This window comes from Diabrotica virgifera, chromosome 7 (assembly GCF_917563875.1).
Source record: "Diabrotica virgifera virgifera chromosome 7, PGI_DIABVI_V3a".
In the NCBI taxonomy this organism is placed as follows: Eukaryota; Metazoa; Arthropoda; class Insecta; order Coleoptera; family Chrysomelidae; genus Diabrotica; species Diabrotica virgifera.
In genome coordinates, this window is record NC_065449.1 from 163,140,147 (window position 1) to 163,283,101 (window position 142,955).

Here is a 142,955-nt window from a genome sequence, read left to right on the forward strand (position 1 = left end):
TTGATATACATCGAGAATTTCATTGCTATACACCAAGTCGTGTAGATACAGTGAATTTTTGACATTAGCAAGTCGGTCGACAATGGATCTTAGCCGAGAACATTTTCGAGCAATAATTTTTTACAATTTTCGGAGAGGATTATCCCAACAGTCACGCTGAAATGGTTTCTGGAAACTGGTTTCTGGTTGGTTTTATTCAACTGCTTGGAAGCAATTAAAGCGACTTACAAGCTTGCTCATTTTTAACAGATCCGATTAATAAATGTACGATGTAACGTCCAGAAGAATCAACTGTTTCATTCACACATACATAAAAATAATAATTGTCTCCTATATCTAATTTGATTTTACTCAGTACCGCAGAATATACCTACAGAATCGACCTTGTTTCTTCTTAAGCTTCTTTCACTTGGAATATTCCATTTGCAGTATATTTGATAATTTGGACAAAGACATATTTTAGCTTAACAATGTTTCGAACAAATCATGGTCAAATGTCTCTTGCTCACTTGATTTCCGATTAGTTGATTTTAAGCACCTAGATATCGAATCTTGCTTTTTCTCTCTCGATTCTAATTTCTTTTCTTTACCGGTGTGTAAAACAGTTTTGCAATGTTGAACTATTTGGGAATTTTTTTTCGCATGGAATCTGCAAAAAAATTCCTACAGTAAACTAAATAATTTTTAGATCGGGGGTTTTCTGATTATTTTTATGCAATTTAAAATATTTAGGTTTACTTTGTATTTACTTACTGCACGCTGAGCATAATAATTTTCCCATATCAGTGACTAATTCTGGATGCCTTGATGCACACAGAAATATCAGGTACGAAGGTATTTGAACCATGAATAAACAAATTAATTAGCTTTGAAAACCTATTACATGCACTTTATTTTTAAATATACCAGTATATGCAAAATTCAAAAGAAACTACAAAAATATGCCAATGCATATGCACTATTGCATATTTGCCTGGCTCTGCTTATAATATTATGTTTTATAGTTTTTTGGGAATATTTAATTTAGTTTTACTACTTTTGTACTTTAAATTTTGAAATAAATCCCATAATTCACAAAAATGTATTTCATAAATTTCTTAACACATTCCGCCATTGATGCGAAAACGCAACATTATTTATTAAACACACCCTATCACCTAAAATAAAATTGTATCCAAATTTGTCCTTAAAACACCATAAATAGCTAAACCTAATATAATTTTTATAAAAAATTTACATATTTCATACCTTGGCGGTTAATGGGTCGTGATTGGGTTTTCTCAGCTTAATGACTTGACCCAGAAATATTTTTTTCTACATAAAATAAACTTTTAGTAAAATATGAAAAAAATCAAAATAAGTAGCATAATTTATCGCCTATGAAATCGCAAACAGAAAATCCTGTGATCTTCTTTCATATGACCGTGAGGGATATACCCATATTATGCATTTAATGACTTGGTCTCAGAGTTGCCAGATGCGACTTTCTAAATCCCCATTCCCCAAATTGAAGCTCAAATCCACCAAATTTAAATTTTTTTCCGCATTTTAATAAATTAGTAGTCAAAAATGTAGAAAGTAGTAAACCAAAATTATACTACTTATCAACAGAGGGTGCTGAAATAATTCATAGGTTCTATCATCATCGATTTTATGAGAGTAGAATATGCAGTTCTATGTACATTTGCAAATTTAATTTAGCATAACCCCCTGAAATCCTCCACAATTTCCCCCAACCAGTTCTGCTTATAAAAATTCTCCCAGACGCTTTCAACTTACCCCAAAATTGGGGGGAAATATCCCAATTCGACAACTCTGTTTGGTCTTCACCCGAGTGGCATGATGTATATGATATTACTTCGTCCCATTTCTGTAATAAATATGCACATCGACCGTTTGAATGCTGATATGATTTATTATGTAGTGTAGAATGTTCTGCATGGTAAGTTGAAACCAAGTCCCTTAGTTTTTTAGAACATATTATTATTGAATTGGATTTCAAATTATTCAAAAATCCACTTATTTGTTATATGTATACTAAAAATATGGCTCTGTCCTATATTATGATGGATCAAACAAACCTTGTTTTTTTCTCAGAACTACAAAAATAGAGATACCATCCTTGTCTTTTAAGTTACAGATATACCAAAATACGATTAGTAGAATTAGGAAAAGAATATTAGTAATAAAAACTATTTTAAATCTGAAAAGTGTTTTTTTTTCTAAAACAAATTATTTTTTACAATAATCAGTCATTTCTAAAAACATTGTCTTTTTTTTCATTAAATAATATAACATTTAATAAAACTTTTCTAAAATTATCTTATCACATTCAAGATAAATAGTACCAACAAATATTAACACTCTTGTTAACGTATTATTGGTAGCATCCATATTTAAATAATTTTCCTTTATTAAAAACTCACTGTATAATTTAATGCAAATTAAGGAAAATAAAAAATAAATAAAAGGTTTATTTCTTAAATAAATAGTGTTACGATGATTATATTTGGTTATCATCAACTTGAGCTATTTTAAATCTTTTTAGTTTTAGACTATACTATATAATGATATAAGAAAATGGTATACTAAATTTTGTCACAATGTAAAACAGAAAAAAAATCTGTTAACAAAAAATGTTATACAAATTAGAACATGTTCCATTTGATACCAATTATTAGTACACGAGCACGCGCAGTTAGGTTATTTTCTTTATACCGTCCAATTGGTTTTTAAGGTTAACTTTTCTTTTAAAAAATGTTGCAATGGAAGAAGCAGATAATAATAGAGTTTTTTTATCCATCATATAATAGGTGCGTTCGCGGGTACAGTTGACAAATTGTCGCCGACAATTTCTAAGCTCACTTAATATAAATAATACCATAATACCGTTACATAAATATGCATAAATATACAAGGTATATTTACTTTTAATTAATATTAATAACTAATTATTAAATTATACTAGATAAATATACCTTGTATATTTATCTATTAACGATATTATTTATATTATTTTAAAGTGCGCTGTGCGCATGCGTGTTCTGACAATTTATCCAATTTTCTGACAATTTCAGGTACCCGCGAACGCAACTAATATATCTTTGTAATACAAAATATCAACGATAAAACTAACTAGGCTAAATGTTGGGAAAAATTAGGTTAAAACATCCTTAAAAGAAAAAGAAGAACATTGAGGTTAACAGTACATGCACCAGCATAAAAATATAGAAAAGTACTTCTTAAGCATGTAATAGGCAGAATCACATAAAATGTGACAATGTAATACACTAAACTTCTTGCATTATTATTGTACACAATAATTTCATGTAAATTTTTGTTATATAATTTTCTGTTAACAGAAAAAAGTATAGTCTAAAACAGTCTTTTTAAGAGCCGGGATAGGTGAAATTTGCTTATCATTTTAGGCATAATAATAGTGTATAACTTAAAAGAAAACGTATGAGCAAGCATTATGCCTTCACGTTTTAGTGCCACATGCGTCGATAGTGGCGCATGGAACTGTACACTTATGAACAGGATTACTAAAATAAAGGGTACCCTCCCTCACTAACAGAATTCAATGTTTTAAGTTCTATGTCATTAAAAAAATAAGCGTAATTTTAACCCACCACCCGCTTCCCCCACCATCAAAAACTTAATTTTTCGTTTTTATTTTTTTTTAGGTGGGATGAAATCAATTTAAAAAAAAATATTTTGTGCTTTTACAAAACATGTCTATTTTTTATAGAGCAGTAAGTTAAGTGTTCATAACCTCAAAAAAAATATTTTTTTGTAAAAAAAGCGTGTAACTTTTTTCTGGAGATGGTTGCAGGTCTAATTTATTTTTTATTTTGCGTATTTTATTAAACACTATATTTCTATTTTTTTTCAGATTTTTTCGTAAGACTCGTCACCTTCAAAAATCCGAAAAACTGTTTTTTGGGTGTTTGAACGTGTTTCTCCTATTTTTAATGTACTAATAAAAGGACTCAGCTACTTCAATTTACATTTAAACTATAAAAAAATATTGATTTGATCTATTTTGAAGTCTAAAAAAATAGGTAAATTGCCCAAAAATCCCACAAAAAGCAGTTTTTTTGGATGACGGAAGACGTAAAAATTTGAAAACAATAGACCTACCGCCATCTCTAAAAAAAAGTTATATGCTTTAACATTTTTAAATTTTTTTAGGTAACTCAACTACGGGTCTATAAAAAATATACATAATTGATGGATTCGACCGTTACTTGATGGAAGTTCATTTTATCTCACAATAAAACACTGAAAAACGTTTGTTTTTCTATACTTCCACAAAATTTATTACAACTATGTTATTACTACAGCTGTTTCGGCAAAGTGCCTTTCTCAAGTGATCTTTCAAGTGCCTTTCATCACTTGAGAAAGGCACTTTGCCGAAACAGCTGTAGTAATAACATAGTTGTAATAAATTTTGTGGAAGTATAGAAAAACAAACGTTTTTCAGTGTTTTATTGTGAGAAAAATATACATGTTTTGTAAAAGCCGGTAACGGGCCGGTTGTTCGAACGCTAATCAACAATGATCACTATCAAATATTTAATTACTGTCAATGTCAACTTTGGTTGGGTTGCTGAAAACATAATTATTGATTACAATTATGAAATTAGTTAATCAATTATGTTAATAATTGTTATGTTAATTGATTAACTAATCTCATAATTATAATCAATTATGTTTTCAGCAACCCAACCAAAGTTGACATTGACAGTTGTGACAGTAATTAAATATTTGATGGTGATCATTGTTGATTAGCGTTCGAACAACCGGCCCTACGTGTGTCAATTTTTTGAAATTTTAAAATTGATTGCATCCCACCTAAATAAATAAAAACAAAAAATCAAGTTTTTGATGGTGGGAGAAGGGGGTGGTGGGTTAAAATTACGCTGAGTCTCATTTTTTAATCACATAGAACTTAAAAAATTGAATTCTGAAGGAGGAGGGCACCCTTTAATTTATTTATTCCGTCCATAAATGGAAAGTTTGATGCGCCACTCTCGACGCATGTGCCACTTAAAAGTGATGGCATAGTGCTCGTACGTTTTCTTTTAGGTTTTATTATTTAAGTTATAGACTCTTATCGTGCCTAAAGTGATAAGCAAATTTCACCTATCCCGGCTCTAAGGGCCGGTTGTTCGAACGCTAATCAAAAATGGAATCCACTGATCATTATCAAATATTTAATTACAATTATATTTGATTAAGCGTACTTCAGACAGATGTCACATTTTGAGGTTATCTTGACATTGTTGACTGATTTATTTTATTATTTTGGCTTTAATCTAAAATAAACCATAATTAAACTCTTTCTGATTTTAATTTCTTGTTTTTACTTACAAATCAATAATAATAAGCAATTTTTAATAATTTAACAGCTGCGGCTATATTTTAATTACTGCTTTACCTATAATCAATGAATGATTAGTGTTTTACATGTATTTTTGATGTCTCGATTTGATTCACATCAAGAAAATTGATTACAATAAACTGACTGATTATAATCAACTTCTTAATTAGCGTTCGAACAACCGGTCCTTAGTCTGTTTATTTTTAGTTCATAAATAGTTGTTTAGTCAGATCTGGTCCTACGTACTTTTTGTTTGGTTTTATGCCCTCCTCTGGTGATTTTAAATTTTTAAATTTTCTTAATGCTTTCCTTATCTCATCAGCGTTTATCTCTTCGTTCGTTATCATTTCTGATGTTAGTGGTTCATTATCAAACGTAATAGGTCAAACGTAAAGGTCCCCTTTACAAACGGGGATCTTAAGTAGTCGGCCCATGTTTCCTTCTGAAAGTGTCTCATTTTTATCAGTTCGTTCATCTCTGTTCTTTGTCCTCTGATCATTATCTATATTTTTGGGTTCCGTAGAAATCGTGTTCCATCTGTTTTGAGAAGCTTTTCCAATGTTCCATTTTTATTTTTCCAAAAGTATTCGTTTCATTTCAGATTCGCTTATTATGGTTGCCTGTTGTGTATTGTAAAACGGCTTTCTTTTTTTTGTCATATTTTGTCTTCACTTCACTCTCTAAACTATAGGTTTTTTTTTGATATGTTGAAAATAATATTGTGGTTCTGATAATCCAAGTTCATAAACAATACGGTTAAATCCACTGCTAAGTTAAATTTTTTATTGTGTATACATATATTTTTCAATGATACCGAGTTTCTTCGTGGGTTAATGGTATATCAATGATTCTGCATGTAAGTGCATAAGAAATCACTTCCTATCAGGTTTTTGATGAACATTCCTATTATACAGGGTGTCCAGAAACTCTACCGACAAACGAAGACAGGAGATTCCTCAGATAATTTTAAGACAATTTAACCCAATTCACCTAGTCCGAAAATGCTTCCTCAGGGAGCTAGAGCTCTTTGAAGATGGCGTCATGTAATTAGTTTTTCTTAAATACCTCCAGAACGCTTCTATTTAGAAAAACGAAAATTGGTATGCTTATTTACTTTCCAGAAAGGAATCGATTCCATCCATTGCGAATTTCTAGTACCGGTCATAGGCATCCGTTTTGGGTAGGGCAACGGTTATTTTATCGCCTAACTTTTTTGTCTTTAATTTTTAAGCATTTTTGACTCTGAATTATTAAATTGTGAGGTATTCTAGTACTAAAAGGTGCTCTTACTTTAAGTCGATAGGATACACCGTTTTCTAGAAAAATCGATTTGAAAATTTTTCGTTTTTTGAATGTCAAAAAAAAAGATTAAAAAAAAAAAAAAACAATTTAGAAAGATGAAAACTGGTACATTTATTTATTTTCCAGAGATTAATCGATTTCATTAATGGCGAATTTAGTACCGGTCATAGGCGTCCGTTTTGGGTAGGTGGACAGTTATTTTATAGCATAATTTTATTGTCTTTAATTTTTAAGTATTTTTGACACTAGATTATTCAATTATGAGATATTCGAGTACTAAAAGTTACTTTTGCTTTAAGTTGGTAAAAAAACATCGTTTTTTTTAAATTTTTTTCAAATTTTTTTTTCAAATTCCCAAAACTAAAAACTTTCTAATCGATTTTTCTAGAAAACGGTGTGTCCTACCGACTTAAAGTAAGAGTACCTTTTAGTACTAGAATATTTCGCAATTTAATAATCCCGTATAAAAAATGCTTAAAATTTGAAGACAAAAAAGTTATGCGATAAAATAACCGTTGCCCTACCCAAAACGTACGCCTATGACCGGTACTAGAAATTCGCAATGGATGGAATCGATTCAATACTGGAAAGTAAACATGTATACAAATTTTCGTTTTTCTAAATAGAGGCGTTCTGGAGGTATTTAAGAAAAACTAATTACATGGCGCCATCTTTAAAGAGCTCTAGCTCCCTTAGGAAGCATTTTCGGACTAGGTGAATTGGGTTAAATTGTCTTAAAATTATCTGAGGAATCTCCTGTCTTCGTTTGTCGGTAGAGTTTCTGGACACCCTGTATATTATTTTGTTTACAGACTTATTTTAATATTATCTTCTTCCGGCGTTGATTGCATATAGATTCGTTAAAAAAAATAAAATATAATATACAAATAAAATAAAACATTATGCCTATATAATAAATTATAATAAATATAATAAATTATTGTAAGTTCCCTATTGGTTGAAATCAGTTAATAATTTAAAAGTTTATGGTATTTTCAATCTAAACGATCACACTGTATGAATATTCAGAAAACAAAATTACAATCTTATATTAATAATATGGGTCACTACCAATAAAACTTGTATGCCTTAAAATTAAATGTTCAAAAAATTCTTTGGCAACTTATGAATACATATAATTAATAAAAATAAGATCAATAATCGCTTATAGTTGCAGTAGGTTATTTTTTATAGACCTTACATAGAAGCTAATTGTCACCACTAATATGATCCAGTTAAGCTTTGTTTTTAAACCAAGAGAAGTAAACTAAAAAGACAGATTCACGCCCAAGAAAGTCACTAAAATATCACCAAAAAATCACCATTATCTTTTGGTTGATCATATCGGCCTTTGACGGTAATCCATAAATATTATATTATACTAATACGTCGCTAAATACATACGCTGTACGTAGTTCTAAAAACATCTGTTTTTGATATAAAAATAGACTAAAAATCTAAAAATTATAGGAATAACGCAGAAAATACAAAAAAATCGCTGATATAACTTAATTAACCTATGAAATGCCAATAGGGCTTTTCATCGATTGTCATTTGTTTCGAGCTTCTGTCATATGTTGTATAATCTGTGTATAATATTAATATCCACGGATTATACGACATATGACAGAAGCTCGAAACAAATGACTGCGAATGAAAAGCCCTATAAAATAGGGCCCTATAAATAAATGTAATTAGTGTCAAAATTTGATAACAGTGGAGTAAACTTGCCTGAGGTTGGACCAATTACAAACAAACTTAGGGCCTAGTCAAACAGTTTGACCTTGGGGTGTACAAGAAGTGATCAACAATGACCAGAGGGTTGTAAGAACTCTTCGCTGGATCTCTTCTTCTTTCCCGAAGAAGTGATCGACAATGACCAGAAGGTTTTAAGAAGTGGTCGCTTATCTCTAGATCTCTTCTTCCTCGGCCGAAGAATTGTCACCTTGTATGTTTGGCACCTGTCTCTTTTTTGTCTTACATGTTCTGAAGAAGTAAAAGAAGCGATCAACAATGACCAGAGGAGATGTCTTTGAGTGGAATGGACATCGATTATACAATAATTTCCCCAAACACTTAGCTTTATATTAAAACTGAAATTTTCCTTGGAAACAATAAGTTACATTATTACATTGTCGATTAATACATTTATCAAGTATTTATAGTAGACTTGTTGTTTATTTATATATTTGCTTTTTCGTTATTTATGCCTGGTTGCACCAACAGATCTTAAGCTCCAGCTTAGCCCAGCTCAGCTTATAGATTATGACTGTCTAGATTAATGTCTGGTTGCACCAAATAAATCTTAAGCCCCAGCTTAGCCCAGCTCAGCAGGACCGCTGTAAGTCTCACTTCTCACCATAATTTTCGATTCTTTGTCATTGTGGCAAGCTGAAAATTGATCTTAGACTCAATGGTGCAACGCGTATGTTACGTAAGCTGAGCTTAAGGGACGTCTTAAGCTTAAGATATGTTGGTGCAACCCGGCAAAAGTCTTAAACTCAGGCAGCAACTTAAGCTGAGAATAACGGGAACTTGAGAATAACATCGGTTCAAGCTGAAAATTGATCTAATGGTTCGTCGCAAGATTTTGCGTCGCAAATTTTTACCAGTAAGGACGCGGTGATCAAATCATTTGATCTTCGCTCGAAAACGATAAACGATCGCGATGGAGCGTGTGCGTTGTGTGCGTCGAAAATTCTTGCGTCCGATTAATGCGACGAACACGTCCACACTAGCACAATTTATTTCGAGCACGCAAATATTTGCGACGAACAGCTGGTTTGACGCAAATTTTTACCAGTGTGGACGCGGCATAAGACTCAATGGTATAACGCGTATGTTTCGTAAGCTGAGCTTAAGGCACGTCTTAAGCTTAAGATCTGTTGCTGCAACCAGGCATTATATATTTTTTAATAATATGACTGGCCAAAAAGGAGACAACTAATATGTTATAGTATTTATGGATATCTTTATTTATAGTATAGATCCTTAACCACTGCCTAACCTTTCAATACACAACAAATTGACTGAGTGAAACTACAAGTTGTCACCAAATGATGTCAGTTGTCAGACAATGTTTCCACCATCGGTTTTCGAATTACCATCATCGGACAATACAAATGATGAACATGCGCATAAAAAACGGCACAGTTTCGAGACGGTTTCTGAGCCGTACAAAAATTGCTTGTTGGAACAAACTTAATCAGTTATTGTTACAATTTTTAACAAAAAATGTAAGAGATTTTTTAACGTACATATATCTAATTAAAAAAACCTTCTGCAACAGTCTACTATAGATTCTATAGTATATATACTATATATAGTATATATATATAGATTCTATAGTCTACTATCGATTCTATAGTAGACAAAATATTTAATATAGTAGACATACAAAACCTTCTACTATAGATTCACAACCTTAGACAAATGTGTAAAGTAAATTCCTATCATAAAAGTGATATACTCCATTAATATGCCTTAGCACTTTTCCTTCCACAAGATGCCTAGCGTAATTCACAGCTTCTACTCGGTCCCTCGCGAGACCCACTTCTATCAACCATTCCACGAAGGTTTCGCCAGAAAACACGTTTTTATAGATCTTGATTCTCCAGCTGAAACAAGGATACATGTATTAAATTTTACAAGTGTTCGATAACATAGTGGCAGACCAAACTTATATTTTTTTTTAAATGGAACACCCTGTATTTTATCTTATATTCGAAATCTCCTTAACTTCTCCATTACAAAAATATAAAGGTTTGGTATGTTATACAGGGTATTTACAAAATTATAACCAATTTTATATGAAAATCGTAACAGTTCCCATTAACAACATTAGATATGTGGATGACACTGTCATCTTAGCCGAAAACATTGAAGATCTTCAGAGTCTGGTGATCAGAATAGCGGAGTATGGACAAGCATACAGTCTAACAATGAACGTCAAGAATACAAAGTTTATGAGAACATCGAAAACTCAAAGAAATAACGAGGATCTTTTCATAAACGGAACCAATGTCGAACGAGTAGGCCAATATGCATATCTTGGAACAATGATCAACTCAACAAGTCTAGAGCAAATTTTAATAAAAGGAGAAGAGTGCTCTGCACAACAGATTTGAAGTTGGAACTACGAGTGAGTTTGACTAGGTGCTACGTTTTCTCGACTTTGTTTTATGGAATGGAAGCTTGGTCCTTGAATGCGGCATCAATGAAAAACTGGAATCGTTCGAGCTGTGGATGTATAGAATAATTCTGAAATTATTGTGGACAGAAGACATCATAAACTAAGATGATATAGAGAAAGATGAATAACAAAATGGAAATATGAAATACAGTCAAAATAAGAAAATTGGAATATCTCGTGACATATTACACGTGGAGAGAGATACTTCTTCTTCTTGTGCCACTCCTATCGGAGATTGGAAATCATCAAGGCTACCCTGACCTTGTTTACAGCTGACCTAAAAAGTTCATTAATGGTGCAGCCAAACCACTCTCCCAAATTCCGCACTCATGACACTTTTCTACGGCCTGTATTCCGTTTTCCTTCTATTTTTCCTTGCATTATATTTTGAAGTAATGCGTATTTATGACTTCTCATCAGGGGACCCAAATATTCGAGTTTTCTTCGTTTTATCGTTAACAAAATTTCTGGGCCTTTTCCTATCCTTCGTATTACTTCAAGGTTTGTGATTCTTTCGACCCAACTTATCTTCAGCATTCGACGGTAGCATCACATCTCGAAACTTTCAAATTTTTTTTTCTTGTTCTGTTAAGAGTCCAGGCCTCTACACCGTATAATAGCGTGTTAAATACGTAGCCTCTTAGCATTCTTAATCGTAGAGGGATGCTTATATCTCTGTTGCAGAAGAATTTTCTCATCTTTATGAAGGCGGACGTCTTTTTATTTCATTGTTTTGGTCTCCAGTTTCGTTTATTAAAGTTCCCAAGTATTATTTGTAACTTGATACTTTTTCAATATGAATGCCGTTTATACTAATATGTGCTGGTTGTGTCATGTTTTTACTGAAGACCACATACTTGGTTTTTTTTTATATTGATGTTTATGCCATAATTGTTGCAAGTAACATTTATGTTTGTAAGTAATCGTTGTAGTTCTTCTACTTTTCTTGCAACTAGTACAGTATAGTCCGCGTATCGAATATTATTCACAACTTCTTCAATGATTACGATTCCTTCGTTTCCTTCCAAAAGGGCTTCCTGGCAGATGCTTTCACTATATACATTAAATAGTGACAAAATGCATCCCTGTCGTACTCCTCTAGGTATTTCTATTGCTTGTGATATCTCATTTTCTATTTTGATGTTAGCTTTCTGATTCCAATATAAATTGAGAATTATTCGCAGATCTTTATTATCTATGTATTTTCTCTCAAGAATGTCTCTTAGCTAATCGTGGCGTACTCTTTCAAACTCTTTTTCAAAATCGATAAAACATGCATGTACTTCTTGATTAACGTCTAGGCATCTTTGTGTAAGAACATTCAAACCGAAGAGAGCTTCTCGAGTACCTAGTCCTTTTCTGAACCCCATCTGTGTATTGCTAATATCTGACTCCAACTTTTGATAAACTCGGTTGTGGATGATTTTTAGAAATATCTTTAGTAGATGGCTCATTAAAGATATTGTTCGATGTTCTGAACATTCTTTTGCATTGGATTTCTTTGGCAGTGTAACGAATGTAGACAACAGCCACTCTTGAGGTATAATACCAGTATTGTATACTGTGTTAAATAAGTGCAATATTATACCTATGGATTCATCATTAAAGAGCTTTAGTAATTCAGTAGGAACTTCATCGGATCCATTTGCCTTTCCAGTTTTGGAATTTCTAAGTGCCATTTCTACTTCACATTTTAGGATTTCAGGTCCCGTTTCACCATTTACCTGGACAATGTTATTTCTGTTGTCCTCAAACAATTCTCTTATGTATTCACTCCATCTATTAATTTTCTCGGTTACATCTATAACATGTCCGTCTTTGTTCTTAAGCAAATTTATTTGATGTCTTCTTTGGGTTCCTGTAATTTCTTTTACTTTTTTATGTATATTGAATGTGTCATACTTTCTTTCATAGTCTTCCATTTCTACACATTGTTCTTTAATCCATGATTCTTTGGCCTTCTTTAATCTTTGCTTTATGTTCCTTATCAACCTCTCTGTATTTTCTGCATTATTCTTCATTTTACGTCTTTCATCCATTAGTTCTAGTATGTCTGGTGTCATCCACACCTTATGTTTCTTTGTAGATTTGGTTAGGTGTTTCTTTCCCGTAGTTCTTATTATAGTGTTTATATACTTAAGTTTTTCATCTATGTTGTCTGTTCTGCGGATTTGGTTTTCTGCTGCACCGAGGCTGGCGTTTATTTCTTCTCGCACTGTTTGTCGTCGGTGTTCACTTTTAAGCTGGCTTAAGTCTAACGCTGGGATGAGGGTTTTTCTCATTCTCTTTGGTCTAGCTTCTAACATAGATGCTACTGGATTATGATCCGAACCGATAGCAGTTCCAGGGTAAGTTTTAGTAGATTTCACGGCATTACGGTATCTTTTTGTCACCATTATGTAATCTCTTTGGTTTCTGATTACTTTTTCTTGTGTGTGTTGAGGTGACGTCCACGTATACAGTCGCCTTGGGGTAATTTAAAGAATGTATTAGTTATTATTAAATCTTCGCTTTGACAAAACTGAACTAAACGATCATCCCTTGCATTTCTATTACCTAAGCCATATTCACTGACATTTTCTCCAACTTTACCCTGACCTACCTTGGAGTTCAGATCGCCCATTACTATGTTAATGTGTTGTGTCTTTGTTGTTCTCATCACCTCTTCTAAGTTATTATAGAATTGGTCTATTTCCTCTTCGTCTTTGTCTGCTGTAGAAGCGTACACTTGTATGATGTTTATTATGTTCTTCTTATCTTTCAATTGTATTAACATAACGCGCTCTGAGAATGGAGTAAAGTTGACTACTCTAAATTCACATCAAGATGCAGTAGAAATAAACAGACCAAGACAGGTTAAATATTACTAGGAGCACTCCCAAATCATAATTTACAACGTATGTACATTGTTAATCCCAAATTATAATTTACAAAGTTTATAAATTGTAAATTATGGTTCGGGAGTGCCCCTTGTAACATTTAAAATGTCCTGGTTTGTTTATTTCTACTGCATCTTGATTGTGAATTTAGAGTACAGCATCAACCAACTCCGTATCGATGGGTTGTGGTGTCACTTTCGGCATAATAAAATATACCATGATTTTTTGTGGGACATTTGCCATTTCCTGGCCATTGTGTATCGCTTAGTGGTGACCAACTCCAATTCAGTCGAATCCGGGACAAGGCTGAAAAAAATACCTGAAATCCGGGACTTTTCAATGAACATCGGGCCATTTTTTTCAGAAGACGATAATTAAAATACAGAAACGAAAAAAAGTACACCGCCCACCGATATAAAATGCATGCGCTTTGGATGTGGCATTAGAATTAAACTCTAGAAATTGTCGACTTTTTTTCGTCCCATACCAATTCAATTTGATGTGAATTAGAAGAATAATGTATTCAAAATTTCAAAATAGAATTTTACCAAAACGTTGAAAATTCGGATGGCCCGGAAGCCTTGTCCGGGACGTCGGGACACGACTTCGTAATTCGGGCCATGTCCCGGATTTTTCGGGCTAGTTGGTCACACTAAATGCCTAATATGTCTGTACCCTAACGATCCATTTCCAACACGGTGTTATCTAATTTTCCCGAAGAGAATAAGCTCCTTACATTCCATGTAGCAATTTTTATGGTTGTCTTTTTCTTATCACAAGGGTTTCGCAGGTTTACGACCGACGAAGCCTTGTACTTATCTGTTTGTCTTCCTCTGCCGGATCTTGGTATCCGATGTTCATGATTAGTACTTCTCCTTTGCATGTCTACCATGATGATTGCTACTAGGGGTACTCTATGAGTCCTTAAGGGCACCCAAAGTCCCATTTAACGACAATGTTAACATTATGTCATATAGCTCTGTAACCAAAGCACTTAGAGACCTAATTTTTGTTTTATTTTGAAATTACATGTATTGTTTAGTCCCGCTTAGATTTTTGTAAAGTTAGAGCGAAAGAAACATTTATTTTAAAAACTTTTAAAATAGGTACTCTTACAAAAAAAAAACCCAAAAAAGTTTAGATTTTATTTTTTATTTTACTTGTTTTTGTACATTTTTCAATAAAAATTTACGCGGGACTAGATATTATTTATCTACAATTACTGTAAAAATTTGGATCTTCTATCATCTAAGGAACCAGAGATATCTGACATCAAAAGCTAAAAACGTAGTATTCGGGAAATCGCAAAAACATAAAACACTCTAATAGGCTATAAAGCTACCGGTACACGGTATGTTGAGTGCAGACGTTCAGAAAACAAATAGTTTTGTAACCATGGATATTTTATACTATAATGTGTTATATATCGTTGGAAAGAGAAGATTTCAGAGAATAATTTTCAATCATAACCCAAAAAACTTAAAAAATTCAATTTTCGGACTTTGGCTGCCCTTAATGCAGTGGTTCCCCGTATCCCCGTTGCCTTCGACACCGATTTCTCAGTCTCAGGATAAAAGAGTGCCATAACACTTACCAGCTCATCCACCCGAAGCGGTGAGAGAGATACAACTTGCTCCAAAATTGCTGATAGAATGATACGGATGTACATCAAATGAACTTTTGAGAGCAGCTGTCTCTAAAGACCGTATAACTATAATGATTGCCGACCTTCGTCGCGGAGATTACACTTAAAGAAGAAGATGAAAAGAACATCGGTAAAACTGTGATTAAAAGCACCAATATTAATTTTTTTAAACTTCAAAAGCTCCCACGGTTGACCAAAATTAAGCTAGTATTGTGATACATAAAAATAATTTCTTACCGTTTGTCTGTAGCGATGGCAGACCGACAGTTCTGAAGATGGTGGGTCACAAACTGATCACAGATATGTTTCGTTTCTGAACTAAGTTCATGCCAAGCTGGCAGATTTAAAGTATTAGCGCCGTACCATATCTTCCTCCAATACTTCAACAGTGGTAACATTATTTCTTTGGTGTTCAAGCCGAATATTGCAAATACTATGATACTTTGACCAAAATTAAGAGTGGCATCCAAGAATGACAGTTCGATGTATATTCCCGACATTTGTTCCATGACTAGTGTCCAAATTGAAAGAGCAAGACCCTAAAACATAAGATTACAAGATTTAAACTAATAACTAGTTTCGTAAAATATCGTTCATTATGCTGAAAATTTTAAATAATCAGCATCTAATCTTATAAGAGCCTAATGCGACACGTCGTACAGTCTGTCCGGAATATTTGTCGATATATAAACATTGAATGACGTTTAATAACAGCCGTTTTATTTTTTTTATAACAGCTCCAGAATGACTGAACCGATTTGGCTAATTTCAATTTTGAAACATTTGTTAAAACCCATGGAAGATTTAAAAGGTAAGAAAATGTGATGAAATTGTAAATAAATACTAAAAACAACATTATTTTCAGATGCAGGTATATCATACTACTTTAGATTGACGTCACTAAAACTGCGGCTATCTTCGCTTCTATCATTTTTTTACGTTTACCGCGAATGACAAGATTTTTAATTAATTTTTAATTAATTGCCATTAAGATTTTTTGTTTTCTTAAATCCTTAACTTGCTATCTTTTATTATTTTTATAAATGATTAAATAATCAATCAAATTTAAATGAAATAAGTAACCAGTGTACATCTTCCACAATTACTTCCGACACTAGCTGACTCGGCCACGCTTCGCTGTGGCTTGGTTATTGTATGATTAATATTATGTTCAATTTATTAAATTCCGTTAAGTAAATATCGTTAAATTCATGCCTTTGGCACTTTATAATTTTAATTGGTGTTCTTCTTATTTTAAGTTTGACATAGGCGACACGATCTGATATACCTTTGATAACTTGAACATGCTTACTTATGGTTTTATTTATTATGAATCCTACGCCAAAATTACTATTCTTTTCGTCGAGTTTCTGATATGCCTATGACATCTCATACAAATACAAAGACCTGTTAAAAGAACAACTTACTCAAAATTAGACAGTGATTATACAGATATAGACGAAATAGACAACATACTTACAGCAACGATGGTTACATCAGGAAAAGAAATAGCAAAAAAGGATGTAAAAAAGAACAACTATGTATCAAAAGAAACAAAGAAGCTTATGGATAAAAGAAGAAAGCTGAACGAAGAAGGCAAAAGGAAATCTATAGAATATGTAAACATCAATAGAACAATACGCAAAATGATAAAAGAAAATAAGAGAAAAGAACAAGAAATAAAAATAGAAGAAGTAATACAGAACAACAAGAATATGAAATGCTTAAGACCGAAACTAGGCAGATTTGAAATAAACAAAATAAAAGACGTAAACGGAGTAGAAACAAACATTAAAAACGATATCATAAATATAATCCACCATTTCTACTCAGAATTATATAAAACAAAAAAGAACCATCAGAAGAAATTAAAACCCAACTTAAGTCGAAAATAAAAATGTCAACTCAGAGCTACAGCCAGAAATAAGAAAATCAGAAATAAAGAAGGCATTGAAAGAAATGAAAAACAACAAATCGCCTGGAAAAGACGGAATAACTGCAGATATGCTGAAATATGGTGGAAAAGTGGTAATTAATACTCCCCATTCCCCTATTAACACGATATTAAAAGAAATAATCCCAAACAATTCGAAGGAATCCTCAACCATTATCCTACACAAGAAAGGGGACAAAGCAGATATAAAAAACTACCGTCCTATAATACTACTCAATGAAATGTAGTATAAACTCCTAACATTTAAATTTTAACCAATAGATTGACGATAAAATTCGACGGATACCAGTCGAAAGAACAAGCTGGTTTTAGAAAGGGATTTAGCACAAGTGACCATTCATTAAGTATAAAAACCTTATAGAACGAGCAAATGAATACCACATTCTTTTATATATAGCTTTCGTAAAGGCTTTCGTGTCGAACATTGAGCAGTGAAAAGTTCTTTGATTAACAGCAGAATTGACCACAGATATACAGACCTAATAGCCAATATAAATACAGTCGAAACCGCTTATTGGAATAGCCTTCGTGCCAAGCAAAAGTATTCCAATAACCGGGATATTCTAATAACCGATCATTAGCGGTTAGTAGAAACGATTCGGGACCTGAAATTTTTATTCCTTAAAGCAGGATATTCCTTCAACCGGTATTCTAATAAGCAGGTTCGACTGTATATATATATATATATATATATATATATATATATATATATATATATATATATATATATATATATAAGGAAGCCAAAACAACAATTAAAGTATATGAGAAATAAGCCACAATTTTACTAAAAAATGAATTTATTAACGTTATTATTAATTGAGTTGGGATTGATTTCATGTAATCGAATGAACTATCTTTTAGTAAAGTCGTCCCAGGAACACAACTCATAAATATTGGCGATATCTTTTTAAAGTCTTCTACTTTAAAATGTATAATATACGTCTGAATTGCCAATATAAATGAGTCAGATTAAATAAATTATTAGAAGAATTTTTTTACTTAGCAACAACATGTTTGTTTTATTTTAATAGTATTTTGTATTTTGACAACGAAACCCGATTTGGGCTTCGAAACGTTAATAAATTCATTTTTTAGTAAAATTGTGGCTTATTTCCCATAAAAAATACGTAATTATAAAAATGCCACAAGGAAATAGCTTCAGAACAACATAAAGTATATGAAGGAACACAATCAATACAAATACATAGAAGCATGAGACAGGGTGACACAATATAACCGAAACTTTTCAATCAGGCTCTGGAAGACATTTTTAAAAGATTAGAATGCACAACGCTTGAACCACCTGTGGTACGCTGATGACATCGTATTGATAACCGATAAAAAAGAAGAATTGTTTGAAATGAAAGAACTGGACATAGAAGCTGAAAAGATAGGCCTTAATATGAATTACAGCAAGACCAAAATGATAACAATTACAGAATGAGGACATCACAATGAGAATCGGACAAGATAAAATAGAACAAGTTCACGTTTATATACAGCGTGTCTACTTAAGTTGGAAATATATGGGACATTTTTTTATTATTAATTTTACGAAAAAAGGTATTTTTTATAAAAAGTTCTGCATACTCTAGAACCTATGATTCAATCATCAAATATCAAATTTTATCAATATTATACGAGGTATGTCAAAAAATGTGAATTTCGTTCAAGAGTAAAGTACTTTTATTTCTCTCAATATCGAAAATTCTTATTATGAAAAGTTGTTTGGAATTAAAAACTAAGATCAAATATGCAATTACATGCTTCTAATTAAAAAAAATATTTTCCAAATTTTCCTCAAATTTATGGATACTTGACTTCGTTCTTATTTATTACACATAGGATAACTCTTTTATTATTACTTTTAGGAAAGAAAGGTATTCATTATAAAAAGCTCTGTATGTCCCAAGATCTAAGATGCAACCATCAGATATCACATTTTATTAATTATTCACATTTTTATACGAGGTATGTCAAAAAATATGAATTTCACTCAGAAGTAAAGTACCTTTATTTTTCACAATATTGAAAATTGTTATTACAAAAAGTTGTTTAGAATTAAAAACTATGTTTCAATATGCAATTACATCCTTCTAATTGAAATATTGTGAAATATAAAGGTACTATACTCATGAGCGAAATTATAATTTTTCAACACTTCTCGTATAAAATTAATAAAAGTTGATATATCATGGTTGTATCTTAGATTTTAGACCATGCTGAGTGTTTATGAAGAATAACTTTTTTTTTTCGTAAAATGAATAATAAAAGAGTTATCATATTTGTCATAAATAAAAACGATGTTGGGTATTCATAAATTTGAGAAAAATTTGTAAAATATTATTTTTTCAATTAGAAGCATGTAATTGCATATTTGATCTTAGTTTTTAATTCCAAACAACTTTGCATAATAAGAATTTTCGATATTCAGAGAAATAAAGGTACTTTACCCTTGAACGAAATTCATATTTTTTGACATACCTCGTATAATATTGATAAAATTTGATATCTGATGATTGAGTCTTACGTTTTAGAGCATGCAGAACTTTTTATGAAGAATAACTTTTTTTCGTAAAATTAATAATAAAAAAGTTTCCCATATGTTTCCAACTTAAGGCCGGCCGTTGTATGAAAGAGAGGTCCCCTACTTTCGGTGCAACAGAAAGAAAAGATTCTTTCCCGAGAGATGCTGCCTCTATCGGAGAAATAACGCAATAGATATCTAAGTGAGGCCGCATGCCGCATAGCCGGCCGATATAATATAGTTTAGTTTGGTTCTTAATCAGTACAGAGAGGTATGCAGGTGCAGCCTCGCTAAGACGACTCGAAATCGTTTTATATATCGGGTGCGAACTTTTAATTTTCTAGGTGGTCTCGCTGAAAATTTTACTCGGATAAATACTGTGCTCGTATCTCGTGGTAAAATCTAAACCAAAAGTATTGGAGAAATCTATTTCGCATATTGGTTCATCATAGTTTGTTACCTACTTCTCATGTCCCAATATTATAAAATTATACCAGGGAAGAACAATTATATCACTCAAATATGTCTAATTGTCTATTTTAGAATGAAAATGTCTCTGTATTTTAATGAAAGCTTATAACCAAGGATGGTACTAAAGATGAGAAATTTGACCAAGGCTGTCTGTCCATCTGTCCGCCCAACCGCGAATGCAACTACTCCGTTATTATGCCAGGTAGAATGACAAATGAGGTGTCGAATGAACGGTTATAATCCAACGATGGAACTAAAGATGAGCAATTTGGTCCATCGGTCTGCCTGACCGCGAATATAACTCCTCCGTCACTGTACCAGGTAGAATGGCAAATAAGGTGTCGAATGCAAGTTTATAACCGAGGATGGTACTAAAGATGAAAAATTTGACCAAGGCTGTCCGTCCATCTGTCCGTCCGACCGCGAATGTAACTACTCCGTCATTATGCCAGGGAAAATGACAAATGAGGTTTCGAATGAACGATTATAATCCAACGATGGTACTAAAGATCAGCAATTTGGTCCGTCGGTCTGCCTGCCCGCGAATATAACTCCTCCGTCACTGTACCAGGTCGAATGACCAATAAGGTGTCGAATGAAAGCTTATAACCAAGGATGGTAGTAAAGATGAGAAATTTGACCAAGGCTGTCTGTCCATCTGTTCGTCCGACCGCGAATGTAACTACTCCGTCATTATGCCAGGTAAAATGACAAATGAGGTGTGGAATGAACGGTTATAATCCAACGATGGTACTAAAGATGAGCAATATTATGTCAAAATAATTTTATTTTATCGAATTATCGCGCTAATTTCATTAAAACATGAGCACAATAAGCTAATTTGAAATAAATTAGTAAATAATATCTAAATATTAGTTTATTGCATGTATTATAATATACTATAATGCCATATGACAAGGTATTTTACTTTCCCGCACGCCGTGCGAGAGTACACTCGTCACCTCATCTGCCATTCTGCCTGGCATAATGACGGAGTAGTTACATTCGCGGTCGGACGGACCGATGGACAGACAGCCTTGGTCTAATTTCTCATCGTTAGTACCATCCTTGGATTATAAGCTTTCATTCGACACTCCATTTGTTATTCTACCTGGTACAGTGACGGAAGAGTTATATTCGCGGTCAGGCAGACCGAAGGACCAAATTGCTCATCTTTAGTACCATCGTTGGATTATAACCGTTCATTAGACACCTCATTTGTCATTCTACCTGGCATATTGACGGAGTAGTTACATTCGCGGTCGGACGGACAGATAGATAGGCAGCCTTGGTTAAATTTCTCATCTTTAGTACCATCCCGAGTTATAAGCTTTCATTCGACACCTTATTTCTCATTCTACCTGGTACAGTGACGGAGGAGTTATATTCGAGGTCAAGCATACCGACGTACCAAATTGCTCATCTTTAGTACCATCGTTGGATTATAACCGTTCATTCGACACCCCATTTGTCATTCTACCTTGCATAATGACGGAGTAGTTACATTCGCGGTCGGACGGACCGATGCACAGACAGCCTTCGTCTAATTTCTCATCTTTAGTACCATCCTTCGATTATAAGCTTTCATTCGACACCTCATTTGTCATTCTACCTGGTACAGTGACGGAGGAGTTATATTCGCGGTTAGGCAGACCGACGGACCAAATTGCTCATCTTTAGTACCATCGTTGGATTATAACCGTTCATTCGACACCTCATTTGCCATTCTACCTGGCATAATGACGAGTAGTTATATGCGCGGTCGGACGGACAGATGAACAGACAGCATTGGTCAAATTTCTCATCTTTAGTACCATCCTTGGTTATAAGCTTTCATTCGACACCTTATTGGTCATTCTACCTGGTACAGTGACGGAGGAGTTATATTCGCGGTCAGGCAGACCGACGTACCAAATTTCTTATCTTTAGTACCATCCTTGGATTACAAGCTTTCATTCGACACCTCACTTGCCATTCTATCTGGTACAGTGACGGAGGAGTTATATTCGCGGTCAGGCAGACCGACGGACCAAATTGCTCATCTTTAGTACCATCGTTGGATTATAACCGTTCATTCGACACCTCATTTGCCATTCTACCTGGCATAATGACGAGTAGTTATATGCGCGGTCGGACGTACCGACGGCCAGACAGTATAAATTTCTCATCTTTAGTAGCATTCTTAGATTATAAGCATTCATTTGACAACTTTATTCGGCAAAAATATTTCTTGGGGATTTTTTGTCCGGGATTTTTTGCGGGGATATTTTGCCAAAAAAATTGTGGGGATTATGTGTCCGGGATTTTTTGTGGGGATTATTTGTCCGGGGATTATTTGTGGGGATTTTTTGTCCGGTATAATTTGTGGGGATTTTTTGTCCGGACCCCTAGGTCAAATACCGAAATTTCCAAAGGAAAGTTTCAAACGGGCTATTACGCTCCTGAATTTTTTAGGTTTTTATAATTTTTTTCGTAGCGCCATCTTATACATAATGGCTACATTAACAGAGCTTAGATTCTTACAGATTCCTATACTCTTTTCGTATTATATGTCCAAGATTTACATTTCACATGCCAATTTCTATTAATTGAAGAAATTTATTTTAAAAGTACACCACGCAAAAAGTACTTTATTACTTCACATTTTTTTAACGTTACTTCCTTTCATTACATATATATTAGTGCTAGACGAAATTTTATCATGAAATTCATTTAAATACTTGAGTAATTTAGATATAAACGCTCTTATATTTATTGAGAAAAAAGCAAAACTTTCACATTTTTTTATAAACAGTACACAACAGGTAGGATAGCAAAAATATGGCTGTAATTAGCGAGATATATTGATAGTAGGTTAAGCATTTTTCGGTATACATATTTGCTCTAGATTATGAGTGGTGTACTTTATAAAGGTGATGGGATCGCCTATACTTATAACATTACCAATGGCCGGCCTTAAGTAGACTTAGTAGAACTTAAGTAGTATATCTGGGTCAAATTATTTGTGATTCAATAAAATTGTGTTTTGACTAGGAAAGTTTTGGGGTAGTTCTGATTTCTTTTATTATATATGGATTTTGGGCTGCTGAATCCGAATATAAGGTTGGCGGACAAAATTTCTTGCCGGAACATTGAAAAAATCGCGAAAGAAAAGAAAAATTTCAGTTTTTTCCCGCTTTTTTGCTCAAATCTCGAAAACTATTAACTTTTAGTAAATGATCTGTTAACAGAAATTAAAGTTCTTAAAATTATCTACAAACATCACTATTTACTTTTTTTTTCAGACGAACCGTTCGGTCTAAAGTACAAGTTAAAAATTGCCAATTTTTAACGGTCTCGGCAAAACCTACTTTTTACATTCCAAAACTTTATTTTTTATTAGAATGCTGTCATTTGATAAATTTCTCCTAGTTTTCTGTACAAATAATAAATGTTAGTTCATAGGCATGGTATGTCTCTTGTGACAGCTTCCATGAGTCCATTCCGTCCTGCTTCCGGAGAGGCCGGGAATGTCTCTGCTTTTTCCTTAGAGTCACAGAAGATCAGGCACAGATGGAGTCACAGTTTCAGTTGGTGTGAACATTTCTTTCGGATCTGTTATCTTGATTTCTGATAAACCTTGAGGTTTTGTCCTTTTAAAATGAATTAGTTGAACAGCTCCCTGACTTCCATAAACCTCAGGCGCGGGTTTCTTTTTTATCCGAGGAATGGATTGCTTCGGAGCTACTGCATGTTTTGGTGCAATACAAGAAATGCCACATATGACGTGAAAAGTGTGGTATTCGTCGATTGTATGTACGTTAAAATCAGCGTTGTCGTACACCTGCTGTGTAAAGCACGGCACGGTTTTTTCATGCTTAGAGTCCCATTGCCTTATATATACGTCGTATATAAATAAACAAATAAATAACCAAAACATGTTTTTTAATGAGTTTTTTTAACCAACTTAAACGTTTTCTTTTTAAAAGTACTCATCAGAGAGCAAAACCAACTTGAAAAAATGTAACTAACTTAAAACAAATAATGTACCTAATGTAAATTAACATTAAAAGTTTTCTTTTGTGTGGTACTCCTGAAAACATGTTACTACGCAAACGCCGACTCCGCATCTTGCACACATGTATCTCGATTAGCTCTTTTTTTCTGGTCTTTTCTGTGGCTACAAACGCTTCACCTTAGAGCAGCTACCTATAAGCGTTGCCACCAGTGCTACAATATAGCATATATCTAAAATATGTGAACAAATATATACGGCAATGGGTCCGCATGACCTGTCTTAGGTGCCAACATTTTGGGGCTTTGGGAACAATAATCTAACATTTTCGGACATATTTCTACGGCAATGGGACACCAATGAGTCTAAAATTTTATAAGCAATGCATATTTTCGGCTTTGGTAAATTGAGACCATAACACCTTGAACGTATATATACGGCGGCTGGGAATACAGACCCACTTTTTCAAAAACATAATATATATGCAGCGTTGGGACAGAAAGGGTTAACGTACAACATACAATCGACGGATACCACACTTTTTACGTCATGGGTGGCATTTCTTGTATTGCGCCAAAACATGCAATAGCTCCTAACCAATCCATTCCTCGGCTAAAAACTAAACCCTCACCTGAGGTTTATGGAAATCAGAAAGCTGTTCAACTAATACATTTTGAAAGGACAAAACCTCAAGGTTTATCAGAAATCAAGATCCGAAGGGAATGTTCACACCGACTGAAACTGTGACTCCATCTGTGCCTGATCTTTTGTGGCTCTAAGGGAAAAGCAGAGACATCCTCGGTATTTTAGGATGGAATGGATTCATGGAAGCTGTGAGAAGAGACATACCATATTCATATTATGAACTAACATTTATTATTTGTACAGAAAACTAGGAGAAATTTATCAAATGACACCATTCTAATAAAAAATAAAGTTTTGGAATGTAAAAAGTGGGTTTTGCCGAGACCGTTAAAAATTGGCAATCTACAACTTGCCCTTTATACCTAACGGTTCGTCTGAAAAAAAAAAGTAAATAGTGATGTTTGTAGATAATTTTAAGTACTTTAATTTCTGTTAACAGAACATTTACTAAAAGTTAACAGTTTTCGAGATTTGAGCAAAAAAGCGGAAAAAGCTGAAATTTTTCGATTTTCTCGCGATTTTTTCAATGTTTCGGTATAGTCTGGGCTGATTATCGGAGAATAGGCCATTTTTGGGAAAAGTTATTTACCAGCAATTTTATTGCTGGAATCGAATTATAAGATCCTATATATTAATAATATAGGTATGCAAAGACCTCAGATAGTGTGCTACTATTTTTATAAACAAAATGGCGCCCGAAAATCGTGTTTTTTTTCAATTATTGCTCTATAACTCCGAAGATTTTAATTTTACAACAAAAACACCCAAATAAAAATTCACCGTGATTAAATTCTGCATAGAGACGTGTTTTTCCCGATCTGCTCCGACGACAATTTTCCTCGGAAAATGCGGGTTTTCCCAACAAAATCTTTAATTTTCAAATGAAGTTTTAGATAAATAATTATCTACCAATAATTAAATAATTTGGTGACTTAAAACCCTTCTTGGTTTAGATTATAGTTCCAGAAGCTGGTGAAAATTAAACGAATATTTTAGCAACAATTCAATTGTTAATTAATAATTTACGGTCGCAATAATAACCAAAATAATTATGATACACTGATCAAACTTTGAAATATTATAAAGTTGAGATGCCTATTTAACATTTTATCGACAAAATATAAATTTTTTATTTTTGAAGTTATACTTCTTTACGGGCGTAATGACGGTGAAATTTTATATGGGAAAACCTAGCGACCGGGCGCATGCGCATTATAACTTTGTTCTGATTGGATGTTCAAATGACATGACAAAAATTATCCAATATGGCAGCTGTGGCACAGCTGTGGGACTGTGTTTGGTTATAATGTATGCTTGTTGCGTTTTAAAATTTGTAGGAAGAGAAACAACAAACAAAAAGTTAGTTAATGGTTATACTGCCTTTTTAAATAGTTTTCATATTATATTTTTGGACTTATTTACATAGAAGAGATGATTGTTGCATGCCAATGTGAAAGCTCATCAAACTGTGCCTAGTATGAGTGCCGCAGATCTCGCTTATTCAAAGCTAAAGAATCTTTCACTGGTAAGTGTTTTATAAATAGTTGATCAAATTTTGTTATGATATTTGAACATAGCCACTTTGCACGACGCAAGTGATTGCGAAATGTATTAGTCGTTATACGGGCTCCGATACCTACCTTGAACCTACCAAAATACATAAGTAGTATGTAATACTTTTTTTTACATAATTTGATTACCATCAAAATTTATATCAATATTCACCTAATATATTGTCTTCTTACCCTATGTTTTGTTTTATTTTTTCAATTCTAAATCATTTCAATTCAAAATCAAAATAATTTGATTTACATAAGTTAAAAATGTCAAAAGGTTAATCTGTTTAGTTAGACGATCTTCGCACATAATGACAAGCTGCCTCTGTGGTGCAGTTTTAATGCGGGTGAATCCCAATACAACGCAAATACCAGCCGCGTGGTAAGTTGGTTCGAATCCCAATAGAAACTTTTATTTTTTTATTTTTTTTTATACATTTTATGATTGTAAGTATATTTATTATATAATTTTATTTTCAGAAAATACGTATTTAGTTAAAAATTTTTCCGACAATTAATGTTCAGAAATCATTTGTGGCATTTTTAATGTGTTTGTGTGTGTTTTATTTTTTTATTATTTTAATTTTTGGCACTGTTTTAATAAAAATGTTTGAGAAGTATTAAGTATAAATTAATTTAATATTTAAATAAAATATAAATAAAAAGTATATTAATTTCGTTTATAATCATATAATCATATAATAGAAGTATAACTTCTTACGTGCGTACAAAGTACACACACATTCTTTTTTTGCATAATCTTTAAATGTTTAAAAAAAATAGTTATAAACAAATTAACGTTTCTCAGAAAGTTTTTATTATATTATAATTTTAAAAAATAGCTAAAATGCGCATTTCAAATATCTTGAAAATGAATGCTTTTTTGCAACCATTTGCAAAAAAGTTATGAAACAGCGAAGTAAACATACGATTACTACGGTGTTTATAATTTTTTTTAATTCTTTCAAAGCGTAGAAGTGAGTTTAAAGTACAAGCTAATTATTTACAAAAAAATATCGATTATCAGTTTAATGGTTATATTTTAATTAAAGATTATAAATATATTTTTTGTAATTTACACGCGCGAAAGTAGACTAATACAATTTGCAAAAAAGTTATGAAACAGCAAAGTAAACATACGATTACTACGGTGTTTATAATTTTTTTTAATTCTTTCAAAGCGTAGAAGTGAGTTTAAAGTACAAGCTAATTATTTACAAAAAAATATCGATTATCAGTTTAATGGTTATATTTTAATTAAAGATTATAAATATATTTTTTGTAATTTACACGCGCGAAAGTAGACTAATACAGTACTGTAGCTAAAATTTTCACTCGGAGCGACGACTGGCCGCGCGACGTACACTTTTAATAAATAATGTATGCTGCGTGTCAGTCGTTTCGAGTGAACATTTTAGCTCCGACTCTGTATCAGGCCTACTTTTGCGCTAAAAATTACAAAAAAAGTATTTTTAATCTTTGATTAAAATATAACCATTGCACTAATTTTTCACATTCTTTGTAATTAGATTGTACCATAGACTCACTTTTAAGCTTTAAAACAATTAAAACAAATTATAAACAACGGAGAAATCGTATATTTACTTTGCTGTTTCAGAACTTTTTTGCAAATGGTAGGAAACATTTTTTAAAGCATTCATTTTCAAGACCTACGAAATACGCATTTTAAGTATTTTTTTAAATTAGAATATAATAAACAATTTCTGAGAAATGTTAATTTGTTTATAACAATTTTTTTTAAACATTTAAAGATTATGCAAAAAAATGAAAAAATTATATTTTGTCGACAAAATATTAAATAGGCATCACACCTTTATAATCTTTCTAAGTTTGATCAATGTCTCATGACTATTTTGGTTGTTATTGCGACTGTAAATTGTTAGTTAACAATTGAATTGTTGCTAAAATATTCGTTTCATTTTCACCGGCTTCTGAATTTATAATCTATACCAAGAAAGCTTTTATTTCACCAAGCTATATAATTATTGATAAATAATTACTGGCGCAAAAAATTTATTTGAAAATTCGAGATTTTGTTGGGAAAACCCACATTTTCCGAGGAAAATTTTCGTCGGAGCAAATCGGGAAAAACATGCCTCTATGTAGAATTAAATTGGGGTGAATTTTTATTTGAGTATTTTTGGTGTAAAGTTAAAATCTTCGGAGTTATAGAGCAATAATTGAAAAAACTACGATTTTTCGGCGCCATTTTGTTTATAAAAAAAGTAGCATACTATCTGCGGACTTTGCATACCTATATTAATAATATATAGGATCTTATAATTCGATTCCAGCATAAAATTGCTGGTAAATAACCTTTCTTTGTACTTTACTAATTAGACCAGCGTATTATAACTATTTTTTTTTAAATTTAAAGATTATGCAAAAAAAAGAAAAATTTATATTTTGTCGATAAAATATTAAATAAGCATCTCATCTTTATAATCTTTATAAGTTTGATCAATGTATCATGATTATTTTGGTTATTATTGCGATCGTAAATTGTTAATTAACAATTGAATTGTTGCTAAAATATTCGTTTAATTATCACCGGCTTCTGGAATTACAATCTATACCAAGAAAGCTTTGATGTCACTAAGTTATTTAATTATTGATTAATAATTACTTACCTAAAACTTTATTTGAAAATTAGAGTTTTTGTTAGGAAAACCCGCATTTTCCGAGGAAAATTTTCGTCGAAGCAAATCGTGAAAAACATATCTCTATGCAGAATTTAATTACGGTGAATGTTTATTTGGGTGTTTTTGTTGTAAAGTTAAAATCTTCGGAGTTATAGAGCAATAATTGAAAAAAATACGATTTGTCGGCGCCATTTTGTTTATAAAAAAAGTAGCACACTATCTGCGGACTTTGCATACCTATATTATTAATATATAGGATCTTATAATTCGATTCCAGCAATAAAATTGCTGGTAAATAACTTTTCCATGAATTTTGCTAATTAGCCCAGAGTAGTAAGAAATTTTGTCCGCAAACCTCATATTCGTATTCAGCAGCCCAAAATCCATATATAATGAAAGAAATCAGAACTACCCCAAAACTTTCCCACTAGGGAGCTCGTAGAGTACAAATTGACTAAGTCATTGGGTCACATTACCAGAGGAGAAAAATATGAGTTACCGAGAATTATTATGCAAGGAAGGATCCAAGGAAGAAGAAGCATAGGAAGAAGACGCCTCTCCTGGCCGAGGAACCTAAGAGAATGGTTTAACTGTAGTTCATTACAACTGTTCAGAGCAGCAGGTAACAAAGTGACCATAGCCATTATGATATCTAACCTCCGATAGGAGATGGAACTTTAAGAAGAAGGGTCAAATTATAAAACTTAAGGAAAACCAAACAGCAGAGATAAAAAGACGAGTTAGTCTGCCGTGGGCGGCATTTGGCAAACTAAGTTATATCTTTAAAAACAAAAGATATCCACACATCTTAAGACCAAGGTATACAATCAATGTGTACTCTCTGTTCTCACTTACGGTATCCAAACCTGGACGTTTACAAAAGCAAACATGAACAAAATCATAAAAACGTAAAGAGCAATGGAAAGGCAAATGTTGAGCATAATACTAATGGATAAAAAAAAGAAACGGGTGGATAAGAGAGAAAACCAAAGTTAGGGATAATAGACAAGAAGTTGCAAAATTGAAATGGAGATTTGCCGGACACACTATAAGACAAAAAGAAGACGATGGAACAAATTTTTTATAAATTGGAGACGGTGGGAATATAAACGAAGCAGAGGAAGGCCACAAATGAGATGGGCAGATGATGTCAAGAAGCACGTGGGCTCTAGGTGGATAACTGTAGCGACAGACAGAGAAGAATGGAAAATGATTGGGGAGACCTATGTCCAAAGTTGAACAGAAGAAGGCTAATTAAATAGAGAGATAGATGGTAGGTTATCAAAAATTATAATATAATCCAAATATAATAGTCCGCGTTTCTACAAAATACTGACGTCAAAAGAGTTACACTTGTAACGATAGTCTAGAGTCTAGGATGAAATTCGTATACCTGTGCAATTATGAAAACCTACAATTGTATGAAACCACCTTGGCAGATTCTGTATTATGCTTGAGGAACACACCTTATGGGACTGTTTACATATATACCATTTCTCAAGCATTAAAACACATTGATGGCAAATCGTTGGTACATAAAGATAATAAATCATCCAATATATCACATATATTTCAAATTAGCCGATTTTGGCACTTTGTTTGATCTAAATATGGTAAGTTAGCAAAAATTTAGAACTGATTCATTAAATTTATAATTATTAAAATATATTGCATTAATGCACAAATTTAAAATTTCAAGTTAAAAGGAACGGAACCTAAAATCCGAATTATTATTCTCTGCGCTTTTTAAGATGTAAATATAAAGCAGAACAGAGCGGTGAATACTCGACACGGTAGTCTATAATTGCATTCACGACTTGTCGTTCACCGTGATAATAATATTTAGCGAACTAGTTCATTTTGAATACCTAAAATAGTTTTAAACTTTTGAACGATGCCCAAAAAGTGAATAAAAATCAACTAAAAGTAAATATGATTCAGATTTGGTTACATATTTGATTACAGGGTCTCCATCATGTGCTTATACGTATTTCGATTTCAAATAAATCTCATCAGAGCACCTCTGTAGAATCACTCTGGGGAAGTGCTGTTTTTTTTCTAAAAGAAAAAATTTTCTGACAAAAGTTTAGACAAAAATCTACACCAAAAATCGATTTACGATTTAAAATTTATAGGAAATAATGAAACTGTACTACTTACCACGAACATTGAACACAATAACAAAATCAACAAAACCGTATGTCTTAAGATCTGTGGTTCATGAGATTCGGGTTCCTCTTCGATAAGTTCGAGATCGTCGTCTATTTGCTGCTGATACTGTCTTACAACACCCTGGCACATTTCCCGTGTTGGCCCTGCACAACCATACCTCGTAGGACATAAGCCGTCCGCATTTGGACTCATTCTAAAACAAAAACATGTATTTAAATCCGGTTAAAATTACTATATCTATCTACAACTTGAAATGATAGTGTAGGAAACAGAGGTTGGACCTCGCAAAATTGACACAAGTCCGGTTTTATTTTTTTTTGGTATATCAAGGGGTGCTTATTATGAGACTAACTTTTTCTTAAAAAATTTCGCCACGGAACCCCACTTTTCATCCCTTTAAAGGGGGTAATTTGTGGTTTTTGTGAAGCATAGCCCTTCCTGTACGTTTTGCAAAAAATGTACTTAATAGTAAAATGAAAAGGACTATATTTCCTACTATTTATTTTCCGACAGCATATTATCACCTACCGTTTAGCGGGGGTGGCGCCCCAAAGTTGACAAATTTTTAAAAAAGATGTTTTTAAAAAAATTATTTTTTCCTAACTGTAATGAAAATTAAGAAGAAACCCTGCGGCAACTAATCACAAATAAGTGGCTGAGTTACATTTTAAAAAACCCATTTTTATACCATCTGAACCGCCTACGCTAGAGTAAAAAAACTTTCAGCGATTATCCATGTACTGGTGTTATTTATAAATTTGTATAATGCACCCCCATATTTTCCCCGGAACCACCCTAAAAAAAAGAAGAATTAATAAATAAAATAATCAAACATTGATTTTGGGCCACCACTGTGTGCTTTAGGGTGCAAAGAAAATAAAATATGCATAGATCATGTGTAGCAGACAGTGTGTTCTTTTATTTTCCATAAGTACGTTATCCATAAAATGAATAGGTGACGAAAAAAAAAAAAAAACCAAAAATTGGAGCCCGCCAAAGCATTTCTGAGGTTTACGGCGCCACTGTGCCGTAACGGTTGCTTATATGAAAAGAATGCATAGGACCTTAGTTGTAGAGAAAATAGTGGTATTTAATTCTATATAAATTTTGTTTTAAAAAAATGCATATGTAATGAGAAAATCGTAAAAACATGCTCTCCAAGGGATAGGAGTAGTTTCTGCAGTCTCTTTTTAAGGATAGGGGTAGTTTCCGCAGGGATGTTGCAATAATCATATATATTTATGAAAAACCCCATTGATGGAGCATATGTCCATATGGGTAAAAAAAAAACCTTTTTTTTCAACCCCCCCTTTATTTATTTTTTTTTGGCTGCAGGGGTTGCATTAAGAAATCGCTATAAAGGGCATGGTGTGTGAAGGATTCCAAGAATATCTCTTTATTAATTCTCATTTTTTTGGGGTGGTTCCGGAAATAAAATGGGGGTGCTTTATAGAAATTTGTAAATAACACCAGTACATGGATAATCGTTGAAAGTTTTTTTACTCTAGCATAAGCGGTTCAGATGGTATAAAAAGGGGTTTTTTAAAATGTAACACCATGTAATTAAAAAATGGGCAATTGCCCTTAAATGAAACCTATACCAAAAAATCAGCCACTTATGTATTTGTGATTAATTTCTCCAGGGTTTCTTCTTAATTTTCATTACAGTTAATGAAAAATATATTTTTTTAAAAGGTGTTTTTTAAAAACTTTTCAACTTTGGGGCGCCACCCCCGCTAAACGGTGGGTGATAGACATATGCTGTCGGAAAATAAATAGTAGGAAATATAGTTCTCTTCATTTTACTATTAAGTAATTTTTTTGCAAAACGTATAGGAAGGGCTACGTTTCGCAAAAACCACAAATTACCCCCTTTAAAGAGATGAAAAGAGGGGTTCCGGGGCGAAATTTTTTAAGAAAAAGTTAGTCTCATAATAAGCACCCCTTGATATACCAGAAAAAAAAATAAAACCGGAATTTTGCGATGTTCAACCTCTGATTCCTACACTATGAGGAAGGATTGCATGTTTCAAGTCAATATAGTAGTACTATTATATTCTATTTATTATTCAATATTCTATTTTTATTTTTCGAACCCCAGTCTACAAGTAAACGAGAATCGAAATGAAATCTTATGTCTGGCTGAAGTTTGGCGATCATCGTGATTATTTGAATTCTGTTCATTGCTGCTCCAAAAAGTTGGTTAGGCGAGCAATTAAACTACTCTCTAAAATTGTGCAGCCATGACATTCGTCTCCTTCCAACGCTACACTTTCCTAAAATCTTGCCCTGTGTGATATTCTGCGGAAGCTGGTATTTTGTTACTATCATAAAGTGGCAAAGGTATTGTAATTTTCGAATCTTTATTTCATTATACAGTTCTGTTTATAACAAATCTTATAGCATAGCAAGCTGAAGATAGTTTCTTCCTTAACAAGTCGATATGAAGGGACCATTTAAGGTTGCTGTCTAAAAAAACACCAAGAATTTTACAGAATCAACGGTACTGATCTGGCTGTTATTAAGAGGTAAGGGTTGAACATCCTCTTTATAAGATAATTCACTGTTTTTTCTACGTTAAAAGAGAGTCAATTCGAGTCGGGCCAGGGTTTTATTGTAACAAGATCAGAAGTTATAGTAGCATGAGGAGTTGCAATATCTGAGTTGCAGAAAACATGGTATCAGTGGTACATTTATTATTTAAAAATCCGAACTGATTTTGTGATAAAATGTTGTTTTCAACGAGAAAGGACCGAGAAAGTAAAATCCTTTATACAAGGTATATTTATTAAAATTCCCTAAAAAGGGCTACATCACAGAACTAGTTTTCGATCTGATAACAGATCATCATCAGTGATAACATTCTAACCACCAAAATACAAAAATATTCTGGTAAAAACCCTTTAAACTTGATCCGTCATGTAAACATTGATTCATCATCATCATCATGCAACCTCTTTTGTCCACTGCTGGACATAGGTCTCTCCCATTCTTCGCCACTCTTCACGGTTCTGTGTTTCTTGTTGCCATTTCTTGGATATTCGGTTAATGTCGTCCATCCAGCGTGTTGTTGGTCGTCCTCTGCTGCGTTTGTCTTCTCTTGGGCGCCAGTCAATTAGTTTTCTGGTCCATCTTGAGTCTTTCAGTCGCGCTATGTGACCTGCCCAATTCCATTTCAGCTTGGCTATACGTTCAACGACATCAGTGATACCTATTCTTTTCCTTAAGTCTTGGTTCCTTATTTTGTCTTTTTTTTTTCACGCCGACAATCGATCTTTCCATGTGCCTTTGTGCCACTCGCATTTTTAGTGCTGTTGTTTTTGAAGCGTGAGAGTTTCTGCTATGTCATAATAGGAAGAACGCATTGGTCAAATGTCTTCCGTTTCATAGCTGTCGGGATGTTGCTCTTAAAGATGTCTCTTAGTGAACCATACGCCGCCCAAGCAAGTGTTATTCGTCGTTGAAATTCGCAAGTCTGATTGTCCTTGCCTATTCTCATTTCATGACCGAGATATACAGGGTGTTTGGTAAAGAATGGGCCATAGCTTAACCTTAGGTTCCTGAGGTTAAAATAGGTCGATTTAAGCTAACTTACCTTAGTACAAAAGTTGATAACCGAAATACAGGGTGTCAAAGTTAAACTTTTATTTTATTTATTTTTGAATATTTCCTGACAGGCATGGGACAACACGAAATTTGGTAAGTGGTGCTGGTACTGTACACCCTACTAAATTGTGTTAAACAAATGTTTCTGGCTACTACCAGAGGCGTACGATGGGGGAACGTGAATGCTTGACCCTTTCCAAAGTCTACGCCACTGGCGTAATTTCTATTTTAGTGCAATTTTTTTATTCTCCAATACTTTCTATGTAAATAACGTAATCGGTATTCGTAACGATAAAGCCATTAGTTTTCGAGATATTTGAAGCTAAAAACGAAGGAGCATAATACATTAATCAAAATAAGTGTGCCTTTTCATTTTTAACTTCAAATATCTCGAAAACTAATGACTTTATCGTTACGAATGAAGAGTATATTATTTACATAGAAAGTATTGGAAAATATAAAAATTATGCTAAAATAGCAGTTTCATCAGTGGCGTAGAATTTGGGAAGGGTCAACCAATAATTTTCCCCTATCGTACGCCTCTGGTATTAACCAGAAACGATTATTTAACATAATTTAGTAGAGTGTACAGTACCTACACTTTCTGCCAAGCATCATAATACAATATCATATACATATCAGGATATGTCAAATAGTTTTATAGTACTGGGCGGGCACACATAGTTCTTAAAGTTTTAAATAAAGAATTTTTTTTATTATCTCCCTTTATTGACAATCAGATATAAAACAAACATCTATAAGTCAATTTGTTGGTCTTACATTAAATTAAATTATTGTAAATGTGGTGACGTGGAGAGGTAAACATCCAGCGATGTTTCCTCAGTTACCTCTTAGGTCGGAGGGCCAGCTTCTTCTGAGTCTTCTATTGTGGACAGGTTGCAGTAGTGGATGAAGTAGTGGATTAGGATGGTCTTCTAGTTTGTTGTGGTGTTTTCTGTTGTTTTCTCGGATGACTTCGGTTACATATGGAATTTTTAGATCTTTGTGTAGAGTTTGGTTTGATACATACCATGGTGCATTAACTATTGCTCGAAGTATCTTGGATTGCGCTCTCTGGATAATCACAGTATTGGATTTGCTAGCACAGCCCCACAGTTCAATGCCATAAGTCCAGATTGGCTTTATCACTGCTTTATATATTAGCAATTTGTTTTCTATTGAAAGGTGGGATTTTCTTCCAATGAGCCAGTAAAGTTCTTTGGTTTTTAGGTCAAGTTGCATTCTTTTCTTTGTTATATGATGTTTCCAGTTGAGTTTATTGTCAAAGTGTAGCCCTAGATATTTGACTTGATTACTTTGTGGTATTTTTATTTGATTGATGGTTACTGGTGGGCAGGTTCCAGTCCGGCAGAGTGAATGTTATATGGGATGATTTTGTTTCGTTTACCTTAAACTTCCACTTCTTCAGCCATATTTCAAGTGAGTTTAGATGTTCTTGGAGATTTTGTGTTGCTGCAATAGGATCGTCATGCTTGGCAAAAATAGCAGTGTCGTCTGCAAATGTCCCGATGGTTGTTTTATCATTTTTAGGCAAGTCATATGTATATAGTATGTACAATAATGGCCCTAGTATGCTCCCTTGTGGTACGCCAGAGTGAATAGGCTTGTATTCCGAGACTTCTTCATTAACTTTTACTTTAAACTGCCGTTCGTGTAGGTAGGCTTTCAGTAGGTTGTAGTAACTTGCTGGGAGAATTCTTTTTATTTTGCATAACAAGCATGGATGCCAGACTTTGTCAAAAGCCTGACTGATGTCTATAAAGGCTGCTGTGCAGTACTGCTGATTTTCAAGTGACTGGTTGATGGCGTTGACTATGCGATGGCATTGTTGTATCGTTGAATGGCTTTGTCGAAATCCGAACTGATGATCTGGGATCCAATTTTGTGGATTTATTTCTGCATTTATTCTGTTTAGGATAAGTCTTTCAAGCAACTTGGAGATTGTTGGTAATAAGCTGATAGGCCTATATGATGAGACATCTAGAGGGTTTTTGCCAGGCGTTGGTATCATAATTATTTGTCCAATTTTGAGTGCTTTGGGCCAGTAGTCACATCTAAGTATTGCATTGAATATGTGCAGTAGTTTAACTATGCCCTTTTTGGGTATTTCTTTTAACATTTTTGCGGTTATCAGATCTTCGCCTGGTGCCTTCTTTGGGTTTAGGGTGGCAATTACGTCTCTAATTTCTTTTGGAGTAAATAGTTTTATTCGGTCCTGTATCTGTAGTGGTTCTTCTAATATTTGGTTCGCTTCTGGTACTTGGTCGTCATTTAGTGGAGTAAAAACTTCTGCTAAATACTCGGCAAATAGGTCAGCCTTTTCTTTATCACTTTTTGCCCATGGTCCTGGTGGTGTTGAATTTTTACGTATTGGAGGTAATGCTGTTATTGGCTTTCTCTTACTTTTTATGGGCTTCCATATAGAGTTGTCTTGTCTTGATAGATTGGTGATGTAATTCGTAAATTACTCATTTTTGACTTCTTGCAGCTTTGATTTTAATTTGTTGCTGATGCGATTGTATCTTGTTCTGCTGTCTGGTGTGTGTGTTCGTTGCCATGCAGACCTAGCCTTTCTTTTTTCAGCTACCAGTTTTTTTATTTCTAAAAGTATATTACTTATGTTTCTGTTGGGACTACTTTGTGGGGTAGCTGATTTAGCTGCATACTGTAGTATGTTTATAAATTTGTTATAGTCCTCTTCTATTTCTTCCGGTTTTTTCAGCCTCGTTGTTATTTCGATAGTATCGTGAATTATTTGTCGGTAAGTGTCCCAGTTTGTTTTATTGTTGTGCAGGTTGAGTTTTGGTTTTTTAGTGATAACTGTTGTACTTACCGTTGCTATTATTGGGCTATGGTCAGTAGTTAGGTCATAGCTTGGTGTTATATCTGTATAAGTTATACCAATACCGTTTGTTATGAAGAAGTCCAATAAATCTGGTTTTTTGTTGGGATCGGTCGGCCAGTATGTTGGTGTTCCCGTTGAGATAAATGAGTAATTCTTATTTTGTATAACATGTGCAAGTTCTCTGCCTTTTGTTGTTATAAGTCGTGACCCCCACAAGGTATGCTTGCTGTTGTAATCTCCCCCAGCAATGAATTTTGGTCGTAAAGTTTGGAAAAATTCTTCATAGTGTTCTCGTTTTAGATTATGGCGAGGAGGGCAGTACACAGCTGTTACCTTGACATTATATGGAAGTGCTTCAACGCTTACTGTCGTTGCTTGGATGTGTTCTTCTTTGTACTTCAGTAGTTCATGATGTTTAATATTTTCTTTGATGAGTATTGCTGTACCTCCGTGGGCTGTGCCGTCAGGATGCTCAGTATGATATAGTTTATATTTAGGTATGTTAAAATAAGTTCTGTTCGTAAAGTGCGTTTCACTAATTAAAAATATGTCAATTTTATTTATGTCTAGAAATATTTTCACTTCTTCTGTATGGCTTGGAAGACCGTTGGCATTCCATTGGGCTATTCGAAGAAACTTAGCCATTATTTCATTTTGTTCATAAGCATGGTAAGCATGTTGAGGACCATGCTATTTTGTTGGATTAGTTGGTTGAATAGATTCTTGAATTCTTCCAAAAACTTGTTTAACACAGTGGTTGTATCTTCTGTTTGGTTGTGTTTAGTTACTTCAGCGTAGCTCAAGCCATGGGGCAGTGGATTGGATAGTTGTTGTGTGTTTCTTGTGTATATATCATTTGTGTAGATTGCTGATGGGTTTTGATGCTCTCCATTGTTTTTGTTGCTTCCTTTGGTAAGTTTCTTATAGTGATCACATCCCTTATAATTGGCTGGGTGGCCTCCATTGCATAACGCACATATGGCTGGCGTCTTCTTTGACTTTTTGCACGTGGTGGTATTGTGTGAGCCTCCGCATTTTACACAAACGAATGGTTTATTACAATATGATTTGGAATGTCCATATTGTTGGCATCTCATGCACTGTATTATACTGTTTTTTTGAGTTCGTGGAGGTTCTATGTGTACTACTCTGTTCTGTAGGCCTGTTATATTATAGACATCTTTATTGTTTTGCGCGGGTTCTAAATCTACAAAGAAGAGATTAAGCGGTTCTTTGGTTTTTGTTGTTTTACATTAACTATGTTTCTCACTTTGTGCCCTAACTGAGATAGCTCACTTTTTATGTCATCAGTATTGGTTGAGTGATGTAAGTATCTGATCACGATTCTGTAGGCTCGTTCTTCTTTTAGTTGGTACGTGTGATGGTATATATTTTTTTCCTTGAACTCCTTAACCAATTTTCGGTATATTTCTGGTGTTTCACAATTTATTTTGACAACGTTGTTTATTAAACTTTTTGTCTGGTATTCTTCTTTTTTCGCTATTTCCTCTAATTGCTTTGTCATCTCGTTGAAATCCTGTACCCCGTGTACAAATATTGGTGGAGGTTTTGGTATTTTGTTGGTTTCTGCGTTTCCAGTATTTTCTTCTGTTTCTTTCGACAGCGGTTGGAATCGGTTACCTGTTTCAATTTCGCTTGGATTTGGTTTGTTGTTATGTATTTTCTTCCTTTTATTGCTTCCCATGACTTGCCAAGCGTTTTTACTGTTTGTCTGATTTTCTTCTTCATCTTCGCTGGTTGATGTCATATAGTGAGTTCTCTGTCTTCGATATTTGCACTATTTTTACTTGATGTCGGCATTTTCTGCTGAACTGGTTGAGAGAGATAGTTTGTATTTGCTGTCTGTATAGGAGTTGTATGATACTGTTGTTGCATAGTTGGCATATTCATGTTCATTGCATTTTCTGGTTGGTTCATCATTGTTGGCTGCCACTGTAGTTGGTTATTGGTTGTTTGTGTTATTTGTAGATTTATTGGATCACTCTGTATGTTTTGTTGTTGATAAACTGGTTGTCCATTTCTGAACCCAATAAGATTCCCCGAAGGGAACATATTGTTTTGTTTTTCTCACTTATTGCTAATGGGTTTTTTTATTGTTGTTGATAAGATAATTAGAATTCTTAATCACCGGTTTTTCGGAGCGCTTTAACGATGTTTACACTTCGATGGCCCAGCGACGACTAAATAAAGAATGAATTATTAAAAAAAAGAATACTTTAAAATAATTTGACATATCCGTGTCATACTCGGCAGAAAGTATAGGCACTGTACACCCTACTAAATTATGTTAAATAATCGTTTCTGGCTACTACCAGAGGCGTACGACAGGGGAAAGTGAATGGTTGACCCTTCCCAAATTCTACGCCACTGATGAAACTGCTATTTTAGCATCATTTTTAGATTCACCAATACTTTCTATGCAAATAATATACTCTTCATTCGTAACGATAAAGTCATTAGTTTTCGAGATATTTGAAGTTAAAAATGAAAAGGCACACTTATTTTGATTAATGTATTATGCTCCTTCGTTTTTAGCTTCAAATATCTCGAAAACTAATGGCTTTATCGTTACGAATAAAGAGTATGTTATTTACATAGAAAGTATTGGAGAATAAAAAAATAGAAATTACGCCAGTGGCGAAGAATTTGGGAAGGGTCAACCATTCACGTTCCCCCGTCGTACGCCTCTGGTAGTAGACAGAAACATTTCTTTAACATAATTTAGTAGGATGTACAGTACCAGCACCACTTACCAAATTTCGTGTTGTTGTCCCATGCCTGTCACGAAATATTCAAAAATAAATAAAATAAAAGTTTAACTTTGACACCCTGTATTTCGGTTATTATCAACTTTTGTACTAAGGTAAGTTAGCTTAAATCGACCTATTTTAACCTCAGGAATCTAAGGTTAAGCTATGGCCCATTCTTTACCCAACACCCTGTATGTACTTTTCTGTAAATTCTACCACTTGATTTTGGATGGTTATGTGTTCGCTGGGAACTAAAATTGTCATAAATTTGGTCTTACTGATGTTCATTTTTAGACCTATTGTTGAAGATACGTTTTCTAATTCTAGTAGCATTTGTTGTGCTTCACCCAGATCCTCGGTAATAGTACTATATCGTCGGCAAAACGCAGATGATTGAGCATTTCTCCATCTATTTTTATTCCTCTATTTTCCCACTTTAGCAATTTTAAAGGCGTATTCGAGGACCGCTATACATAATTTAGGTGAGAGAGTGTCGCCCTGTCTCACACCTCGCTTGATATGAATTTCTCTGGTGGTATCATGCAGTTTTACACACATTGTGGCGTTTTAGTATAATGTTTGCACTAACTTTGTAAACCGGTAATCTATTCTACTATTGTTCAGAGCAGTTATAATGCTGTCTAATTTCACAGTGTCTAAGGCTTTGTGAAAGTCTACGAAGATAAGTACCAGTGGTCTGTTATATTCTATCGACTTTTCTATTAAGGTTTTTACTGTTTGCAGGTGATCGTTTGTTCCGAATTTTGAGCGGAAGCCAGTCTAGAAATCTAACTTTTTTTCTAGTCTTGTCGTAATTATTCGGGTAAACATTTTATAGATGTGGTTCAATAAGCTGATTGATCTATAGTTTTCTAGGTGCGCCTTGTCTCCTTTCTTGTGTAGTAAAATTGTTACTGCATTGTTCCATGTTTCCGGTATGCAACAATCTGTATGTGACAAAGGTTAAACAAAATTTTTATTTGGTTGAGAAGGGCACGTCCATCTTTATAGCTTCTATTACGACTCCATCTTCTCCTGGCGCTTTGTTGTTTTTTATCTTTTTCATTGCGTCCTGGATTTCGCTCAGTGTGATCTCTGCCATGAGCTCTGAACCCTGGTTGATAATTTTGCGTGATGCGGCGGCTTCCAAATTCTTTTGGTCTTCTCTTTGGCCTTCTCTTTGGCTTGTGTATAGTTCTTGATAGAAGTCTTCAACTATGTGTAGTAGTTCTTCTCTATTTGATGTGGGGACTCCTTCTTTGTTCTTTAGTTTATGTATTTCGCATTTTCCATTGTTTAGCCGTCTTCTCAGGACTTTCAGACTTTTATTCTCTTCTATAGTTCGCTGGACTTTTTCATTCTTAAATTTCCTTAAATCTTTCCTAATAGCTTTTGATACTTCTTTGTTTATTTTTCGCAGTTCTTCTTCGTCAATGCCTTTGATTTTTCTTCTAGTTTCCATTAGTTACTTTGTTTCAATGGTTATTTTTTCGTCTTGGCGTCTTTTAGGGCAGAATTTTACTTGAGCCTCTCGAATAGCTTCTACGATATTTTCGTTTAGGGCATTTACACTACTCATGCATTCATTTTGTTGTAGGATTTTATTGATATTGCCTTGGTATTCATTTAAATTCGTTAGGTCGTTCCGTATTGGGTTGGCTTTCTTCCTAATCATTTTGGATCTTTCTGTTATTAAGTCTAATTTTAGTTTGGCTCTTACCATTCTATGATCGCTGCCTGTGGTAAAGCTATTAAGGACTGTGACATCGTTGAATATATATTTTTTGTCACTGATTATGTAGTCTATCTCGTTTCTGGTCTTACCATCTGGGCTTTTCCACGTCCATCTTCTGTGATCTTTTTTAGAGAAGAAACTATTCATCTGGTATATATTTTTTTTGGAATAGAAATTCTAGTAGTATTTGGCCACGCTCGTTTCTGCCTTTGGATCCAATTTAGCTAGTGCTGTTTCCTGTTTATCCTGCTTTAAACCGATTTTTGCTATTCGAAAAATTATTCGACCATGTAAAATGATTGAAAATAAAAGATGAAGTTTTCGATCCTAATAGCATTATTAATGATATTTAAAAAATATTAAAATATCACTAAAAGATTTTTAAATCGAAAACTTATTGGTCCATTGCCTTGGTAACACCTCCAATGCTTCTAAAATTTGCAAGCCAAATGGATGCTGAAGCGAAGAAGACAAGAGGGAATTAAAAAAACTTACAATTCACGACCCCGTCTGTTCAGTTGGTAAATTCCAACAGAAAATGGACCTAGTTACTCGAAGGAGTAAAGACCAATATAAAAATAAAATAAAAATTTTATTTTTAATTCAGTTGCAATGGGAAGGCAAAACAATCTTACTTTTCAATTAGAATATGGAGCGCAGTCCAGTCCCTTGAATCGCGATTTTCGGCTCTTATTGGAGCCTCATCGGAAAGAACGTAGGCTTGTTCTCCATATCCCAATTGATCCGTACTGAGAGGTTTTCCCACCCATTGCAACTGAAGTGAAAATATTAGGTGACTAGCGTCATCTGGCAATTAAAAGATGAAGTTTTCGATCCTAATAGCATTATTAATGATATTTAGAAAATATTAAAATATTACTAAAAGATTTTTAAATCGAAAACTTATTGGTCCATTGCCTTGGTAACACCTCCAAGGCTTCTAAAATTTGCAAGCCAAATGGATGCTGAAGCGAAGAAGACAAGAGGGAATTCAAAAAACTTACAATTCACGACCCCGTCTGTTCAGCTGGTAAATTCCAACAGAAAATGGACCTAGTTACTCGAAGGAATAAAGACCAATATAAAAATAAAATAAAAATTTTATTTTTAATTCAGTTGCAATGCGAAGGCAAAACAATCTTACTTTTCAATTAGAATATGGAGCGCAGTCCAGTCCCTTGAATCGCGATTTTCGGCTCTTATTGGAGCCTCATCGGAAAGAACGTAGGCTTGTTCTCCATATCCCAATTAATCCGTACTGAGAGGTTTTCCCACCCATTGCAACTGAAGTGAAAATATTAGGTGACTAGCGTCATCTGGCAATTAAAAGATGAAGTTTTCGATCCTAATAGCATTATTAATGATATTTAGAAAATATTAAAATATTACTAAAAGATTTTTAAATCGAAAACTTATTGGTCCATTGCCTTGGTAACACCTCCAAGGCTTCTAAAATTTGCAAGCCAAATGGATGCTGAAGCGAAGAAGACAAGAGGGAATTCAAAAAACTTACAATTCACGACCTCGTCTGTTCAGCTGGTAAATTCCAACAGAAAATGGACCTAGTTACTCGAAGGAGTAAAGACCAATATAAAAATAAAATAAAAATTTTATTTTTAATTCAGTTGCAATGCGAAGGCAAAACAATCTTACTTTTCAATTAGAATAAGGAGCGCAGTCCAGTTCCTTGAATGGCGATTTTCGGCTCTTATTGGAGCCTCATCGGAAAGAACGTAGGCTTATTCTCCATATCCCAATTAATCCGTACTGAGAGGTTTTCCCACCCATTGCAACTGAAGTGAAAATATTAGGTGACTAGCGTCATCTGGCAATTAAAAGATGAAGTTTTCGATCCTAATAGCATTATTAATGATATTTAGAAAATATTAAAATATTACTAAAAGATTTTTAAATCGAAAACTTATTGGTCCATTGCCTTGGTAACACCTCCAAGGCTTCTAAAATTTGCAAGCCAAATGGATGCTGAAGCGAAGAAGACAAGAGGGAATTAAAAAAAAACTAGGTCTAAGTTTTTTATATTGGTCTTTACTCCTTCGAGTAACTAGGTCCATTTTCTGTTGGAATTTACCAGCTGAACAGACGGGGTCGTGAATTGTAAGTTTTTTGAATTCCCTCTTGTCTTCTTCGCTTCAGCATCCATTTGGCTTGCAAATTTTAGAAGCCTTGGAGGTGTTACCAAGGCAATGGACCAATAAGTTTTCGATTTAAAAATCTTTTAGTAATATTTTAATATTTTCTAAATATCATTAATAATGCTATTAGGATCGAAAACTTCATCTTTTAATTGCCAGATGACGCTAGTCACCTAATATTTTCACTTCAGTTGCAATGGGTGGGAAAACCTCTCAGTACGGATCAATTGGGATATGGAGAACAAGCCTACGTTCTTTCCGATGAGGCTCCAATAAGAGCCGAAAATCGCGATTCAAGGGACTGGACTGCGCTCCGTATTCTAATTGAAAAGTAAGATTGTTTTGCCTTCGCATTGCAACTGAATTAAAAATAAAATTTTTATTTTATTTTTGATTGAAAATATTTTTTAAAAGTAAGTCCGTCTTTGAGATACAACACTGTCAACAGTGCAAATGTAAGGGCAAGTGTTTAGTTTTTAATGTGTGCACCTAAAAGACATGTGCCTTAAAATAACTTTCTATCCCGGTACCTCCCTCACCCTCAAAGTACCAAGAGGGTAACTCGCCCGTTGAAGAAAAAGTGGCAGTGTGGTTTCTGGAATCGAGATCAAGGCAACATCCCGTTGTCCACTCAAGTGTGTATCAGTACGAGATCTGGGCAACACACCGTTGCCAGATTCGAAGCTCAAAAGTGAATCCGCCAAGGATAAAGTGTGAATTGTGAAAACTTCTCTCTCGATCTGTAATACGTCCGCCAGGGACAACAAAGTTACGAGCAACGCAACAGTTCTCCCTCTCTTGCACCTTTAAAGTGTCAGGTATCATCACTCACCTGTTCTCAAGCCCAAGTAAGAAGAAGTCTCAACACTCCGTTGCCTTCAACCACACCGTTGCCACATCGTCTCCAGACTGCATCATGGAACAAGTGACTTTGGACAGACAATAGTTCGCACTCAGAACATTGTGACACGACTCTTGTAAGTACTTTGTAGTTAGTAGTATTCACTTTTCTCTCGATCAACACTCGTTTTGTTTGTATGTTTTGTTTCCTCTTTCCCTTAGGTCTGTTTTGTGTTATATTTGTATATCTCCTCTCAATAAATAGTTAGCACCCCTTTGTAAAAGCTCTTTTTGAACCTTAGTGTTTAAAATCCCTCTCCCACCTCCTTTATTACAGTTACAGGTAGATAACCTCACACTTAATTTAGAACCAGCATCTATAAGTAGTACAGTCTCTCTCTCTTTGTCTAGGACGTCCTATATGAACGTCCTATTGTCATGTTGTGATAGTATTATCTCAACATTTGCGTTAAAGTCGTCGCATATAATCGTGTAATGTGTTGGTGTTTCTTTCAGTGCCGTTGAGATGTCATCGCAGAAGTCTTCAATCTCCTCATCCGGATGGTCCGTTGTTGGTGCGTATACCTGAATAATCTTCATTTTATACCTTCGGTTTAGCTTTACGATTAAATAGGCTACTCTTGTGGATATATTTCTTGTAATTACTATGTCATCTGCAAGTCTTTTATGTATAAAGAATCCGACTCCTCGATTGATTCGGTTTCATTACCTATACTATAAAATATATGCCCTGATTTTAGTGTTTTCCGCTTTTGTTTTAAAATCTGACATTTTGTTGGAAGGTATTTACCTTGAAACACTACGCTGGCAAGGCGGGTTGGTGAGTTTGAAAAAACATTGATTATGAATGTGAAATTGAACATGGATGCACAAAATATCTCATGTATCCTGCTCAAGGTACCATTTGAGCCCAAATCGAGTTGTTCACATGTTGAACAGATGGTGGCAACCAAAATATCTCATGTATTCTGCTCAAGGTACCATTTGAACCCAAGTCGAGTTGTTCACATGTTGAATAGATGGTTGCCACAATGTGAACAACTCGATTTGGGCTCAAATGGTACCTTGAGCAGAATACATGAGATATTTTGTGCATCCATGTTCAATTTCACCTTTATAATCAATGTTTCCATGACGGATTAAGTTTAAAGGGTTTTTACCAGAATATTTTTGTGTTTTGGTGATTAGCACGTCAGCATCTTGTCAGCACTGATGATGATCTGCTATCAGATCGAAAACTAGTTTTGTGATGTAGACTTTTTTAGGAAATTTTAATAAATATATCTTTTATAAAGGATTTTACTTGTTTTTCAACTATATCTTGTTTTGCATACCAGTTTAATGACCCTTCTGTTCTTCATTAACTTAAGTACTTCGTCGGTCATCCAGTCGTTTTTTCTAGTTCTGGCACTTTTTTGACACTTAAGTAATAATGTAATATACGGTCTTTTAAGTTGTTTCCTTGTTTCTCTGAAAAGAAATCGACATTGTGTCTATTTTAGCTATGTTTAGATTTTTTTAGATTTAACCAGAATTCAGCAACAACTGAGTTGTGATCAGAAGCTACGTCAGAGACTATGAAACCATCATCAATGAAGTTATAAACATATACTCTAAAATGCGTTCGAATTAAAAATAAAAAGAATAATAATAAAGCTAAAAGCAATTTTTCTAACTACCACCTATCCTATACGATCAAACAAGTTTTTTAAATAATTTTCGTATAGTTTGGACTATCCGTACCAAATTAATTAATAAATATTTATCTATTGACTTACCCTTCTTCACTCAATACAGAAAGATATCCTTTAATTTCAGTACTATTAGATTTCTTATCGAAGTCTCCTAAAAGATCTTCAATATCTACTACTGGGCTCTCCTGACTCTCACAGCAACCTTCAGCGATCGTCGGCAACCCGCAACACTTTTGTGCCTTAACGCTTCCTAAAACCATCAAATATCTATTAGAAACGATACCGAGATTAATCTGCAAAAATATTTGTGGTCGAACCATACACGTTGAAGAAAGATTTGAAGATGACTAAAGATGTTGACCTCTGAATACATCGCAGAATATTAAGAAATTCATTGACAGAGAAAATATGAATGTTGTAGTACTAAGGAGGATGTAATAAGATTTAAATCAGAGAAAAATATTAGTTACTACTTTTAATCTATACGTCGTTGGTTCGATCTGGGTGAAAGGATCAATCTATGGGTTTGTTCCAACATGAACTTTTGGACGGTCCAGAAACCGTCACGAAAGTACTTGTACCGTTTGTTATGCGCATGTTCGTAATTGTATCGCCCAGTTATCGTCCCATGATGGTAATTTGGAAACCGATGTTGGAACGGTTACCTGACTGATAACTGATTTATCTATCAATATGTATATTGTTGTTGGTATATCCAATGATAAAAACGAAAGACGTATGCCGTAGATTTCATAATATTATGTGACACATGACAGAAGCTCGAAACAAATGACAATCAATGAAAAACCCTATTTCCCGATTACTGAAATTATCATCACGAAACCGTCACTAAAAGATCACAATTCTTGTTGGAACAGTGGGAAGGACGATCCGATGACGATCATATTTTTGTTGGAACGGATTTTGTTTACTGCACAGGAGCGTTACCGTTTCGTGACGGTTCTCCGTCGTGTTGGAAGAAACCTTATAATTCGAATGCCCAAATTTCTAGATCGACAATGAGAAACAATTCAATGTCAAATGTAGTAGAGTAAATGATTTATTGGCAGCTCAAAATAAGTACACCCAATGTAACTTCACAACTGACTAAACGTATTTGTCTGAGGTAAATATTCTGATCGACTACATAAAAAAAAGGAGTTCAAACCAATGAACTATCAACACGGATGGAATAGCCCCGTCCCATTCAAATAGTGAATCGAGATTGCCACCAACATACAAGAGAGAGGTCCTAGAGAGAGATAGAGAATGGGCAGGAAAATTTGACAGGCCGTGTAATTTGAGTTGCCTATATAAATGGACCCGATTGAATCAGTATTGACAGTTCGTTGAATGAACCTCATATTTTACCTTTACGGCTGATTGGCAGTACATGTTTCAAAATATAAATACTTTTTTGTATTTACAGAGTCTTTAAATATTCCAGAGTCTTACAGTTTAATTATTCCTACAACCTTCAACTACCGTCTACCACTATCAATTTGTTTGTTTACGAAAGATGGCGATTATCTTCCCTCTTTCTCTCCTGACCGCATTAAATTCGCTTCATTTGTAATTAAATACGTCAGAACTCTCTTCTTCATTAAAAGAAGTACTGGTTTTAGTCTTTGTTTTTGGCCTATTCTATTTTGTAGGTTTTAGAACTGCGCCATGATATATTTAATAAATATAAGTAATTTTATTGTGTATCACTTAATGACAATGACAAAAAGACAGATTAAAACCAGGACTTCCTTTAATGAAGAAGAGAGTTCTCACGTATTTTAATACAAAAAAGTATTTAAATTTGGAAATACTGCCCATCAGCCCTGATACCAAGTTAAAAAAATATGAGGTCTATTTCCGCGATTTAAGTTGATATAGGCAACTAAAATTACACGGGCTGTCAAATTTTCCTGCCCATTCTCTGTCTCTCTCTAGGACCTCTCTCTTGTATCGTGACCGCATTAATTTTCTTCGTATCTATTCCATCCGTGTTGACAGTTCATTGGTTCAAACCCAATTTATAAGCTCACAATATAAAACGATAATTCATCAAAAACGCAAACTTGAACCTTTGGACCAAGGTGCTTACATACATATACAAGTAATATTCGCACTATGAAATTATTGCCACATTATTTAGCAATTGCTATAGTTTTTACCGGACGGTAAATAACCTCATAAATAAATTAAAATACACACACATCGGAAAAATGTAGTGATATTTTTATAACGTAATAAAATTAATAAAAATAAATTCACGTGGTCCTTTAATTTCCATTGAATTTGTACAATTGCTCATCATGTACATTTTTGTGAGTAAAAAATAACGGCAAAAGTAATAACGAATATTTGAAAAAGTTTTTAACAGAAGAGGAAAAAACTACAGATTTTATACTGCAGTAAATTTAATATTCTGCTAGTTTCAATTTTGCTCATGTTCAAGTTCGGAAAAGTGACACCTCGTTTCATAGCTCGGCAACTTTTTTCGCACTTTTAATTATATTGGCAAATCATATTGGTCCTTTTTGCTGGAAAATTGTCAAGGCCGTAGCCCAAAAAAAATTGTAAGAAGACAAAGTACGATTTAGGTTATGTTATTAAAAGGTAAACAATTGTATGTAGTAAATAAATTTAATTATTAAAATGACGTACTGTCAGCAAAATGCAATTAATTAAATATACTTTTATATAATAATTGCATATCATATCCATATTGTAAGCAACATATAATTTTTCTTCTTCAATGACAATAGGTATGAAATATACGTCAATTTGACAAATTCAATAGGCAATATGAAATATTTAAGAAAGTTGCAAGATTTCTCCGCTAGTCGCGCACGATCGTTTCTCGTATCCCCTCCAAGTACTTGCACAACGCGAATAAGTAAAATTGGGAAGTTAAAATTAAATTGAGATTACAAATTAAGGGTTTTAATTTGTGACCGAACAGCTAGCAAACAATAATTGAAAGAAGATTAGTAGTTTCTGATTAAAATAACCTATGTGTATAGTTCAATATCACTAACCACTACATCTTTAAATCAGTGTTAATATTATTCACTTCCCCAATGACGGGACGAGGCTCAAGTTCCAGAATTCAGGATCACAAAAAGATTTCAAGCGTACTACGGTATATCATAAAAGTGAGAGTAGTAGTCCTGTCGCCAGGGGGGGTACAACGGCCTCCTTAATTCAGATGGACTTACCCAAGTTTTTTTTATATATTTTGACCCGCAGAATACGAATTTTTTGGGTAACAGTTGATCCGGATGTCGATAAGATTGTTATAGACAAAGAACTTGAGGAATTACATAACAGCGATTTCTTGCAAAACAAAACATCTTTTTGTATTTTTTGGGTCATTTTAAGCAAAAAATATTCCTACAAGTTTTTTTCGTAGAATGCACAGTTTTCGAGATAACCGCGGTTGAACTTTCAAAAAATCGAAAAATTGTAATTTTTGAACCCTAATAACTTTTGATTAAAAAATAAAGTAGCAATTCTGCTTACCGCATTTGAAAGTTTAAGTCAAATTATATCGGTTTTGATTATTTGCATTGCTAAAAATTTATTATTTTATTGTTAAACAAAGCTATAAACACCTAGTATGTGAGTGATGTTTTCTATGATTTCTCATTTAAAATCGAACGAGTAGGTAGAGTAGCTACAAGTGCAAGCGAGGCAATTTCTACGTAGCATGCGTTAAAACGTATGTATTAGGCACGGGAAACACTATGTGTTTATAGATTAGTTTAACAATAAAAAAATTAATTTTTAGCAATGCAAATAATCAAAACCGATATAATTTGACTTAAACTTTCAAATGCGGTAAGCAGAATTGCTACTTTATTTTTTAATCAAAAGTTATTCGGGTTTATAAATTACAATTTTTCGATTTTTTGAAAGTTCAACCGCGGTTATCTCGAAAACTATGCATTCTACGAAAAAACTTGTAGGAATATTTTTTGCTTAAAATGACCCAAAAAATACAAAAAGATGTTTTGTTTTGCGAGAAATCGCTGTTATGTAATTCCTCAAGTTCTTTGTCTATAACAATCTTATCGACATCCGGATCAACTGTTACCCAAAAAATTCGTATTCTACGGGTCAAAATATATAAAAAAAAACTTGGGTAAGTCTATCTGAATTAAGGATGCCGTTGTACCCCCCCTGGCAACAGGACTATAGGTACAGTTCATCCCAAACCCCTTTTTCAGTGCGCCATTAATTTTGACGTCATGGAAGATTTTAAGAATGTCGCGAATCGAAGCATCACATTTTAGTTAAATCTGACAATTATCAGAATATTAATATTTAAAATATTCTAAGGAAATAATAAATAAATATAGAATACAATTACACTATACAATGTCCAACTATACCAATAACATACAATATTTACATATATTTAAGTCATTGACAAATTTCTAACCTAGAATTACAATTGTCATTATATCCCTTAACATTATGAAAGTACTGTCACGATAGATTACTTTTGTATCAAATTATCTTTATTCGCATCATGGATTGGTTATCTATTTAGAGTATTGTAATTTTTTTGCCAACCAATTACACTGGGTAACAATTTGAAACTTTATTTCTGTTGAGTTTTTTAGCTGTTTTCTATAGAATTAGGTATACTTGTTTCAAAACTGTTTTTAGTTTTCTTCTATCACGTCACGTTCGTTTTCTATGTGGGTGGGAGGAATGACGCGCTGATAACTGCAACTGGTCTAGACATGCCTGTTCCTGTTCAGTTACGTCTGTTATACTCAGTTAATATTGTGGTAAAACGTTGTGTGTCTGTTAGCAGTATTTAGTATTTCGTTACTGACGGGTATATAACTACTTAGTGTGTTTGAACTGAATCGTTTCCTTATGGCTACCTCTGCTCCTACACGTCGTAAGTACGAAAACAGGCCCCATTCGCTTTGTTATATATGTGGCAGATGTATAACAATCACGGATCTACGTTTTTCTGTCACTTCGTGCTTAATGCGTTAGAGCGCATTCGACACACTATGACGCACTGAAAGAAGGGTTTGGGATAAACTATACCTTATCAACCAAATCTACATACCTACGCCGCTATCTGAACTGGTGCTTGGGTTTGGACTTAACGCAGCAGTGTCCGCTGTAGTTTCGGCTTCCGGAGTAGATTGTGATTGTTCCTGATCTGAAGCAATGTCATGCGAAAGGTCCATGTATCGAGTAAATCGTCTACGGTACCGTTGGTGAAGTATTAAACAGCCAACAGTCACTACAAAGAAAGGAATGATGTTAGTAATATATTAATTTACGCCTTTAAAATACTTCGGAACGTTATCACGAACATTGAAGACTCATTACTTGTTGAATTTTCTTTAATTTTACCTATTTATACCAGGAAGGCAACCAGTCAAACACTCTTTTTGTTTTCGTGGTTGCCTACTATCGCGATGTAAAAGAGGTTGATTTTCAAAAAAAGTGAAGCCTTGTGTTTTTTGAAAAAAGCAATAAGTCACTTGTTCGACAACCAACGGCTAGCTAGTGTGCCGTTATCAACAACCAACGGCTAGCGTTATCACGAACATTGAAGACTCATTACTTCTTGAATTTTAATTAATTTTACCTATTTATACGAGGAAGGCAACTAGTCCAACACTCTTTTTGTTTTCGTGGTTGCCTACTATCGCGATGTACAAGAGGATCGAAAAGCGCAAAAGTGAAGCCTTGTGTTTTTTGAAAAGGCAGTGGATAGGTATAGTACCCTCGGAGATCCGTGGAAAAAATTTACACCCAAAATAACAAAATTCAGTTTGGCAACACTGTGCGAATGTTGATACTAACATATCCTTTTTAAGATAAGCACAACGTTAATTTAGTCCAAACAAATTAATATATTTTTTTTGCCAACAAAAATGAGATTTTTCAACCAAATAATGTTTCAAATATGATGTGCAAAATAATTTTTAATTGGGTTCTGCTAATGGGCTTGCTTTTTTTGTCATTAAAATAAAAAAAAAACTAAATTTTACTCATTAAATCAATGTTGTCCGGTTATCGTCTTAATTATTTTAACTGTACTAATATCAGTTGAGTAATTATGAATTATTAATTAATAAGTCGTTAAAACATTTTATCTATAGCGGCTTCTGGAATATCTTAAAAATATCGAATTTCATTGATAAAATGCGCATATTCCACCGATCTTCGCTTCGACAATAGTCGGTACCGGTGACCTTTTCCGTAGCTAGTAGTTAGATTTTGTTGGTTAAGCAATTAAGTGGGCGGAACTACCGGTCAATGAGTTGGTTGCCGGTAATACATTGGGTGATGTATTACCATGTGTATTACTTACGAAAATTATACAAAATAGCTGCATTTACATTACACATTTTCAATGATTGTGCGAAATAAGTGCATTTTATTTTATATAATTATTTTCAAACAGTGTGCCTTTTTATGAAAAAGTAATAAAACACATCACAATTAACTCAAAGATCAAGTAAAACCTTATTAAAAAATTAAAAAGTAACAATATAATAGTTATGATTATTATTATACCCCGGCAGAATTAAAATTTAGTCCCCATCACAGATAATCAAATTTGCTTGATGGGTGCAGTTCTGAAGGCAAAACTCTACTTTTCTGCATGAACAATATACTGTATAGATTTCCATGTTTCAGTTACCATAGTTTTAAAATTGATACCGAAACAAGATAGAAACTATTTGTTTTTTAAATTCAACTTGATCGGATAGGCTTTTCATTTTCTTTTTTTTTTGTAAACCAATTACGGTTACATATTGTCATTTTTTTTATCTTTCAACCTTTAATTCAATGTTCAATATTCAATGCTTTAAACTTTTTTCAAAACAAACACAGGAGCATACGAAGACGAAGCAAACATAAACATAACCTAAACTAAACATATACATTTATACATACCTTGATTTAGACCAATAATAAGCAACTACCGGCTACAGAACAAGTCACCGGTACCGGCTACCTATCCACTGCCTTTTGAAAAAGGCAAGATGTCAGTTGCTCGACAACCAACAGTTAGCTAGTGTGCTGGTGTTTAAAAACCTATCTCGTGAGATTTCCTTGTTTTTTGACGACTTCAGCCCTCGACTGCAGTCGAGGGCCTTGGAAGTCTGGATGGAAGCAAGAGTATTAAACGGTAAGTGGACCTTTTTTCGAATCGACTATCTCCATTTTTTTGTTCTTTTTCTCAAATTTAAATTGTTTAAAGACCCGGTGTCAAACCACCTTTAAAAACAAAAGCACCAGCCCTTTGTTGAGATCTTTCCATCAGGATCGCACATTACTATATTGAAAATATTCCTACTATATTATTTCAGTCCATCAGTGGAACCAATGTTTACTTCTTCTTTTTATCCTCTATGCAGCAGTGCGGAAAAGCTGCACATATGTAGTGTTGAACTAGGTTCTGAGGTTCTTTAACCAGGATGTTCTTCTTATTTATCCTGGACCTTGCTTTCCAAATATTTTTCCTTGCAGGGTAGCTTGTATGAGGGCCTATCTGGATTTATTTCGCATAATATGCGCGACCTACTGTAGTTTACAAGATTTGATGTTGGTCAATACCTCTCGATTCTTCTTCATTCTTCTGAGGATTCTTTCTCATTTGTAACTCGGTCAGGCCACGGGATCTTAACTATTCTCCGATATAGCCACAGCTCAAATGCTTCCAATCTTCTGCACATATCTTCGTTTCAGATTCACGATTCAACACCATCATAAAAAAGGACAGAGAAGACGTAGTATCGCAGCATTCTTTCTTTTATACTAAGAGAGAGGTTATGACTCTTATCTCCTGGTCATTGGTCCATTCTTCATTTATTATGGTGCCCCGGTAGTTGCAGCGCGTTACTCTTTTTACTGAGGGTTGGTTGGCGTAAATTTTACCTATTATTAGGGTTACCATACGTCCGGATTTCGTCCGGATTTGAAACACATGTCCGGATTGGCGTCCTGATATGAGAAATGTCCGGATTTTTTTCTTTACTAAAAAAATGGAAAACACTTGGCCCAAAGGTGGGAAATTTCATTCTGCGCAGCACCTAGTTAAGTTGGTCGCACTGCTTGTCAACAGCGCACGAACACGAGCAAGATCGGTTGACAGTTAGTTAAGTTAGCGTAATGACTACTGTGTAATTGACCGTGTATTAATGCCATATGCATTTCGCATATACAGAGTGTTTCATTAAGAATTGTCCATATATTAACTGGAGAAACCTTAGCACAAAATATGAAGATTTAACCTAAAACATTTAAATAAAATATTCCTCCTTACCGAGATACAGAGTGTTTTACTACAAATGCTCTAAAATGATTTTAGAACATTGTTTTAACACCTTCCAATATTTTGTGTTCAAACTTGACAAAGAGTTTACACATATTAGGATACTTTAACTGGTGTTAAAAGATACATAGGTTTCCGCTGTTATCAGAGGCGTGCTGTAGGGATATATACTTCATTTTCCCCTCACAATCTACGCCACTGTCGTAATAATCATTTCAGCATGTTTTTATGATTCTTTGTTACTTTTTACGTAAATATCATCCTTTTGTCTCAATGCGATAGAGTGAGTAGTTTTCAAGTTACTTGCGTTTAAAGGCAAAGGATTCAATAAGATTATGTGTATTTTAAACACATAATCTGATTTAATGTTTAAAATACATAATCTTAATGACTACTGTGTAATTGACCGTGTATTAATGCCATATGCATTTCGCATATACAGAGTGTTTCATTAAGAATTGTCCATATATTAACTGGAGAAACCTTAGCACAAAATATGAAGATTTAACCTAAAACATTTAAATAAAATATTCCTCCTTACCGAGATACAGAGTGTTTTACTACAAATGCTCTAAAATGATTTTAGAACATTGTTTTAACACCTTCCAATATTTTGTGTTCAAACTTGACAAAGAGTTTACACATATTAGGATACTTTAACTGGTGTTAAAAGATACATAGGTTTCCGCTGTTATCAGAGGCGTGCTGTAGGGATATATACTTCATTTTCCCCTCACAATCTACGCCACTGTCGTAATAATCATTTCAGCATGTTTTTATGATTCTTTGTTACTTTTTACGTAAATATCATCCTTTTGTCTCAATGCGATAGAGTGAGTAGTTTTCAAGTTACTTGCGTTTAAAGGCAAAGGATTCAATAAGATTATGTGTATTTTAAACACATAATCTGATTTAATGTTTAAAATACATAATCTTAATGACTACTGTGTAATTGACCGTGTATTAATGCCATATGCATTTCGCATATACAGAGTGTTTCATTAAGAATTGTCCATATATTAACTGGAGAAACCTTAGCACAAAATATGAAGATTTAACCTAAAACATTTAAATAAAATATTCCTCCTTACCGAGATACAGAGTGTTTTACTACAAATGCTCTAAAATGATTTTAGAACATTGTTTTAACACCTTCCAATATTTTGTGTTCAAACTTGACAAAGAGTTTACACATATTAGGATACTTTAACTGGTGTTAAAAGATACATAGGTTTCCGCTGTTATCAGAGGCGTGCTGTAGGGATATATACTTCATTTTCCCCTCACAATCTACGCCACTGTCGTAATAATCATTTCAGCATGTTTTTATGATTCTTTGTTACTTTTTACGTAAATATCATCCTTTTGTCTCAATGCGATAGAGTGAGTAGTTTTCAAGTTACTTGCGTTTAAAGGCAAAGGATTCAATAAGATTATGTGTATTTTAAACACATAATCTGATTTAATGTTTAAAATACATAATCTTATCGAATCCATTACCTTTAAACGCAAATAACTTGAAAACTACTCACTCTATCTCATTGAGACAAAAGGATGATATTTACGTAAAAAGTAACGAAGAATCAAAAAAACATGATTATTACTACAGTTTTGTAGATTGTGAGGGGGAAAATAAAGTATATAAATAAAGTATACGCCTTTATAAATAAAACAACCCCAGAAACTTTGTATCTGGGGCTTTTCGTTGTTTTCCTCGTAATACGAGAGATGTCGCTAGATTGCGTCTCAAAAGGTGGGTTCATTGCATCGCGATGGTTTGCCTTAAAAGAGGCAGAATGTTTATATTCCCTTCAGAGTTGTGACTGCATAAACTTCACTGATGATGCATAAGGATGCTGAAATAGTTGCTATATGGAGATGGTAGTCCAACTCTGAATCGAATATAAACAAAACCTGCCTTGAACCCTTTTTTATCTTTTTCATTTTACTCAGTTTTTGAGTATTTAGAAACTGACTTTCGGTCCTTTTCCTAGACGAAGATAAGGTAAATGCGTGGCCTAAGTGTCCTCTATTTGCTTTCTCCTATTTTCGTCGTCTCTACGTGATTATATATTGTAAAATCCGGAGATATGGGATGCAGCCAGAAAGCAGTTTATTAACGAAAAGTCTTAGATTTAAAATATTGTTTATTATATTTTTATTTCAATTATTCTAATTTTTTAAAAAGTAGTAAACTTTGTATCTGGGGCTTTTCGTTGTTTTCCTCGTAAAAGTTCTTAACTTCGATAATACTCTTTGACAATTTCAGATTAATCGGAGTTAAACTACCACAAATACAGCATGTTAAATATTCCTAAATACCTTCGACTCACTTTGCCGCGGTTTAGCGCCAGCACGCTTGAGCGTAGTGACAATGACATATTCTATGTTGGACCAACGTCAAAAAAAAGTATTTTAAGACAACTGGTTCTTTAATATATTATTCCCTATGCTTCCTCGAACACCGTACCGGCCATCTGGCTACTGATACAGGTTGCGTTCATTACTGCGCAACACACTTGTACATGTAAATATATCGAATTTAAAATTATAAGACGAAAATTTTTTTTGTAATTGTATTTTTGTAATCTATGGCATTCGCCGTGAGCTTCGATGGTAGGGCTCTCTCGCGGTTTGAAGCTTGTACTTTTCTTATAAAATTGGTGTATGTCAAATATTACAAAACGAGAAAAATAGATATTTATCTAGACAAATACAAATTATGTACTGAAATATTATTGTAAACTGATATGGTTCATTCCACCAACATACGCCTGTTTTGGATTATCGCGACAACGAATATTTCAGTGTGCAACATAAGAAGTACGAAAGTAAATGGCTCTAATAATTATTCCAATAAACAGCAATGTAATTTGCATTTTATTTTCGTTCTTCATATTTTGCACAATTAAATATTCGTTGTCGAAATAATCCAACACAGGCATATATTCGTGGAATAGGGTATACACAGAACGAATACACAGAATTAATAGTAAAAGTAATTATCTTTTTTTATTTAATTCATTATAATTATAATGTTTAATAAGTCTCTGCGACTGGATAACTGCTTATTTAAGAGGCCATTGAGAAAAAGAAGAAGTTTATGTGAAATTGAAAGGTTACCTCTGTTTTTGTTAAATTGTTACCTTGTAAAATTGTTTAAATTAAATTCATAAAACTGCCACTAAAAGCGCTGGCGAAAACTATTTAATATCCTCTACTCATCGGCTCACAGCGAATAGGTTTCTTCTTATCTGTGGTATCAGTTATAGTTTTTAATCGGAATACAAATAATACAAAATATGAAGAATATAGACTTCTAGATGGCACGTACTAAAGGGTAGATACAAATAGAAAAATGTTTAAAATTTTTATCGCATATGAATATAACTTACCTATGAAACAAAGAACCAATAGAGAAACTGCTATGATAGCCTGTGATGCTCCATACACGAAATTTGGATTTCTTTTTTCAAAAGGCGTAGTACTGGCTTTGTCAAATACCAAAAGTAATGCAGCTAGTAATATCGGAAGCCTAGAACCGAAAAATAGCTATACATCCAAGTACTGGATATAACTTTTAAAGAGTTATTATAACTGAATTGGAAAATCTTACCCCCATCCGATGAGCAGAAATACAGGTTGTAACTTTAGCACATAGCACAAGCTTCTACATTGTAAAAACAGCAAAGTTATGGCCAAAATCATTGTCCACAATCTGGTACTGTAGACACCAACACTGAACAGTGAAAATTGTATGTAGCCCGCCATACCTTCTTTTTGGTGTAGTGTGTTCCATAATATCGCCCCAAGGCAACCAATAAGCTACAAAAGACAAATTTAAATAAAAAATTAGAGCGTGGCACTTGCAGAGTGCCGACAGAAGTGAATACTTGTTATAGATTCGATTATATCATTCGATTCTATTTAATTTTATTTAATATATATTATGCCTATAATTTAATATACAGAGTGGGCCAAAGAAAAGAGTCCACCTCGATATTTGTCAGTATTTATTAGATTTTAAGGAAATGACGAAACAGGTCGATTTTTGATCTGAGGAGGACACATTCCTACGGTACATTCATCTGTCATTTGTCAACCCCCTCCCTTCCACTTCCCCCACCCCTTATTTTTAAATGGGGAATAGGGGTCGTGTGCTAGCTCATTTGAAAGGTTATTCAATTCTCTATTCAGTAATATAAGCATTAACATAATTATTTATACGGGGTGTCCTAGAAAAAAATATTTTAATTGGATTAATTGACACAAAAAGAAGAATGTATGTAATTTAGTTAATTCAAAATACATTCTACTGCTGTCACAAAACAGAAAAAAATGTTTTTTGATAAATAAACATTGATTTTCGTTTAATTTCAATGTAAAAGCTGTCACCAATCTGCCTCTTGGTAGGTTGAATATTGAATTTAAACAACAAACAATGTTTATTTATCAGATAAAAGTTTTTTATAACTGTCAACAACAAACAATGTTTATTTATCAGATAAAAGTTTTTTATAACTGTCAGCAGTAAAATGTATTTTGAATTAACTAAATTACATACATTCTTCTTTTTGTGTCAATTAATTTAATTCAAAATAATTTTTCTTGGGCACCCTGTATAAATAATTATGTCAATGTTAATATTACTGAATAGAGAATTGAATAATCTTTCAAATGAGCTAGCACACGACCCCTATAATAGGGGTCGTGTATATAGAATAATTCCCTATTTAAAAATAAGGGGGAGGGAGGTGGAAGAAAGGGGGCTGACAAATGACAGATGTATGTACCGTAAAAATGTATTCCCCTTAGATCAAAAATTGACCTGTTTCTTCATTTCCTTAAAATATATCGAGGTGGACTGTTTACTTTGGCCCAATGTGTATAATAATATACATATTATACCCAATTTAATACATAATATATACTAGTGATTTTACCCGTTAATTTTAGGATTAACAATCTTTAAAAATAATTTTTATTTGAAATTTTTAAAACAATAAGAGTCTTACATCTAAACAAAGTAAATATAAAGTTATATAAAGCTCTAAATTATTTTTCTTAATAAGGAAACCAAGATTTTCTTCAATTTGGAGAAAAATTTAATTACTGATGAAGTACCTATAGTAAATATTTCGTGTAAATTTGAATCGTCAACAATACATGGAAGGGTCCATTTTTTATTATGTGGGATGCAGTTATACAAAAGTGTACAATCCTTTTTGAAGTTGTTAATAAATTATCCCTTTCAAACTAAACTCAAATTTTATTTTTAAATATCTTATTTATTTTATATAACAATAATTTAATTCACTATCAAATGTCATTTATATTTTATTAATACAGTCAGAAAAATGAAAGAATACCCATGAACGAACATATTTTATAAAACACGCTGTATTTTTCTGTCACCGTGTCACACAAAAAATTGGCCAGCGCAAGTACATGTAATAATTATTATTACATGTACTTGCACTGGACATTTTTCTTTGTGACACGGTGACAGGAAAATACAGCGTGTTTTATATGTTCGTTCATGGGTATTCATTCATTTTTCCGACTGTACTTAATTTAAAAATTAGTTTAACATTGACGGATCTGTCAAACTCAAACGTAAATAACGTATGTTTTGGTGATATAAATGCATTATAATAGTTATTATTTGTTATGACATAATTTGTTTAAACAATTAATTCCTTAATTCAGTTTAAAAATATGATTTTAATATAACATATCTATATAATTTGTTTAAATACCTATACAGGATGTTTCATTGGGAAACGGAAATACTTTAATGGTGAATAGAGGTCAGCGAGGCGGTTCTAGATATACTACATTTTTTTGCCCTACCGACTTTTATAACCGAGTTACAGGGTGTTTTATCGATTTTGCCCATTTCTTTCCTAAGCCATAACTTTAGAACCACCCTGTCGATTTTTTTATATTTGGTACACATATGTCTCATTCAAAACCCAAACGACCGTCATAACAACCACAAGAAAAATCCAGGTCCGGATTAACAAAAAATTATAAAGTAATTTTGACCTTAAAACAACACCCTGTATATTCAAATTTTGAAAATCTGTTTGCATATTTGAAAAGAGCACAAAAAACTAAATTTAATGGATTGTTTCAATTTTTCGGCCACACAATTTTATGACTTTAATTTTGAAATTATATTGAATTTCTTAAGACCTCTGCTCTGACATTATAAAGCAGGCATTATTAACTTTTAATTATAAATTATTAAAGTTAATGAAAAATACTCATTTAAAAAAATAATTAAATTTTTATTATATCTAACAGTTGCTCAAAATGTCCACCATTTTGTTCGACACATTTCCTTGCTCGTTTTAACAGATTTCGAATCGATTTCCTAATTACATTGGGATTGTTCTTAATTTTTCTGACAGCTTTTTGTCACCTTGGCAAAATTAATCAATATAATTTTAAAATTTCCGTAATTAAATTATCTGCGCAAAAATTTGACATGCACCTTTTAACGCAGTTTTTTATGCTATTTTAAAATACGCAAACACATTTTCAAAATTTCGATATATAGGGTGTTGTTTCAAGGTCACAATTATTTTATATTTTTTTTGTTAATCCGGACCTGGATTTTTCTTGTGACTAGTAATTGGATCGTTCCAATGTCGTAAATAAATATTGATTATTTTTAAAATGAGTATTTATTTATTAACTTTAATAATTTATAATTAAAAGTTAATAATACCTGATTTTTAATGTCAGAGTTCTTAAAAAATTCAATATAATTTCAAAATTAAAGTCAAAAAATTGTCTGGCCGAAAAATTGAAACAAATCAATAAACTTAGTTTTTTGCGCTTTTTCAAATATGCAAACAGATTTTCAAAATTTGAATATACAGGGTGTTGTTTTAAGGTCACAATTACTTTATAATTTTTTGTTAATCCGGACCTGGATTTTTCTTGTGGTTAGTATGTCGGTCGTTTGGGTTTTGAATGAGTACCAAATATCAAAAAAATCTACAGGGTGGATCTAAAGTTATGGCTTAGGAAAGAAATGGGCAAAATCGATAAAACACCCTGTAACTCGGTTATAAAAGTCGGTAGGGCAAAAAATGTAGTATATCTAGAACCGCCTCGGTGGCCTCTATTCAGTATTAAAGTATTTCCGTTTCCCAATGAAACACCCAGTATAAGTTTAAGTACCGTACTTATAGCGCGAGGGGTAACCGCAAGATAACCTCTCGCGTCACGATTTTTGAGGTACGCCCAATACGATTTTACACCCGCCAAAATTCCATATCGAACGATAAGAAGTATTCACTTCAAAAATATAATGACGCTACAGATAATATTATGATAACATGATGCATGATGTATTGAGTACTCACAACAATACGTTTTAATAATTTACTTACTTGAGATATAACTAAAGCAGCTGTTATTTTATGGGGTATTTTCAGGATCTTCTTTGTTAAGATTAGTACCATGAGTACCCAAAATGAGGCAATAAGGCTCAATATGCTTATATCCAAAGTAAATGAATCCAGTTGCTTTATATATTCTGAAGGATCACAGTTTGTGATTGTGATCATTTTTGCGGAAACAAACATCAAAGGAGCACTAACGAAAGTGCAAACAACCATAGCGCTAGCAATCTAAAAAAATTTGTGAATAGTATTCTTAAACTTAATCTGGCTGAATTACAAAATTATGGGTAAAATACAATTAATTTAACATTTTTTAACATCTAACTACTATATCTAAAAATCGAATTCGTAAATCGCCAATATAGTCATAGTATAGTGTAAGAACTATAGTCAAAAGATACAAAGCTACAGCTTCGGTCGTCATAAAACCTAGAAATATACGAACAAGTAAAATAACCTAGGCAGATCGTAGGGCATTAAGACGCATTATAATGTTGGAAGATTGGATGCCTAAACGATGCTACGTTCAAAAGAATGATCAAATCAAAGAAAACATCTTATCTTTAACTCCATCTTTTTAAAAGCACATTGATCTATGGAAGCGAAACATGGCAACTTACTAAATCCCTAGAAATGCCTACTTGTACTGGAAATGGACTTCTGGAGAAGATCAGCTAGACAATCGAGGCTTGAAAGAATACAAAATGACCAAATCAGACATATCATGGAAGTCAAGTCAACTATCATAGAAAATATTCAAAAGAGACTAGATGACGCCAGGCTGCCAAGACAAATTTTAAAATGGATGCCAAGAGAAAGAAGGAAGAGAGGAAGGCCGAAACAATCCTGGCTAGGCGGCATTAAGGAGGCAATTACGGAAAGGAACCTTCACCCTGGCGAATGGAACGACCGACGAAGCTGGAAACTAGGAGTCGGAAGGCGAAGAACGCTATTAATAACCGGGATAATAATAAAATGTTAGAAGACACGTTTCTAGACCAACAAGTCGCCAAGAGGGTCACACATTAGGAGTTGGTATTTACAAAGTAAGTTATATACCTAGTGGAAAAAATCAGTACGAATTCCTCAAAAACCAGTTTAGATATACCACTTCTGGAATGGGTTTCAGTCACGACTTGTCCCCGATAGAAATTTTGTGGCGCGAAATAAAAAAAAACATTGACTAAATAACCTACCAGGTCCGTCAATGAAATGAAGAAAAATTGCAAGAAATATGGGATTAATTTACACCAGACGTTTGTCAGAACTTAGTAAAAAAAATATGCCTCGAAGAATTTTGGATGCAATTAAAAATAAAAGGGATGTCACTCAGTTGTTAACTTCCATATTTTTTTGTTAATTACATATTTTTTGAGTTCTTTTAATTTGTTGTTATTCTATTTAATTAATCGTTTTCATTTTTTCAATAAATCAATAAATATTTTCTATAATTATGGAAATCCAAAAATGTTATTCGATAAATTAAAACTTTTAAAGTTAACACGGGACTTTTGTTCTCTAAGAATTTAAGTTTCTTGTCAGTAATGTCAATTACATAAATTATAAATAAAAATATAAATATACTAACCAGGTCAACATCTATTGAATATTGGTTAGCAAAGACAAAGACGGTAGGTGCAGAAGGAAATGTACCATATAAAAATCCATAGGTACTCAGATCTACAGTTTCGGTTGCATTCTGACCTACATGTAAAAGGCTAATGATCTCTCTTGTAATAATTGGTAACATTAACCTACAAAAATAAAATATGAAAACTTACGATGTTAATATAGGGGAGTCAATAGAGATTTTAACTTCGGAAAAAATCAAACAAGATAGAACTTTTTGTACTTTGATTAAGAAATGTTTAATAAACAACATATCAAAAAGTTCTACTCCAGAAGTGGGTGCTTTATTTTTTATTAAACAACTGAACAGCGAAATTAGCTGTTTTTTTTAGATAACTACGAAAATATAAATCTTAGAAATACTGACTTGACCAATGAAAAATTCAGAAAATTTTACACAAAAAACCTTATTTAAAGGTTGTTTCTAAAATTAAATCCATAGCTTCTATAATTTTTTATTTATAACGCTAAAGTCACCCTTCTCAAAACATTGCCGCACTGTATACTAGCGTTCGGCGAAGCGCACGGTTGGGTTATTTTAATATAATTCTTTAACTAATGGATCAAATGAAATTTTACAAATTGGACATAAAAGAACAATTATTAAGCTATCTGGCATTTATAATAAAAAGAAATGAAATCTATGGGCCTAAGTACGGTGTGAAAGGAAAGTGAGACTACATGACTTTTGTTTAAAAATTATTTAAAAATGTGTAATTAATACAATTTTACTTATATAACTCTCAAATCACAAAGCACAACTTACTTTTCAAACATCTTAAAAAGTGATGTTTCATTAAAAACATCTCAAACATTTAATTCAAATGATACGACGGACGTCTCAAAAAATGTAATTTTTGAAAACTACGTAGTTTTGCAGAATTACTATCATTTTACAAGGGTTTTACTCAAGTTTGAACAGATATATTACAATTTTATATGTTTTTTTTAAACTTAAGATGTAATCTTTGAAATGCACTACATTATTTTTTTAAGACATAAAATAAACAACTTCTTTTTGAGAAAATTGTAAAAGATAAAAAATGTAATACAAAAACCGAAAAATATCAGTTAAAAAAATGTTCGTACAAAGTCATCAAAACTTTTTCTGTACAACTTACCTAATAGGCCTGAATCCCGCGTATCAAAAAAAGTTGATTAATAGCAAGCTGAAAATTTGTTAATAGCTTAACGGTGTTTAGTCGGACAAACTTTGATGTGCGGGAACACTGGAACAGGGGAAGTTTTAATTGGGGACAGTTTAAAAATTTGGAACGCCAGATTACGAAAACGTAATCCCACGTCCGATGTCAGACGTTTTGTCGCACAGAACATCCAATTGATTTGTTACCCTTTCATTAAACTCTCATGCAAAAATCAGACTACTATTACTAACCAACATGATTCCTGTCATTTGACATGTTCTTCATGTTCCACTCATTAAAATGCCCATTTGTTAATAAACACCTGATTTTTGCATGAGAGTTTAATGAAATGGTAACAAATCAATTTGAAGTTCTGTCCGACAAAATACATGGAACGTTTTCGTAGTCTGACGTTGCAAATTTTTAACCTGTTCCACAATTAAAACTTCTCCTGCTCCAGTGTTCCCATACATTAAAGTTTGTCCGACTAGACACCGTTAAGCTATTAACAAGTTTTCAGCTTGCTATTTATCAACTTTTTGTTGGTACGCGGGATCCAGGTCTATAAAATACTTATAATATTTAATAATAAGCTTAAAATATAATAAATGTTAAAAAATATTTGTTTTGAGATCTTATACACTATACAGTATGTTTGCGTAACTTAGAACCTATTGATAACTTTATTATTATCAGTTTACGAAAAAAAGTTTTCCTTTATAAAATGTTTCGCATCGGATAAAATCTAAGATGCAACCATCAGATATCAAATTTTATTAATTTTATACGAGGTATGACAAAAAATATGAATTTCGCTCAAGAGCAAGTACTTTTATATTTCACAATATCGAAAATTGTTATTAAGAAAAATTGTTTGGAATTAAAAACTGTTTTTCAATATTCAATTACATTCTTCTAATTAAAGTATTGTGCACTATAAAGGTACTTAACTGTTAGCGAAATTCATATTTTTTACATACCCCGTATAAAATTGAAAAACTTATCTGATGGTTGTTGCATCTTAGATTTTAGACCAGGTAGGGCATTTTATGAAGAATAACTTTTTTCGTAAAATTGATAATAAAATAGTTGTAATATCCTAATTGTAATAAAATTATGTTGGGTATCCGTAATTTGAGAAAAATTTGCATTTTTTTTTTCAATTAGAAGGATGTATTGCATATTAAAACATAGTTTTTAATTCAAAACAACTTTTCATAATAATAATTTTTGATATTCTGAAATATAAAGGTACTTTACTCTTGAAATTCAAATTTTTGACACACCTCGTAAAAAAATTGAAAAAGTTTGATATCTGATGGTTGAGTTTTAGGTTTTAAATTATGCAGAGCATTTTATGAATAATAACTTTTTTTCGTAAAATTGATAATTAAAAAGTTTCCCATATGGTTCCTAGTTACGCAGACATATTGTATACGAGCTCAAAATTTTTGAATTTTCAAATTGTAATGCCATATTCGGATTCAGCACAGGGCCGTAACTACGATGTTAGGAGCCACGGGGCAAATGTGATCTGGGGGCCCCCTGCCGGGGGGTCTGGGGGTTTCCCCCCAGCGGAAGGCGGGGTCCGGAAAAATGTTTGATATTTAACCTCTTGAAAACGCATTTTAATGGATTCTATGACTAAAGTTTCTTGAACCTACATATTGCTATTTTAGTTGACCAACACAAAAAAATTTTGAAATCACCTTATTTTTTATTTGCTTTAAAAAATTTAAAAGAAAAACAACAAAATGAACAGATAGTAAAACAAAATGAGATAGAAAGAAACAATAAAAAGAAAATTTCTTGAAACTTCAAAACCGAAGAGGTAAAGCAGATTGCTGAGGAGATACAGAAAATTGAAAAGGTGGAAGAAAAATTTAAGAATGCTGTAAAATTCGACATGCAAAAAGTGGAAGAAGAATTGACGGAGACAGGAAAATGTCAAAAAGGAGGACACCGCCGGGAAGTAATTGTATACAGCTCTAATGAGAGCAGAATCCTATTTGACGAAGATATTAGAAAACGATATCCGGTACTTTCAGCAGTGACACTCTCGAAGGCGAATACCGTCACTGCTGTTAGATTTGTTATGCTGTAGTACTGGTAGAGCTGATTCCAATGTGCTCATTCCATCTTACCCTTACCTCACGTACCAAGATGTGGTCTGGGGTAAATAGGTTAAGACAAAGTAGCTGGGACCGGAGGCCGCTATTCCGGTTGCATTTTAGTTTTTATTTCACCAAAATAACTAATTTCCTCAGTAACAATTTATATCTTTACGAAAGGTCTCGGGGGCCCCAGCTTAGCCCGGGCCCCTCTTCCAATGGCATTTTAGGTTTTATTACGCAAAAATAACTAATTTCCTAAGTATTAATTTAAAAGTCTTGGGAGCCCCACCTTAACTCAGGCCTCAGCAGCCCCTTCTAAGGGTTCTGTTCCAATTGCATTTTAGTCGAAAATACTAATTTCTCCAGTGCAAAAATTAAAACTTTATGTTCAGTTCTAGTGGGTCCCTGTAAGGCCTTTTTAAAATTGTGTTATTTGAAAATATTTCGTTGGGATCGGCTTTTAAAATACATATTTTTATTTTCCTCGTTAAACTCTATGCACGATCAAAAAAGGGGCACCTGCGGGGGCCCCCTTGGCCGGGGCCCGAGGCACTGCCCCGGTTGCCCCAATGGTAGTTACGGCCCTGATTCAGCATAATCAAAAACAAAATAGAAACATATTTTATCAAAGTCAAGTGATGAATTCAACGATATTTTTAAAATCATTTATACAAAACAATTGTTATTGTTTAAACAATTAATAAACAATTAGCGGCTCAATCTGTGAGTAGAACTTTTAACAAAAAAAGTTTTAGAAAAATATACGCTTGTTTGAATTTTTCCGAAACAATGCATGTTTTCGTTCTCTATTGACTCCCCTAATAATTGTACACAGGTTATGTCACATATACCGCACATAAGCTCTCTGAAACCATCATTTTAGATCTAAAAATTTGCACTTCCGCAAGACTGTGGATGATCTGCACATCTAAAATACTTCCTACAACTTCCCTACTCTTGCTAAAACTTCCCGGTAAACCAGAAGTCATCATTAACATTGCTATTTTTAAAGGAATATCCTGTATATTGTTGTGTTATTAGTTGCTATGTGAATTATCGGCATGTTTTGTATAAGATATCTCTTTTTTACTCACAGAAACTAATGTATGTTTTTTAACCAAGAGGAGTAATTCAAATTTACCGCGCCGTAATGCTTGTTTGTAACTGGTCCAACCTCAGGCCAGTTTACTCCACTGTTACGAAATTTTGTACGATTGTTAGTCTGTTTTTATACAAAAAACAGTTGTTTTAGAACTCTTTAGCGACATATTAGTATAATATAATATGTATGGATTATCGTCGAGAGCCGATATGATCAACCAAAAAAGAAGATGTATTTGGTGATTTTTCTAGTGACTTTCTTGGGTGTGAATCTGTCTTTTTAGTTTACTCCTCTTGGTTTAAAAATAAACCATAGTATCGCAAAATTAAGCCGCTTGTCCATAGAAACCACAATAAGGTAAACAAGGATAAACAAAATGGTATGTCGCTGATATCTTGTTTACTATTAATTTTGATGTTTATGATTTTAAGTGACAGTGACATTAGCACATTTGTCGTGTTTCGTTTATTTGCATTTATTGTTTATTTGGTTTTATAAATCAATAAAGTTTATTTGATTTTATATTTATAAAAAATAAATTTAATATTTCAGTTAAATAAAGGAAAAGTTGCAATTCTGACTTTTAGGTTCCTAGACAAAGAGGAGTATTATTAATATCTCAGTGCTGATAACTCAATTTGTGAAAAATTTGCATTTGTATAACTGCTTCCCGAAAGGTGCGATATATTAACAATATTAATTGTTTTTTGTATGTAATTCACTCGATAGTTTTGTATTTCTCAACCTTGGGTAATATTAAATCTTCTTAACAATAGTAACTTTTGTTGTTGTGACTTTTTTTTAATTTATTTATTACCGTTCTATATTTATCTTTATATTAGTAATAGTTTGTATGGTGTTCAAGTTGTTAAATGATGAGTCCATCAATCTCCTCAATAGTGAAAAGAGATTAACCACTTCAATAAAATAACTTTATAAAATACGTTCACGGGATAATAGCCATTTTCTAATTGTTACCACCGCCACTCTGACAGTACGTATCAATACTACACATCGACATACGTGTCACTTTATTTTTTGATTTAACTTGATTGAAAAGGAATCGTGACACATGGGGAAAGTAAGAGTGGAAGAACTATATTACAAATGCAAATACAGTTTGAAACAACCGAAGGAGGAAGCACAAACCCAAACAGGAATGCGACAAGGTGATTCCCTGTCAACCACACTATTCAATGCAGCAGTAAAAGAAAGCGTCAAGGCCAGCGTGATTAAAGGAACTATTGCCCACTCCTTAACAGCAATAGTCTCATCAATGCAGATGCCATAGTTCGTTTGGGAAGAAATAAGAAGGGTAAAAGAAGCATTAATGATTATGGCAAATGATGCACAGGAAAAAGGTCTAGAAATTAACAAAGGAAAAACAAAATATCTAATCTGCTCTAAAAGAAAAGATAATAAGAGAGAAACAAATATAGAAAACTAAACTTTTGAAAGAGTTCAGCAAGAGTTAAATACATGGGAGTAATTGTGAATGGTAAAAATAACAGAAGTGAAGAAGTAACGGAACAAATACTACTTCTTGACGGGCTATACACCTACAACAGGGTGATACTCCAGGGAAATAAGCTAGAAATATACCATGTTCGGGACACTCAAAGATCCAGGTAGCTAACTACTTTTTAGTTATTGTAGACCTATAGGAAGAAAACCATCCTGTTTCTTTCCCTATAGGAAAGAAACCTATAGGAAGAAAAACCGTCCGTTTTTTAATTATTAACAATTTAGTGCAAAAATCGCGATTTTTTCGATTTTTTGCACCCCATTCAAAAGCTAAATAGTTGACATAAAATTACAAAATTTAATTTTTTAGAACATTGAAAAACCTTCAAAAAGCCGATTTTTGAAAGTTAAAAAGTTAATTTGTTGCTACGCAAACTGCAAAATAAGTGAAAATCGTTATTTGTTAATAACTTTTATTAAAACTTTCTTAGAACTTTAGTGTTTCAGCCAAAGTTGGGTATTGGGGTACTTAACAAACCATCAAAATTTGAGACCCATCCATTAATTAGTTTAAGCGTTATTCTATTTGTTTATCCCACAGACCTTTATTTTGCAATAACATATAATGAGAATGAAAATAATATAACAATAGACAACTATAGTATTGAACGTGTGGATGCCTTCACATATCTGGGCACAGAAATCAATCAGAAGAATTCCGTAAATAGCGAAATTAATGCACGTATTTCCAGTGGAAATCGTACATACTACGCTAATAAAAGATTGATGACGTCGAAATTATTAGACAAAAGAACCAAAATGACTATCTACAGAACCTTGATTAGACCCGTAGTAACCTATGGTTGTGAAACCTGGGTAATGACTAAAAAGATGACGCCCAACTCAGGATATTCGAGAGAAAGATACTGAGAAAAGTATATGGCCCGGTGCAAGAGGAAGACGGCACATGGAGAATCAGGAGAAACGACGAAGTCGTTAATGATCTGAATGAAGGGTATGCCATTGTAAGATTTGTGAAAAGTCAAAGACTGTCATGGCTGGGACATGTTCAGCGACAAGAAGACACGAATACGACAAAGAAGATGTTATAGTGGAAGCCGGTAGGAAGGCGGAAAAAGGGAAGGCCCAGGACGAGATGGTTGGATGACGTGGAAGACGACCTGAAAACCATGAATATAAGACAATGGAGGAGAAGGGCCCAAGAGAGATCTGAATGGAAGGACATAGCCAGACAGGCAAAGACCCATCCAGGGTTATGATGCCAAAAGAAGAAGAAGAAGATATAATAAGACAAAATAATGAAGATAGGGCAATTCTGAGTATTCCAAATGAAAGTAAAAGAGTGATAGTATCAAAATGTATTAAAAAGAGATAAAAAAATAATTACATAATATAGTCAAAAATCCTAATGCCAAATTTTTGAAATTTTATAGTTTAGAATAACTTTAAAAATACTGTCCGTAGAAAAACTCGTTTTACATATTAGAAAAGCTGGTACTTTACCTGGGAAAAGCCCAACTTTATTTTTAATTACTATGAATGATGTCTTAAAAGATTTAAAGAAACCAGTTGTAGCCAGACTTTACGCAGATGACATGATCGTGTTTATTAAGGGAAGATGTCTTAGCACCATGGCTCAAAGCCTTCAGCAATGCATAACATCCTTCGAACGTTGGTCTATAATGTCTGGGTACAATTTCTCCCCAAACAAAACAAATTGCATATTATTCTCAAAAAGAAACATACCAGAGCAGCATCGACCATCAATATTCCTATACAACCAGAAACTAAGCTATACTCCACACATAAATTTTCTGGGCATGATATTCGACGAACGTCTGTCGTGGAAAAATCATATTAAAACACTAACTCTTTCTTGTCAAAAGGGCTTAAATTTATTAAGATGCTTAGCAAACAAGTCTTGGGGATCTGATGGTCTAATGCTGCTAAAAATATACAGAAGCCTTATTCGATCGAAAATTGATTATGGATGTATTGCATACACATCTGCTCGCCCTTCAATATTAAAATGCTTAGATACTATACACAACACCGCAATAAGAATAATTCTAGGGGCTTACAGGACAACGCCTGTAGAAAGCCTATACTGCGAACTGGGCGAACCAGCTCTATCTTTCAGACGACAAATTATTAGTTTATCCTATGCCTCCAGAATAGCATCAATACCATCGATTCCTGCTCACAAAAACACGTTCTGTAATCGTTTCAAATCAACTTTTCAACATAGCAACTCTCCACCACCCTTTTATGTTAGAATTCACCGGTATATATCAACGTTAAATCTCCAAAATTTCCCCAGAACGTGGTTAATGAATGAACACAGCATTCCTCCATGGATTATCAGAACGCCACATGTAAACACCCAATTGACGAAATATAATAAATACGATACCAATCCACGTCTTATATATCAAAATTATAAACAAATAGTAGCAAAATATAAAAATTATACCCACTTATTCACTGATTCGTCTAAGTCTTCCCAAGGTGTAGGAGCAGCAGTATACATAAACAATGAAACCAAATATTTATTTAAGCTTCCCAGCTCCCACAGCATCTTAAATGGTGAACTTTATGCCATATTACAAGCGTTGAAGCACATTTCCAATGCACAAACCAAACACTCCTTAATAATATCTGACTCACTCAATTCACTGAGACTCATACAACAAACCTTCACGAAAAATCCTATAGTCATATTAATCAAAGAAATATTACACAGTCTGGATCAAACAGACTCAAAAATAGTTTTTCTATGGGTTCCCTCTCATTCTGGAATCGAGGGAAATGAAAACGCTGATCGTTGGGCTTACACAGCTGCGCAATTACCAACATTGGCAGAACAATCAATTCCAGCCGCAGATACAAAACAATTACTAAAATCAATGACTCTCAATTTATGGAGTGAAAAATGGAAAACATCCACGAGCAGGTTAAGAGACGTTAAAGAAGATACTGGTCCATGGAATCCACATACAACCAACAGATCGAACCAAGTCATCTTATCTCGCCTTCGGTTAGGACACTGTAAACTTACTCATGAGCATCTCATTACCCATACCGAAGCACCAAAATGCAGAAGGTGTAATATACCAGTAACAGTAAAACATGTGCTAACAGAATGTGATGAATTTGCCGCTTACAAACAATCTATATCTGGTTATTCAAACAATATGAAAGACATTCTTAACCTGCAAACCGACTGTAAACCTCTTTTTCAATTCCTTAATAAATGTAACCTAGCAAGTAAGATTTAATTGTACACATTTCATACTTTTGTAAACTTATTAATTGTATTCTCGTTACCCCGCTGATGACCTTCGTGGTTAATGCGGTTATTTCTAAATAAAAAAAAAAGCTGGTATTTTATACGAGTTTTTAAAAATGTAGTTCAATTGGTTACTAGTCGTAGTAAGTGAAGGGGGAACTGGGAGCCGACAAATGCACGAGTTCAAAAACAAAAAATGGCAACTTAAAACTACTATCATTTTCTATATCGATCGATCGATCTTTTTTTTAATTTGTATGTAATTTGTATGTAAATTAAGAAAAAAAGGTTGCTGTAGATCAAGAAGTCCACTTTTTGTTTGTTGATCTAAAAAAGGCCTACGATAGCATCCCCCAAAACAAGTTATGGAACACTCTAAGACAAACGAACATCAACTCAAATCTCATAACAGCAGTGGAAAAACTATATGATAACGCCAACGCCAAAGCATTGATTATAAATATTCCTCTAGATAGCTCACCTCTTGGTAACCGAAAGACGTATCAACAACTAGATGGCGCTACTCGAAAACCGTATCGAGATTTCTCATTCCCTCTCTGACTTGCGAGGAGGTAGGAGTAGTGTCAGGGCCGAACTTACCCTATAGGTGTATTATCTGTGACAAGTGTTGTGACAAGTTATAGCAAAATTTAAAAAAAGGACTCACATTTTAGGTAAAATGGCCTCTGTAACGCATAAGTGTGTTTACGCGGGATGTTTTGAAAGAAACGATGGAACAAATAATAATATAACGTAGAATGAAGTAAACACTTCTGTTGTATGTAGGTATATAATTTATTAAAAAATTCTTAAAAATTATCCACAAGGGAGTGGAAGTACAACAAAACGTTTTCGGTCAAACTGACCATCCTCAGTGTAAACCTGGAAATAAGTGAACCACTTAGATTGAAATGCAAAAGGGTGAAATTTTGACAATTAAAAAAAAGAAAATGTGGTTACTTACGTCCAGTGTACAAGTAATTGAAACTAGCCACTTGAATAGGTGTAAAACCTCAAAATAACATTATTGCTACATTATGAGCTGTGTAGTAATCGACAATAAGTCGATGTCTTAAGATTAAAAATATATCACATGTGGATGTATGTCATCCTTGCTCGGAATTTACACAAGGTTGTGATCAGGTGAGAGGTTAACAACCAACTGATTAGACAGATTGGTGCCTGAAAATTCATGACAAGATGTCAAAGAAGATTGGTGGATTTGTCAAATGTCAACCGGAAAATTTGACAGAGTGAATTAATATTTAACTTAATTATTAAATTGGGAATATGCCACTATTAAAAATGTTTGTTATGAAATCTAAGTTGTAAATAAAGGTTAATAAGCTGTAATAATATATTCATTAATGCACCGAAAACAAAGGCAAAATTCTACTCATATGCTGTGACGTCATAGACTGTTTGTCAACTGTATAGGACTAAGAATAATTATATTTATTTGAGTAAAGTTATAATGAATGAATATTATTGAAAATTATATAGAAAAATTTTTTTATATAGAAAATTATTAAATATGACATCTGAATAGAGTAGCAGCTGTAGAGTTGGAAGAAATGCTAATAGGGAATGGTCGGTTGCATATGTTTCAGGGAACCAACGAATATAATGAGGAAATACCAATCTATAGATCTGTAATGTAAATTATTGGAGGTATTAAAGGAAATGGTATTAAATGAGGAAGTAGAATTGAAAAAACCTATGTACATATTTTGATCAAGAAACTTTTAAAAAATTTTTTTGTTATGACTGAATATAAAAAGTCTGTCGCATATAGAACTATTGAAATTCTAAATGTAGAAAAATTATTAAAACGGGTGATAAGGTAAGTTGCCTATGTTCAGTGGACAAATAAATGAAATATAATTACTGTTTTGAAAATAAATTGTGTGAATTGTTAAATGGATAAAGACTGATATTAAATTAGGAAAATTGCGCTGAAAGAAATGTACATGTTTTGATAAAAAAAAAAAAAAATTAATTTAGATTGTAAGCTCTAAATGTAAAAAGAATATGTCACATATATTAAACTATTGAAATTCTAGATTGAATTTTGTATTGACCAAAGTTGATATTAAGTAAATTTATTAAATGCTGATAGCTAAGATTTATTTTTTAATTTTAATCTAAATGAAAAAATAGAGTGAATCAATTAAAAATGTTGGAAATGCAACAAAATTTTTTTTTCCTTTTTTTTTGGTTATTGTCTATATTAGAATGTCATATCTGAAAAGATCAAGGGTTCCATGGTGTGATTTTGATATAATAAGAAAATGATTATGTTAAGTGAAAATAATTAGAGAATGAGATGAAAGAGATAGAGTCTTGCCTGGAGCACAGAGTGAAAGAAACTGAAAGATACAAAAGAATATTTGATTGGGTATATTGTTTGGGTTTTTGTTTATTTTAGGTTTGTAGTGGTATGTATAGGAAAGAAGGCCAATGTGAAGGTGGATAAAATATAGAATTATGGAAATAATTGTCTATGAATTGGGGTGAAATCACGGTTAAGAGAAAGTTGACGGTTAACACACTTTGGACTTGTCCTTGCGTCCCTGACAATCTCTAAATCCTCATATAGATCTAAACGAAGGGTATTCTTATCTTGGATGTTATGAATCAAGGTCACACCATCTGGGATGTTAAGGTGGTGTTTGTTGACTTTGAGATGGTGAGAGAAAGCTGATGTATTGTCACGTTTAGTGTGTTCTGCTGTTCTAGTAGATAGTGATCTATAGGTTCTTCCTACATAAGAGGCATCACAATCAGAACAAGATAATCTATAAACACCACTACGATTCATAAAGTTGATTGGATCTTTAGTGTTAGATAATGTTTTGTTGAGAGTGTTATTGACTTTGAATGATATGTGGACATTGTCCGAAGAACAGAGAATGTGTTTGATCTTCTCAGATATGACAGAATTATGAAGAGGTAGGGACCTATAAATTGGTGTGATGACTGGGTTTGAATTGTAAGCTAGTTGCTGAAGGCGATTGGATTCTCTTTTCCGGATGAGCTTGTCGATTATATTAGGGTTGTAATCATTGTTGACTGCTATTTGTTTGATTATATTAAGTTCCTTGTTAAATTCAGCTGTAGATAGAGGCAGTGTATGTAGTCTGTGGATGAAACTCCTAAAAGCAGAATATTTTTGAGACAATGGGTGGTTGGATGAAGAATGGATAACATGATCAGTTTGAGTAGGCTTGCGGTAAATACCAAAGTTGAACTGGTTGTTGAGTCTGGTAATAGAAAGGTCTAGAAAGTTAATGGCATTAGATGATTCTAGTTCCATAGTAAATTTGATATTGGGATGGATTTGATTGATTTTGAATAAAAGGTGATTAGCTGAGTCTTGCTGACCATCCACAAAAACGAGACAATCATCTACGTAACGAAACCAATGTAGAACTTCAGGATTTTTCATGATATAATTGGATTCTAAATGATGCATAAAAACATCAGCTAGAAAGGGGGATAAGCAACTACCCATTGCTTAACCATCTGGTTGTATATAGAAATTATTGTTAAAAATGAAGAAATCTTGTGATAGACAAATTTGTAGAATATCTATTATCGAAGAAATGATATGGGACTGAATAACCTTATTGATTAGGAGAGTTTTTACCAGACTAATTGTTTCATTTTTGGGTACTGAAGTAAATAGGTTGCTAACATCAAGAAAGCATAGTAATGTTAGGATTCAGATTGATGAGTTGAAGTTTTTAAGCACTTTTTGGGGAAAACCCATTATAACTTTTTTAAAGTGTTTAAAAAAAGCTTTATTTTTGTTTTTACAAAAAGTTTCTAACATTAAATTTAAGCAAGTTACGCTTAAAATAAAGTTGATCCCTTGTGTTTTTGCAAAAAAAAATCGGGAGGACCACCCCCTAATTAGCAACTTAAATGAAATTAATCGTCACCGCTCCAAAAATTATTTTACTTATGTTGTGTTTATATGATCTGTAAAGTAAAATTTTTAAAAATTTAAATTTTGAAAAATATGCTTTTTTCAAAATAACTTACAAAATTGTTAGAGATACCAAAAATCTCGAAAAACAAAAATAGTCTTGATTAAGATTTGGTGTTTCTAAATTTGCATACATTCGTGATCAGTGACTCGTTCAACCCCTTTTAACTACAGCCCTTTCAATAATAAGGACTTTGAACCGATGAAACTTACAGATCATATAAACAATATATACACAAGGCAAGAAACTTGTGAAGTCGTAACGATTAAGTTCATTTAAGATGCTAATTAGGGGGTTATTTTCTCGATTTTTTTACCAAAACCAAAAGGGACTAACTTTATTTTGAGCGTAACTTGTTTAATTTTGATGCTAGATTATTTTTTTTTATAAAACAAAAATGAAGATTTTTTAAACACTTTAAATAAGTTGTAATGAGTTTTCCCCGAAATGTGCTTCATTTTTGGTTATTTCACGTTAAAATATTCCATTTGGAATTTGACGAATATGAACCTATTTTTCATTAGCTATAACTCTGCTTCTACTAGGTGTAGAGACGTGATATATACACCACTTTTTTAAATTTTTTACAGGCTATATTTTTGCTAAGAATGTTTTTTCGACAAAATACTTACTATTTGAGTTATTTGCGAAAAACCGTCTAAAAGCGTGGTTATTTTGTTGAAAAAATAAACATAGTCACTGCCAAATAACTCGAAAAGTATTGACTTAGTGAAAAAACTCTATAGAACAAAAGTTACTTAAAATTAGCCAGTTTATCCATTTCCTGACTTTCTTTGGACGAATAACCCCCAGGGCAAAAGCACATATCGGCACAATATCACTTTTTTTCTTTGACTTGTTAGCTATGTGTATGCCAAATTTCATGTCAATCCAAGCGGTTCTTTAAAATTTAGAGGTTTTGCAATATTTTACCGTTAAAGAACGGACTAGTAGAGCGCACAAAAATTTGGCAAAAAAACTGCGGAAATATTGATATTATATTGATGGATATCAGTGACCTGAAACAGAGGGTAATTTGCCAGCATCATTATGCAGTGGAACATATTTACCAAAGTGGCCAAACAAAGTTATTAAGGAAAAATGCTGTTCCTCTAAAATTTGCACAGTTAGCAACTGATTTAGGTGAGTACTCAACTTTGGAAATATTTTTATGTTTGCCTAATGCGCTTTGTCAATGAGAATAATACTATTAAAATATATTTTATATAAAATCAGTTGATATTGAGTGATTTATATATTTTTTATACAATTAAATCAAAAGAGATTTTTTTTAAATATGAATGCGTTGTTAGTATCGCTCCAAAAATAACGGAGATGCTTGTTTTGCTTTAATTAAAATTATTACACATACATTTCAATGATTACCTATTTTAGGTGATACCCCACCAGTATTATGCTCTACATACGTTTATTGCGGTACGAAACGTAAAAAATCTACAAGTGGCGATTGTATGGTTAGGTCAACTCCATCGTCTAAGAGATCAAGTAATAGTCTCAGTGATATTTCCAGTTTTGATATTAATTTGCCCACAAAACTTGAAACTGAATTGACGGAGAAGGTAAAAAAATTGGAGTATCAAGTAAATGCTTTAAAGAAGAAGTGCCGTCAGAAGAACAGTCAGCGTTGTAGAAGAACAACAAAAAACAGAAAATCGGCAACCAAATTCATGATAGAGGTACTGTTAGAAAATAAAAACATATACGTGAACACTTTTGTTAATATGCAGTTTTCACACAAAACTCGTTCACAATGGAGTCACAATGAAAAGGATTTAGCTCTGGCCATTTATTATAAGTCTCCTAGTTGTTAAAAATTTTTAATTAGATCTCAACTTTATCTTACCTTCACTAAAAACAATTCAAACTTGGTTGCGTGTCATAAAATTAATAACTGGTTTAAACATTTCCTTAATTGACAAGTTGAAGAAAAAAGTAGAGACAATGGATGAGTGGAAAAAAATTTGTGTGTTAATGTTTGATGAAATTTCTTTGAAAAAACAATTGGAGTACAATAAATTAGATGACATTGTAGAAGGGTTTCAAGATTTAGGTGCTTTAGGAAGAACAGAACAAACAAACTTGCCAACACAGGTCTGGTTTTCATGATGCGCAGCTTGCTACATAAGGCTACGCGGCTTGCTACAGGTGGTCCAATACATAGCGACAACTTAAAAAACATTGTAGTTGAAGTTGTTTCAAAATTACAAAATATTGGGTATATACCAAAAGTGTTGTGTGATCAAGCATCTAATAATAGAGCTTTATTTAAGCTGTTAGGCGCATGTAAGGATCAGCCTGCAATAGAAATAGGAAATCAGAGGATTTTCACTGTGTTCCATACACCCCACTTATTAAAAAGTCTAAGAAATAATTTTCTTAACAAAAAGTTGACGTTTTTTGCCGATTCTAAACAAATATCGTGGCAAGATATTGAATACACATATAACATCGATAGAACCAGTGTGAGAGCACGATGCATGGTGAAAATGACAAACGTTCATATAAACCCTAATAATTTTCAAAAAATGCGTGTAAAATTAGCAGCACAAATTTTTTCCAACTCAATTGCCTCAGCAATATCAACAGCAATGTCTGTAGGGCAGTTACACACCAAAACGGCTTCTCTTACTGCCGAATTTTTGAAAATTATAAATAATATTTTTGATGGTCTTAACAGCAAATATTGTAGTGATAGTAATCCAAACAGAAAGCCAATGTCAACTTTAAGCAAGTCAACTGAAAACTTAAAAACAGGTTTAGAATATTTTTAAAAAATTAAAGATTTTGAAAATCAAAAAGATAGAAATAATATTCACTGTCTACACGGCTTTCAGTGGACCATTTTCTCAGTTATATGTTTGTGGGAGGAACTTCAAAAATAATATAATGTGTCATATCTTTTAACATCTTTTCTGAACCAAAATCCTCTAGAAAATTTTTTCTCTATTGTGCGCAATAGAGTTAGTCTAGTGCGTTCATAAAAAACATGTGTTTTTACTTAATAACAGGCGGTAGCTGGTTTGTCTTTAGTTTCATGCGTGGAAGAGAATGATGCTAGATCAAAAGTATGTGTTTTATCTCGTCAGGTATTAATGACGCACGGGTAAATAATCGTGGACTCAACTGAATGTTAAACTACACTATTAGCTTTAGTTTATATATACAGTAGATATTAACAAGTATTTTATAATATCAGGAAAACAATATCAGTGTGTCTTAAAACATTGGAATCATATGGAAACTTTTTTATTCAGTTTAGGGAAAAATGTATTATTGATAAAAACTTGCACGTCCTAAAACTCAAAATGAAAGAATCAGATGTCAAATATTATGAGTCGTATACCAAGTTTGTTAAAAAATATTAATTCTTCTCAAGAGTAATATACCTTCATTTTTAAAGTACTTTCATATAAACATGAACGTGGTTTTTAATTGTTCTCGACTTTTAATAATAAAATGTTTCGATATTGTCAATAATGAAAGTACTTCTTGAGAACAAGAAATAATAAATATCTTTTTTTCCTAAAATTTTAATTTTACTATCTTAGTTTGAAAAGAATTAACATTCAAATATACTTATTTACTTTGTTTTGAAATATGATCTAACTAGTGATGTTTTAAACTTTCTAATCCTGTCCGTTTATCAGCTTTTACCTATTGTTCCTAGGCAGATGGCCCTCAACTATTTATATGTTGGAAATTCCCTGTCATTTTATCAGTATATATGTATACCAAATTTCATGCCAATGAAATAGTGTATTAATAATTAAATAATTTTTAAGAAACCTCTTCACTATTTTTATTAATCAATTTTTAGCGTTTTATCTGAAGTAAAATCGGAATTCCAAAATAGAGATTACAATCGCGTTAAAATTATTTGTTAAAATGCTGAATACTACCCTTATATCGTTGTCTATTACGCCAGCCAAGCGACTCAAATTTATTTTTCAATCTTGGCAAAAATTTCAATAAATGTCGCCACCGTCCAGCCAGTTAGTACTTAGACTTGGGGGGCAAAGACGTGTAAGTGGGCGGAGTTTAACACTGAATTCGGTTTTACCTAAAGGTGAGGTATCTATGTACTTATTAATCAATGGCCAAAGTTAAAATAGGAACGAATGTTTCCAAAGGTTTTGTAGTAGACAAAGGACTGAAGCAGGGATGCTGCCTATCGCCGACACTTTTCAAAATATATCTGGAACAAGCATTAAAACTTTGGAAGCGGAAGTGCAGCGGCATGGGTATACAATTAAATAATAACAACCTGTACACTCTATGTTTTGCTGATGATCAAATTGTGATTGCCAACGAATATGACGATCTGGAATACATGACTCGGAAATTAATCGAAGAGTACAAAAAATGGGGATTAGAAGTTAACATAGAGAAAACCATGTACATGAACATCGGTGGCAACGAACAGAATCTAGTTTTAAACGACGGACAACACATTAAGTACAACAATAAATATTCTTATTTAGGAGTAGAAATCACGGACGACGGCAAATCAGATCAGGCTATAAAAAAACGAAACACTCAAGGTAGAAGGGCCATATCTCAACTAAATAGTATTATTTGGGATCAACATATATCCAAAAAAAATTAACATCGAATATACAACACTATTATAAAGAGCATAGTAATGTATGGAAGTGACGTGTGGCAGTTAAAGACAACTACTGAAAGAACACTACAAGCCACGGAGATGGACTACTGGAGACGTGCCGCGGGAAAATCAAAACTCGAAAGAATTAATAACGAACGTATACGAGAGATTATGGAGTCACACATACGATTGTCAAAGATATAAGAGTACAACAACTAAAGTAGTATGGACATGTGCAGAGAATGCCAGAACACCGTCTGCCAAAACAGATTCTAGATTGGTCACCACATGGAAAGAGAAAAAGAGGCCGACCCAGAAAGAGCTGGAGAGAAGGAATAGACAGAGAGATCCGAGAGAGAGGTTTAGACGAAGACCTTTGGGAAAATAGAGATGCATGGAGATTGGGCATCGGAAGACCTCGGAGGACGTTTTAAACCGATTATATATATATATATATATATATATATATATATATATATATATATATATATATATATATATATATATATATAAAATCAAACAGATGAAATAGAGAATGTGGAAAAATCCCCTTACGAACAATTCACACATCCACCATTTCGGGTTGGGAAAAATTTTTTGAATAGAATCAAAGATCCAAACACCAGTTCTTAGAAATGTGTTTCGCCCTCTTCAACCTCTCTGGGCTTATCAATAAAGATGAGAGGTTGAATATCTTTAGACACATTCCAATCAAAAAACAACATTCGAGACCTAGACATAGAAGGTGCGTAAATCTACGGCAAGTCCGACAATGACAGTCTCAAGTTTTAATTCCCTAATTACTTAAAGTAAGTAAAATATATGTTTAAAAACATGAGATGTAGATCCTTGAAACACACTCAGTGATCAAAAGATCCAAGGTTAATGGTTTGACGACCACTCGTACGAAATCAAACAGATGAAATAGAGAATGTGGAAAAATCCCCTTACGAACAATTCACACATCCACCATTTCGGGTTGGGAAAAATTTTTTGAATAGAATCAAAGATCCAAACACCAGTTCTTAGAAATGTGTTTCGCCCTCTTCAACCTCTCTGGGCTTATCAATAAAGATGAGAGGTTGAATATCTTTAGACACATTCCAATCAAAAAACAACATTCGAGACCTAGACATAGAAGGTGCGTAAATCTACGGCAAGTCCGACAATGACAGTCTCAAGTTTTAATTCCCTAATTACTTAAAGTAAGTAAAATATATGTTTAAAAACATGAGATGTAGATCCTTGAAACACACTCAGTGATCAAAAGATCCAAGGTTAATGGTTTGACGACCACTTGAGACTGTCATTGTCGGACTTGCCGTAGATTTACGCACCTTCTATGTCTAGGTCTCGAATGTTGTTTTTTGATTGGAATGTGTCTAAAGATATTCAACCTCTCATCTTTATTGATAAGCCCAGAGAGGTTGAAGAGGGCGAAACACATTTCTAAGAACTGGTGTTTGGATCTTTGATTCTATTCAAAAAATTTTTCCCAACCCGAAATGGTGGATGTGTGAATTGTTCGTAAGGGGATTTTTCCACATTCTCTATTTCATCTGTTTGATTTCGTACGAGTGGTCGTCAAACCATTAACCTTGGATCTTTTGATCACTGAGTGTGTTTCAAGGATCTACATCTCATGTTTTTAAACATATATTTTACTTACTTTAAGTAATTATGGAATTAAAACTTGAGACTGTCATTGTCGGACTTGCCGTAGATTTACGCACCTTCTATGTCTAGGTCTCGAATGTTGTTTTTTGATTGGAATGTGTCTAAAGATATTCAACCTCTCATCTTTATTGATAAGCCCAGAGAGGTTGAAGAGGGCGAAACACATTTCTAAGAACTGGTGTTTGGATCTTTGATTCTATTCAAAAAATTTTTCCCAACCCGAAATGGTGGATGTGTGAATTGTTCGTAAGGGGATTTTTCCACATTCTCTATTTCATCTGTTTGATTTCGTACGAGTGGTCGTCAAACCATTAACCTTGGATCTTTTGATCACTGAGTGTGTTTCAAGGATCTACATCTCATATATATATATATATATATATATATATATATATATATATATATATATATATATATATTGTTGTGATCTTGATTTTTGATATGAGATAATATTCTTATATGTCACTTAATTTAATCAATGTATTAATACTAATCTAATTAATTAACCAGATCACATATCAATATGTTTTCAATCTCAGGGCGAATTATAAATTAATTACTTACTTTCGTGGCTTCTAAATATTTCTTAATGGTTCCTAATCGGGATAGAAAAGAAAAGAGTAAAAAAAATACACATATGGGTTACAATTATAATCAAAATATTTTTTATTTTATTTAAAAGGCAATCAATGCTTAATATTTGCTATTTCTTATTATTCTTAAACATAACATTTACAAATGGGAATCTTATTTCCTTTTGGTTTTCAATTGAAAGTTTTTATTAACATTTAACTATTAGGAGTTATTAGGAACAACTCTATTCAAGTTTGATGAAGCTTTTCTGATATAATTGATTATGTTATTCAATTTTTTATGTGGAATTTAATACGAAAAACCCATACATTCATGTCCAAACAAATGAGACTGACCTTTTCCTGGTGAACTGAAAATGTCCTCACACAAAACCCGTTCCTGCTATCCTTGGCTGCGATCAAACCTCGTCCTGGCTTCCAGTAATGTACTCCTTTGAAAAACTAGCTCGAATAGCTCTCGTTCCTGCTTCGGTCGTGATGCTGTGTTCTACCTTTTTCGAAACTGCTATCAGCTACCGGGACACTCTTGGCTCAAGGAGGTTCTTTTACTCTCGACCTGGCCTACTTCTCGTTCCACGATAGATACTCCACACTCACGGAACTACCGGCTTTCTCACTCTCCGTACACTACCGTCTACTACTCGACTTCACTTCTCCACAGCTCAAAACATTCTGCCCTCACTTTGTCATTCATTCACCTACTTTCTAAATATCCCTTCCAGATTCACAAATCAATCTTCCACCACCAACTCTCATTCGCAGTATTCCTCAAAACCAATTTTTAATCTTTCTAAATATGCTTAATGGATTTCAAAAGAAAATATTTAATTCCCATTCTAAAATACTTTCTACTATATACAAATTTTAATGACCTATTCTCTCTTTCAAATGAGTCTTATTTAGCATAGGCTAATGATCGAAACCTTCCGCGAAAAACGATAATGAACTATCATCTATTTCACTGAGTTTTATTTAGCATAGGCTAATGATCGACCTTCCGCGAAGAAACGATAATGGTACGCGTCATTCACTTTGTTTATTCTAAGCACATTGTTCCGAGTTTCGTACGCTTATTCTAATCACTTCTTAAAATTACATATAACAATTTGTTGTATACAGGTTGTTTTAAATTTATATGCCCGTGGTTGAGAAAATTGAAAATATTTTATATTAAATTGAATTTTGTTTATAATTATCAAAATTTAATTTTCATATCAAATAGAAATATAACAATATATATATATATATATATATATATATTTGTACAAATATTTTCGACCGTACTGTGTTATAGTGGTTTGAAGTTTCAGCAATTCGGTCATGTGAAATAAAAGTCTATTTATTATATATATATATATATATATATATATATATATATATATATATATATATATATATATATATTATATATTATTTATTATTAAAATAAAAAAAAAAAAGAATTTTAAATATCAGACAATATTCTATGAATATAAAATTTATTGCAGTTACCATAACTCCGAAATAATAAATGTCAAAATCAAAATTAAGTCAATGTCCCTTACGATATGTTAAAAAAATCTAAATTAATACTCTTATAGTTGTAAGTAATTAAATATTTAGCTTTTGTTAATTTCTAATCTTAATAAATTTACAGTTTTCTCCTGAAGAAGTCACAAAAGTGTGACGAAATATTGAGAAATAACAAATAGACTTTTATTTCACATGACCGAATTGCTGAAACTTCAAACCACTATATATATATATATATATATATATATATATATATATATATATATATATATATATATATGTAATTTTTCTGTATATTACAAATATGCAATTTGTCTAGACATTTATTAACTAATAAACAGTCTAATTTGTTTAAACAATTTTTGAAAAAATAATTGTTTCCCAAAAATACATGATTTGAGTCATACTATCATTATTAATCATGGAAAAAGTTAAGGTATACTTTAATAAATAAATTATCTTCAATAAATAATTATCTAATAAAAATAATTTATTTATTAAAGCGTACTTTAACTTTTTCTATGATCATTAATGATACTATGATTAAAAAAATAGATTTTTGTAAAAAAAATATTTTTTCAAGAATTGTTTAAACAAATTAGACTGTTTATTTATTAATAAATTTATAAACAAATTGCATATTTGTAAGAGGGTGCTGTGAAGGTACAATGTTTGTGCAAATTTTTTAAGAAAAAATACAAATCCCATTCTTTAAAATGGCATTAATGAGATTCCTTAATTGTGACAAACAAATTAGCTGCGAAGTAAAAAAAACACATGGCTAACTTTGTCCCAAATGAATCCAAGCTAAATTCTTTTATTTTAAAATTCGTGTTAAAATACTAGCTTTTCGAATATATAAAAAGATCGTTTCTACGGACATTTTTTTAAAGTTATTCTAAATGTTTATAAACTACAAAATTTAAAAAATTTGGCATTAGGATTTTTCAATCAATCTGTCTGTTTCTATTAGGATTTTTGACTATATTAATTATTTTTTTATATATTTTTAATACATTTTAATACTATCACTCTTCTACTTTCATTTGGCATACTCAGAATTGCCATATCTTCATTATTTTGTCTTATGTTATTGCAAAATAAAGGTCTCTGGGATAAACAAATAGAATAACTCAAACTAATTAATGAATCGGTCTCAAATTTTGAGGGTTTGTACCCTCAAAATACCCAACTTTGGGTGAAACACTACAGTTCTAAGGTAGTCTTATTGAAAGTTATTAACAAATAACGATTTTCACTTATTTTGCAGTTTGCGTAGAAACAAATTAACTTATTGACTTTAAAAAATCGGCATTTTGAAGGGTTTTCAATGTTCTAAAAAATTAAATTTTGTAATTCTATGTATTAATATATATTAATTTAGCTTTTAAATGGGGTGCAAAAAATCGAAAAAATCGCGATTTTTGCACTAAATTGTTAATAATTAAAAAACGGACACGAACTCTAGGCAGGAAACAGGTAGGTTTTCTTCCTTTAGGTCTACAATAAATAAAAGTGGTCAGCTACATGGATCTTTGAGTGTCCCGAGAAAATCCTTATTTCTCTTTACTATGAGATAAATCGGCTTCATCATCATCCTTCCATCTTTTTCTGGGACGGCCTACTTATCTTCTACCGTCTGGTCTCTCAAAAAACCACTATCTTTAACACTCTGTTTTCCTCTGATCTTACCACATGACCTGTCCATCTTATCTAGCAAATACTAGTAGGCAACAAAAAACAAAATATACTGGAGATACCACAGGCTAATGAAGGACAAGAACTTATCTAGAAATACAAAACTGAAAATATACAGTGTTGCAATCAGCAGAAATAAATAATGGATTGCATTTTTTGAGTATATTAGATCTGGATATATGGACATGGATTATGTAAGTATATTATATCTAGAGATCTCAGATGACTATGAAATTTATCATAATAGTGCACAAAGTTATTCGTAACATACTCTAATATTTAGTGTAGTATAGAAGTCTAAATAGGAATATATAATATGGATTAATTCTAATTTATTTATAAAAACACTTACAATTTAACCATGATTAAGATTCCTGGTACAACTAATGTAGCGCCTTTCAATTTGTGCACTTTTCCAACCATTCTTAGTCCTAGAAGAAAAAGAGCACTGGCTGAAAAAGCTGAGCCTAGGACCTAAAAAACAAATCGTGTATAAATTAAGTATATTTCTACTTTTCTCACAGAGAAGTATTCAAGCAATATAAAATAATATAATCCCAAAGTTTTTATATTCCATCTGGACAGCCTAAATTCATTTCATTTCAATTTATTATTAGATAAAATAATATAATCCGATAAAGAGCAAAATACAGGAAAAGTAGTGTTATCAACATACATATCCTTGGAATAGAAAAAGGCAGACATAACAACTGAATTTTGTGAAAAAACCCCATGATTTAAAAACAATTATCAGTGACATGAATGGGGAAAGTGGGAAAACGAAGAATCAAATAAACTAATTAAAACAAAACTTATCCGTAACTGAGTGAAGAATAGTCCTACATGAGTAGCAGTACTAGACAATAGTTAAGTATGTATTAACAGTAGTCAAACTCAAGTAGGATGTACCAACAAAAACATTAAAGAATAGAAAAATATACCAAGTAGGATAAGATGACTCTGACAAAACCGAGACAGAAGAATTTAAAAAAGAAATAAAATAATGTAGACGATAATGCTAAAAGGAAACAAACAGAAAAAAGGTAAAATAACTGGACAACAGTAGAAGTAATAGAAGAAAACTATAGAAGCAAAAAAGCAGTTTCATTCTGAATCCCCTATTTCAGTATCAAGATCATATTGATTATTTTTCGATGCATCTCGCACTACCTGGTCGGTGTTAGATCGGATAACAGGTTATACATTTCTAGTAAGTTTCAAATTACCTGTGGTTAGTAATTTTGTTTATTAACCCGGTCTATATAGACATTTGAAATAACAAAAATTGCCGGAGAGCCAAATTTTGGTGGAGAGCTAGGGTATACCATAACAAATAAAGTTTTAAAAGTCCCCATCGATCCCATGTGTGCAACAAAAGTTATTCGAGGTCAAAGGTCAAGATTTGAGATTTTTTGGATTTTTTTCGAAAACGGTAAGTTTTATCAAAAAAGAACCTTAAACCAAAGTTGTAGATCTTAAAATTCTCTACAAAAATAGTCCTTACTATTTTTTTCCTAAGAGTTGCCATTCCTGAGATATCGGGATTCTAAGAGTCATATTATATATGATATGCACACGTTTCCACACCACCTGTGAGGTAGTGTACTCGGCGTGTTTTTTTTTACCGTGGTTTTCCCTGTAGGCCTACTCCACTAACTGTTTTGACAATTTTAGGATAATTTAAGGAAACAATACCGGTCAAGTTCTAGATATTACCTTATTATTGATATTGCTATTGATTTTATTAGGTTAACTATTGTTTTGATTTCTTTAGATATTTTAATCAGATTCATATTCTTGAAAGTCTACTTCAACAAGTCTTCTTCGATTTCATCTTCTTCCTCTTTCTCTTGCTGGATGTTCAAAAATTGTTCATTGAGTCATTGGTCTCTTCATTAAAATCACAGGAGTCTTCCTCTCTTGTACTAAACTGGACATTTGAGCAAGACTGACCTTGGCAGTTGGTAGTTGGTACACGCTACAGAACACAGCAACTCGACTTTTTTACATCCACATTTGGCACTACAACCTTTTTTGAAATTGCAAAAAAATAGTGTTAAGGAGTTTTTCTGGAGCAGGTGGGAGTAAGGTTTTAATTGGTTCCAGAGTATTATCTATTAATATCCAACCCCAGTCTTCTGAATTCAGTTCATTGTCTAACCATGTTTGAACTTGATAATATACTCGATACAAATGTTGAAAAGCAGATGCTGATGTTGGAGGAAGACATGATAGTTGTACTTGTTTCTTGTTTCGCGTATTTTTTACAAAAGTTAAGTATCGGAGTATCGGTATTTATCAAGACAACTAATTTTTTTGGAGCTCCATAAACCGCAAGAAGAAAGCGAATTCCTTCCGTAATTATTGTTTGCGGTGTGGAATCAAGTTCTGTAAAAATTTTACAGCAGTCAGTCAAATCTTTTTTTTTTCGAATAATTTAAGTACTGACGTTTTGCCCCTTTGGTTATCGCATGTAAAAATAAAATGTTCTTTTTGGCATTAGGGATAAGCCGATAAACTTTTCGAAGAATATATCTCTGTTCGCTGTTGAGCCCTTCCAGGTTTCAGAAAATAAATAAGTTTATCTACTGGAGTCCTTGCAGTAAGCAGTACTAAAAAATCAACATCTTCACCAACTACAATTATTGTTGTGTTTGTTGCCTTAAATTTTTCAATTGCTGCCTCAATTATAAGGACATCTGTGTCAATTTTAGCTTGTTTCACTTCAATATTCGCAGCTGTTAATTTGTCAGTTAACATGGAAATGAAACAAGATTTAATATTAATGTTAGCGAAAAATTGTTGTTGATTCGCTGGAACAGTTATATTTTCATCAAAGATAATCTCGGAACCCGATGATGTTTTTGTGGTTCGGCGACGTTGTTCTGCAGCTTTAATATTCTTTGTCGAGTTACTGTAGCCGTCATATACGACTGTCACGGTAAGCCCATAATGTCTGCTAAATGGTAGACGCTTGTAATAAGTACTTATATTCACTTGAACTGAACCTTTAGCACTAAAAGAAACAGATAATATGAACAAGACCTACGGACATACTGTAGCCATTGATTACAGCAGACAATTTGTTCTTTTTTAAACAATGGTATAGCCAAATGTTTTTCAAGGCCACGTGGATAGAGGAAATTCAGTTTGGGACTGATTATCTTTTGAAGAAATATTTTCAGAATAGTAAAATATATTATATAAAAGGGACACAAATAGGCATTTATACTTGTCTTAAGTGCCACATTATTATGTATATACGTGGCTTATATGTGCATATAATGTATAAAGTCACTTTTAAAATCGCGATATCTCAGGAATGGTAACTCTTAGGAAAAAAATTGTAAGGACTATTTTTGTAGAGAATGTTAAGATCTACAACTTTGGTTTGATGTTTTTTTTTGATAAAACTTACCGTTTTCGAGAAAAATCCAAAAAATCTCAAATTTTGACCTTTGACCACGATAACTTTTGTTGCACACATGTTGACTTTTAAAACTTTATTTGTTATTGTAAACTCTAGCTCTCCACCAAAATTTGGCTCTCCGGCAATTCTTGTTATTTGCCAACTATTTTGATGTCTAAGTTGACCGGATTATATTCCGTACCGATTTGACACTGTGAGACTGAGGTCTCTGGTACTCCATGGAGGAGTACGAGAATTATGACATGTGAGAAACAGCGGTATCATTTGAAGGTAGGAATTTGAAGGTTGAGGTGTATCACCATGTTGGGTGCGGTTTTTCTCGAGGAATGTGTCTGCGAGATAAGAATGGGCATCGAGTGATACCTGGGCATCAGGACTGACAAAGAAGAGGTTTTAGATGGGTGGCGACCTTGTCTGGACGATTTGTACGGAATCGACATGGGCATGGGAATAGAAACTATTAGTCCATGTGGTGAGACCGCTCCCGTCTGGAAAAATTTCTGATTCGGTTTCTTTGTGGATTCCTATTCAAAAATGTCCCCTTTAAACAAATCTAAAGGGTGCCGGGCGGAATTTTTGGGCAGAAATTGTTTAAACAATTTTTTTAAACAAATACAAAAGATCACGTTCTTTTGCTCCGGAACATATATTTTTAAATTTTGTGGGTCATTTTAAACAAGAAAGGTGTCCTGTAATTTTTCTTAAAAATTAATATTTTTCGAGTTATAGACGATTTAAAATCTGAAAAATGCGAAAATACGCATTTTCAAGGCTTAAAAATTCATATTTAAATTAGTATTTTTGAGGTTGCCAGATACTTAAATTAAAGATTAAACATTCAGCTTCAAGATTCTGAAGAGTGATCGCGTCTAGCCTTAATTTATACCGTTGTTTTTTAATTGTTAAATATGCGTGTTTATCCGATTTTTTTGCCAGCGCGGCGCGCTCTATTTCAAAAATCTCCTATTTTCCTCCGAAAAATATTTTTTCTAGATTCTTTGGGATATTCTAAATAAAATAAGTGTTTTGACATTTTTCTCAAAAGTGAATAGTTTTAAAGTTATAAGCGATTTAAAATCCGAAAAATGCCAAAAAACGCATTTTCGGATTTTAAATCGCTTATAACTTTAAAACTGTTAACTTTTGAGAAAAATGTCAAGAAACTTATTCTATTTAGAATATCCCAAAGAATCTAGAAAAAATATCTTTCGGAGGAAAATTGGAGATTTTTGAAATAGAGCGCGCCGCACCGGCAAAAAAATCGGATAGACATACAAATTTAACAATTAAAAAAAGACGGTTTAAATTAAGGTTAGACGCAATCACTCTTCAGAATCTTGAAGCTGAATGTTTAAACTTTAATCTGGAAACCTCAAAAATACTAATTTAAATATGAGTTTTTAGGCCTCGAAAATGCGTATTTTTTGCATTTTTCAGATTTTAAATCGTCTTTAACTCGAAAACTATCAATTTTTGAGAAAATTTACAAGATACCTTTCTCGTTTGGAATGACCCACAAAACTTAAAAATATATGTTCCGGAGCAAAAAAACGTGATCTTTTGTATTTGTTTAAAAAAATTGTTTAAACAATTTCTGCCCAAAAATTCCGCCCGGTACCCTTTAGATTTGTTTAAAGGGGACATTTTTGAATAGGAATCCACAAAGAAACAGAATCAGAAATTTTTCCAGACGGGAGCGGTCTCACCACATGGACTATATGTTGTTGGTATCTGTAGAGTTCCTACAAATACCAACAGATCCTACCAGAAACCAGAATCCTACCAGAAGTCTCAGAGAAGTTCTTACCCTCATGGCATGTCTCAACAGCTAATAGATAATATCCTACGTATAAAAAGGACAATAGAGCACATCTAAATAAACACCCACGCAAATACACTAATAAATACACGAAAAATCATCGTCATAAGTAATATGGAGTTTTTCTTGTGAAATGTGTCCATTGTATATTGACAATTATGACCCCTTTCAGGCTGACACCTCAGTGGATACAGGAAGTAGCAATAAGGGATGAAAGGGGAAAGTTAGTGCAGTCATTAAAGGTTTCACTTCCTATTTTGTTAAACCTCCATCGATTTGCATGAAAATTGGTGACTAGTTAGAGCATACCTCAAGAAACAAAACTGATTTGGTGCCACTTGCACTTTTACCCTGGTGGTGAATACCACCCCTTCCCGCGGGTGAAAACTATTTTATTAAAAATAACCCCTCAAATAGATAGAGGGACAAATTTTAAGTAAAATTTTGTTATTAAAATAAATCAATACTTTTTGAGTTATTAAAGATCAAAGATTTGTCTATTTAAGAGCATATGCGTGAAGTTATGGATGATAAAAAGAACATGTTAATTAATGTTATGTTAGTAAAATATTACTTTTTATATTATTTCGATATTTAATTGAATTTTTTTTTCATTATAAACTGAATATGTCCAGAAACTGGGGGTGTCCAATAATGGGTACATTTGACATATTCGAATACACTTTTGGTAAATTTATAATATCGAAATAATATAAAAATAATATTTTAGTAACATACAATTAATTAATATGTTCTTTTTATCATCCGTAACTTCACGCATGTGCTCTTAAACAGACAAATCTTTGATCTTCAATAACTCAAAAAGTATTGATTTATTTTAATAACATGATATAACAAATTTTACTTATAATTTGTCCCTCTATCGATGTGTGGGGTTATTTTTAATAAAATCGTTTTCACCCTCGAGAAGGCGTGGTATCCACCCCAGGGTAAAAGTGCAAGTTGGCACCAAATTATTTTTATTTCCTGAGGTATGTTCTAACTAGTCACCAATTTTCGTGCAAATCGATGGAGGTTTAACAAAATAGGAGGTGAAAACCTTTAAAGACTACACTAACTTTCCCCTTTCATCCCTTATTGCTACTTCCTGTATCCACTGAGGTGTCAGCCTGAAAGGGGTCATAATTATCAATACACAATAGACACAATTCATATGCCAAACTTCATATTACATACTTATGACGATGATTTTTCGGCTCTAGCTCTTAGACTATAATTTCAGGTTCGTTTAAAGTAATTATGTAATTTGAAATAAAACGCACCACAAAAAAGCCTCAAACTGCAAACTTTATCACAGGTACTCTTTTGGGGCGAGTCTTACTTAAATTTAGCAAATATTATGGAAAAATCTTTCCAAATAAAACTATAATTTAATTTTCCATCAAAATGAAAACACATTTTTGCGCCATGTAATATTCATATCAGCTCTTTGTGGCTGGAATATTGTGTGCGCCACTCATTTTTACCGAGTTTAGCAGTGTTTTTATTATTGTAGCACAGTATACTGTGAGTATTCTAGATATGAAATTTGCACAAAAGTGCTACACTAAACATTGACTTACCTTTAGTGTCCCTCCTAAATAAACAGGAACATTGTGCTTAAAAACCACATTTCCTAATATTCCTAAAATAGTCATAAAAATAATGGGGTTCATAAATATACTCTTAAAGACAGATACAGCTAATTTTAATCTTTCTCTGTGTGAGTTCAAATTGTTGGAAATTTCCCCATCATTGATTAATATTTGTTCACTGCCCTCATCTCTTCTCCTTTTTCCAATCTCCATTAAGATGAATGATATGGGATTTAAAATGGCTAAGCTAATCGGGGCCATCAGATACAGATATGTGGCATACTCGGGATGAGTTTGTTTATATAAAGCAGCAACTGTAACAAAAAATAATACTTTCTAATAAAAATTAAAAATTATTATTTCTGATTATTTTTAAATAACAATGGTTGAAACTTATTGTTAGTCCACTCACTCACGGTAAAATATTGCAAAACCTCCAATTTCTAAAGAACCGCTTGGAGTGACATGGAATATGGCATACACATAGCTAACATGTCAAAGAAAAAAGGGATATTGTGCCTGGTTTGGCACTGTTGATGCGTACCACCCCTTCTCGGGGGCGAAAAAACATAAGTTCAAAATAAGTCTTCGGAAGTGGATAAACTGACTGATTCTAAACAACTTTGTTCATTATGTTCATATATGTTCATTTTTTAACAAAAAAAAACACGTTTTTAGACGGTTTTTCGCAAGTAACTCAAAAAGTAAGTATTTTATAAAAAAATATTTTTAACCAAAATATAGCTTATAAAGAGGTGAAACAATGGTGTATGTACGAAGTCCGTAGACCTAGTAGAAGCAGAGTTATAGCTAATGAAAGGTAGGTTCAAATTGGTCAAATTAATTCCAAGTCGAATATTTCAATGTGAAATAATTAAAAAATGAAAAGCACTTTTCGGAGAAAACTCATCAATTTGTTTAAAATGTTGTTGTAAAAAAAGCTTTATTTTTGTTAAAAAAAACTTTCTAGCATCAAAAGTAAGCAAGTTACGCTCAAAATAAAGTTGGTACCTTTATTTGTTAAGAAAAATCGTTAAAGTCACTCCCTAACTAGCATCTCAAATAAAATTAATCGTTACTGCTTCACAAGTTACTTTACTTATGTATTGTGTATATGATCGGTAAGTTTCATCGGTTCAAAGTGGATATTTTTAAAAGGCCAATTTTTATCTTACAGAAAAACAAAATATCTAAAATATTTTGAAAAGCAAAAACTGCATTTTCTTACTCTTTGAGTTTTTTGATATCACTAATCATTTCAAGTTATTTTGAAAAAAGATATTTTTTTTTTCAAAGTAAAATTTACTTAAAAACCAATTTTTTTCAAAAATAATCACTTTGAACCGATGAAACTTACATGTAATATGAACAATACATAAGTAAAGTAACTTGTGAAGCGGTAACGATTAATTTCATTTGGCATGCTAACTACTAAAAAAAGGCTTTTTTTAAACTTATTTACTTTTGATGCTAGAAACTTTTATAAAACCATGAAAATCTTTTTTTAGTGTTAAAAATTTTTTTAAAACACTAAAATAGTTGTGATGAATTTTCTCCGAAAAATGCTTCATATTTTGGTTCTTTCGCGTTGAAATATTCGATTTGGAATTTGACGAATAAGAACCTACTTTCATTAGCTACAACTCTGCTTCTACTGGGTCTACAGGCTTCAACACATGTAACTATTTTTCACTTTTTTATAAACTCTATTTTTGATATAAATGTTTTTTTTTTCAATAAAATACCTACTTTTTGAGTTATTTGTCAAAAACAGTCCAAAAACGTGGGTTTTTGTTGAAAAATAAACATAAACACATTCACTCGCAAAGCATTGACATTATTGAAAAATCTTTATACAACAAAAGTTGCTTAGAATTAGTCAGTGTATCGACTTCCGGAGACTTATCTTGAATGTTGTAACGATGTGATGCCTCGGCGGGCGATGAGCTGCTGTTACCGGAGGGGACTGATGGAGTCTCCGTGTTTGCGCATTCCTTCTTCACGGCACCGCTGGGGGAAACCGAAGGAGAGGGCATCGAGAGCATATTTAAGGCGAGCTAGGAGAATGAGAAAATCAGTCATGGTTCGTGTATTGAACTTACTATGGCTCAACAGCTGATGCCTCGCGTATTGAACGAGCTTCAGCTGGCCTGGCAAAGATGCGCCGTTTGTGAGGCGGAACTATGCCTAGGTAGACGCCACCGTAGTGACGTGGAGTCTTGCCACAATCGTTATCGCAGTAGGCGGTAGTAGCGAGGAACGAGTGACTGCATTGAAGTGAAATGCCGTCTCCAGGCTACGTTGTTTTAACGTAGCGAGATTATTATTGTATATATTGATTATCGTATTATTTCGATGTTGCTATTATGATCGGATAACTATAATAAAGTTTAATATTGTTTTTCCTTTGCAGAAGATGGAATTATATTTTATTTTATTTGTTTTAAACTGTATATAATTACCTTTAATATATTTGCTTTATTTTTAAATTGTGTTTTACTGAGTCTGTCGTCCTTAAAAGAACTACCCGTTACAATGTATGCCACACATCGGCACAATACCACTCTTTTTCTTTGACATGTTAGCTATGTGTATGCCAAATTTCATGACAATCCAACAGGTTCTTTATAATTCGGAGCAAAAACCGTGATTAAATGGACTATTGATATGATTGTTCCAGAAGTTTCACAACTGTTCTAAAGAATTTTTAAAAGATATAAACTTACCAATGGGATATCCAATAGCGAAATCATTACTTTGTGTGCAAAATATGGCAAATATACCAGCTCTTCCCAACTTCAGAGGCCTACCAACTAAGAGGGTAACAATTATCACAGAAAAAAATACAATACTTTTTGCTATCAAAATGGATAACAAAAATATCCAATTTACTTGGCTAAGTTCTACTTCAGCTAGGGACATAAAAATTAATGAAGGCAATGAGAAAGTCCCTATGAAAGTGTTTATGCCTTTGGCCTCTGTCTCTGATATCCAGTTCATCCTTCCAGCAACATATCTACAATAGAATATTATATAAATAAATACATATATAAATTCTTCTATCACGGTGCCGATGTATTTAATAAAACTATTTAATTACAACATAAGTCTGCAAAGCAGAAGTTTATGTCAAGGATATGCTTCTAATTATATTACATTATAATGTAACACAAATTTTATTAAAAATTAAAAAAGGTAGGTAAATTGCATGAAGAATTGTAAGATGTTTTATAAAGAACATAACAAACAAATATATCAAATAGATCCTTCAATGAGATAATAACTACATTAAATTTCAATAAAACCTTTCATTTTTCCCTGGTAAATTACACATGCTGTAGTTCCTTCTAGTCTCCTAATTATCCTTCCTCTACAATCAAATAGAATCGTCTGCTCAGATAGTGGTTTAGTTGACTTAGTATGGCCCGATTGTTAAGTCAGTGCGCTTCACGTGAGATATTCTTTCATCGCGCGACCACCGTGTATAGTATTATTTAGCATTATTCTATATTGTAGCAATATTTCATGTTATATTTGTAATATGAATCGTGCAAAGATAATTTTAGAACTTGCCCTGTGGCAGAACAATGAAACAAAGGTACTAGTACAAATTTGAAATTTACTTATATTGAAATATAAAAATTAATATTATTTCTACATTTTTAGATTAAAATGTACAAGCGCATTAACAATCACATTGTGTAAAGCTAATAATAATAATATATTAAGTGTAAAATCTATTTTGAAAATTTTATTTCGTAAAAAAAGGCAAAAGTTGGATATGTGAGAGAAAATCTCACGCGCGACCACTGACGTAACAGCAAACCTAGCGACCAATGTCGGGTTAAAGGTGTTCAAAAAGTATCTACTTGTTCCATAGTAACAGTAAGTATATTATTAAAATCACCTGATCACTTTTTCTCTTTTCTCGATTATTAGTTCTTATTGTATAGTACATAAATTAGTGTAACCAGTAGCAACCTGATTCTCGAAGCGTGAACATGTACCGTCATTCAAAGCGCTAGAGAACTTATTTATCGTAAAACTACCTAATTAACTAGTAATTATCTAATCAGCATCAAAAAATTGTTAAACTGAAAAGTAACAAAAACTAAGTGATTAGTGAAACAAACAAAAGAAATATGTTCCCTTCGGGGAACTTATTAGGATTTGATAATAATGGCCAACCAATTTATCAACAAATGAATACTATACAGGATGTCCCAACAATAAATAACCAAAACCAGTCAAACCAAACAGCAGTAAACCGCAAGTACCATTTTTGTATTTTAATCAAACACCATCTAACCAGATAACAAATCAAATGTCATGCCTAAACCAAATACCTATTCCAACCCAAATAGCTATACCAAACCAAGTACAATTTCCTAATCAATCAACTGCACAAAATATTCAAAACACTCAAAACCCTATTCAGTCACAACACACAACATTATCCACAAACCCTCAATGCTCACTCTCATCATCACAAAACACTAATAACTACACAGATAGCGATAGCGACATAGAACTTAACGAGACAGAAAACCAAAATAACCATCCTTGGCAAGAAGTTGCCAAGAAGAGAAAAAGGATGAAAAGACAAACAACTTCAGAAATGTCCAACCAAATCCAAACACAAAACAGATTTGATTCCCTCTCAAAAGAAAATCTAGATGAACAAACAGACAATTTATCAAATACACAAAACACAAATATCACCAAAAAAGATCCCTCACCGCCACCAATCTATATTTATGGAGTTACTTATTTTAGTGCTATGATAGCAAACCTTTCAACTGCAACTGCGGCAGAAACCTATTACACCAAAACCATTTCAAATAATACAGTAAAAATTAACCCTACAAACTCAGACACCTACAGGACACTCATACAGCACCTTAGAAAAGAAAACATTGTACATCACACTTACCAACCGAAACAAGAGAGGGCCTATAGAGTTGTCATAAGAGGATTACACCATTCAATACCCACAGGAGATATCTCACATGAATTAAATAATAAGGGTTTTAAAGTTCGCAACATAATTAATGTTAGACAAAGAGTTACCAAAGAACCATTGCCGTTATTCTTTGTCGATATAGAGCCAAATGAAAACAACAAAAAAATATTTAACCTACAAGTCCTACGAAACTGCATAATAACAGTAGAACCACCTAGAATAAAAAATACAATAGTACAATGCACAAGGTGTCAAAAATACGGCCACTCAAAAAGTTACTGCCTGAGGCCATTCGCCTGTGTTAAATGCGGTGGATCACATGCCACAAAAACCTGCAAAAAAGCATGCGACACACCAGCAACATGTGCCTTATGTAATGGCAATCATCCAGCAAACTATAAAGGATGTGCTATATATAAAGACCTAGTAAATTCGAAAAACAAAAATATAACAAGCAGCATTCCTATACCTAGAGTTGCAAGCCTAAATAATAAAAGCACTAATGCTCACCACATACACCAATCACATGTAACATATGCTCAATTTGAAGCAACTAATACTTCTTCACAAGACAACAACAATAATTCAGACCTTTCAAATAAACTTCAGAATTCCTCAACGAATTTAAAAATATGTTTGCACAATTGATAAACCAAAACAACATGATACTAAGCATGCTTACAACAGTGATAAATAGAACGTCGTAATGGCTAACTCACTTAGAATAGCAGAGTGGAACGCAAATGGTCTAACAAACCATGTGCAAGAAATTATAGTCGAGGAAATGAAGCTGAAAAAATGGCAAAACCTCGCAATTTTTTCGTCGAGCATCGATTTGTACAAAAATTTGGGATTAGGCTCATTACACCCTCTAGTTCATTTTCTATATTGAGCCGTTGTACGCTTTTGGTTTTGTAAGTGTGAAAACTACCCCTAGTGGTAACAAATTATAAAATAGCATTTTAAACTTTAATATTGTCAACATTTGGTTCTTATTAGTTACATAATGAATGTGTTATGCTTTAAGATATACTATCATAATATTTCAACCCTTAAAACCACCCTTGTTGGAGCTATATATAAAAAATTTACTTATCCTAAAGGAATAATTTCGGCTTGCATCGATTTACATAAAAATTTGGGATTAGGATCATCTCACCCTGTACTTTATATTCTATATCATGCTTAAGGGCGTTGATTAATTTTAGGGGTGTAATCAACCCCTTATTGTCAAAAATGATATAAAAATATTTTATACATTAATATGGGTAAAATTTGGTTTTGATTGGTTAAATAATTATTGTTTTATACTTTAGGATATAATATCATAATACTTCAACCCTTAAAAACCACCCTTAATAACACTACAGTTTTTATAAGTAGATATTTTAATAGCTCTATACAGAAGAAGAAGTAGAATTAAAGAATTACAAAAACATTTAGTTACACAAAAATACGAATTTACAAATATGTAAAAATACAAATACAAATAGTTTTTTAGTCATCTTCCAGTATACGAACCGGTTCTGTGGTATTATACATACATTGAAAATTATCCATAAGCGGCCTATCCGAATTTTTCGAAAAAAAAAATTCGTTTTATAAACAGAACTCCTTCATTTTTGGCGGTGAACAGATTTTTCAAAAATGACTTTGTAGGATTTTTGAAGAGTTATAAGACTGTGTCAACTAAATTCCGTAAGATCCCTCAGTTTTTAATTAGGGTGGGTTTAAAGGGCTCGAATAAGGGGGTGTTTGCTCGTAAATAGAGGTTTTAAACAGCTATATCTCGCGAACTGTCCACTGTTATGAAAATCTATTCACAAGGGAATTTTAGTTATTAAAGAAGCTACAATTTGCTAATGTATCATTTTTTTGTATCTCTGGTATTTTCGGAGATATTTTGAAGTAAAAGGTGAAAAATGGGAAATTACAAAAAATTAATTTTTCTTTAAACTCCAATTTTTCTAAAACTAGGCCTTTTAAATAGGTCAAACTTCTTGGATGTATTAATAATACAAATATAAAAGGAATTACAGAAAGGTGAAGACCAATTTTTAATCAGGAGGGTAGTTAGGGGGTTGTTTTCACTGATTTTTTCATAGAGAAAAGCAGGTACCGACTTTTTTCTAATCATAAGTCGCTTAATTTTCAGACTAGGAACTTTTTATTATTTTTTTTTTGAAAGGCCTAACTGTATACTTGAAAAAAGATTATTTAAGCTTTTCTCGAAAAATGCAAAGTTTTTCCGTTATTTTACTTTGAATATTTCAAATTACGCATTTGACGAAAAAAGCTAACTTTTAACATGCCGTATCTCGGTTTGTATTGGTCTTAGCGATATTACAGAAAAACAATTTGGTTTGTGTTACTAAAAGATACAATTTTGATATCGACAGTTTTTTTGATTAAATACATATTTTTCGAGGTATTCTCAAAAAATTCTCTAAAAAAGTCGATTTTTTCATCGAAAAACTGTTACTTTCAAGCGCGAATAACTCGAAAAATATTAGTTTTACGAAGAAAATGTAAAAAACATTTTTTTCTTATAATCACTTTTTACATCGATTTACATAGATAAAATGTAATAAAAAATTCCCGCCCCCGAGATGGGGTGGCAACCACCCCCAAGGTTTTAGCGTACAGCGGCATGATATAGAAAATAATCCTTGGACTATTCCCTACATTCTGTGAAAATTTCAAGTAAATCCATGCTGGACGAAAAAATTGCGAGCCAAAATGCTTCATTTCCTCGACTATTATACTATTTCTAAAATTAAACAAAATAGACATCCTACTTATATCCGAGAGTCACACAACTGAGAGGTCTTTTATAAAAATTCCACACTACTCTGTCTATTACGCAAACCATCCAGATGGAACAGCCCATGCTGGTTCAGTTGTAATAATTCGTAAAGCTATAAAACACTACGAAATTGCTCCATATATCACCAACAAAATTCAGAGTACTATCATAAAAGTACATGCGCTCACCTTTCCATTAACAATAGCTTCTATCTACAGCCCACCACGCCACACCATCAATCTGGAGGAATACAGAGAGTTTTTTGAACAACTTGGCTCACATTTCCTAGTGGCAGGGGACTGGAATGCAAAACATACAACCTGGGGAGCAAGACTGATATCTCCAAAAGGCAGAAATCTATTAAAGATCATACAAGATAATAACCTGAAATACCTAACAACTGGTACCCCCACATACTGGCCCACTGATAACAACAAAATTCCTGATCTGTTAGACTTTGCTATAACTAAGGGAATACCTGAAATACACAGCGACATCACCCCCAGTTTTGATCTACATTAAAACTACTTAAGTACCAATATAATTTGGAAAACTCTTGCACCAAGGCTATGTTCCAGTAACACGAATTGGGTTCAATTCAAAGAAGAAATCAATGAAAAAATATCTCTTGACATTCGACTCAAGCACAAAAACGATATTGAAGAAGCTGTAAAATATTTAACGGAACAAATACAACAGGCCGCTTGGAAAGCTACCCCTGTAAAGGAAAAGACCATTGATGAAAGGTATAGTATACCCCTCCACATTAGAACACTAGTAGAAGAGAGAAGAAGAGCCCGTCGCAAATGGCAAAGAACAAGAAACGCGATAGATAAAACAAATCTAAACAGACTCACACACAGACTTCATTCCGCTATCCAAACAGCCAAAAACGAATCCTTTGAAAGATATGTCACAAACCTTTCTCTTGACGACAACTCTCTTTGAAAAGCCACAAAGAAATTCAAAAAGCCGGTAGTAATGAAATCACCAATTAGGAAAACGGCTCGATCAGATATAGAAAAATCCAACAGATTTGCAGAACATCTATCAACCGTCTTCTCCACCCCACAGGCCAACGATATTAGCGACGAGCAAATTAGAGACTTCCTCAATGCACCCTGTCAGCTATCATTACCACTAAAATACTTCTCACCAAACGAAGTCCGTAACGAAATCAACCTGCTTAACCCTTATAAAGCTCCAGGATTTGACCTTATAACTGTCGAAATCTTTAAAAAACTCCCAAGAAAAGGTGTTGTCTTAATAACCATTATTCTTAATAGCCTCCTGAGACTATGCTATTTTCCAGTGCAATGGAAGTATGCACAAATTATAATGATACCTAAACCTGGTAAACCTCTAACTGAAGCCAGTTCGTACAGACCTATAAGTCTCCTTCCGACTTTATCAAAAGTCTTCGAAAGGTTAATCCTTAACAGAATAGAAACAATAATACCTATAGAAAACCTTATCCCAGATCATCAGTTTGGTTTTCGCTCAAATCACTCAATCATACAACAGTGCCATAGATTAGTCAATAGAATAAAAGAGAGCCTAGAAGGGAAACAAATCTGTCTATCAGCATTCCTCGATATACAGCAAGCATTTGATAGAGTGTGGCACGAGGGTCTTCTCTTTAAAATAAAAACTCAGCTAACTGACCAAATCTACCTCTTCCTTAAATCATACTTGTCCGACAGATACTTCCACGTTAAATACGACGGTACTCTATCCAACTACCACCAAATAAAATCCGGAGTACCTCAAGGCAGTGTAATTGGCCCATTCCTTTACCAAATCTTCACTGCTGATATTCCTATTAGCGAAAATACACTAATGGCAACATTTGCGGATGACACTGGTATACTAGCATCAGACATCAACGAAATATTAGCATTTAACAAATTGCAAAATCATCTCAGTGAACTAGAAGACTGGCTTAAATGCTGGAAAATAAACGTCAACACAAACAAGTCTTGTCAAGTAAATTTCACAAATAATTCACCTATACCAATAAAAACAGAAGTAAAGTACCTGGGCCTTCATCTAGACGAAAAACTTACTTGAAAATCACATATTGCAGCCAAACGACGACACCTTGACCTAAAAGTTAAAAATATGAGCTGGCTAATCAACAGAAGATCGCAACTTTCATTAGAAAACAAACTGACCATCTATAAAACAATACTCAAACCAGTGTGGACATACGGAATCGAGCTGTGGGGCTGTAGCAAACCATCCAACACCAAAATACTACAGACATTCCAGTCAAAAACTATTCGTATGTTAGCTAACGCCCCATGGTATGTGTCAAACCAAACCCTTCATGCAGACCTCAATATCCCCTTCATTAATGATGTGATTGCTGACCACTCCAGAAGATACATGAATCGCAGCACAGACCATCCAAACCATCTCATAGACGAATTATTCAACCCCCCACTGGTTGACAGACGTCTGAAAAGACTTTGGCCAGAAGACCTAGCTGCTAGGTAAATTCCAGAGAGTCGTCAATGGACCACACCTGCCACAAGCCAAGAACATTCATCATATTTACTTATTACTGTATTGAAGTAGATTGTAAATTAGCAATAAATAAATAAATAAATAAATAAATAAAAAAAATTAGTGTAACCACCGAATACATAGATGGTGAAAAAATACTCATATTAACACGTTGATGGACAGTGCGACAAATGTATAAGCAAGTGTTGTGACACTATATACATTTTGCAAAGTAGAATAGGGAGATTCCTGAATTTCTTTTACCGCTTATAGTTTATGGAAACCATGAGTTTTTTTAACAGTTTTTGTAAACATGTGGACGATGACCTTGGACGTCGTGTCACATTTCATTTGCACCTGTAGATGTAATGTGACATTTTTTGACACCGATTTGTTGTCACAACTCGCTATTTTAAAAATGTCGCCTATAGACGTTGTGTCACATTACATGAAAGAAAATGAGACGTCTATAGACGTTCTGTCCGTCAACGTAATAATTAAATTAATTAATAATATACGGCATTATACAAGTAACCGTTATCCAAATCACAACCAAATAACCATCTCGTTCGTTGCTGATGACGACATCACTCTCAACTACTGTTTACATCTAGTGCATAAGCCATGTGAATAAACTGTAGATAAGAAGTTCTTGATTTTGTAAAACTCCATGAGTTTGTACAGAAGTGAAAAAAAAAATGTAAAAAAAGAACAAAGCTTACTTGAAATAAACCAAGACACAAGAAGAATACAGTAATTACGAGATAATAAGAAACAAAACAGGTACACTTGTAAGAAGAATAAAAAAGGATCACTGGGAACTGGTCTGAAAAAGAAATATAGCACTTTATAAGAGGTCAAAGAATGGAGGTAAAAGAACTAATAGAACCAAAACATATAGGATACAGGGACTGACTGACACGCTCTATCTAGAGGAAAGACAAATGACATTGGAACTGGAAACACCAGAAGTTACCACCAATGAATAAGTTAATATAAATGCGCAGGACATTAAAAAAATACTTGAAAAGCTGAAGAATAGAAAAGCTGCAGGTAAAGACAGAATACCAAACGAATTACTGAAATACTGTAGAGAAGCAATGACTGAACAACTGACAACATTAATAATGAACATAATTATAAACTATTCAAAAAAGGAGATAAAAATAGCCAGAAAATTACAGAGGTATAAACTTGTTAAATACTACCCTAAAACTTATAAAGAGGAAGAAGAAAATATCCCATATTGGAATAAGTAGTAAGAAATATATTGAATCTAAAATTTGATGTAGTATTAAGCAGTGTCAGGATTAACTACCTCCATAATTATATTATTACCATCAACCATCTTCCAGAAAAAAAAATATCAAACTGTTCCTATCACACACCTCTTAGTAATATAGATTATTATTTATAGTCTGGGCTGATTATATGAGAATAGGCCATTTTTGGGAAAAGTTATTTACCAGCAATTTTATTGCTGGAATCGAAACTTATGATTATATATATTAATAATATAGGTATGCAAAGTCCGCAGATAGTGTGCTACTTTTTTTTATTGACAAAATGGCGCCCCCAAATCGTGTTTTTTTCAATTTTTGCTCCATAACTCCGAACATTTTAACTTTACACCAAAAACACGCTAATAAAAATTCACCGAAATTAAATTCTGCATAAAGACATGTTTTTCCCGATCTGCTCCGATGAAAACTTTCCTCATAAAATGCGGGTTTTCCCAACAAAATCTTTAAATTTCAAATAAAGTTTTAGATAAGTAATTATCTGCCACTAATTAAATAACTCGGTGACATAAAAGCTTTCTTGGTTTATATTATAGTTCCAGAAGCCGGTAAAAATTAAACGAATATTTTAGCAACAAATTAATTGTTAATTAATAATTTACGGTCGCAATAATAACCAAAATAATTATGATACATTGATCAAACTTTGAAATCTTATAAAGATGAGATGCCTATTTAATATTTTGTCGACAAAATATAAATTTTTAATTTTTTTGAATAATCTTTAAATGTTAAAAAAAATAGTTATAAACAAATTAACGTTTCTCAGAAAGTTTTTATTATATTCTAATATTAAAAAATATGTAAAATGCGTATTTCACAGATCTTGAAAATGAATGCATTAAAACTTTTTTCCAACCATTTGCAAAAAAGTTATGAAACAGCAAAGTAAACATACGATTACTACGTTGTTTATAATTTTTTTAATTCTTTCAAAGCGTAAAAGTGAGTTTAAAGTACAAGCTAATTACTTACAAAAAATATCGGTTATTAGTTTAGTAGTTATATTTTAATTAAAGATTATAAATATTTTTTTTTGTAATTTACACGCGCGAAAGTAGACTAATACAGTACCGTAGCTATGTATTATGTATTATACCCGTCCACACACACAACTCGCTCTAGTTTAATGCGTGTCAGGCGCTTCGAGTGAACATCTCCGGCTCTGTATCAAGCCTACTTTCGCGCTAAAAATTACAAAAAAAAACATTTTTAATCTTTGATTAAAATATAACCATTGAACTAATGTTTGTTATTTTTTGAGAGTCATTAGTTTGTACAATAACCTCACTTTTAAGCTTTGAAACAATTAAAACAAATTATAAACAACGAAGTAATCGTATGTTTACTTTTCTGTTTCATAACTTTTTTGCAAATGGTTGGAAATTTTTTTTAAAGCATTCATTTTCAAGACCATTGAAATACGCATTTTAAGTATTTTTTAAAATTATAATATAATAAACAATTTCTCAGAAATGTTAATTTGTTTATAACTATTTTTTTAACATTTAAAGATTATGCAAAAAATGAAAAATTTATATTTTGTCGACAAAATATGAAATAGGCATCACATCTTTATAATCTTTCTAAGTTTGATCAATGTCTCATGATTATTTTGGTTGTTATTGCGACTGTAAATTGTTAATTAACAATTGAATTGTTGCTAAAATATTCGTTTAATTTTCACCGGCTTCTGCAGTTATAATGCATACCAAGAAAGCTTTTATTTCACCAAGTTATTTAATTATTGATGAATAATTACTTGTCCAAAAAATTTATTTGAAAATTTGAGATTTTGTTGGGAAAACCCACATTTTCCGAGGAAAATTTTCGTCGGAGCAAATCAGGAAAAACATTCCTGTATGTAGAATTAGATTGGGATGAAATTTTAATTTCAGTGTTTTTGGTGTAAAGTTAAAATCTTCGGAGTTATAGACCAATAATTGAAAAAAAAACACGATTTGGGGGCGCCATTTTGTTAATAAAAAAAGTAACACACTATCTGCGGACTTTGCATACCTATATTATTAATATAAAGGATCCTAATATTCGACTTCAGCAATAAAATTGCTGATAAATAACCTTTCTTTGTACTTTACTAATTAGACCAGCGTATTATAACTATTTTTTTTTCAAAATTTAAAGATTATGCAAAAAAAACGGAAAATTTATATTTTGTCGATAAAATATTAAATAAGCATGTCTCATCTTTATAAGTTTGATCAATGTATCATGATTATTTTGGTTATTATTGCGATCGTAAATTATTAATTAACAATTGAATTGTTGCTAAAATATTCATTTAATTTTCACTGGCTTCTGGAAGTTCAATCTATACCAAGAAAGCTTTGATGTCACTAAGTTATTTAATTATTGATTAATAATTACTTACCTAAAACTTTATTTGAAAATTAGAGATTTTGTTGGGAAAACCCGCATTTTCCGAGGAAAGTTTTCGTCGGAGCAAATCGGGAAAAACATATCTCTATGCAGAATTTAATTGCGGTGAATTTTTATTTGGGTGTTTTTGTTATAAAGTTAAAATATTCGGAGTTATAGAGCAATAATTGAAAAAAATACGATTTGTCGGCGCCATTTTGTTTATAAAAAAAGTAGCACACTATCTGCGGACTTTGCATACCTATATTATTAATATATAGGATGTTATAATTCGATTCCAGCAATAAAATTGCTGGTAAATAACTTTTCCATGAATTTTGCTAATTAGCCCCGAGTATTAATGTATGGTGCATGCATCAAAGAAAATGTTTGATCTTTACTATACCTCGTTTTTAAACTAGAAGGAGTAATTTAAATTTACTGTTCTATAATGCTTGTTTGTAATTGGTCCAACCACAGACAAGTTTACTCCATTAACTTATGAAATTTTGACACTATTGGCATTTATCAAATTTTAACACTAATGGCATTTAAAATTGATAAGTCAAGTTATATCTGCGTTTTTTGTGTTTTCCGCGTTATTATTTTAATTTTAAGTCTGCATTTATATAAAAAAAAACAGTTGTTTTTAGAACTCTTTAGCAACATGTTAGTATAATATAATATTTATGGATTACTGACGAAGATCGATATGATCAACCAGTGGCGGCTCGTGAGTAAAAATATCGGTGGGGCACTTTTATTTTGAGCGGCAAATACAAAATTATGAACACCGAAAAAATGTTAGTAAAAGATAAATATTGCTAGTAGCTACAAAATTACCCATGTATCTAAGGATTCTAGTAAATAGCCTTTTTTATTCATCACTAGGTGGGGAATCTGCTAACAGACGCCTGAGCTAAACCCTCATCAGTGTTAAGTCGACCACTTTGGCCGTAAGTCGGACCTCCCTACCCTCCGTAACTGCGATGTGGCCGGGACCAGCTAAACCCCACCCCTTTCATACTAGGGCATCAGAGTGGAATCGCTCGTTCGAGCATAACTTCTCCCCGATGTCCTTCTTTTGCCCGATTCTCAGTCGCTCGTCATCACGCATCAGCTTCCGTCTCTCGCACTCATCCGACCACCACGTCCTTTACCACTATGATGTCAACCACTCCTTCTTCCTACCTCTACCTTCTCTTTTATCGACAGCACCTTTCTCACATAGTTGTGGATGTTATCCCACCATTGCTCATCCATCACCATCTTTTCTGCCATTTCTCTCACAGACTCAAACGCTCTCTCTAGCTCATTCCTTTCCCTCGCCTAGTCAATAGTCCATGTTTATTAGTAGTTATAAGTTCACAATACTTCCAAGCACATCACCACTCCAATATAAAAAAAAAATGTCTTATGCCCTGAACAGTTTTTAATTAGCACTATTGTATTTTAGACGCAGGATTTATAATTCAGTTCAGTGCGACGTGTGTTTTGGCTTGCAAAATGGTCAATGATGAGTTCGTTAAATTTGTGGCAGTTAGATATTAATTGTTTTTCAATGGACAGCATCGCTAGGGCATTGAGTCGTTCTTCTGACATCGTATTCCGCAGAAATGGTTTTATACTCTTTAGGGTTGAAAAGGATCTCTCTGCTTCTACTGTTGTCATAGGAGTTGTGCATGCAATGTTAATTAATTTAATGGACTCTGAAAACAAATCAGTAAGATTGTTTTCAACAAAAACCTCAAGCAATGGCACGAGACCACTCGCCGTTCCAAAGTCAGTCCTAGCGTATAGTACACATAGCTCCGATTTTAATTTGGTGGCATCTACAAACGGATAATGTTGCAAAACAATCTTCAGTTTTTCTTTGGGAAAAATAAGTTTATAGTCTGGAAATAATTTGGGATCGAATAGTGCTGCAAGAGTTAAATGGGCCGTGAAAGAAAGTTGATCCTCAATAGTGACCCTTATTAGATCACAAATTTCTTTCGCCGTCACGTTGTTATTTTCCTGGGTTCGTTTTCTTTTCCCAGTCGAAACGCTTGGACTATTGTCATCAATTATTATGTTATCCCTGATAGTTTGAATTTGATTTTTAAATTCCTGTATAAATATTTGAATTCTTGGAGGATCTAGGGCTCTCATTTGCAGTTGTTTATAAAGAATCTCAACGTACGGCATAATATTATTAAAGAAATTCAGCCAGTATAAAAACATATCATCTTTTAATAACATAAGTAAGCCCGAAGCTTGTTGAATGGTTTGAGCATCTCGTTCGTTTTCAATGATTTGTTCAAAACATTGCATGAGATCGTCTTTGTGACTGAATATGGTGATTACTGCTCGGCTGTTGAATGTCCACCGAGTATCCGATCCCCGGGGGAGACGTTTCTTTACAACATTGTTCAGTACATTTATGCGTTTCGGAGAACGAGAAAAGAAAGACGAAAACCCAGCTAAGTTAGCAAAAAAAACTTTTACCATTTTGTGCTCAGAAGCTGCCTTCGAGACAATCAAATTAAACTGGTGTGCATAACAATGGATAAAATGAGCATACGGAAAAGAACGTCGAATTATTTCTTGAACTCCATTGATTTTGCCTGAAATGATAGCGGCGCCATCATAACTTTGGCCAATTAACTTATTAGGAGTATGGTTTAAGTTTAAATTATTCAATTGCTCCAAAATACACCTACTAATGCCCTCTGCATTATAAAAATCAGGTAAAAAATATCCCCAAAAACGTTCAAAGATTTGGTTGCCAAGGGTATATCTCAAAATTAAAACCATTTGATCTTGAACGGAAACGTCAGTAGTCTCATCAGTCTCGATTGCCACATAAGGAGCCCTTTCTACCTCTTTGCTTATTAATTCACGAGCTACACATAACATTGAATCCAGGAGTTCGTTTTGAATAATTTTTGAAGTTCCCAATAATGTTGTATTATTTTCGGTTAAATGTTTTGCCAATATCGTGTCAACTTTTCCCATTAAGTTGATAAGTCCCCTAAATACTCCAGGATTCGTAGATGTCACACTTTCATCGTGACCTCTTAAAGCTAATTCAAACGCTCCGCAAAATTTAATACAGTCGATTATTCTATTTAAAACATACCTGTTTTTGGTCACTATCTCGTTATGTTCCTTTATTGATCTTCTTAAAGCCGAATCTAACTGTGATTGAATATTTATTGACCCTAATAATTGGTATTCAACACAATAGTGGATGTGTTTGGAGCAAACATTATGTTTTTTAATTTTCTCTGAGAGATGTTTAATATCATTTACACCCCGGATTGTCCAAGCCTCGTCCACTTGTGGTGAAAACAATAAACACTTAAAATAATAGAAGCGATTTGTCTCCTCACAACCGCATAACCAGTCTGCTAACAAATAATGTTTCTCATTGAATTTACGATTAAAATTTCTATTACCACTTTGTCCCGCCTGAATAATGTCCAATTTTGGTCTAGGAGGTCCTAGTTGTTTTATATTTAAACGTTTTTCAAAGTCCAATGTATTTGTCTTAATAAAACTTACACTATTAATATTTGTTGCCATATCGAATTATTGGATATCGACAATAATGAAGTCAGAATTGAGAATTGTACACTTAACAGACCGAAAACTACGCTCGGGCTGTGTCCTAGGAGAAGTATACTGGTGCGATACCGACTGCTAAGCCATATACCGCAACGTTGCCAGTTAGTACCTGCATCTGAGGATATTTCTTATATCGCACACGGCAAGTCATCATCTAGCGAACGATATTTTTCTAACTTGACAACAGTGAGCTGAGCTCGGTCGCTCGGAGAAGAGCCCTTCCTCGGGTGAGGGCATAATTAAAAATTACACTGTGTAGTAGTTTTTAATCAATGGTGCGGGTGAACGCTGTCAATTTATATTTCTAAACTTTTTGGAGCGTCGCGTCGCATCGACTGAATATTTATTAGAATTTTAAAGAAAGAACAATTCATTAAACATAAATTGTATGAGATATCTACTACATTACATGAGCTAGTGGGAGGGCAGTGCCCCAAGCGCCTCCCTGCCACAGCCGCCCCTGTGATCAACCAAAAAGAAGATGAATCTGGTAATTTTTCTAGTGACATTATTATTGTGTGTGAATCTGTCTTTTTGAGTTTAGTTCTCCTGGTTTAAAAACAGGGAAGAGTGCTGTAACATCATATGAAGGGTCCAGTGGAAAAACATAATATAATAACCACCATTTTGCTAATTTTACAGGAAGAGTAAAAACCCTTCAAACCATATTAATATGAAAACTGTTAAATTATTTTGAAATAATTATTGTTTCTATTATAGGTTTACCTACCAATCATGGTAATAGGAAATGAAATAGGTAAATACTAAACTTTGGAAACCAGAAATATTTTAATATCAATAATATGAGCTTTATATATCCTTATAATTCTCAGAAGATAGTTGCAGTAAACCCGTAAAAGAAACAAACAGTAAAAAGTAAATGATGGTGTAGAAATGACAGGATTCATCACCAAATAAAAATGACACAATCAAATGTATTTTTGTATCAAGTTATTTCCCTGGACAGCTTGTGGTTATCTTTCCCTGTATGTATATTTTTGACTGGCATAATCATGGTAGTTAACAGCTTATTTTCCTGTAGAATGTATACATTTTGTAGGGATGACTTAGACTTTTGTAAAATCCTAAAATTAATAAATTGCAGCTTATCATGTTTTCCTCTGGACCCTTCGTATGCAGATAATAGATAAATTTAATATTTTCCCTAAAAAATTCATTGTGTAGCTCCTTATAATCCACAGTAATTTATATGAGTCAATTGTGTTTAAATAATAAAAAAAGGACTCTACCGTCTGGTTGTGCCTACATGATTTTATTTAAAAGTACATACCCTCAAATGATAATGGCAAAACATTGTGTTAATGTTGGATATAGGTTTTCAAAGAAAGTATAATAAAGAGACTAAAAAATAATCAAGTGAAAAAAACAGATTGAGCTTCGGCAGAGTTATTAAAGCATGGAGGATCCAAACTCTGGGGAAGAATTCATCACCTAATAACTAATATGGACGAAGGAGCAAATGCTGGAGTCTGGAGGAATCAACAGTTGGGCTTATACAGCCAATATATAAAAAAGGAGATAAGAGGGAATGCCAGAATTATAGGCCAATTACATTCTTCTTCTTGTAGTTCCAAGACCATTATCAATCGCTGGATATCATGTTGGCTACTATACAGGGTGATTGATTAGTAGGGTAAAGCTCAATAGATCCGCTATAGTAATAGATAGCAAAAAAAGTTAATAACAAAAATTATAGCCAACTTTGAGCTTCACATTTTAAAATTAATTAGAATGTTACAGGGTGTTTGATAACATCGTGGCAGACCAAACTTATGTTTTTTTAAATGGAACACCCTATATTTTACTTTATAATCGAAATCTCCTTAACTTTCCCATTACAAAAATATAAAGGTCTGTTATGATATACAGGGTATTTACAAAGTTATAGCCAATTTTCTACGAAAATAGTAACAAACTCAGCTCCCTGTATAAATAAAAATAAGCACAACGGCAATGGTTTATTGATGCCATCTTTTTTTATTTATTGTCAAAATTTTTAAAAATGATTGACATTGCTAATTTTCTTTATATCGAATACAGGGTGCGTCCAAATGCAAATATATTATTTTATCAGTAATTTTAAATGGAACAACCTGTTGGAACAACCTGTTTATATCACTATTGAAAAGTATACAAGCGATTGAGACCATATGCGGAACAAATAGTTGGGGAATATCAATGTGGTTTCTGCAGGCAGAAGTCCACAATAGATCAGATCTTCGTTTTGAGACAAATCTTGGAAAAGACTAGTGAATTTAATATAGAAACACATCATCTCTTCATTGACTTTGAGAGTGCCTATGATAGTATTCATCGAGAATTTCTGATCAACGCCCTGAAAGAGTTTAATATTCCAACTCATCTCATTGATATAGTAAAAGAAATACTTAAAGTACAAAGCAGGGTTCGAATTCAAAACAGATACAATCCATGTTAGAACGGGCCTAAGACAGGGAGATGCCCTATCCTGTATTCTATTCAACATCACATTAGAGAGTCAAAAGTCAACACCAGAGGAACAATAATAACAAAAAGTGTACAAATATTGGCATTTGCAGATGATGTTGATATCATAGCCAGAAGCAAAAGAGAAATGATAGAAGCATTTTATGCTATAGAAAGAGCGGCACAAAACAGTGGCCTAAATATTAATGAAATAAAAACCAAATACATGAAGGCCAGCAAATTGACAGGCCAAAGAAACCTACAGAATCTGACAATAGGAGACTATAACATCGAAAGCGTAAAAATTTTTACATATCTAGGTTCACTAGTTACCGCAGATAACAATTTCAGCGAAGAAGTTAAGAGAATAATACATATTGCTAATAAAACATATAATGGACTCATTAAACATCTAAGATCCAACAACATCACGAGAAAAACCAAATGCAAAATATACAAAACCCTGATAAAACCGGTCCTTATATATGGATCAGAGACATGGACACTGTCGAAAAGCGATGAGAACTTATTAGGTATGTTTGAACGAAAAATCCTTAGACACATATATAAGGAGGTGAAAGAAAATGACGTATGGCACAGAAGATATAATTTTGAACTATACGCAGCATACAACGAACCCGACGTCACAACATCCACAAAGATCAGATCTCTGTGCTGGATGGGCCATGTTGAACGAATGTTGGAGAACGAAACACCAAAACATAATGAAGCAAACACCAGTAGGGAGAAGGTCAAAGGGAAGACCCAAACTTAGGGCCGGTATTTCAACAACTACTTAAGCTTTGGCTTAGCTAAGTCTGTGTCAAAAGTTAAGGAAAAGCTTAAGCTGGGTGCCGTATTTCCATCATTTCCTTAACTAAACTGATCCTCAACTGTAAAGTTAATTGGTTTGGTATCTCTGAATACGTTAAAATGTCAGAACTAACTGTTCTGAGGTAAAAACCAATACTGTTGATATTTAATTTTATATTTTCATCTGTATCAATGTCACTTAATTTATATTTTCATCTGTATCAATGTTACTTCACTTAATTTTGTGTACATGATACATGTGTTGTGAGTTTATTGTCTATATTTTCTCTGGTTTTAATTTTTATTGTTATTTTGCATAAGCAATAGATCCGTATTTGTAATTCTGTTTATTGCATATATTCCTTATAATGTCAAATTGGAATGTATGTTTACTTTTGTAAAATAAATATACCAAGCATTGTAGAAATAAATAATTTTCAGGTGTCTACACCTTTCAAAAGGAATAAGAATTTTAATAATCGTTAATAATCCAATAACAACGTTATTACGTAAAAGTTGGCTTTCAAAATAACTCTATAATTATTAATCTATAGAAATAACCTCAAAAAACAGAAAATAAATTTTGAGCAAAGGCTTAAACCAACTCCCGCGCGAGCTTAAAATTATTTAGTTTAGGCCTACGCTTAAGCTTCAAATTGAATTGGAAATACAGGCATCTAAGCTTAAGCTCAGGCTTAAAGTAAGCTTTGGCTTAAGTGCGGTTGGAAATACCGACCCTTAGATACATGGAACAAGATCTGAAAACACTTAAGATTACCCACTGGAAGAACAAAGCAAGGAACAGAACAGAATGGCGGAAAATCCTAGAACAAGCTAGGACCCAAAAAAGGGTTGTCGAGCTACTGATGATGATTGAGAAGTACCATTATCGTACTGTAATTTGTATACAACATTACCTATGTCTAAATTTATTAGTTTTCGAGATATTTTCATTTTTCAATGAACCAGTAGCGTGGCCCCCCAGATTACCAGAATTTAATAAACTGAACTGATTTTTTTGGGATTACGTTAAGAATTAATGTTATAAAATGCCTCCAACAACAAGGGATGGGATTAAAAATAGAATACAAAGTGTATTTCAAAGTGTTAATTTACAAATGCTTCGTACTGTAAGTAACTCATTCACTCATGTCATTTTGAACACCTTATGTAATTAAATATATAAAATATTCTACTAAAAGTAGCTTTTTAATTTTTCAAAAATGTTGTATTTTGTGTTCATGTTTTTTTTTGTAAAATTTTTTACTGATACATTATTTTTCGTTCTTTATTTGTTACATTTACATACAAAATTAGTTTTTAATTGTTTTCACAAAATGTATTTTGTGTTTGTGTTTTTTTTTTTGTAAAATTTATAACTAATAAATTATTTTTCTTTCTTTATTTGTTACAGTTACACACAAAAGTAGTTTTTAATTGTTTCAAAAATGTTGTATGTTGTGGTTGTGTTTTTTTTGTAAAATTTATTACTAATAAATTTTTTTTTCTTTAACTTTTTAAGATTACTTTTCAGTAATCTTAAATTATCAGTTTTAAAAAATTCAGACATGGCTTATTTAAAATTTGGAAAGATTTAGACCCCTAATTAATAATTTGCTCTGAAAAATGAAAATATCTCGAAAACTAATAAATTCAGACATAGGGAATATTATACAAAAATTAAAGTAGTACGGTAACAGTACTTTTCGATACTGATATAAAATACAGGGTGTTCCATTTAAAATTACTGAGAAAATAATGTACTTGCGTTTTGACTCACCCTGTATTAGATATAAAGAAAATTAGCAATATCAACCATTCCTAAAAATTTTCACAATCAACAAAAAAATATAGCACTAATGAACCATTGCTGTTGTGCTTATTTTTATTTATACAGGGAGCTGAACTTGTTACGATTTTCATAGAAAATTGGTTATAACTTTGTAAATACCCTGTATAACATAACATACTTTTATACTTTTGTAATGTGGAAGTTAAGAAATTTTCGAATATAAGATAAAATATAGGGCATTCCATCTAAAAAAAACATAAGTTTGGTCTGCTAACGATGTTATTGAACCTGTAACATTCTAATTAATTTTAAAATGTGAAGCTCAAAATTGGCTCCAATTTTTATTATTAACTTATATTGCTATCTATTACTATAGTGGATCTATTGAGCTTTACCCCACTAATCAATCACCCTGTATTCGTTATCATGACTTTATTGACAGTAGCTCTGAATAATGATGTAGTCGATTTTCCATACCATTGCCTTAGTTACAACAATGGTGTTCTTCTTCTACCAGGAGCACATTTACCATGGATCTTTCCCTGAATGATCAAATGTAAAAGATAATATTTTTCAGGGTGTCTTGCGTCTCTTTATTATATTGACCAGTTGTGTTGTTTTCATGTCAAGAACATGACTGCAATGTAAGTTTCTCATTTTTACAAAAGCAGTTTGGGCTTGTTCTATTCAGATTTTAATTTCTACAGTTGGATCCCAGCTCTAATTGGTATTACTGCCAAGATACACGAGTTTCTCAACTCTGTCTAGTGTGGCATCTCCGACTTTTAAAAATTTGTGTGGAACAAGCTGTTTGTAGCAAATATTTGCGTGCTCAAAGTAAATTGTGCTAGTGTGGATGGGTTCGTCGCATAAATTGGAAGCAAGAATTTTCAACACACACAATGCACATGCTCCATCAGTTAATGTTTTCGAGCGAAAGATCACATCATTTGAGCACCACATCCTCACTGGTAAAAATTTGCAACTCAAATTCTTGCAATGCGAATTCTTGCGACGAACCATTAATTCAATATGCACGAAAAATTTAGCAATGAGGATACACCATTAGAGGCAAGAGGTGCATGGAGAATCAGGAAGAATGAGGAGCTTAATGAATGATATGACATTGTATGATTTGTAAAATGTCAAAGACTGGTTGGAGTGGAGATGGTTGGATGACATGGAGTAAGACCTGAAAACCATGAACATAAGATAATGGAGACATAAGATTATAACCCCTTATAATCCACAGTCATTTATATGAGTCACTTGTGTTTAAATAATAATAATGTCCGGTCGGTCGTGCCTACGTGATTTTTTCATTTAAAAGTACATACCCGCAAATGATAATGGCAAAACATTGTGTTAATGCTGGATATAGGTTCTCAAAGGAAGTCCCGGCGTCATAGACCTCATCCATCGTCACTTAATAAATCTTTTAGTACAGTGTCATCCTATCCAAAGCTCACATTCCAAATGTTATGTTACTTTGTTCTCTGTGGAATAAAAATCGATATTTTAATATATTAACACACATACATAAACGTTTGTTATGGAAACTGACAATATATTTATTTAATTAACTTCATTAGTATATTATATTCCACTAATACTTATCAATGGTAAACAATAAAAAATGATCACATACAATTTATTAAGATCAAGTTATCCCACATTCACATTCAACCATCTGTCTTGTCTGTAAAAATTATAAATTAGTTTGAGATTTTGATTTTGAATGTCACTTCTGTCACTGTCACTTGGGTTGGGGTATTTTCTGTTTAATAGGGCTTTTCATTCACAGTCATTTGTTTCGAGCTTCTGTCATGTGTCACTAAATATTAATATATCTACGTCATACGTTATTGATATATCCAATGGGTGCGTTCGGACCTTGGAATATAAAATAAATCAGGAAGGAGTACAATGCGAAATGACTACGAGCCAGGAAGGAGGTTGTAAGTGGCGATCAGCTGTCAGATTTGCTTTCTATCTCCAGTGACGTACCTTTGAAAAAGGGAAGAAAAGGAATTCTTAACGATTTTATTACATCTTTGATGTTAAACAAACAGCTACAGATCAAGAGAAAATACGTATTAATAAAATATTTTGTTGAAAAGTCAGTTAAATAACATTTTATTATACTAATAACTTCAGTTAATTGATTGCATATACCGGAGCTTTACCAGATGGTACGCCTATGCACACAGCTGATCCAATACACAAACACCTTCTACCTCGTTGACAAAAACTTATGAGTCATCCACAGACGTTCAAGATGGCCGGTTCCGCTAGAAATTTAAGGTGTTGTTGATATAGGAAAGACTCCTTCCTGTTTTTTTATATTCTAAGGTTCGGACGACCACAGCGGCTAGACAGCTGTGCCAGCAGTAGCTGTCAGACGTCACCGCTGGAAGCCAGCCGCTGAGAGATTTACTAAGCTTTCCCTATCACGGCTGGATACAACCACTCAGCCGATTTCTGCTGACCGCCAGCCGCTATGGTCGTCCGAACGCACCCCAATAAACCAAAGACGTACGACGTAGATATATTAATATTATGTGACACATGACAGAAGCTCGAAACAAATGACAATCGATGAAAAGCCCTATGGATACCGTTGGTACGAAATTCAAAAAGAAGCTTTTGACGTTAGTTCTTGAGTGATGACGTCATGAAAGTCTTTCAACTGATGTGATCCAGTGTCCGTTTAAATAAAAAATACAGTTAAGTCCGCGAGTCTTTACCCGTGCGTCATTAATAGGGCTTTTCATCGACTGTCATTTGTTTCGAGCTTCTGTCATGTGTCACATAATATTAACATATCTACGCCATACGTCTTTGGTTTGTATACCAATAACGTATGACGTAGATATATTAATATTATGTGACACATGACAGAAGCTCGAAACAAATGACTGTGAATGAAAAGCCCTATACCTGAAGAGATAAAACACATACTTTTTATCTAGCATCATTCACTTCCACGCATGAAACTCATGACAAACCAGCTGCCGTTTGTTATTAAGTAACAACACATGTTATTTTTATGAACCATCTAGACTCAGGTGCATTAAAAAGAGATAGGTACAAAAAAGACGATTCGTTAAGTTTTCATATTTTAAGCACAATTTGTTTGACGTTTCCTGCTTTGTTTACTTTTGTGGCTGTCAGTCAGTTGAATTTTTTGCGGGTTTTGTCGAATTTTTGCGTTTTGAAGTTTCTTTATATTACACAAACAGTTGTTTTCACAACTAATTTTATATTGGGCTTTGAAATTTTAAGGTAAATAATTATATTTTGGCAATTAATATTTAAAACATACAAAGCTAACGTCATTCACACAGTAAAGAAATGATTGTGTTTAGATTTCCGTCAAAGTGAATAAAATAACAAAAATAAAATATGTTATTGAATTTTTTAATAATTTGTTTATTTATTTATAAATCAATAATAATAAAAGAATTTATTAAGCTACTTCAAATGTAGCTGTAATTCTGCACAAAAATTTTGAAGCAAAACTTACATTTGACATTCTATATATTTGGTAACGTCAAATTTTATAATAAAACCCGTAATCGGAACATTAGCCACTTTCTGTCAGTTGTTGTTGCGTGAAATAGATTTCCGACTTATTTCCTATGCTTTAAATGATGACGAACGGGTAAAGACTCGCGGACGGACAACAAACAGACGAAAACAAAAACCCTGAATGATAAATAACAATAGACGTATTCGCGATGTTAAGTCACAAATGACTCTTGTGTTGTGGATTTCGGTGGAACTAGCTTTGAGGGAGTTTTTAAGTTGGATTTATTGTTTGACGTAGCGTAAACGTAGACGTAAGAAATGGACTGCAGATGCAGACGTAAGAAAATATTTTGTCAATTTATAGGTTTGTTCGTAGAACGATCAGCAACCGTTGCCAACCATCAGAGGCATGCGCGTTCGTAATCTACGAACTCTAACTGTTAACTGCGCAGCGTCAACGGTTAACTGCGCATGCGTCTGATGGTTGGCAACGGCACGCAACGGTTGCTGATCGTGTCCACGAATTCTTGAACGAGTCCATTCGGTTCCACTGTCCGAAATTATCACATGTGGTAGTCCATGATGTGTGATGAATAACAGGAATGCGTTTAAAATGTTCATAGCGTTTGATCTTTCTATTGATGGTAAGGAATTTTTGTCCTGCTGCTTGGAATGTGTCTACGTGAACAATTTCCAGTGGTTTCGTTGGTGTTGGGGTTACATAAACTTCGGTTTTTCGGGATTTCTGTCGTATTTGTTTGTTTGACAAGTATCGCAGAGATTAATATATTCTTCTATGTCCTTTTTCAACGTTGGCCAATAATAGTGTTTTCTGATTTGAATTTCTGTTTCGTTAATTCCTCTATGGTTTGTTTTTCCTTGATGATAGTCTTGTACGATGGTTTTCTGTCTCTCTGTACTGTTTATATCTTCTAAGAGGTTGTTGCATTTGACAAGATCAAATGCAGAATTCTTGAATGTTTCACGAAGTATGTTGCAGACAGTCTGGTAGAGTTCATCAGTTTCGAATAGGATGGCGTATTTCCTTTTTGTGTCAACGTAATTTTTGAAGAAGTTGAAAATATCATTTTTCAGGTCGCTTTTGTCGAGTTGGACGTGCATTCTTTTCTTTGTTACGAAGCACTGTTCTGTTATGGGCTTTGCAGGATTGTAGTTTACCAATTTGAATATGATTTGATTGTTGTAACAGTTCAATGGTCTTTCGCTGACTGGAATTCCGAGTATTGGGTTTTCTTCTGTAGAATGCTGGGTACCATCTGTGTTGTTGCCTTGTTGATATAGAGAACTTATTGGCTGACTTTCAATTTTTTGATTTTGTTCCTGAAGAATTTCATCTATTACTTTCATTTCTTCTGCAGTTAGGCCGGCTGTTTGTTTTTCTTTAATAATTTCTTCTAAGTCATTCATAGGAATTACTTCGTCTGGATCGCATACTGAACTTGGGTGGTTAACCATGGATATGTCGTCATCTCCTTTTCTGGATAATAGGCTGATTATTTCTTCCATGTGCTCATCAACGGTGTTCATTTCTTTAGTGTGGATTTCAATACGGGATAATGCATCAGCGTTGGTGTTGAATTTTCCTTTTTTGTATATGACTTCGTAGTCGAATTCTTCGAGTTTTAACCTCCATCTAACAAGTTTTGAGTTCGGGTCTTTTAGAGAAAATAGCCATTGAAGTGGTCGATGATCGGAGAGGATTTTGAACTTTCTTCCAAATAAATAAGGTCGAAAATATTTAGTAGCCCATACGATTGCAAGCATTTCCTTTTCAATAGTGGAATATTTGAGCTCTGTTTCGTTCAGTGTTCGTGATGCATATGCGATGGGTTTATCTTGTCCTACAGGACCCTGTGACAGGATAGCACCTATAGCAAAGTTGCTTGCATCTGTGGTGAGGTTGAAAGGCTGCGTAAAATCCGGGTATTGTAAAAGTGGTTCGTTGGTTAGCAGGTTCTTGCAGATTTTGATACAGTTGAGGAATTGTTCAGTGTGTTCTATCTTGGCATCTTTCTTTAAACATCAGGTGAGAGGCTTTGTTATTTTTGCGAAATACTTGATGAACTTCCTGTAATAGCCAAGTAGTCCGAGAAATCCTCTAATCTGTTTTGCTGTCCTTGGTATGGGATAGTCTATGATGGCTTTAATTTTGCTTGGATTTGGCTTTACTCCTTCAGGAGTTACGACATGATCCAAAAATTCGACTTCCTTTTTCAGAAATTCGCATTTATCTATCTGTATCTTGAACTTTGTTTCTCGTAGTCTCTCGAAGATTTTCTTAAGGTTGACCATGTGTTCCTGGAGTGAGGTTGAGTATACGATAATGTCATCCATGTATACTAAGCAGATGTCTCCTACAAATCCTTTAAGCACGTTGTCCATTATCCTCTGGAATGTAGCTGGTGCATTCTTCAATCCAAAAGGCATTCTGAGATATTCGTAGTGGCCATTTTCAACGTTAAATGCTGTTTTATGTATATCTTCCTCTGCCATTTCTATCTGGTAAAATCCACTGGCTAGATCAAGGGTGGAAAAATATTGACAGCGTCCCAGTTTATCGAGGATGTCCGTGATATTTGGGATTGGGTATCTATCATCTATAGTCTTCTCATTCAACTTCCTATAATCGACTACGATTCTCCATTTGATTTTTCCTGAGGCGTCTGGTTTTTTTGTCACGGCCCAGATTGGAGACGACCAGGGCGACTGACTTGGTCTGATGATGCCTTGGTCCAGCATTTATGTTATCTGCTTGTTAACTTCTTCTCGATGAACATGTGGATATCGATATGATTTTGTGAAAACTGGGACTTCATCTGTTGTTCTTATATGGTGTTTTATTTGATTTGTAAATGTTAAAGTCTCATCAGGATTACGGAATATGTCTGCAAATTTTCTGCATAAACGTCTGATATGCATCTCCTCTTCTGGATTTAGATGATATGTTCTGATGAGGGGATCAATGTCTATTAGTGTTTCTGTTTCCATAGGAATGATGTCCGAAGTGTACAGATGATATTCATGAAGATCTATTGGATTGCTCTTAACAGGATCGGTAAGTGCTACTTGAATAGGTTCATCGGTGTTGTTGATCATTTCGGTCCAGGCTAGTTGATTGCAGGCTTCGCTGAGAGTTTCTCTTAAAATTGCCCCCTGTATTTCTTGTTTCGGTATAAGTATGGTGCCTTTTGTTTGTTTCACTGGAAGTCGTACTTGTGTGATTGTTCTGGGTTCTAATTGAATTGTATAAAACTGTGTCTTATTGGTTTCATAATAAAAGATAGGGAGAACTGAATGTGCCGTAGTTAGCGTGGATGCTGGGAAATTAAGATGTGCTTAAGGCCTATAAGACCATCAAATGTTTTATGAAATTTAAAAAGGTAAAATTTTAGGTTAATATTAGAATTAAATTCAGGGGAGATGGGAATTTCGGCACAATATTCTTGTGAATGGTTTTGAAATATTGAACTGACTACAAACGGTTCGTGCTTGATGAAATTTTTATAAAATTTGGAAGCAATTTCGGGGTTAAGAAATGATTTGGTTGCCCCTGTATCAAGAAAAAGTTTGAGTGGGGGATTTTGGATTTTGATATACGGAAATTCTTTTTTGTCTGAATAAGAATTGAGTTCGACTACGGTTCTTCGTTTTCTTCTTGGGATTTTGGAAAATTTACATCTTCTTCCTCCTCGTATTGGGTATTCTGGTAGTCTTCTACGTGGTAGTCATCCGAATATGTGTCCTGATTTGGGTAGTAATATGCCTGTTCTCCATAGTAGGCATTGGTGTCGTTTTCTTCTTGCTGTTCAATATTAAACAGCTCTTCTACGATAATATTTGGAGCGTATTGTTGCTGTGGCTGTGGTTTAAAATTTCTGAAGCTTTGTCCTCTGTTAAATCCTGTTTGGCATGTGCTTACAGACATCGGTGTTGGCTTGTATTGTTGCGGTGGTTTGCTTGCCCATGGGTTAGGTCTTGGAGGTTGTGTATTTGTTACGGTTTGTTGTTTCTGTGGTTGGAATCGAGCGGGTTGTATTGGCCATCTTGGATTAAATGTGGACTGTTGTGGTCGTGACGGTCCTGGATTATTTCCAAAAAATGGTTGATGTAACTGGGGCCTGGGCATGGGTTGTTGCCATTGTGGTGCTGTTACGAACTGCGGCTGTCTCTGGGGTTGTATGTGAGTAGTTTTATTTGGCAATGAGAAATTGGTTCTTTGTAAGTATCTGATATTGTTCTCTTCTTGGATAAATCGGAGAGCGACAGCGAGGCTTGTAGGCCTCATTGATCGTATGGTTGATCTTATTGGTTCCCTTAATCCTGCTAGGAACGTAGTTAGGGCTTGTTGTTGGAAGAATGTCTTTTTGCTTGCTTTTACAGCTTCATTATCGTTATGGAGTTCGATATGATTTGAAATTGTGTTTAAAAGTGTCATTACTTTTTCATGAAATTGTTGGGGATACTCATTGGGCCCTTGCTTCAAGTTTACCATATCTCGTGTGAGCGAGTTTTCATTGCGTTGGTCGGCAAAATTTTGTATTAGCGTGGTCCTTATTGTGTTCCAGTCTTTACACCCATATACAGAAATGACTTCTCGAGCACGTCCTTTAATTTTATTCATTACGCCTCGAGTCAACATGTGATTTTGAAAGATTTCGGGATTAGCACGATCCCAGAAATGATCAAGAACCATTGTAGTAATTTCAATGAAGTTATGCAGTTCGTTAGGGTTTCCACCGTAATCAGGTACGACAGATAGATGTTTATTGACATCAAAAACAAGAGCGGGAGCGGGTGCCACGGCCATAATATCTGATTGACTAGCGGGAGCAGGAATAATAATTATAGACGGCATAATAATATCTAAGCTTATTGGAGTATTATTTGAAGCATTATCGTTAGCTTTTAAACTAAATTGAGCAACTGAGTTATTTTGCGAAATAGAAGCAGCACCAGGTTCGACAATCGATTCACTGATAGTTGCAAGAGAATTACCAATTTTAAGCGATGAAATTTGTGAAGCAATTAAGTTAGGATTAGAAAAAATATTAAATTTGCTTACAGATAGAAGATTATGCTTTGGTGCATTTCTTCTCGAAGGAACTGGCTTCTTTTCTACTTTCTTCTTATCGTCTTTCGGCATATAAATGGATTTTTACACTTTGACACTGGTTTTCCGTAGGCTTCTGGGGTTGAACGGTTGTGGTTTTCCCTGGAAGTTGGTTCGTAGCGGGTAAACGTTTAAAAACGACGAGGATCACTAAAGGACTCTCCCACTTATCTTACTGCACTGTGCCACTTAAAGGTTTAAACTCACTAAGGTACTTTTTAAAAAGACCCTTTATTAACTTTTACAAATACACTTCACTTTTAATTGATCGAAAATAACTGAAATTAATTACAATGATATTACTTTTATATAAAATCAAAATGCTGAATATAAAAGGTAAAACTGCTGCTTGCGATCGCTGACCTCTGGGGTTATTGGCCATGAGCCGATGGGTAGAGGGGATTTGACAGCTTGCGCCAGCGCTGTTAGTGGCAGTTTTGTGCATTTATCTGATAAATTTAAATGGCGCGCCATGGGTAGAGGAGAGGGGATTTGACGGTTTTCACCAGTGCTGTTAGTGCAGCGTTGCCACATTTAGTAGATTTCTACTTTTTTGGTAGATTTTTGATATATTTAAAAAAATTCTAGTAGGCAATATTTATTAGTAGATTTTTGGTATATTTCAACATTTTCTTATGACTAAAATAAAATTTGCTTTTTAATAGTATTTACACCATTTCTAAATTAATTTTCAGACATTTTGTTACAATTTCCCAATGTCATTACCGAAAATAAGATTCAGTGGTGGGATTCTGTGTACAATCGCTAACACCGCCGACCGCTTTCTATCAATGTCAATATATTTGAATTTTAGTTTTAATTCAAATATATTCTTGTTTTATTAAGTGTCACTTCAGCATCAACTAGCAAAACTAGAAAATAATTCAATTAAAGCTAAAAATTCAAATATCTTCACGACAATTGACATCGATAGAAAGTGAAGTGCAGATATCTACAGTGCACGGAATCTAGCCCCAGGACGTAGAAGATGAATATTAAACAGAAATGAAACTGGATTCTGGTGTAACAAACTTGCAGATTTCAAGTAGCAGTGCAATCAGTACCTATTTCAGGTGTTATTGAAGAGTTCTGGTATTGGGTGAGCCTGTTAGAAGCTAACGATGGAAAACTAAAATTTCTATATAAAATATCTAATTATAATATATGTAACTTTGCAAAACAACAAATGTTGTGTTTGCGTGTTTCTAATGTAAAATGCGAAATAATTGTTTGAAGAATGTGATCCAGACATGCAGATGTTAAAATCAGTGGATGACAAAATATTATATACAAATATTAAATATGAAACTGATAAAAATTAATTATAGTTGGTCATTTTGTTCCCCAGTTAAAATATAAAAAAGTTTGGTTTTTGTTTACAAACAGTCATATTAATTTCTAGTTAAACTCCCTCTGTGGCTCAGTAGTAAGAGCGCCTACCTTTGGATCGAAAGGTCCGAATGGTCGTGAGTTCGAATCTCACCAGGGTAGAGAATTTTTCGTTTATTATAAATTAATAAATGAAAATAGTTTCTATCCTTGTGGGATCGGTACCCACCGGAAGGACCGCAGACGTTCGGATACAATTAGCGTCTCTGCAGAGACAATGACATCGACTTTGCAAAGTAACAATACACTTACTCAACACACACACTACACATAACACTAGCTACCTAATTGGTAAAATCCACTGTACCATCACCATCCCAATGCCCATTAAGGCCGCGTCCCACCATCAAATAATTTGAGCAAACTGAAAGTGACAGTTAGTGACGTCACATCCTGAGTGTTCATTGTGGATAATAATGAAAAATTTTAATTTTAAATAAAGTACAAACAAGTTAGACAACTCAATTCAAAAAATTTGATCAAACTAGACTGATAGTGAGAGCACAGATTTTTAGAATTTCAAAAAAAACTGCAATTGTGACGTCACTTTGACGTACTTACCGAGTTTGCTCAAACTGTTTGATCAAATTATTTGATGGTGAGACGCGGCCTTTAGTTGTCGAGGCATTAGCTAAATAAAAAAAATTTCTAGTTAGTCAGCTGTTATTTTTATTATAAAAAGTCCTAAATTATATACAAATATATTAATAAAGTTTTATAGTATATTTTAGTTTTTGATAAGTAAATTTTAGTAAGCTAAACTTACAGTAGATTTTCTAAATAAAATGTGGCAACGCTGTGTTAGTGGCAGTTGGCACTAGTTGGCAGTTTTGTTTTGTGCATTTGATAAACTTCACAAACTGAAATGGCATTTGTTCATTCACAGTCATTTGTTTCGAGCTTCTGTCATGTGTCACATAATATTAATATATCTACGTCATACGTTATCGCTATATACCATTGATACAAACCAAAGACGTATGGCGTAGATATATTAATATTATGTGACACATGACAGAAGCTCGAAACAAATGACAATCGATGAAAAGCCCTATTGCAGCTGTTGTATTGATTCATGTAAAAATATTGAATATAACAGTACTGGATGCAGTTATTATATTCGGAAACATTGCGTACATGTCCTGTATCAACTAAATGCTTTTGGTGTTGCTGATTGAAATTGGATATCATGGGAAATAAGACTTGAATCCAGTATAATGTTTAATATCCATTTTGATAGAATTCAAACAAATTACAATTCATACAAATTACAAATTTTAATAAGCAAAGCACTAAGCACACAAAAATAAACAGAGGTAACGTAGAATAACCTTTAAAATGTTAAATAATTCATATAAACTTATTCTTTTTCTCAATGGTCTCTTGCGTAAGCAGTCATCCAGTCGCACGAACTTATCTATTAAATATTAAAATTATAATGAATAAAATAAAAAAACATAATTAATTTTACTATTAATTCTGTGTATTCGTTTAGTAATCAGGTTACAATAATATTTCAGTTCATAATTTGTGTCTTTCTAGATAAGTACCTATCTATTTTTCTCGTTTTGCATATTTCATATACATAAATTTTATCAGAAAAGTATAAGTTTCAAACCGCGAGATAGCGCTACCGTCGAAACTCACAGCCAATTGCACCATAATTAGCGCATGCCGCATCGATGGAACCAGTTGCAGGGATCGCGGAGCGCAAGAGGTTTGTAAACATAGTGAATGGTTGGCGCTCCCGGACCGTGCAACAGTGCGCACTCTGCCTCGGCGTTCCAATTGGTGTTGGTTTATATGTAGAGGAGCGCATACCGTATCGATTGGAGCAGTTGCAGAGAGCGCGTAGCGCAAAAGGTTCGTGAATATAGTGGCGCTCCCGGATCGTGCAACAGTGCGCGCTCCGCCTTGGTGGTCCAATAATACGAACATAGTGGGTACGTATCTTTAGAAAGACAGGTATTCAGTTGATTGGGGGGGGGGGGGGGGGGCTACATAAGGCAGGTTGTGTAGTGTTGTAGACACAATATGTCGATTTGTCGAATTTATGCAACTGGCATAGTGAGAGATACAGGATTGAAAAGTGTAAACTGGAAACATCTAAAATAATTTCTAAAAAAGATAGACGGACGTTCGACTTCGTTTTTGACAAAGAAGCTGAAGAAGGTGTAGGCAATGTTCTAACCATACTATTTTTGTTTATCAAAAATGCCAGGTCCATTTACACTCTAAATGTTTTGAGACTTTTCACAAAAAATAAAATTGTGTATTTCAATTTTTATAGCTCAGTCCCGCCAAAGGTTCGAAAACTAACCATTTTGTTGTTGTGACACCTGCCATTATCAAAGTGTAAAACAATTTTTTTACGATTGTTTAAATTTATTTATTTTTTTTTATTATTTTTTTTATTTTTTTATTTATTTGTTTAAACTCTAGTTAATCAAATACACTAAACGTCAAAATTAACGCACCACCTTAAAAATGGGATATTTTTGATGTCTCGTATTTCCTAAACTTGTTGTCCGATTTGAGCGATTGTTAGTATATTATAGCTTTATTCTTCAAGAATATTGATGTAATAATAGTATTGCCAAGCAGGTAAATGTCATTGTATACCGGGTGTAAAAATGATAGTGTGTTTTTTCCTCAAAGTTTGGAACACCCTGTGGAATATTCTAGCGTATATAAAATATTGAAATTAAAACTTAAGTGTAGTCTTAGGCTTTTTTTAACATTTTGCTTTTCGATTCATTCGCTTATGTTGGATAATAAAAAAGTTAGTTACTTTAACAACTAGCAATGTTATTCATCAATACAGGGTGTTTCTTAATAAGTACGACAAACATTAAGAGATAATTCTGCATGAAAAAATAATGACCGTTTGCTGTATAAATATATGTTCGCAAATGCTTTGTTTCCGAGATATGGGATGTTGAATTTTTTTTTTACAAACTGATAATTTATTTATTGCTCTTAAACTGGTTGAGATACGCAAATGAAATTTGGTAGTTTTTAAGAAGTAGCTATTGCGCATTTTTTGACATACAATTAAGAATTTTATATTCACCATTGACGTGCATACGGGTATAATCATTTTAGATATATCCCGTATGCACGCCAATGGTGAATAGAAAATTCTTAGTTGTATGTAAAAATTGCGCAATAACTACCCCTTAAAATCTACCAAATTTCATTTGCATATCTCAACCGGTTTTAGAGCAATAAATAAATCGTCAGTTTGTAAGAAAAAATTCAACCTCCCGTATCTCGGAAACGAAGCGTTTGTGAACATATGTTTATAATGCAAACGGTCATTATTTTTTTTATGCAGAATTACCCCTTAAAGTTTGTCGCACCTATTTAGAAACACGCTGTATTGATGAATAACATGGCTAGTGGTTAAAGTACCTAACTTTTTTATTATCCCATATAAGCGAATAAATAAAAAAGTAAAATGTTAAGAAAGCCTAAGGCTACAGTTGAATTTTAATTACAATATTTATTTACTCTAGAATATTCCACAGGGTGTTCCAAACTTTGAGGAAAAACACACTATCATTGTTACACCCGGTATACAATTACACGTACCTGTTTAGCAATAATATTATTACATCGATATTCCTGAAGAACAAAGCTATCGTATAGTAAATAAATCACTAAAATCGGACGACAGGTTTAGGAAATACAAGACATAAAAAATGTCCCATTTTTAAGGTGGTGCGTTAATTTTGATGCTTAGTGTGTATTACATATTATTGCAGTATTTCTTTGCTTGGCGGTTAATGGGTTAAGGCTCATATATTGTGCGGTTATTAAGAAGGTGGAAATCATCTCTTTAAGAGCTCGTGTGGTGTGTGAGGTCAAATCTAAATCATCAGCGTAGGCCATAATCTGCGTTGACTTATTATAGATTGTTCCCCTATTGTGTAACTCTTCATCTCTTGCTTGTAGTCTTTGCTAAAGCTATATTAAAGGGAACGCACGCCAGCGCGCCTCTCTGCCGTAACCCTGCAGATGTTTGTCACAGATCTTGTCACAGATCACCTTGTAGTTGAAGTCCGTATATACTATATTATTTATCTATGGTTCAAGTTTGCAGATCACTTTACTCATTGTCGTTTTTATAAGTTTTATTAATTTATGGGGAATGTTAAGTTCATTCCTGGCTTCATTATAATTTACATCTTAGGACGCTATCATACGCTGACCTAAAATCAACAAAGAGATGAAACGTATCAATATTAAATTCATTAGTGTTTACTATAATTTAGCACAACACAAAAATTTGGTCTATTTTTGACCTACCTGGCCTAAAACGACTTTGATATTCACTAAAGAGTTCTTCCGCGTACGTACTTACACCTAAACGGATGTGTAGGTACATGATGTTGGAGAATATCTTGTATAGGTACATATTTTGTTCAGAAGAGTTATATACCCCTATAATTTTTACATTCCAACTTACTTTTTTACTTTTTCGTGTCTGGATCCGACTACAGTTTTTCTGTCCAATATCAGGCTACGTCTACACCCTTTGTATTTGCGAGCCATAAATCATCGAGGGTGCACTGTGATGGGCAAAGTCTGCATACTCTCAGATGCTCCACGCTCTGTATTTCCCCACATTCACAAAGTGCGTCGTTGTCTGTCTTGATGCCCCATTTAATAAGGTTCTGTTTTACAGGGGTAACACCTGTGCGTATTCGGTTGAGTGTCCGCCAGGTTCTCCAGTCCAGGTTCATTCCATTAGGTCGTTCTGGATGTAGGGGGAACAGTTCGGGTGGTTCGACGCTGACATTTCTCATAAACCTTTTCCTTGATTTAAGTCGGCTGATTCCTGGCGGTTCGTCAAACCCGTATAATTGGTGCCTTTCATCGAAAGTTTGCCTGAACTTCACATATTGTGAGGCGCATCTACGGTCGGCTGGTGATGCGAATCCAGCTGCCCGGTACAGTAATGGTAGAGGGGTAGGCTTCATACAACCGGTAATTATTCTACATGTTACATTTAACGCCGTGGTGACTTGTTGGGCGTGTCTAGATCTACCCCAGACGGGACAAGCATATTCCCCTGTTGAGAAACATAAGGCCTCAGCGGTTGACTTTAAGACCTGGGGGTTTGCACCTCAGTTGCTCCCTACAAGTTTCCGGAGAAGGTTGTTTCTCGTAGAAACCTTTTGTCTTGTGCTCTGACAGTGGAATTTATACGTTAGTGACCGGTCTAGTATCACTCCAAGATATTTGGGCCTATCAGTATGTTCCAAGCGTTGTCCCTCCCAGGAAACATTCAGTTTTACATGCGCCAGATGGTTGTTGAGGTGGAATGCACATACTTGGGTCTTAGTAGGGTTTGGCTTTAATGAGTTTTGTTTGTAGTAAGTTGACATCATGTTTAAAGCCTCTTCCATTGTCGACTCTACTTGTGTGAGTGTTTTCCCCTTTACGACGATACCAAGGTCGTCAGCGTACACAAAACTCTCAGTCCGAGGGTGCATTGGTTGGTCATTGGTGTAGATGTTAAATAGGGACGGCGCCAGAACGCTTCCTTGAGGTAGGCCATTTTTTTGGGTTCTCCATCTGCTTTTCTTTCCATTTAGCACAACGTAGAAGCGTCTATTACACAACAGTGATCTAATGATATTTACCAGGTCATAGTCAAGCACAGTGTTATAGATCTTAGTTAGTAAGGTTCTGTGGTTTATCGTATCGTAGGCCGCTGTGAGGTCTATCAAGGCTACTCCCACTATCTCCCTCTGCTCAAATCCCTCCTCTATGTGCTCTGTTAGGTTCAGCACTTGGCCTGTGCATGATTTACCTGGTCTGAAGCCTGCTTGTTGGGGGATTAGTTTTGCATCTAATGTTTCCTGGATGCGGTTCAAAATGAGGCGTTCATACAATTTATATAAATGACATAGAAGAGATATCGGACGGTAGCTACTCGGTAGTTCAGGGTCTTTACCAGGTTTCAGAAGGGCTACTACTTTTGATTTACGCCACATTTGTGGAATCTGGTAGGTAGAGCGACAGATGTTAAATAGATCGAGCACCCATTGCCTCGCTTTTTGCCCGAAGTGTTTTATCTGCTCTGTTAGGATTTCGTCCACCCCAGGGGATTTTCCATTTTTCATACAGTCAATACCATTTTTAAGCTCTTCGATGGTAAATGGGTTTCGCAAGAGAGTTGTTTCCTGGTCTTGAGTTCTTATAATCTTTGGCGTTTTGCAACGATTGTTTGTTTTGCCATTCAGAAGCAGTTGGTGGGTTATCTGATTTGGCGTTATTGCACATGGCTCTTTCACCTCTGTGGGATCACCAATAAGTTTTTTGATCATATTCCAAGCCTGCTTACTACTGTGCGTCATATCCATTTTACAGTCGAACCCGTTTATTGGAATAGCCTTCGTGCCAATTAAAAGTATTCCTATAACCGAGATATTCTAATAACCGATCATTGGTCGCTAGTAGAAACGTTTCGGGACTTTAAATTTCTATTCGCTAAACCCGGATATTCCTTTAAGAGGTATTCTAATAAGCGGGTTTAACTGTACTTACACTTAGCTTCCATTCGTCGTGGTAGTCAGACGTGCGTAGGAAAGAAGCTTGTTTTTTAAAACCGGTGTCTATAAATTAGATATTTAAATAAATATTTTGTGAACTTTAAAAGTAAATTAATTACACCAAATAAAAAAGCGAAATCGGAATAAAAACATTAAAAAGTTATGAGTGCAGTTAGCGGGGGCGACGCCCCCGATAAAAATGTTTTAGAAACCCAAATGGATACAGAACATGCAACATCTTCAAAGGAGGAGCTATTAGGATTCCAAAATCTTGTTCCAGTTACACAGATAAGTACCACAAAACTTGTTAATAATAAACCCATTATCGATAATGACTTTGCTAATGTACACACTTCAATAACAAATAACATTAACAAAGAAGTAGGAACAAAAAGGGAGGAATTTCTTTACCGACAAAACGACCTAGGACCTTTTTACGCGTATTTAGAAAATAATTCACCCGATTTTAAAGGCATATTAAACGCGTTAAGGATAGGTGACATTATTATCACAAATTTTAAAGAAATTGATGAAAAAATTGTAAGCATTGACGCAGTAGGAAGAAATAAAATACGTATAAAATTTAAAGATTATAAATCGGCTAACTATATCATATCAAAAAAAAATGAAGCAATATTTATAAAAAATAATCTAGACATATACATTCCTAAGTTTCTCTTAGTTAGACAGGGCGTAATAAAAGATATTTCCACAGAATTTTCAGTAGAGTATGTTAAAAACAGAATAAAAATGTACGATTTACACTGTAAATTTGAAGTCCTTCAAGTCACAAGATTAAATCGAAGACAAGTAGATGAAAACGGTACTCAATACATTCCAACAAAAACATGCGTAGTTAGTTTTAAGTCACAACCCACATAACAATGATGTTCGCATCATGTTCTAAGCATATCCTACCAACATTCGTCGAAGTATATCCTTTTTAGTATATGCGTAGTACAAGCATAGCATGTACCATAAAAAACATTCTAAATTTCATGTTCTTTGCATGTGCCTCAAAGAATATTCTTGCACCGAATATACTGAGCACATTCGGGTACGTAGTATCTCGGAATGTTCGTAAAAGTTTATTCTTAGAATATACCTTAATCGAATATTCTTAGTATATGCGTAAGTATATGCAAAAGTATATGCTTAACACATACTTGTATATACTTTTAAAATATCTTAAAAAGAATATACTGTATGTACCTATAGGAAGAAGAATAATGTTAGCCTATAGATTATCAACTTCGCGTTAAGAATAATTAATCAAATTTATGTATTTTGGTAGGTACTAGTGAACTATCTAATTCATTTTTTTAACCGTTTTAATTGTATGGTAAAAAGTTTAAAACTTAATTCTATTGAAGAAAAATGAGAAATTCTCGTTTCGTTTTCAGTTGAAATGAATATACCATTTTGATTTGAGTTTATACCATAAGTATTTTTACCTATAATTTTCGGGAATCCGGAAACGGCCATTCATTGTCATTCTGACCCTTGCAGTGCATTTTATACCTGCACAAGGGAAGGGGGTAGGTAACAAAAGAGCAAAATATGAAAATAGTTTCCAGTACAGTTATGCATTTATGTCTACGCTGTAAGGTAGGACCAAGTATTTCTAGCTACAAGGACTAAAACATTTTTAAGAACATAAAAAGCAGTTTGAAAATAATAAATTGATATTGGTACTTCAATATTTCCTAAATACCTAGTAAGTAAAAGTATGTATAATGTATATAGATACCTATAAATTTTAGTAATTTACATACATATTATATATATTTGGCTATTATATAATTATATAAGCAGCATTTTTATTTTGATGTGCACATAATAACTAAATATAACTTATATTTTATATATAGGCTACTTACCCATATAATATTTATTATACATAGGTACCTATATAACTAACTAAAGTTTATATATTTTATACTTACTTTTTACGTAATATTGTAGAATGTAATAACTACATTCTCATATGCAATTAGAATATGTAAATATAATATATTAGTAGAACCAAAGAATACTTAGTATTCTTTGGTAGAACCTATAGGATGAGATTGGGTGATGTTGAAAACATACTTCTGCGAAATACAGCACATCCTTGGAATATTCTTCCCATATACTAAAAATATGTGCGATAGTACATTCTAAGTATATACATAGAAGGTATATAGCACTTCCTTGGAATATTCTTCCCATATACGAAAAATATGTGCGATAGTACATTCTAAGTATATAACTAGAAGGTATATAGCACTTCCTTGGAATATTCTTCCCATATACTAAAAATATGTGCGATAGTACATTCTAAGTATATAAATAGAAGGTTTATAGCACCTCCTTAGAATCTTCTAAAAAGTATGTTCTTGGTATATACTGAAAAGAAGTGCGGTAGTACATTCTAAGTATATACATAGAACGTTTAAGTACTGTAATGTAGTATATACTCAGTATATGCTCTGCACATTCGCAATGGTAATTACGCATATTCTAAGTATATACTTTTTCTGAAAAGTATGTTCTATGAATCTACTAAGAACATGAAATTGTTATGTGGGAAGTGCTACCAAAATATATAACAATCAACAAGGTACTAAAGGAAGTCGAACCATACAAACAAAAGGTGCTATTATGCTTTAATTGTCTTCGATTTGGACATACAGGTGGGCAGTGTAAGAGCAAGGCTAGGTGCGATAAATGTCAAGAATCCCACAACTCAAAAGATTGTAAAAAGACCGATCTCACTCCAAAATGTTTTAACTGTTCGGGGGATCATTTTACTACAAATTTAAGCGCGTGTCAAGAATTTCAGCGTCAAAAACTTATTAAAGACGCTATGTCTTCCAATAATATTAGTTATCAAGACGCAAACAAACAGTTCCCCAGAAACTCCTATGCAAAAGTAACATCCATAAATACGGAACAAACTACAAACCTCTCCTGCCTCAAAACTTTCCCTCCATTAAATCCCAATAATTATGCACCCACCCAATTCCCATCAAATCCAATTAACAAAATGTCAACTAATAATATATTCTACAATAATAATTCAAATAATACAAATTCTCGAACATTCAAAAGACAGAGACCAAATAGTCCAGATCCAACATTAATTTTGCATAATGAAATTATATCTTCCCCTAGATCTCAATTACCTACGGGAGGAATATTAGACAGCATTAACTATAAGGGAAATATTAATAATAATCCAGTTGCATCTCCTTCAGACTTGAGCATGATAAATTCAATATTAGAATTAGTTATAGAAATTGTCTCAAAAGTTTTAGTAACAAAAAGTATAAACATAAATAAGGAAGAACTCGAAAACTTAGTCAAATTAACTATAAATGGAAACACGTCATCACATTCTCAGACCTCAACCATGCAATAAATATCCTTCAATGGAACTGCCGTTCGGCAGTTTCTAATAAAAATAACTTAGAATATCTACTAGATAGGGGCAACTACTCCGTTGCACTTCTATCGGAAACATGGTTTAAAGCAGAAAAATACTATAATTTTAAAGGCTTCAACAATATTCGCTGTGACCGGGACGACGGGTACGGCGGCTCTGCCATTTTATTAAAATCAGACTTAATATACCAAGAAGTCTCAATTCCAACTACAATCAACTTTGAGCATACTTGTATCTCGGTAAATTTTCCATATATACATAAAAAAATTTACTTTGTTTCAGTATACCTTAAACCGAGAACTAGAATATCATTACAACAGTGGATTAACTTTTTGGAACAAATTCCAAAACCATTCATAATTGGGGGCGACTTTAACGCACATAGTTTGGCATGGAACGATGGATATGACGATATCTATGGCAAGATTCTTTTGGAAGCTATCGAACAATGCAACCTAGTAATTATAAACGACGGATCACCTACATTAGCAAACAATAAGAAGTCAGCTGTAGACTTGACCCTCTGTACACAGGATCTGACACAACTAATTACGTGGTGTACTTTAGAAGAACCTTATGGCTCTAATCACTTACCAATACACATACAATTTGGAAGGAATATCCCACCTGCGCAAATTAAACAGACAAAACATAATATATGGAGACTCAAGGCTGCTAATTGGGATGTATACACCGCTACCCTTGAAGCAACAGAACCAAAATCATCACTAATGGGCATTATCGACAATATTAACAAAGCTGCCGACAAAGTAATTCCGTTACGAAAATCAAACGCACAAAATAGAAATCATTGCTCAAAGGACTGGTGGAACGAAACCTGTAACATAGCTGCTAAAGCAAGAAAACAAGCTTTCTTAACCTACACACAGGCTCCAAATCTTAATAATCTAACAGAATATAAAAGACTTGATGCAGTAGCTAAAAAAACTTTTAAAGAAACTAAGAAAAAAAGTTGGATAAATTACTGCCAAAATCTAAATCAAAATACACCAATTAAAGAAGTGTGGAACAAAGTAAACCGATATAAAAACCGAAAACAAGCGAATAAACCCCTAATGGACCCCAAAGAAGACTGGATAAGCGAATTCCACACAAAAATCTCACCTCCATGGGTCGAAAACAACATTACTCAACAAATAGCTACTGTAAATAGGAACACTTCTTTCTTACAATCGTTATTTCAATTATGGGAACTCGATCATTGCATTAAATCAACAAATAATAAATCTCCCGGGGCGGATAACATTTCATATAATATGTTGCATAAAATGCCCTTAGACCATAAGAAAGCCCTGTTGGAATTGTTCAATTCGATTTGGATAAACAGGATTCCTTTTCCACCGATGTGGAAAGAATACATCATAGTACCTATCAAAAAACCTGGAAAACAGAATGGAAATGCAGATTCATATAGACCCATAGCTTTATCATCGTGTATATTTAAAACCATGGAAAGAATGATAAAGAACAGGCTTGAATATTGGCTAGAAAATGAAAAAATATTACCTGACTCACAATATGCTTTTAGAAAGGGAAGATCTTCCTTGGAACCCCTAACGATACTAGTAAATGACATCTATCTAGGATTCACACACAAATACAGCACTTTGGCCACATTTTTGGATATAACTTCAGCATATGATAATGTTCAAATAAATATACTAGAAGAGAAGCTCATCAATATTGGTCTACCAACCTCCTTTGCCAACTTCATAAAATCAGCTTACTCTAATCGATCAGTTTCCTTAAAGATAAATAAAGAAATTTCGGAATCAAGAATATGTAGATCTGGATTACCACAAGGTAGTATCCTGAGCCCAATCCTCTACAGCCTGTACACAATGGATATAGAAAATGTTATATCACAAAAGTCTAAAATCATTCAATACGCTGATGATGTTGTTATTTACACCAGTAGCAAATCAGAGGACAAATGTATAGAAAATATCAACACTGAATTTATAAAAATCCAAAAATACCTAGACAACATGGGACTTTCCATATCCGAGTCCAAAACCAATATATGTATTTTCTCTAGAAACAGAAATAACTATCAAAGACAACTAACAATAGGAAAATATAAACTCTGTATTAGTAACTCTTTAAAATATCTTGGTCTGCATCTAGATAGAAAACTATTATGGAAGGACTGTATCCACCAAATTATCAAAAAAACAAGTAATTCTATAAATATCCTAAGAGCGTTTTGTAGAGCAAAGTGGGGAGCAGACCCAAATACGGCTTTACTATTCTACAAAACAATGGTACGATCAATAATGGATTATGGAAGTCAACTCTATGGAACAGCAGCAGATACACATCTAAATAAAATCGAGATACAACAAAATAAATGCTTAAGAGTTTGCCTGGGATATCTTAAGTCAACGCCCATAAACATTATACAAGCTGAAGCCGTGGAACCTCCTCTTAAACTAAGAAGACAACTATTGAGCAGAAAATTCATGATAAAAACCATTTCAAAAAAAACTTCTTACCTCAATAGTGTACAGTCACTAACAGTTCAAGTTTTGACCCATAGATATTGGCACTTCAAGAAAACCCCCCTCATAGTAGAATCTTTCTCAGAAATAGCTGACATTACAGATATACTCTATTCCAACCAACTCCCTCCAGTTTTAATTTACTCACCTGAACAAATTTTTTCACGTGAAATTAGAACCTACTATTTTGAAAGTGAAGAAGTAGCAAGTATCAATCAAACAAAGTTCAACGAAACAAAAAACAAATACTGGCCAAACTATGATTCTATATTCACTGATGGATCAAAGTCAAAAGAATATACCAGTTGTGCCTTCTACCATTTTGAGGAAAATACTGACAAAAAATTTATTTTACCAAAGGAAGCTTCCATATACACTGCAGAACTAACAGCAATAGTGCAAGCTATGAAATACGTACTCGGCTCTAACCACGACAAATTTATAATATGTACGGACAGCAAAAGTGCAGTAGATAAACTTAAAAATGTTAAAATAAATAGATCAGTTAATCATATTGAAGCAAAAATCCTGTATTTACATAATGAGATACACATCAAGAATAAAGTCGTCATATATCTATGGGTAAAGGGACACGCAGGCATAACAGGTAATGAAATGGTGGATGCCTTAGCAAAAACAGCTCCAACATCAGGAGAAGAACTAAATCTTAAACTACCCCCGTCCGATTTATTCTTAAATCAAAGGAACAAAATAAATGAGATGTGGCAAAACCTATACAGTGCATCAACAACTGGAACAAACTTTTGTAAACACCAGCCAAGGATCCCCAGAAAACCATGGTTTCACAATATACCAAACAGAAACTTTGTCGCCACAATAAATCGAATACGTGCAAACCATGCACTAACACCTTATTATAAACACAAAATAAAAATTACAGACGATCCACTGTGTAGTTGTGGTAAAATGGGTACATTGGTACATGTTTTACTTGAATGTCCAATAAATATTGTAAACATTAATAATCTATATAAAAACTTAATTCACTACAAGATAAACCTTCCAATAGACCTAAATTGTATTATTTTTTCAGGAAATAATAATATACTTTATGTACTTCATCAACACATCATAAACTGTAAACTAAAATTGTAAAATTACTAACCAATTTTGTAAGCAATTCTGCAAAACAAACTAAATGTAAAGCATTAAAGGAAAAAAAAAAAAAGGTGAATACAAAAAAAAAAAATAATAATAAAAAAATAAACCAAGTAAAAAAAAAATTAACCAAATAAAAAAAAACAAAAAAAAAAAACAAAAAAAAACAAAAAAAAAACAAAAAAAAAAACAAAAAAAAAACAAAAAAAAAAGAAAACAAAAAAAAATAAAAACACACACAAAGAGGGCTAAAACCTCCGCGGCGTTGAACCAAGTTGATGCTCTAGCGCGGAAGGAAAAAAAAAATTAAACACCTTACACTTTACTAATGCTACATATTACTAACAAAACAAATGAATACATCATGCTCAAGTTTGATACTATGAAACAATTTACACAAACTATTTATACAATCTAACATAGTCTGGCTAATTGGTCCTCACCAAAGCCATAAATTCCACGAAAAAAAAAAAAAAAAAAAAAAAAAAACTGTACTTAAAGTCTCGCTCCACCGTTCTTGTCTGGAGGCGCTTAGTATTTGCTGCAGTCTCTCCCCTATCTCTGCCGTAACTTCGCTAAATGGGTCTTTACTATATTCTTCGCTGTACTTTGTCATAATGTCTTTTGCTTCATCGTTCAGACCAGATATGTAATGTTGTTGACATCCTCTGGGTATGTGTTTATATGAGGTTCGTTTTACAAGTTTGATGAAGCATCATAGTTTTTGGGGATCGGGACTATATTTTTCACTTGTGTTTCCAATTCATCAGTATATTTTTCCCAGTTCGCTTTTTTGAAATTAAACCTTCGTTTGGAAGGGATTTTGGGAGCTTTTATAGCGCTGTATATGGATATTCCCACGGGCCTATGTTGTGTCTTTGGTATAGGCTTATATATCTTTCTGACGCAACGGTCCTCTAAAGACATGCTGATGAAGGTGAGATCAGGGTTGTAACCTTTCTTCCATATTTTGCTTTGGAATGAATATGACAATTTTGGGTCATGCAGCAGTGCCAGGTTGTTTTGTTCAGCCCACGATTCCACAAGATCTCCATTTTTATCAGTTGAAGCGTAGCCCCAATGAACATTATGACTATTAAAATCCCGAGACTGAATCTGGTTTTTTGAGAAGCGAAATTTTTTGGAGGGGAGACAACAAAGTCTCTCCAGGGTGGTTTATACACAGATGTAACTGTGCAGGTTCCTATTTCGACGGTCAGAATTTCAATGTCATTGTAGCATGTTTTTTGAGCTGATGTTACATGAACATCTCTTTTCACGAAGATGGCGCTTCCGTGCTTTGCACTTGGATGTTCAATGATAAGCTGCATTCCCTCAACGCTAGGTCTATGTGCTGATATGTCACGGTGAGTCTCTTGTATGCATAATATATCACATCTGTGGGTTTGACACAGTTCAGACAAAATTTCCTGTTTATTACAAGTAGTGTTGCCCAAATGCAAGACCAAGACGAGACTTAGACAGTCTTGGTCTTGGTCTTGCGCCAGTACACCTGGTCTTGTTCTTGGTCTTGGTATTGCGCTCCCGGTCTTGGTCTTGGCTTGGTCTTGCAGCAAGAGTCTTGCAAGTCTCGCAGTTGCCTATTAGCCTATTACATATCTTTGAACAACGTGACAGAGATGTACATTTTAAGCTAGAATTTCATATCCATAGTAAAGATCAGCCAAATTAATAAATATCTAGGCCAGCGGTTCTCAATTTGGGGTGCATGTACCACTGGTGGTACATATCATTATTTGCGGTGGTACACAAAACGCAAACACAGCTAAAATCAGCACCACAATTATTAACTATTATACTTTTACAATTTATATTTACAATTAGATTACCTAGCTAGATACCTATTTCAGTTAGTTGGTAACCAAAATAATAAAAAGTATTTTGTGGTTCATGACTCAAAAAGATTGAGAATTACTGATCAAGACAACTACTGATACCGGGTGGAGTTTGAACTCATGATCTAAGTAATCCGTGCCTATGTTCTAACTAACTAAAGTTTATTAGAAACTTATATATTTTATTATATTAATACACGGTAGAAAAGCCATATCCATGATGAACGGCATTCTGTGGGACCAGACAATATCTAAAGCGAACA

The 142,955-nt window shown here is 33.4% G+C and overlaps 1 protein-coding gene across 1 annotated transcript; it reads right to left on the reverse strand.

Moving 5' to 3' along the window:
* Positions 1-2,195: 2,195 nt before the first annotated feature.
* Positions 2,196-118,917, reverse strand: LOC114341748 (integral membrane protein GPR155). The gene is made up of 14 exons (XM_028292561.2): positions 118,803-118,917; positions 118,492-118,650; positions 97,244-97,533; positions 94,506-94,831; positions 88,026-88,147; positions 64,399-64,564; positions 62,799-63,038; positions 59,009-59,217; positions 58,788-58,927; positions 52,162-52,341; positions 47,160-47,325; positions 31,378-31,582; positions 15,642-15,943; positions 2,196-10,305 (listed from the first exon to the last, which is right to left on the reverse strand). The coding sequence occupies exons 2-14, from the start codon at positions 118,572-118,574 to the stop codon at positions 10,113-10,115; spliced, it is 2,622 nt and encodes an 873-aa protein (XP_028148362.2). The 5' UTR covers positions 118,575-118,650; positions 118,803-118,917; the 3' UTR covers positions 2,196-10,112.
* Positions 118,918-142,955: the final 24,038 nt, after the last annotated feature.

Excerpts from the sequence above, each read along its gene's own strand:
- LOC114341748 (XM_028292561.2), bottom strand. The coding sequence starts at position 118,574 with ATGGATGAGGTCTATGACGCCGGGACTTCCTTTGAGAACCTATATCCA. Across the intron at positions 52,342-58,787 it reads ATTGGTTCTTTGTTTCATAG|TGACTGTTGGCTGTTTAATA; the intron begins GTAAGTTATATT and ends CTTTCTTTGTAG. Across the intron at positions 47,326-52,161 it reads CAGTTCAGATAGCGGCGTAG|GAAGCGTTAAGGCACAAAAG; the intron begins GTATGTAGATTT and ends TGATGGTTTTAG.